This window comes from Ambystoma mexicanum, chromosome 3p, assembly GCF_040938575.1.
Source record: "Ambystoma mexicanum isolate Mex_15411 chromosome 3p, UKY_AmexF1_1, whole genome shotgun sequence".
NCBI classification, from domain to species: domain Eukaryota; kingdom Metazoa; phylum Chordata; class Amphibia; order Caudata; family Ambystomatidae; genus Ambystoma; species Ambystoma mexicanum.
Window position 1 is genome coordinate 527,171,636 of NC_090925.1, and position 144,179 is coordinate 527,315,814.

Here is a 144,179-nt window from a genome sequence, read left to right on the forward strand (position 1 = left end):
CTGGCAGAGGAGACAAGCATGAAAATGTCGTGTGGAGCATTGTTTGATCTGAGAGATGATGAGAAGTGATTCCGGTATTACACAGAAAGTTTAATAATGGCATAGGGAGGGGCTGTGACTGCTGTGGTATTTCCGCCCTGCTAATAGGCATGTTGGATGTGGCCAAATTAACCGCCAAGTTAACTGGAGTTAAGGTTGTAGTTTTATGGGAAGCGCGCTGTGCGCGACTAGCTGTCACTGGTGTGGAATTGGTGTACACCTTAATACCATTCAGCATACCTGAAGTGATATTAACAGACATCGGTATCAGTGTACTTAAAATAAAATACTTACAAACATGAAAAACATGGAAATAAAGCAAAACGTTGCAATGCAAGCACGATACATGGCTTGTTGATACACACTCCTACTTGCACCAATTCAAACTAATAAATAAACCAAAACGGGCTAACCAAAACCAAAGGTTTACCACAACCAAAACCTAAACAGCAAACAGACAACAGACACTTTCAACACTCACGGTGCGCGCGCGTGTGCACCTGTGTCTATGTAGGAGTTCTGGGTAGGAAAGGGGCGGGGAATTGCAGACGTCACACGCTAACTGAAGAGAGCTATGAATAAATGAAAAACAAAAAATGGCATCAGTAACTGGGCTGACACTAAGTGAGCTGTTTCAAAATCACTGTTAGAGGCACTGGTAGGACACCAGTAGAGCACAAGGAAAGAGCACGTTAATTGTCCTTGGTAAAAAGAATATTTACTTAGTGTAATGTTCAAAGCGGCTCACAATGTTTCGCCGCGTGTGCTCATAAAACCTTTTCCTTCTTCTTGCAGACTTGTGTTCAGCAGCATTCCTTTGGATAAATCCACAGTGTTGTGTGCAGCCTCCTGTGCAGACAACAGACACTTTCAACACTTACGGTGCGCGTGTAGCTTTTTCAGTAAGGAAACAGGCTGACTAAATCCCTCTTGGAGAGTGTACATTGTTACTTACCAATTGCTAGCTGTGTTCTGTCTAACCGTTCCTTCCCTTTAAACTGAATTTTGCAAAGGCGATGCATATAAGTGCGTTTACTGACCTTAACTCAAGTCACTCTGTGTCGTGAATATGAAGAATATATGAAAAGTTACTCACCTGCATTATTGTTTCTTTTATAATCGCATTCCTTTTCTAATTGAATGTTATTAGTAGTTGCTGCATTTTAGATTTGCTTGTGTGCCTTGTGTGACTTCTGCAATTGTATTCACTCTCTCCTCTTTCTTTTCCACTCTTTTTGACAGCTTAATCTCTGTTCTCTCCTCGCCTCCCCTCTCCCTTTTCCTATCTCCTCCCCTCCTGCCCTTACTTTCGTCTATGCACTTACTCTAGCAGAATTGTCCCTGGACCTAGTATGATAGCAACCTTGTCTGTCGCTCCCCCATCCCCTTACTGTTCCCCTTCCCTCCAGCACTATCTGAAACTTTGTGAGGCCTAGTACGATAGTTGCTTGTTTTGTTCCTCCCCTCGCTTTCTGCACCCCTGTCCCTCACCTTTTGTTTTTCTCCGGCTCTTCCAGAAATGTCGTCAGGCCGAGTACGATAGTTAATTTCACATCCTTACTGTTCATGGCCTGTAAGAATGTCATTGTATTTTCCCTTGTTCCCTCCCTTGCCTTGAAGCGCTTTGAAACACATTGTGTAAAGGCGCTATATAAATAAACTATCATATCATATCATATATAAATACAAATATTTTAATATAACTTTAAACGAGTATGTGTTTTCTTGGATCTCTGTATGTCCTGATTTCTTTGTACTGCTCTACAGCTCACATAACTTCCTCCTAGAATAAGCCTGTGTAAGGAACTCATGGTGGCTACAGCAAAGAGAGACACAAGTGATCACAGTTAAAGGGCGTTTATTAAACTGTGTGCTTGGGTGAGAAAACACCTAATCTAAACCTGAAGCTAAGATAGGAGCAAGCTACGACCAACAAATGATAATAAGGCAGTCCTAGTAACGTCTTGTCAAATAAAAAGGGCCTAAACTGATAAACCTATTGCCAATCCTTGCCATTAAGTTATACAAAAGAGTGTGGGATAATGTTCACCAGAAAAGAAAGAAGTGTTCACAAAATTATGTCAGGATCGCATGGTGGGGCCTCCCTTCGCCATGTTTTTAGCACAGGACAAGTTGGGACGCCTGAGCACAGCACACTCCTGGGCCTTTCCAGCACGAGGTTCACAAGTCTATTTCACGATACCAGAACCTTCACGGGTCAAGTCTCTTTCCTCAAAGTCTCTTGCTTTAGAAGGCTTGGTGGATCAAAACAACAAACAAACAAACACAAGCTCCTTTGGTGGTCTTACATCTTTGGCCGATTGCTCTTCGCCCCAAGGACCTCCCTCTGCTGGGCTCGGATCCTCTTTGCAAAATGGGCCTCCCTCCATCGGGTTCACTTTGGCCTTTCTTTAACACAGTTCATGATTTGCTCATTTTCATCAGAAAGCTTGGTTTCCCTTCTCCTAGCTTTCTTTTGGCATCCGTCTGTCGGGGTTCACACTTGTCTTATTCCAGAGTTCACAATCTTATCAGAAAGCAGGGTTCCCTTCCCCTAGCTTTCTCTCGGCAATGGGACAGAGAGTTTCGATTGTACAAGGGATTTGACGTGACCCTTGTAGGATCACTCTGACATCTCACACCACCCTTTCCTAGGGCCTTCTGGTACTTGCAGTTTCAATACACAAAGGGGGCCAGCGAGAGTTCTTCGATTGAGCACTCCTGCGGCACCTGACCACTCTGCCACTGGCCCTTGTGTGGGCTTTTCCTAAAAGGTCAAACACACACACACACAAGTTCTTTCTTCTCAAGTTCCTTGTGTTCATGTAATGTTGCCACTCTCAACCTTGGGCTCATCACAGTTTGGTTTGCTATAAGCTCCCTCCGACTCACTGGCTGTGTTGAACCCGTTTGCTTGTCTTGCTTCTGGAGTCAAGGATGGTACCACAGTAGCCAGCATGCCTCCCCGCCTGCGTTATCAATGCGGGAGGGCCCCGTTCACTGTTGACATCTATTCCTCCACACACCAGCTGTGACTCCCGGTCTTATGAATTCCCTTTCAGAAGCTTTGCGGGTTTGAGTTGAAAAGGGCAAGGGCAGTTCCCCCTTCTTCATCCTTCTAGGTCTCGCCACCTTTCTCCTCCATTTATACGACCAGTCTGGTACAGCTGTGTCCTTGTGCGTTCAACCTTGCTCGTAGTGTGCTCTCGTGCTCCACCTCTTATCCCTGTGGGGAAGGTAAAGGGCAATCAGGTGTGCGTGGTTATTGTTGATTGCCTGACTCTACCTGACCCGTGTGTTTGGACATGTTAGGTAAACGGCTCTGGTGTTGGTCCATTGTCTGTTACGGTGTAAGAAAGTTTTTATGTCAAAAAAGGGAGGAGGTTAGAGCTTCTAAATGTCCTATAGGTTAGGATGGGGAAAAGGTGTTACAAGGAAGGGGGTACGGCCTCTTGCCCGTCGGTGTCCAACTTCCACTCCCCAAAGGTGATCCTCCCCCACTGGCCAGCCCCAAGGAACTCGATCAAATAACGATGGCTGTGTCATGGCCACCTGGATGACAGTTATCTGGGGACTAGCGGGGGAGACACATTCAGGTTTCTCACACCTGACTGCTCAGCCACTCTACCGACTTGTGTAGTACAGGCCGATATTAAGAGTTGGATCGCTAATACCAAGAGACAAGTCTTATGAAGTCTAACCCCAGTTGGACTTTAGAAAAGCTTACCCAACAGAGTGCCAACTTAAAGGCCCTGGCCAGCAGCAGAGAATGGGTGCAGAGCTGAGCGCCAGTCAACCCTCTTGAAGGGTTGAAACTCTTGACAGAACGGTGCTCCACTCGCGCCTCAAATGTTTTTTTTTTCTCTCCTTACAGAGTAAAGGGACCCTTGCGTAACCACGCATGAGGGTCTGTTACGCTAACTTTTTCTCTTTTTCAGTTGGGGATACCAGGCGTGGCTTCACATGCCGGGGATCCATTCTTTTTTTTATCCCCCAGGGTGGGGTTACACAGTGGTGTCCCTTGATATCAAGAGTCTCATATGGAAAACAGTTTTCTTGGTGGCCATTACATTGTTAAGGAGGCTGGGTGAAATTGGAACATTGTTGTGCATGGGGCTGTCCCTGGGAGTTCTCCCGGATTCTCTGGTTCTTAGATGTGATTGAGTTTCCTTCCTAAAGTCCTTTCGAAGTTCCATCAATTCGAACATCCTGAACTCCCTTGTCACTCAGCGATCCAAACCCTTCCCACACACCCATGCCTCCCTTGGCCCCTCACCCTCCTCCTTACTCCCTCTCCTCCTTCTCCCACATCACACCTGAAGGAGTTACCAGAGTTGCCCGCTCCATGAAGGTCTCTTCTAAACAGGTTTCCTCTTGCTCATCCAGAACCATCAAGGACAACGTTGGCTCTCTTGCCCCCTCACTCGCTGACTTCTGCAATCACTCTTTTGCCACTGGATCTTCCCCCCTCATGCACTTCCTTGTGCGCCCCCTCATGAATACACCTTCAGGAGACCCTACCTGTCCTGCCAACTACTGCCCTATTTCCATCACCCCCTTCTTGGGGAAACTCAATTCACACACCAAACTTGTTGGTGGTCTCCACAACCACAATCTGAATTCTGAGCATCCAGAGGCACGGAAACTGCTCTTCTGAACACCCGTGAAGAACAGCTCATATCTCTGGACTCCAACTCCCCAGCTGTCCGAATCCAACTCAGTCTCTCCCCTGCATTTGACATGGTCAACCATTGCATCTTCATACAAAGACTCTACAATACGCTTAGTATCTCAGATAGGGCACTGGACTGGCTGACATGCTTCCTCACTGACCGCTCATCCCAAGTCATCCTGGGTACCTGCTCCTCTCTAACTTCCTTCTCCGCCTGTGGAGTCCCACTAGGTTCTATCCTCTCCCCTTGGCTCTTTAACATCTACCTTGCTCTGCTGGCACGCCCCATCTCCTCCTTTTGCCCCAACTTCCAGTATTATGCAGATGACACTCAAATCCTTCTCAAACTTCCTGCTGACCCCCTTGCACCTTCCATCATCCCGACTGCCTATTAGCAAATCAGTCCTAGTGCACCTTTAACAATCTCTGCCTCAATGCCTGTAAAACTGAGATACTTCCCATCGGGACCCCCTTCACTCTGTCTTTCCTCCATGGGCTCCCCTCCGGCTCCCTCTTCTGAAGCCAGAAACCTTGGAGACATCTTCGACTCCTCTCTTTCCTCCCTCACCCACACTAAGGACATTGCCAAGAAGTCCCACTTTCAGCTTTTCCTTCTCAAAGGAATTCTCCCTTTTCTCACTTTTCCCCAGAGGCTCAACATTACCAGAGCCCAGGTTCTCTCTAGGCTTGACTATTGCAAAAGCCTCCTCCTGAATCAACCTTCTTCCACTCTGCGACCCCTCCAGTTTATTCAGAATAGGGCAGCAAAACGTATCCTTGGCCTTAAGCCCAAGGACCGCATCTCTCCTGCCCTAAAAAGTCTTCACTGGCTCCTGGCTGCTGACCTCTACGTTCCTCTGTCACCAACTCATTGGGCCTCATTACAACTCAGGCGTTAAGGGTTAACGCCGTCGTTAACCCTTAACGCCTGATTCCGATTTTAACGGCTGCTTCTAGCAGCCGTTAAAATCCATGGCGCTAAACCGCCTTGGTGCTAATTACGCCACCGTAATTTACGGTGGCGTAATTAGCGCCTTCCCCACTCCCATTATGCCCTATGGGGCAAGAATGGGGAAGGGTAAAATGGGAAATGGGGATTTACCGCCCCACTCACCTTGGATTGGGGCGGTAAATCCGCCATCCACCATGGTGTAAACATAGTTTACACCATAGTGGTAAAGTTTGCGTACTTACCGCCTGGGTCGTAATGACCCCCATTGTGTGTAAAGCGCTTTGCTAAACAGAGGGCAGGAGGTTGATCGCTTTCCTCAGCTGGCTCCCTACTATGGAACAGCCTACCCCTCCCTCTGCATCTTGGGCAGGACTTCCTTAAATTTCGGAAGCTCCTCAAGACTTTCCTCTCTACCTCCTCCTTTCCATCTTCTCTCCTCTGCTAATCTCAAAGTTGCTGTGATTGGTGTTCGGGCCCTTATGCATCCTCAGGGCCCCTGACCTACCACACCCAATCGCTCAGCTTCTGTCTACTCTCAGCACTTGCCTTGGCACTCCCTCCTCCTTGGAGGCTTGCACTTACACCAAACACGGCTCCAGACTATGTAGCCTTAACACACTATGCCCTTCATCTGCTGCTCACTCATGAGCACGGATACTCCAGGACCTACCCCCTCTGCCCTCCTCCTTGCTGCACTTGCAGGTTCTGAATACTCATAAGGCATAGTAGGTTCATCCTTTTTTCCCTTCCCCTCCTCTGTTGTGTACTGTTGTGTATTCAATATGTTTCACTCAGTTGTTCCCTCCCTTTGCCCTGTGGGCGCTTTTAAACAGCGACCAATAAATAAATAAATCAGGCACCGGATATTGTGCTGCCGTCCTTCTCTTTCCTAGGCGCATCTCGCCTGAATAGGGTTAAAATGTCTGTCTTGGCCTACCTAGACAGAACGGCATCATTTCAACAGTCTAACAGTCTGTTTGTGACATTTGGTGGTTCGAAACCTGGCCTGAAGGCATTGGTGGTTAAGATTAGCCATTGGATTAGGCAGGCCATTGCCATTGCCATAGCTTATTCTGGGCTGCAGGTCTCTTTGCTGGCTTCTGTTCAGGGTTGCTCTACAGGAGGCAAGACGGCATCTTGGGCAAAGGCGAGGGGAGTGCCGATTCAGGAGATCTGCAGGGTGGCTACCTGGGCCGACCCAAATACATTTACCAGACACTATTGCCTCAATTTACGCATGCCATGGTCCTTTGGGGAGAGATTGTTGCGTGCTGGGACTGCGACTCAAGGGTCATTTGTTGTGGTGTTCTGAAATAAAGTTGGTGATGGGGTGTTAAAACTGCACACTGCTTGGTCTATGTTTTTTTGTTCATGGATACATTTTTCACCATTATCTTTGGTATGCCTCACAAGTAAGTACTGGGACGAGGGACATGGAGGTAATGACCCGGTTACTTAGCTTACTTACCAGTAATCTGCTTAGACCTGATCCTACTTTTCCTTGTCACAGTACTTACAAACCCTCCTCGCCCACTGTGGTGCAGCTTGAAAAAACGTCCATGATGTGTTGGGGGTATTCAAACTAACATGGTGTTAGTATAGGCACAGGTATCTGTCATGCGGCCCTCAATTCAACTAGAACACGGTATACACCATAAAGGATACAGGTGGAGTTAATCTTAAAGGATACAATATGGATCCAAATTCTTTCTTCTTAACCTTCACTGAAGAATCCTCAAGGAAGAATCCTTTCCCTTGATTACACCCATTGTCCGATACAAAACACGGCCAGAGCGAGGAATCAATTGAAAGGATGAATAACTATGCACATTCTCCAATCTGTGTACAAAGAAGCATAATGTAAGTAATAAGAATATTAGCTGTACTCCGTAAATCCCACTAATGCTACACTAACCTGTAGGAGTAGTTTGTCGAGTTGAGGTGAGCTTCAATGTTCCAAATGAATCCAAAACACCAACTTAAGTTTCAAACAAAGGAGGAGCACTGATCCATAATCTACATTAACATTTCAAAAATGCACATAATGGTAGTACCTGGACATTACCTTGTAAACACGACACTCACAGTATATGTCCTCAAATTGTTACATATAACATATTTTAATATTCAAAAAAACTCAAAGCTACCAGACCCTGACAAAAAGATCTAAAACATTTTAAAAAAGCATATGCACATGTTTAAATACAATATATACAACGCAAAAAAACAATTTACAATGTAAAAAACACAGGAAACAAAAGTTAGAACCTGAAAACAAAAGTACAGTGCCAAATCAATTTTTATTACTCCACACTGTACCCATCATAGCCCGACTTATAGAAGTTTCTATCGTAAATGTTGTGTGTTAACTGGACATTCCTCAGGGGCAATCATATATCTTGTGCTCTGAAATGTCGATCTTTTTCCACTCAAAAGATTCTATTCTTTATTTTCAAACATGGTTCTCCAAAATCTGTGGGTGCAACAAAACAAAATAAAAACATATCAATATGTGGGCGTCACAGGTTTAAATTACTGCACCTAGCCCTAGCCCTCAATACCAAAAGGGGAGAAATAGGTAGGAAAATATAATTGTATCTCTACCTGAAAGCTGGCGTCCCAAGAGAATAATTTTCTTAGGCCAAATAAGGTTATAACTCCTTAGTTCTGTATACACTGGTCATCCCATCCACAAACAGACCACACGGTCCCACTGTACAAAAACAAATGCAAGGGCAAAAGCCCCCAAAACAGACTGTTAAGCAAGAATCAAACAATTCTGTTCTGAGACTGTAAAACAAATCTCCAATCTCCATGTGATCTCCTAATACACCACACATGTCCACCACCAAGGGTCCCTCACCTTAACTAAACCGCTCTATACCGTAGTACTGATCCTGAAACCAATCCAATGAATTAGAGTCGTCTCGAGGAGATTCCCACGTCACTAATAGGGACAGGTAGCAAACTGGTCCTAAATCAACAGAGAAACAAAGTCTCTATTACAATCAGCCCACACCCAAATAGCAATCTTCAAAGCTGGACATCAGTTCCCAGGCTATACTGGCTTACCTTGACCCGCGTTTGTTGCGCGTCTACCCAAACGCCATTCACTGTGTATGAAAAGCGACTACACTCGCTCCCAACGTCAGGTTAAAGCACAAATGCAGGTTCGTCACATGGTGTCGGCGCGTGGTAGCCTCGTAAGCGTCAGTTGCTAGGCAACCCCATTGCACCATACGCTTCACGATCACGTGATCAAGTCACGTCGTGACTTGTAATGAAGCGCCATTGATTTTGTGTATTACGTGACTACACTCACTCCGCACGTAAGGCTAAAACTACAACGCAGGTCTGTATAGTAGTGCCGACGCGTAGTCGCCTCGAGGACGTCTGTTGCTAATCAACAAAGTTCCACCATTAGTTTAGCGGTCACATGATCATGTCTCGTCATCGCTAGTACAGAAATCACATAGTTTCCATCCCTGCCAGGGAAACAACTACTACCTGTAACCACGAGACAAAAACCTGCAACCAAGAGTCAAAATCCAAAAATGGAACCAACGGGGGCTGCAGCACCTCAGGATAGCTCAGACTTGATCTCTGCTGGCACGTGCAAAACATATATACCAACGTGGTCCATAAAGTACACCAAGAGATATTATTATACCCATCCTTGGAAAGGCCAAAATATTCACAGATGTGTGTAACACACAAACACAATGCATATGTCTGTAAACTGCCCCAAAAGAGACCACACATGTTATGCTCTTCCTGTCCCAGCTTCAGTAGATATAGGCAAAAACAATTACCAACAGGAACGTACTGGACACCTAATAGTATCGATACAGGAACTAATCATCTCACATTGTGCCATTCGATAATTTCATTGAGTCCTACGAGATGGCTTTTAGTAATAAAAATCAGTTTCTGTTCCAAATTAACCAATTTTATATTAATCAGATCTTGACATTTACCTGTTACTTTCTTCAAAATACACCACTCGAAATCATTTTCTGAGTAGCCCATACTTCTAAAATGGGACACCAAAGGTGCAGTTTCAATATTGTTCCTCATGCAGCTCCTGTGTTCGATCATACGTGTCTTGCATTTCCTGTTGGTCTTGCCAATATATATAAAGGAACACGGACATTTAATCATGTAAATTACATTGTTGGTATTACAATTGTTATGTTCTTTTAACACCCATTCGTGTTTCAAACCCAAATTGACCTTTAAAACTTTCTTGGTTAAGGGACAGATTACACAGTTACCACACGGGTGGTGGCCCAAAACTTGTGGAAGGTTCCAAAGGGTACCTTGTGTACGTGGACAGACTGTCGTACGCTGGATATCATTTTTCATTACCAGGTTCCTAATGTTGGTGCTTTTCTTGAAAGCCACAACTGGTACAGGGGAAGTCATGCATTTTTTCCAATTCTTACAGATAATACCCTTAATTTTATAGGACAAATTACTAAAGGTGTTAACCAGTACCAACGGTGGATTATCCGTGTCTTTACTCTTTTTCTCAAACAGGGAGCCCCGATCATTATTAAAGGCTCGTTTCGCTGCTTGTTTGACCACTCTCAAAGGGTAGCCCCTATTGTTCAATTGCTCAATTAGTACATTAGCCCCTTCTTCATAGTTTTCTTTGGTACTACTGTTTCGTTTAATCCGCAAAAATTGGCCAAAGGGTAAGTTGTCGCGCACATGCATCGCATGGTGACTCTTATAGTGGAGTAGTGCATTTTTGTCTGTTTCCTTAACATACGGTTTGAGACACAATTCCAAGTTGTCATGATAGATTGTAAGGTCCAAGTAGTTAACTTCCATTACACTAAACGTGGCCGTAAATTTAAGATATCTGTTTTGTGTGTTCAACCATATCAGGAAATCTTTGGCCTCCTCTACAGAGCCATGCCATACCACAAAAACATCATTGATGTACCTCAACCATTTAGTTATCTGGTTTCTGAAAGGGTTCAAATCTGAGTAAACTACTGTCTGTTCAACCATGTCCACATACAAATTTGCTAAATTGGGTGCCATGGCAGCCCCCATAGCCGTCCCTTCCACTTGTACATAAAATTGTCCGCCGAATTCAAAGAAATTGTTAACCAGGGCTGTCTCGGCACACCACAATATAAACGAGTTGCTCACAGGGTGGTTGTCTTCCCTTAAAAGCAAAGTTTCTTCAATGACTCCTAGGGTGGCTTGCTGGGGAATATTAGTGTAAAGTGATTGGATATCCAAACATATTAACACATCTGTAGAAGGATTAAATGGCAAACCTTCTATTTTGGAAATCGCATCTTGGGTGTCTTGTACATAACTCTGCATTTTCATCACAAAGGATCTTAAGTACACATCCACAAATTTTGACAGCGGTTCCAAAAGGGAATTAACCTTGGTTAATTTGGAATAGAAACTGATTTTTATGACTAAAAGCCATCTCGTAGGACTCAATGAAGGTATCGAATGGCACAATGTGAGATGATTAGTTCCTGTATCGATACCATTAGGTGTCCAGTACGTTCCTGTTGGTAATTGTTTTTGCCTATATCTACTCAAACTGGGACAGGAAGAGCATAACATGTGTGGTCTCTTTTGGGGCAGTTTCCAGACATATGCATTGTGTTTGTGTGTTACACACATCTGTGAATATTTTGGCCTTTCCAAGGATGGGGTATAAAGATATCTCTTGGTGTACTTTATGGACCACGTTGGTATATATGTTTTGCACGTGCCAGCAGAGATCAAGTCTGAGCTATCCTGAGGTGCTGCAGTCCCCGTTGGTTCCATTTTTGGATTTTGACTCTTGGTTGCCAGGTTTTTGTCTCGTGGTTACAGGTAGTAGTTGTTTCCCTGGCAGGGATGGAAACTACGTGATTTCTGTACTAGCGATGACGAGACATGATCACGTGACCGCTAAACTAATGGTGGAACATTGTTGATTAGCAACAGACGTCCTCGAGGCAACTACGCGCCGGCACTACTATACAGACCTGCGTTGTAGTTTTAGCCTTACGTGGGGGGTGAGTGTAGTCGCGTAATACACAAAGTCAATGGCGCTTCGTTACAAGTCACGACGTGACTTGATCACATGATCGCGAACCGTATGGTGCAATGGGGTTGCCTAGCAACTGACGCTTATGAGGCTACCACGCGCCGACACCATGTGACGAACCTGCATTTGTGCTTTAACCTGACGTTGGGAGCGAGTGTAGTCGCTTTTCACACACAGTGAATGGCGTTTGGGTAGACACGCAACAAACGCGGGTCAAGGAAAGCCAGTATAGCCTGGGAACTGATGTCCAGCTTTGAAGATTGCTATTTGGGTGTGGGCTGATTGTAATAGAGACTTTGTTTCTCTGTTGATCTAGGACCAGTTTGCTACCTGTCCCTATTAGTGACGTGGGAATCTCCTCCAGACAACCCTAATTCATTGGATTGGTTTCAGGACCAGTACTACGGTATAGAGCGGTTTAGTTAAGGTGAGGGACCCTTGGTGGTGGACATGTGTGGTGTATTAGGAGATCACATGGAGACTTGTTTTACAGTCTCAGAACAGAATTGTTTGATTCTTGCTTAACAGTCTGTTTTGGGGGCTTTTGCCCTTGCATTTGTTTTTGTACAGTGGGACCGTATGGTCTGTTTGTGGATGGGACGACCAGTGTATACAGAACTAAGGAGTTATAACCTTATTTGGCCTAAGAAAATTATTCTCTTGGGACGCCAGCTTTCAGGTAGAGATACAATTATATTTTCCTACCTATTTCTCCCCTTTTGGTATTGAGGGCTAGGGCTAGGTGCAGTAATTTAAACCTGTGACGCCACATATTGATATGTTTTTATTTTGTTTTGTTGCACCCACAGATTTTGGAGTACCATGTTTGAAAATAAAGAATAGAATCTTTTGAGTGGAAAAAGATCGAAATTTCAGAGCACAAGATATATGATTGCCCCTGAGGAATGTCCAGTTAACAGACAACATTTAGGACAGAAACTTCTATAAGTCGGGCTATGATGGGTACAGTGTGGAGTAATAACAATTGATTTGGCACTGTACTTTTGTTTTCAGGTTCTAACTTTTGTTTCCTGTGTTTTTTACATTGTAAATTGTTTTTTGCGTTGTATATATTGTATTTAAACATGTGCATATCCTTTTTTTTAAGTGTTTTAGATCTTTTTGTCAGGGTCTGGGAGCTTTGAGTTTTTTTGAATATTAAAATATGTTATATGTAACAATTTGAGGACATATACTGTGAGTGTTGTGTTTACAAGGTAATGTCCAGGAACTACCATTATGTGCATTTTTGAAAAGTTAATGTAGATTAAGGATCAGTGCTCCTCCTTTGTTTGAAACTTAATTTGATTATATCCCCACTTAGTAGAAGGGGTTAATACCGTATATGTGTGGGGCAGTACCCCTGTAGAAATTCATCCAAAACACCAACACAACGGAAAGGAAGGGGGGAAGTTAGTAGGAAACTAATTCCGGACGGAACGAGTGCCGAACTAGAGTCGGGTAGGTGCACTCTGGATAGCGTCCTTAGTTCGTTGCACTAAACATAACACAAAATAAACCTGGTATTTCCAGCAGGGTGTAAATGGAAAAGTCTTTGGTTGGCAGAACGTAGATCACCTTGAATAATGTTGGAAAACAAGTTGTCCTGGCATCTCCAGAAGTTCAAAACAGAAATCTTTCTCTATTCAGTATTGCGTTATTCACCCTCGATGCCAAATTGGAAAATAAAGTAATCCCAACCGGGACACAGTACTTATATCTCAGTAAATGAATGTTCGTGGATACGGGACTAAGAAAGATGCTGTAAATACTCCCGTAGTTCCGAGAGTAGCATTGAAGTTTATAAACGAATGATAACACACAGCAGTAGACACCTGCTAGAAGTATACCTTATGGCAGGTAAGGCGAAGACACCTCCGTGGGAAACAGCAAAACGGCTTCAGGAAGCCGCCACGAGGTGCAGAAATCGGCTTTGATGCTCAGGTCTCAGGAAATAGCGTGGAAATTGATCCGGAATCCAGGAATGGAAACGGGAACGCTTTAAGAAGCGTATGGCTGAAGGACGCGATCCGCACAGAAACAAACCGCCAGCAGGAAACAAAGTTGCAACAATCAGAAGCACGGGCCGATTAGAGAACAGGACCCAAATACGTACCAAAAGCACGTGACTGATGAGCCAAAGGCACGATCACGTGACTTTAGGAGTAGGAATGCAATGCTGTTTCGCGGGGAATTTGGAAAATAGCCTCCACCTATTATAGAACGGTCTTGCTGCCGTTCTGAAAGCATATGGACTCCTGCTGCCATATGCAATAGGTGAGTGAGGCATGACAGTACCATCCTCCAAAGGCATCTCCACACCCCTCCTTGCATGGAACCTGCGAAGCAATACTGGAGCATGTATGTTGGCAAGCGGTCCCCATGTCCGATCTTTAGTGCCGTAGCCCTTCCAGTCAATCAAATAGTAAGGTTTGCCAGCAAGCATCTTCATGCCCAAGATAGCCTTTGCCTCGTATTCATCAGAACCCCAGACTTTTATTGCCAAAAGCCTAACAGGCAGACGAGTACTCGAATGACATGGCTTGATCAAGGATGCATGTTATACAGGATGTACTCTCCAACGAGGAGGTAATTCCAGACAGGCCGCTGCAGGGTTGATAAGCCTGGTAATGGCAAAAGGACCGATAAAACGTGGGAGGAGTTTCTTCTTGCCTGGTATCTTCAGATTCTTAGCTGATAACCATACTTTCATCCCAACCTGGTATACCGGTGCAGAGGTTCTCTTGGCATCTGTGTATCGTTTGGTATTCTGTTGGGCACGATGCAGTTGTTGTCGAATTCGCGTATGCAATACCGACATGTCCCGTAATTTACAAGTGGATGCTGGATTGTCTGTAGACAGCTCAGGATCTAATGGAATGGATCTAGGATGTTGACCATACAAGGTAAAAAACGGAGTAGTACCAATAGAAGAATGAAGCAAATTATTATAAGTAAACTCCGCTGACGGTAACATGGACAACCAGTTAGACTGATACTGCAAGCATAGCCACCGTAAATACTGCTCCATGGTACTGTTTGTTCTGTTTGTCCATCCGTTTGAGGATGGAACAAGCTGGACATTCTGTCATCAATTAACAGAGCAGAAGTAAGTGCCTCCCAGAAATGAGAGGAAAACTGGGATCCTCTGTCTGTAATGATGATAGTCGGTAGGCCAAACAAACGAAACACATGTCGCAGAAAAAGATCTGATAGTACTGCAGCAGTGGGCAAACCCTTACAGGGTATGAAAAGTGCACATTTGGTAAAGTATTCCAGCACAAACCCATATTGTGTTAAAGCCTTGTTCCAACGGCAACTCAACCACGAAATCCATGAAAATCATGTACCAAGGTTTATGTGGTATCGGTAGTTTTTGCATTAATCCCATGGGCTTTCCGGGTTGATTCTTGCACTGGGCGCATAGAGAACATGAGTTGACATAATCACGTCTCTAGGCATGGAAGGCCACCAACACCATTGTCGTAATAGTTTGACAGTCTTCTTTTGACCTGGATGAGCTGCCATTATTGAATCATGTCCCCAAACACATGGCTCTGGAGCGAGTACTCTCAGTAGGTAAATACAGGACCCCTTGCATATAGGGTAGACCTTGCTAGACATCCAAGTTCAATGTAATTACATCCTGCGGATGCTGGGATACCCACTCCTGTAGTTCATGTTTTAATGAAGGCTGAGCAGAACAACTGCAAACTACATGTTTTGCCACCAAAGGATGTGGTTCTGGCTTGGTTTTATCCTTACCAAGACGTGATAAGGCATCAGCCTTAAATACTTCACGTGAAGGGCGATAAGTAATCCGGAAGTCAAACTGAGCAAAGAATGCATGCCATCTAGCTTGGCGTGCAGTTAGACATTTCATTGTTTTGAAGGCTTGTAGATTATGATGATCAGAATATATCGTCACAGGATGTTTAGCTCCCAATAGGTGGTGACGCCACTCCTGCAGTGCGTCTTTAATCGTTAGGAGTTCTCGTTCTGTGACTGTATAAATGCATTCGTATGGATTCAGTTTACGAGAAAAAAAAGCAACAGGGTGCTCCTCATTACTGCCTGACCACAAAAGTGATGGGTGGAAGGTTTCGAATGAATCTCAACCACTGGCAATTGCTCTGGGCAACCTTCCACACCACCGTTTTTTAGCCCGTCTGCGCCATTGCAAAAGGGGACTAGCCATGTGCAAATCAGTCAGCAGCTGCCGCCACCGAAGGTAGCAGCCCAGCCCGAACTGCTAGGCCAGGTCCCTCTGCACAGAAAACCAAGCAACCCCAGACATGTTTCTGCCTTGTGGGACCGCCTCAGTGAGGTGCAGCCTGGTTCCCTGTGGCATTACTGCCTGGACAAATTTGTGAAAGAATGGCCCCAACAGCAACGTTAGAAGCATCCGCCTCTACGTAAAATGGAAGAGTTATTTCCGGGTGTTGTAAAACTGGGACGGTAGTGAAAGCCTCCTTTAAAGCATCAAATGAACTTTGTGCTTCTTTGTTCCAGACAAAGGACAGTTTGGAACTGGTGAGAGCTGTTAATGGAGCTACTGTCTGAGAGAAAGACTTAATAAAGCGACGGTAGAAATTAGCAAATCCTAAAAAGGATTGCAAAGCCTTGGTATTGTTGGGAGTTGGCCAATCCAGAATAGCCTTGACTTTGGAGTTACTCATACGTACTCCTGTGCTTGTGATATCATAACCGAGAAGCTCAACTTCTTGCATGTGAAAAACACACTTTTCAGCTTTCACAAACAACTTGTGCTCCCGTAGTCTTTGTAGCACTTGAGTGAAATGACGTATATTCTCCTGGAATAAAGAGGAGTAAATGAGGATATCATCCAAGTAAATGACAATAAACTGCTCCAGGATGTCCCGAAATATGTCATTCATAAAAAACTGAAAGGTAGCAGGGGCATTACATAAGCCGAACGGCATGACAAGATACTCATAGAGTCCATATCGGGTCTTGAAAGCCGTCTTCCGTTCGTCTCCTTCGCGAATGCGCACCAAATTGTATGCCCCTCGGAGATCTAATTTGGTATAAATGACTGATGAACCCAATTGATCTAACAATACACTGATTAGTGGTAACGGATATTGGTTTTTTACCGCTATCTCGTTGATGGCTCTGTAGTCAATACAAGCTCTAAGATCTCCCTCATTTTTAGGGACAAAAAAACAAAAGAGAGGCCGCTGGGGACTGTGAAGGACGAATGAACCCCATCTTAAGCACCTTATCAATGTATTCTTTGAGGACTGCATCTTCCTGTTGAGTTAAGGAATAAACCCTTCCTGTTGGTACCTTAGATCCAGATCGCAGTTCTATTGGACAATCGTAAGGACGATGAGGTGGTAGATGTTCAGCCATACCTTTGTCAAAAACATCGGCAAAAGTGTTGTATTTCTGAGGTATTTGGATGTCAGGTGAAGACACTGCTCCTATAGTTAAAGCCGTGTCAAGCAAAGAAGCAACAGATGAATCCCTGATCAGTTCCACATCTTTAAAGCAATTTTCATTGCAGTATGATGAAGGATATTGTATTTGTCCTGTTGTCCAATCAATTAAGGGATTGTGTAGAGTTAGCCAAGAAATACCCATAATTAATTTGTAATGGGGCACTGCAATAACATCAAAAACCACTTCCTCCGTATGTCCGTTGCATTGAACCACGGTAATCGGAATGCTTTCTTTAGTGACCAACCCTGATGTGAGAATAGAACTGTCGACAGTATTGACTGTTTCTGGAACTTTCTTAGTCACTGTAGCTATAGCAGCTGTTTGCAAAAATGAACGATCAATATAATTGTTAGTAGCCCCTGAATCAATCATTGCCTGAGTCTGAATTGTAGAACTGTGGAAACGTTATTCCACTGAGATAGCGATGGGAGCAGAAGGAGTATTTTGACTGGAGCCCATTTTGAAACTCGGCACAGGGACTCCTACTGAGGCCGAGTCTTGGTGTTTCCCGGACGTCCATCTGGCTTTTTTGGGCAAGAAACCAATAAATGGTCTGCCGAACCACAATACATGCATAAGTTATTCTTTCGTCTGTTTTCCCGTTCTGCATTTGAAAGACAACCTCGGATGGCCCCTATCTGCATGGGTTCAGGATCGCTTGGAGCCGCCACTGGAGGATCGGAAAGCACCATAGGTGGTAGAAAAGATTTATTTTCTCCTTTACGGGCATTTCTGCGAGCATCAATTTGTAAAATAAGATCCAGGAGTTCTGTAAACCCTGCAGGTACCACCGGAACAGTGGAAAGGGCATCTTCTTTGTAAAAGACTGCCGCTTTCTTCTCCTCAGGCCAACTGGTTTCAGCGGTTAACTGATTGAAACTGGCAAAATAGGCCAACAGAGGTTGAGTTCCTTGCTGAAGACTCAACAATTCCAGGTCATTGGCTTGTGTAGCATATCGCATGTCGAAAACCTTGCTCATCACTTCCAATAAAGCATCACAGTCGTATAATAAAGGACTGTTGTTTTCTAAGAGCGGATTAGCCCACGCCGCAGCTGTGCCACCCAAATATGACAGAACAAATGCTGCTTTGGTAGTTAAATCCAGAAATGAGCTAGGCCGACACAAAAAATGTAACCTGCACTTGTTAACAAATGTACGATATGCTTTAGGTTCACCAGTGAATCTCTCAGGAGGAGCAAGGGGAAATTGTGTGGGCATCAGCAGCTGTACTGATTCACGTGGAGGTAGTGACGACCCTGAACCGGAAGCTATGGGTGCCGGAATATCACCTCCCTGATTAGGGGAAGAACACATTGCGTCTTGTAGAACATCCATGCGGTGACGTAAAATATCCTGAGCAGTAATCATCTCATTACCTAGATCAGCTACTAACCGTGTAAGGGCTTCCAAGGGGTCTACGGCCTCCATTGCTATGGCTTCTGTCATACGGCCCTCAATTCAACTAGAACACGGTATACACCATAAACGATACAGGTGGAGTTAATCTTAAAGGATACAATATGGATCCGAATTCTTTCTTCTTAACCTTCACTGAAGAATCCTCAAGGAAGAATCTTTTCCCTTGATTACACCCACTGTCCGATACAAAACACGGCCAGAGCGAGGAATCAATTGAAAGGATGAATAACTATGCACATTCTCCAATCTGTGTACAAAGAAGCATAAGGTAAGTAATAAGAATATTAGCTGTAATCCTTAAATCCCACTAATGCTACACTAACCTGTAGGAGGGGTTTGTCGAGTTGAGGTGAGCTTCAATGTTCCAAATGAATCCAAATTAATCCAAAACACCAACACAACAGAAAGGAAGGGGGGAAGTTAGTAGGAAACTAATGCCGAACAGAACGAGGGCCGAACTAGAGTCGGGTAGGTGCACTCTGGATAGCGTCCTTAGTTCGGTGCACTAAACATAACACAAAATAAACCTGGTATTTCCAGCAGGGTGTAAATGGAAAAGTCTTTGGTTGGCAGACCGTAGATCACCTTGAATAATGTTGGAAAACAAATTGTCCTGGCATCTCCAGAAGTTCAAAACAGAAATCTTTCTCTATTCAGTAGTGCGTTATTCACCCTCGATGCCAAATTGGAAAATAAAGTAATCCCAACCAGGACACAGTACTTATATCTCAGTAAAAGAATGTTCGTGGACACGGGACTAAGAAAGATGCTGTAAATACTCCCATAGTTCCGAGAGTAGCATTGAAGTTTATAAACAAATGATAACACACAGCAGTAGACACCTGCTAGAAGTATACCTTATGGCAGGTAAGGCGAAGAAACCTCTGTGGGAAACAGCAAAACGGCTTCAGGAAGCCGCCACAAGGTGCAGCAATCGGCTTTGATGCTCAGGTCTCAGGAAATAGCGTGGAAATTGATCCGGAATCCAGGAATGGAAACGGGAACGGTTTAAGAAGCGTATGGCTGAAGGACACGGTCCGCACAGAAACAAACCGCCAGCAGGAAACAAAGTTGCAACAATCAGAAGCGCAGGGCGCTCAGAGAACAGGACCTACATACGTACCAACAGCACGTGACTGGTGAGCCAAAGGCACGATCACGTGACTTTAGGAGCAGGAATGCAATGGCCTTTCGCGGGGAGTTTGGAAAATAGCCTCCACCTGTTATAGAACGGTCTTGCTGCCGTTCTGAAAGCATATGGACTCCTGCTACCATATGCAACAGGTGAGTGAGGCATGACAATATCTCAGTGGCAACATGCTTGTCTAGGAAGCAAGACGATGAAGAGCAACACAGTTTTAAATCCCAGGTACGCGCTTAGAAATCTCTTCAGTATTAAGCGCATTAGAAAAAAACAATTATAATTAATGCTGTGGGGATTTGGGAGTATTGTTCTCTCTGGAGGGCTGTGGCAGCATAGTTGCCAACATGATCCATTCCATTCTGTAGTGGCTTATCTAGTCCTGATTTTTTTATTTGCATTCTGGGACTTGTAGTTCCAAGTTTTCCATTATAAAACTCGGATTACAAGTTCCAGAATGCAAAGCAAATATCAGGACTGGATAAGCATATACAGATTGGAATGGATCATGCTGGCAACTAGGGGGCCGGTATGGCTGTTAGTCAGGGCTTTAAGTGGGGTAAGAAACTGAGGGGGGCCTTCATTTGGGGGCATGGCTTGCATTATGTGCGTGGCCTGAAAAGTACACAAACCATAGTAAGGTACACAAACAAATATATAAATGTATGTAAGCATTTATATATTTGTATGCGTACCTTGCTATCGTTTGTGTACTTTGCAAGCCATCTTTTATACATATGTATATAAAAGATGGCTTGAAAAGTACACACTCTATAGTAAGGTACGCACACAAATATATAAATGCTTACATTTATATATTTGCATGCCCGAGTACGGTTTGTGTACTTCAAGATGGCTGGATAAATACTCAAACCATAGTAAGGTACGCACACAAATATATAGCATTTATATATTTGTGTGCATACCTTACTATGGTTTGTGTACTTTTCATATTACATATTTCTATGTTTATAAAAGATGGCTTGAAAAGTAAACCATTCAATCCATCTTTTATAAAGCTTTGCCGACGGACAAAGCCTGAGGCGTCTTTGTCCGTCTGCAAAGGTTTATAAAAGAGGTCTTGAATTGTGCACTTTTCAAGACATCTTTTATAAACCTAGAAATATGTCAGAGTCCCCAGGTTTGCTGAGGTTTAAAGACGTCTCGTGACCTGTGGCTGTCTGGCACTTCTGTCAGCTTTCCTGACTTACTAGCGGGCACATCTCCCGTTGCGGCCGTGGGAGGATAATGTATCTCCACTTTTTGGAGACTTCCGGGGCCCAGCCCATACCCACTTAAAGCACTGGTGTTAGTTAAAAGATGGACTGGATTCCTTACTACACTGCAACAACAAACAAAGCATGCATAGACCCACACAACAGCACACAACACCCTCCAACAATATAACACCCCGAGCCCAGCCAACGGAATTCCGGGTTGAGGCTGCCAACAGCACATCACTGCTCTCTTGCACTTCTCCAGCTCGTCCCCGCTAACTACCCCCCTGTTGTGGGCTGCCTCCGGGGCAGCCCACAGATGCCGTCGGGATCACCCGATGGCGTCGACACGTCGGTGGACAACCGGCGTGTCTCATGTAGGGAGGCACCCTACAGCGCCGGATGTCACCGGGCTCAGGCTCCACAGCGCGGGGGTGTCACCCCCAGACTTCAGCGGTCGCGGCTCAGAGGGCACTCGGGCCGCGCCGCACACAAGGCCACGACCACGTGGCAGGCCCACAACCTGTCCAGACACACAGACACGAGTTGCCACTTCCTGGGGCTCTGCTGCTCCGCCCTCGCAGCGCCAGCAGAGCCCCTTTTATTAAATAAGCATGTGAGCGTCATGACACAGTCACGGCGCTCACGTTGACAAAACACTAGAACCCCACACAACATCCCTACTTTATTATAAGCAAACAAAATCAACCAAAAACCCACTGCAAACATTTGGTGCATTCCAGTCCGCGCACCACCTAAAAGCTACTAGAAACACAAACATTTTTGACACTGCAAAACAAACAGGTGTGTTCCAGTCCTCACACCACGGGGCCCTATGACGGGCTCCTCCAACTCAGAAAATCCCGGGATCAAACTGGCCTGTGGCGCCGCAGCAGGACAAGAAGAATATATTCTCTTAGTACTCCTCCTCCCCCATATCATACAGTGCTTCTCAGGGACTCTCCGCCACCTGTACTGCCGCCACCTTGAGGGTCTTTCTCCCCTTCACCTCACTCCCCCCTGGTGCCCCCACCATGCCGGCTGGGGCTGTAGCGAGACATACTCGTGCAAAGTGATCTCCTTTCCTACACCTTCCACAGATTTGTCCCATCGCCGGGCAGTCCTGCGGGTGTGGAAGATCCCACCCACACTGATGACATATGGTGGCATTGGGGTCTCTCTTCGGCCAGTCTCCCCTCCTCATCACTCTTCCTCCTGGCCACCTGCCGACAGCCGCCACCTCCTCAACCTTCACTCACTGCATGGGGACCTCCATCTTTAGGTGGTGTCTAGAGGAGTCCATGACCGAGGCCCGCACCTCCGCCAGTTCCTGGGCCCGGCCAAGCTCCAATATTCGATCGAGGGTCAGCGCTGGGTCCCTCAGAACTTGCTTGCGCAGTTTGCTGGAGCTGCAGCCATAGATGATCTGCGCCCGGATCTCGTCCTCGAAATTCCCCAGGTCACAGGTGAGTGCAATTCCGCGCAGCTTCCCGTGGAATGCATCGAGGCTTTCCCCTTCCTCCTGCCTCGCACACCTCATCCTGAACCGTTCATAATCCCTGTTGACCATGGGCCTGAAGTACTCGTTCAGGACTGCGATGGCTGCATTGTAAGACTGATCTCTGGGCCTTAATGTCTTGAACAGCCTCTGGACGGCCAGCCCGGCCGAGTACAGGAGTGTCAGGTGCTTTGCTGCGTCTTTGATTTCCATCGCCTCAAAGTACAGCTCCAGGTTTTCCACCCAGGCTGTCCACCGGGATCCCAGACTTGCAGGCGCACCCAGGACATCGAAGTTGGGTACTGGTGCCAGCTGACCCCGACATATCCCCTCGTCATCCGCCATGCTGACTGCAGCTGGGGATGCCGGATGCAGTCACCGGTGCTGATAGGTGCCTGCCGTTCTTCCTGCCCAGGGGCGCACAAGCACTCCAAGTGGAGCCGCAACCTCTAGGGCCTGAGCAGTCACAGCTCGCGGGGTTGATATGACACCCCTCTTTCAGGCAGTCTTTATATCTATATTTTCAGGCCCGGATGTTGATGGGCCCACATGCAGTGTGGACCAACCCAGGCTCCTCACCACCACGGCCCGGTTCTCCCCTTTTCTCTAGGGACACTGTAGGCCGTGTGTCCGTATCGGCCACGCCCCTTACTTTGTTTATGGGGCAGTGCTGGTGGGGTGCACGCCACCCTTTCTTTAGATTGAACTATTTGCAAGGTGAGCAGCTGCCCCTCATCGTTCTGGGCCCGTCTACCGGGCCCACCGTGGCCACACCCCCTCTCTTTGTCCCAGGTGCTACGGGGCAGGGCAGGTCCATTCACCGCCGCGGGCCAGGGAAGTCTTCCACCTTCCCCTCATGGCCGTTCGTGCCAGGCGACCCGTGCCACTCCTCGGCGGCCAACGCTAAACCAGAGGGCTGGCCCCGCCCCTTTTGTTTGTTATAGGGCCCGGGTCGGCGAAGAAGCGCCCCGTTCTTCCGGGCAGGGCGGCCACTCCCCTTCAATGCTGCAGCGGGCTGCTCCCCACATGGCCGCCGACCGCGGCCGCGTGCGCAGGTCCTTCTGTCCACCCGCCGCAAATGTCAGCAGGCGGGCGCGACACCCTCGTCGCCAGTGTTGTGGGCTGCCTTCGGTCTCCGGGGCAGCCCACAGATGCCACACGTCGGTGGACAACCGGCATGTCTCGTGTAGAGAGGCACCCTACGGCGCCCGGTGTCACTGGGCTCAGGCTCCACAGTGCGGGGGTGTCACCCCCAGACTTCAGCGGTCGCAGCTCCGAGGGCACTCGGGCCGCGCCGCACACAAGGCCACGACCACGTGGCAGGCCCACAACCTGTCCAGACACACACACACACAGACACGAGTTGCCACTTCCTGGGGCTCTGCTGCTCTGCCCTCGCAGCGCCAGCAGAGCCCCTTTTATTAAATAAGCACGTGAGCGTCATGACACAGTCACGGCGCTCACGTCGACAAAACACTAGACCCCCACACAACACCCACCCCTCCTCTCTTTCAGAACTGCCAGAGCACCAGGGGACCACTCCGGGGGTAATAGTGCGCGGTACAAATATCCTTTAGCATTAACATTAGATGGAGTTACTTACTGTGACGAGGAAGAGTGGAACTAAGAGTAATGAAGATTACCGGTAAGTAACGGCATTTCTAAAAAATATAGGCAAGAGAAGCGTCAAAGAAGTACATTTGGTGCTTACACGTCCACTGGTGTCACGTTTCAACTATGGTTGCTTTCTTTTATGCCGTTTACTTATTGATTAAAAAATCATGAAAAAAACACTTCTTGTTTGTTTCTGTTCGTCTTCCCTCTCTCCCTTGCTCGCTCGCACATTGCCCCCCCAGCCGCCGTAATCGACACACCACTTGAAACACTACCTACCACAGGTGGAGCTGTGAGGCACTTAGCATATTTTCTTCACTGTCCAATCAGAAACTGGGTAGGCTGATACGCTTTATTTTTCACTTCCCACCAATCACGGAAGCGTCGTTTTTACCAGGCGGAGCGTCAAACCCAATCAGCACAACCCCTTTAGGAGAACTTGTGAATGACGTCACACTTCCAAGCAGTGGCGGAGAGAGGCAGACCTAAGATCGCAAACTGATCTAGTCCTGTGGGGGGCGGGGGGCGAAATACATCCATACTTGCTGATTCACTTTATCCATCCATACTTGCTGATTCACTTTATCAGCCGTACTGAGGTTTTTTATGTCAGATTGTGCTCTGCTTTCGCACGCTTGGTAATGTACACCGTGAAGACAAACGGTAAGTATATCATCTAAATAATAAAATTAAAAAAATACAAAAATATATATATATACATATCATATCTAACAATTTCACTGTATTGAGGAGCATTGTCCTGATCATATTAAAATGTTTAAAAAATACATATTGTCAAGATTTAGGCAGCCTAATTAACACATTACTCAATGTTTTTTGGGCACTGCTTTTCCACCCTTTGGTTTTCTTTTGCAAATCACATCGTTTCCAGTGCTGGTGCTAAGGAGAGCTGTTGGTGTGTGCCGAGTCACAATCACAGTAAAACAGTTCAGTGTGTTCAATTGCTTTTAACCATGTATCATCTCCTGAATTTGTGACCAGAGAAGTAGTGTCCTAGAGACATGGAGTCCTCTTGCTTCCCAAAGCATACTGCAGTGCACAGCCGAACCATGGACATCGATTCACCAAAATGCCTGGGGTAGCAGAAGTTTATCTTTAACCCTGGTGACATTACCGTAAGTGGTTTGCGGAATTTTTAAAAAGTACATAAAATGTCAAATACGTACAGAACCAGACCGGTACCAACCACATTTTAACATGGATGCTGCCTTCATATGCCCTGCATTTGGTCATTATATAAAAGGGTTAGATCCAATAGTGCAACAGAGGCCGAAGCAATATTGCAGCGTTCGAAATTGTTTGGAGCTATTTAGCTCCTGCTTCTAGCCTGGGAGTGCCAGGATAGCTTGAAACCAATAGCTATGAAGAGTTACGTTTGGCTCCTCAGGCAAACTGGTGCCTTACACACATGTACATGTGAAATTAACTTTGAGCATTTGAGAAGGTTAATAAAGAAGAATTAGGATATAACTAATGCACATTTAAATACAATGGATCCTACACAATGGCCAGAGAGTTAAAGTAGCCTCTCATGGAATCTCCTGGTTCCCCCGTGGTAGCCCCTGCCTATAGTAAAGACTGGTTGCACCCAAATGCCAATCTAGCCAGGAAATTATACTTATCATGATTGCTTTATCAGAAATACCCAGTACAGAATGTCAAACCACAGTAAGAAATGTCTAATCTAGCTGCAGCAAAATGCTAGTCTAGACACGTAATAACACTTATGATGCTTACTTCATTATAGATGCCCTGACAATTATGCCATGATGCAGTAAGAAATGGCTAGACAGGCTGCACCCAAATGTCAATCTTTACAGGTAATAACACTTCTCTTTACTTTATTAGAGATGCCCTGTAAAAATGTCATGCCACATTGAGAAATGACTGGCTTTACCAAAATGTGAGTCTAGACACTAATTGACGTATCATGCCTGCTTTGTTACTTGATAGCGCACCCCCACTGGCCCCTCCCTCCTGACTCATCCGCTATCCCTCCAACTCTCTTCCAACCCCAAACTCAGCCCCTTTGCCCAGCATTACCTCCATGTCCCTCTTCCTTGTCCCAGTACTTACATATGAGGCAAGGCGCTTCATAGGAAAGTACTGGAATGAGGAAGAGTAGGATTACGAGTAATGAAGATGACAGGTAAGTAATCCTATGTATTGAATACAAGCACACAATTCACATGCTCATTTACACTGCACCCACCCTACCACCTATACATCATGCACTCAAACATATTACATAACATACATGTACATACACACACCCTTTCATGCACGTATGTACGTACACACATTTCCAAAAACCCTACTTTCTTACCTTTTTCCAAATACCTTGCTGCTCAGAGGAACTTCTCTGCCGGCAGGCCTCTTTCCCATGCTCCGCGCACGCAAGGAGCCAACTCTGGTTCCTGTTATGCGCAGAGCAGGGGAGACAGAGCTTTCCATGTCCGTTGGGGGTGAGGGAAGAGGGTTCTTTTTGAAGTCAGTCTATCTTCAAAAAGAAATGAATGTAAAGTGGGCTCTCATCCTCGGTTTCCCCAGTGGTCACAGATGCAGAGCCAGGAGTCACCATTGCGACCCCAGGCAACCCCCAATTGATGTCCCTGAGCTGCCCGACTTGAACACACAGGCCAATTTTGCCTAAATTCAAGATGGTTCTTCATGATAACGATTGTTTTTCGTCTAGTGGGCCACGAAGATTTTATTAAGGCATGCAAACCAGTACTATGCATTTCAATGTCTTCTTTGCGACAGCAGCAAAAACATATTTAAACAATTTCAAACATGTTTTTCCTTTGAGGTACCACAATTCCTTTCTTTAAAAAAAAAATAAAAAGTTATTGATTGATTAACGTCTCAAGACATTCAACAATACATTATCGTAATGAGGTTCAGCAACAGAAGCACAGTATAGGTAAACTACCAACAAATAAGCAGCAGGATTCCCCTGGACTTATTCATAGGTCACACGTTGGTGTGGTGGTTTATACTTCAGCTAGGCTTGGATATAGGCCTATTGCCTACGGTGCAGGCAATGGCTCCCCAGATTCCGACTCCGGGCGTTGAGACAGTAGGTAAGACACAAAAATACCCCAAATGTTCTTAGGCCTGTTCTGCCGGCCACACAAGTCCGTATTCCAGGAGGGGTCGAACCATGCCATCTCATCAAAATACATCTTGCAATTATCATACATGTTGTGAGCAGCTTCCAGTTTTGTTTTGGACTCTAAGGGAGCCAGCCAAACATACAGCACAGTAATTCGCAGGGTACAGCACACCCAAGCATGTTGGAGACTGCCACCACCGGCCTTCCCAGAAATCCTGTAGCTTAGGGCACACCCATAACATATGAAAGAAGTCAGCTGATTCAGCATTACATCTCGGACAGCTGCCCTCCCTGGTGCGATTAAACAGATGGAGGCAAGCTTGGGCTAGGTACGCTCTGTGTAGGGTTTTGAATTGAATCAATTGAAATGTATATTGAATGCACCACTATGCGTGAGTTTGCAGAGCATTACCCATTGTTTATCTGTGAAGGCAACCCCAGCATCCTCCTCCCACCGACGTCTACACTTCAGGGTCTCCCAGGGGGAGTTGTGTTGAATTAGCCCATACAATGCAGAGACCACCCGCCTCGTAGCCGGGGAGCCCAATAGGTATTTCAGCAGCGGGAGTGCGTGTGGCATATTAGGGAACGAAGGGGATCACTCTCTAAAGCTGGCTCGGATTCTGAAGTACTGCAGTCTGCGTTGGAACCCCACCCATCTTTGCAGAAAATTGCTTGTGTGATACAAATTTTCCCCCAGGGTATAAATCAGACATGCGTTCAATCCCCACTCCTCGCCACTCCTGGACTACGGCTTCATCACATGTTGGTGGTAGGCACTCAATATTTCATAGTTAAAGGCCCGGGTCAAAGGGAATATCAACCCGCAGATGCTTTTGGACCCTGTTCCATGCATTTACTGTGCATGCCCCTGGGTCGAATTTGCATTTATGCAACACCCTCCTTGATACCAGGACACCTTGCAGAGTGAAAGGTCGCACCCAGCATCTTTCTACGTGTACGTGACGGTAATATTGGACATCCGGCATCCAGTAGGACGCAAAGTATAGTTGTGTTGTAAAGAAATATAACTCCACATCTGGTGCACCAACGCCGCCACGTTCACAGGGGAGAACCAGAGTGTCCCAACTAACTCGAGGGGTCAGTGGATGCCATGCCAAATTAACCAACTGGGCCTTCAACTCAACAAAGTAACTGACTCCCAGCCACAGAGGGATGATTTGAAAAATGTAAAGCAGTTTGGGGACCACCATCATTTTGACGATCGCTATCCGACCCAGCAGCGAGAGGGGGAGTCTACACCACCCCTCCACTCTCGACCTCAGAACATTCAAATAACTTATGTGGTTATACTGCAATAATGTTCGGGAATCACGATTTACCCACACCCCTAGGTACGTAACAGACTTTTTCTGCCATCTGTAACCTTCAGTATCGGGGGGCTTATCAGTAGACTCATTTAGTGGGAATAAGATCGACTTTGACCAGTTTATTCTGAGGCAAGAAGCCTGACCGAACTCCGCTATCTTCTGCGACAGCGGTTGCAAGTTGATCGCAGGGTTTTTAAAGTATAGGATCTCATTGTCCACATACAGCAACACCAATTCCCTAGCCCCGCCCAGTGCAAGACCTCTTGCCAGGTGAAATTTACATAGCCGGGCTGCCAGTGGCTCAATCGTGATTGCGAAGAGCAATGGCAAGAGCGGACATCCTTGCCTGGTTCTGTGACCCAAGTCGAAGGCCCTGGATCACTTGCCATGTAGCCCTATTTGAGCGTTCGCTCCAGCATACATCAGACGCACCGCTATCAGGTAGTACTCTTGGATGCCAACCTGTCATAGTACCTCAAATAGGTAGCTCCACTTGACAAATCCAAATGCTTTCTTCATGTCAAGTAGCGCTGCAATTGCATGCACTTTGGGGTCATTCTGAGCCAGGATTGCGAAGAGCCTGCACAGGTTCAGTGTGGTTGATCTCCCAGGGATGAAGCCTGACTGGTCCGCATGGACAATGGTTGAGACGTACGGGAGAAATCGGTCTGCCAATACCTTAGCAAAAATGTTGGCATCTAGGTTCAGCAGGGACATTGGGCGATATGAGGAACAGTCCATGGGGTCCTTTTCAGGATCAGAGTGATCACAGCCTCCCGCATAGTTGGGGAAAGCTCACCCACCTTCATCCTCCCCACCCCCCAACACCGAGAGCAAGTGTTGATCTACCTCTGGGCCACTCCTTGTAGCATTCAGTTGTTATTCTGTCCATGCCGGGCGCTTTGATGGATGGCAGGGCACAATTCCTTTCTAGACCTCTGAAAGTCTATAGGGTTCTGTGTGTTTTTAGTGACCTGTTTTTCACAGACAATTTTGTTAACATCTATTTTTACTGCAATCCCCCCAACCCTCGCCTTTAAGCTCCACAACACCTTGCCACCCCCAACCAATATTGTCCACCTACGTTTTGCAGCAAAAAATAAACACAGTAAAAAAAGGAAAATTGATCATTAAAAGACAGGGTACTGTGTATAGGTATTCAAGAAAGCCTGGGCCCCCATTCCACTTCCTCTTTATTTAAACTGCAGAAATCCAGGTATTTAATATCATAACCGTACTACGAGGAACCCATTGTCTGCGAATCAGAAAGGAACAGGACCACAGTGACAGAATGTCATCTGTGATGGCTGTATAAACTGAGCTTTTTTGAATTTTTGTGATAAAATGATGATGGTAATTCTTCCTCCAAGATTGAGCTCGGCAAATCAAGGTCACTCTCGTAATGCTCCATCCCAAAAAGTGTAGTGCCAACTTGTATCTATGCTGCAACTGTCTTTTGACATCACCCAGCAGCTGCTTTGTAGTTTCAACATGGTAGGTTGAAAGGTCACATGTGCAGACCGGAGCACAGCGATCTGGATCCCAAAGTTCCAATATACAAGGGCAGACTTTTTTTAACTTTAAGTAGATCTCATCATAATTATATAATTGTGGGTTCCCAGAGCCTGGTGAGTTATTGATCAATAACTAAAATAGGCCATGTTTGGTTTTGACATGGTGGCTTCGGCTACTGGGATTACACAGTTATAGAGGCGCAATCGATTTATGTCCTTTTGTTGTCAGATTGTGTGCAGTGACTCATTCATGACAGGGCTTGCTGTGAACTCATTTGTCTGAACTGGTTTCACCCAAAGGATCCCTTTTGGACCCTACCCAAGAAAGCCTGTCTTTGATTCCCATTGAGAAGTCTTGTCACATTCTCCAGCTACTCGTACTACGGGTTATCCGAGAACCACAGCTTTAATGTCAGCCCTGTCAGTACATTGGGCCTCTCTCACCAGGTTGGCAATTACTGTTAAAATGGATTTCTGAACTCTGACCTGGTGGGCAGAGGTTCGGAAGGCCAGCCTAGTTTCTTGGAACAGGGTAACCTTCTGGACAAACCAGACCAATCAAGGTAGCATTGGGGGCGGTCGGGACTAGGTCTCAGGAGGGGTGAGAGTGATTGACAGACCTCAATGAGCACAGAGTAAAGGACACTTACAAATCACTCCCAGTCAGGTGTATATATATCAAAAATACAAATACATGTAAACAAGGCCTTTGAGTTTCAACACACAGTAATAATCAACAGTAATACATTTAAACCAACACAATCCTACTGAAATAAATATATACAAGACCATGTGGCCTAAAGGTTTAATGCACGAAATGGGTCCGCAACCTAAAAAGGGAATGAAGCAGGCAGTGCAGAGTCTTTAGGCAGTTCTGCAGTAATCACAATCCTAACAGAAAGGCAGTCCAGTCCCTAAGAAGAGTGGAGCCTATTGCTCAAATGTACTTGCAATGCTGGCGCACGTGGTAGTGCAGGTGGGTGAAAACGGGGTCTCTAGCAGCTCACGAAGGTGGGTGAGGTGATGCAGAATAAGTTCCCACTATTCGTGGAGGGTCTCCTCAAGAGGGCAGAACAGGTTCCGGGAGTTGGGAATAGTTTGATAGCTCAGGCAATCCATGGAAAGGAGAGTGGGCCTCAGGGGACACTCGTGTGTAAAAATGGCTGGATGCGCTAGGGGCCACGAGTAAGGGTTGCAAGTACTCACCGACCCCTGGCGCACTTCAGAACAAAATTCGTCAGTCTTTGGTCGAGGTTCAAATGCGGCAATTGTGCAGCTCTGTGGCTTTCAGCGGCGAAGTTACAGCGATGATTCCCAAACAGGACAGTGGCGATTTCTCCGCTCCTGTTGGATGGATCAGGCTAGTTTCACTGTAGCAGGCTTCAGGGCCCAGGGGGGCACAGCAGCAAGGCACCTGCAAAGTTCGTCACCACGGATGGGCGGCATGGTAACCGCAGGTACTCCGGTTTGGGTGCTCTCCCTTTACTTCAGACCTGGGAAAACCAAGTGTATGAAATTTGGGGCGAGAGTGCTGTGAACACAGAGCTTGCGATGTACCAAGTTTCAAGGGTCTCCTTGAAACGGCAGCGGTGTCAGAGCAAAGGTCCTGCGCAAGCTGGTTGGCCCTGGGACACTTCCGAGAAGGCTTACCTGCAGGGATTGATGAAGGTGCAGAGAATAGTAAGTCCCACTATTCCAATGGGTCGAATCGTCTTCGCAGACCTTGTAGTTAGATCAGATGCAGAGGGGTCCAGTGGGACGACAGCAGGCTCAGGGTGCCAAACCTTCCAGCGGGTCACCAGCGGTTCGTCTACTCGACTTTAGTTTCAGGATACTTGGATCCTATCCTTCGTTCAGTGAGAACTCAAGAGATCGACAGGGTATGGGTGTTTGGAGCCTTCTCTTATCCTGAATCTCCTTTGCACCAAAATGAAGAGGACCCAATGGGAGATCTGCTCACATACAGGCACACCATACGTGGACCAATCACGGACCACTGTGGTCCCAGACATTCACAGCACACCAGACTCTCTGGCACCCAGGATGTGCATTGGAACCCGACAGTCCAACCCACATTCTGCAAGCACACACACAAGGCATGCAGAAGCCCACGAAAGCTTGGCGTTTTTTGCGGGATAATGCATGCCCAAATAAGGACTGACCTGGGTCAGCTCGACCTGGGGAAGGTGAAGGGGCAAGATGGCCAAAGGACAGGACAAAGAACCTTGTGACATGGCCATTCTTAAACCAGGCCATCGATCCATGCCAAAAGCAGTAAACGCGGTTTGCATGGCAGGAAAGGGTTCAAAATATATGAAAAGATATGCTGCCGCCAGCCCTGTCCAAGGCACATAGGCACTTTTCCTAACAAAATCCTTTGAGGGTGTTTAGGGCCCTGGGAAATTACAGGAGGACCCAAGCACACTGTACTGTAAGGTACATTGTGCATTTGTAACACGTTGCAGAAAAGTTGCAACATTGCAAAGGACTAAGAGAAACAAAGTCTTCCAGTACTGACTGTCTTTAAGGGCATGTCAGTTTCCCAATAACAAAGTGAGCGAAAAGCCCAGGAGAGTGCAGCTGAAGGCTGTGCTCCACTGGCAAAATCAGACTATGGTGTTAAAGAGCAACAAAAAGTTGGGGGGGGGTTACACAACTGGAGGGAAAACTTCACTAAAACTCGCCCCTCCCAGACCAAGACCAAGGACCCAGACCAAGGACAGGGGGAATTAATCCACCCCTGGATGAGACTCATGTTCAGCTCGGTTAAACTTTTTGGACAACCCATCCACATTGCTATGTTGGACACCGGGCCTGTGCTCAATAGTGAAGTCAAAGCCTTGAAGGCTTATGGACCACCTGAGCAACTTTGGATTCTCTCCCTTCATGTACATTATCCACTTTAAAGGCTTATGGTCAGTGTGCACATTGAAGTGGGCCCTATAGAGGTTGGGCCTCGGCTTCCTTAGGGCCCACACAACAGAGAAACATTCTTTCTCTACCGAGGACTATCTAAGCTCTCTGTCCTTAAGCTGGTGACTATTGAAGCCAATAGGGTGTTCCTTACCCTTCTCATCTACTTGTGACAGTACAGCTCCTATCCCAGTGCCAGAGGCATCTATCTGCACAATAAAAGGTATTTGGTAATCAAGGGCCCTGAGGACAGGGGCCTGGCACAAGGAGTCTTGTAAGCCATTGAAGGCCTTCCCACATTCTTCAGAGCAAGTTACATTCTTGGGTTTCTTAGGAGTTGTGAGAGCAGTCAGAGGGGCAGCTATGGTGCCATAGTCTGCCATGAAATTCCTGTAGTACCCAGTGAGTCCTAAAAAAGGCTCTCACTTGGGTTTGTGTATTGGGGGTAGGCCAGTCTTGTACTGCTTGTACTTTACTGGGTAGAGGCTGTATCCTTCCTCCCACCTACTTCATGCCCAAGGTAGACCACTGAACCTTGTCCAATCTGCTACTTACTGGCCTTTATGGTCAAATGGGCCTTGTGAAGAGCCTGCAACACAATCCTACGGTGTTTCACATGGTCCTCCCAGGTGGCACTGAAAACTGCTATATCATCCAGATATGCTAGACCAAATCCATCCAACCCATTAAGGACATGATTTATAAGCCTCTGGAAAGTGGCAGGTGCATTCTTAAACCCAAAAAGCATTACCCTGAACTGGTAAAGACCCTCTGGTGTTGACAGCTGTCTTCACCTTGGCATGTTCTGCAAGGGCTATTTTCCAATAGCTTGCAGTGAGGTCAAATGTGCTGAGGTAGTTGGAGGAACCCAAAGTATCCATCAGCTCACCTGTTCTAGGCAAGGGGTGTGCATCTGTCTTGGTGACAGCATTCAGAGCCCTGCAATGCACACAGAACCTCAACTCGGAGGTCCCTGCCTTTGGAACCAAAACAACTGGGCCGGACCAAGGACTATTAGAGGGTTCAATCACCCCAAGCGCCAACATTTTGTTGACCTCTTGTCTTATGATATGATATAGGATATGATAAGATAAGGCATTTATAACGCGCCTATACACAAGTATTTCAAGGCGCGGCAAGGCAAGGGAGGGGAAACAGAGGGAAGACGGAGACAACGATCCTACTAGGCCAGGTGACATTGAGATCATGCAAGTGCAGGGGAGGGGGAAGAGGAACAAGTGCAGGAAAGCAGGGGATAAGGGGAGGGGGCAGTGCAATACATAAGATAACAGAATAAATAGAGACAATAAATAAAAGTGCAGCCAGCTGGTGGCAAGTGCAAGGGTAAGTGCAGACATCAGGTATCAAGTGCTCATAGGGGCTGTAGAGATACAGAAACAGTCCCTGAGTACAAGGGTTTCCGGGGGGGGGGCATTGCAGGTGTGCAACTTGCGGGAGGGCAGCCTGGGCCCGATATCAGAGGGTAGGCAGATAACCAGAGCAGTTTCAGATTCAACTAGGTGATAAGCAGGGGATAGGAGGAGAAGAAGGAGAAGCAAAGAGGAAGGTCTGGAGGTGCTTCCGGAACCGGAAATGGTTCTCAAGTTTCAGAGAGGCAGGGAGGCTGTTCCAGAGGGAGGACCCAGCAGAAGAAAGAGATCTGCCACCAACTCGCTGCTTGGAGAAGCGACCAACCCTGAGGGAGTTGGCGGCGGACGAGCGAAGAGTTCAGGAAGGAAGATATTTAGGAAGAGAGAGTCAAAGTTATTGAGGTCCCAGGCCACAGAAGGCCTTGTGGACAATGCAGAGAGTTTTGAACTTAATCCTCGCCATCACTGGGAGCCAGTGCAGAGATTTCAGTCCTGGAGAGATACGATCCCTGGGCTTGAGGCCTAGGACAAGTCTCGCAGTCCTGTTTTGGATGAGTTGCAGAGGGCGGAGTTGTCATGACCACTGGGGTTTCCCTTAAAAGTGCCCCCAAGAGGTCTTGGTCAGTGGCTTATCATTCCTGGTCTCGGGGTAGAAAGAACCTGGTGGGTCACTGTAATTCAAGGATTTCCTTGTCATCCAATATGGCCGCCAAGCTGCCCTCCCTGAATTCAGCAGCATGGTCTAGTTGTTGCAGCCCTGTAAGTACATAAGCCCCTCCTCCCTGCTGTGCGGCGCTTCGCGTCGTCTCTGCCTCATGCAGTGGACGCTTACCGCGTTCAGCCTCTCACAAAAAATTCCACAGACCCCTTGAACCACAGACTTCCTTAGGTGTTTCTAGTTATTTCCTTGTTCCCATCCTTAGCCCTATGGCCCGTTTTTGTTCTTAGCATCTGTTCTTCTTTCCTCTCGTAATTCAAAAAAGGCAATTACCTTCTATCTATTCACATAAGGTAGTTCCCCCCCCTGTTCCCAGCCAATGATCTCCTTCTTCAGGACATGCGCCCCTGCGCTGAAGCAGGATGGATAGCCCATTAAAACCTAAGCTAAGGTGAGGAGAGTAATTTTGAAAATTGTCGGAAGGTTAATTGAGGAAGTTCAAAAAACTCATGCTTTTAGCTTGAATTCATTATAATAAACTCCCTCCCCTCCTATGTCCTTTGAATTCAGGTTTCCAATGAATAGAGGTTAGGGAAGATAGAGAGAGAGCAGCGCGCACTAAGAAGAGTCATAGTATCTTCAGGAGTGGTGTTACCGCAGAGTCCAAGGTAAGCGTTACAGGAGGCAGGCAGCTTTAGAAAGAGGCTGTTGCAATAGACCAGCCTACATAGAACCAGAGCTCTGGTGACAGTGAGCTTCTGGGGGAAAGAGAGGAAAGGAAGAATACCTTGGAGGAGGTGCAGCTGGTAGTGTGACTTCTTAGAGAGGTCAGAGATGTGAGGAGAGAAGGAAAGTGTGGAGTTGAAGATGACCCCGAGGATTTTAGCCTCACAGTTGGAAGAGTAAGAGAGCCAAGAGAGGCTGGCCAGAGAGTGACAGGAAAGAAGGGAGAAGGTGTGCCGATGAGGAGAATCTCAGTCCTACTGGTATTCAGGCAGAGATCATTGGCAGCACACCACTCCTGGATGGTGGACAGTCAGAGATGGGAGAAGAAGAGGAGGTGGCTGAAGGGAGCCTGAAAATGAGCGGAGGGTCATCCACATAGCACTGGAAGTTGGGGCAGAGAGCGGCAATGCAGTGGTCAAGAAGTGCCAGGTATTGGTTAAACAGCCAGGGAGACAGGTTAGACCCCTGGGGAACACCACAGGTAGAGATAGGGGAGAGGAAGGACCCAAGTTATACCTGGAAGGGTCGATCGGACAGGAAGTAGGTCAGCCAAGCCAGGGCCTGATCAGCGATACACAGGTTAGCACAGAGACGGTTGAGCAGGATGGCATGGTTGACCGTGTAAAAGGCAGAAGAGAGATCAAGTAAGATGAGGACACAGGGGATGTTGGAATCAAGGTTGAAGAGCAGGTCTTCACAGATGTTCAGGAGAGCAGTTTCTGTGCTTCTGGCATCTCTGAAGCCAGACTGATGGTCATGGAGACAACCAACAGATTCAGAGTGAAGAGTATCTCAATGTAAGACCTTACGTTGTCTGATATTCTGTATCCCCTAATTTTAGTAGGTACACTATTTCTGTGTCAATGTCATGTTTGCACCAAGGTGTCAAACCAGGAGCTTGTGAAGACAAGGGGGAAAACTGCCTCAGCAAACCTTTCACCTCAGCTTGTTGGTCAGAAATTAGGTGAGGGGCCACTTTGACACCCTCAATGGAGATGTCTGAAGGACTGCCCTGGAACAGGTCAGGGAGAGGTTCCGACTCCTCCTCAACATCTGAAGCCAGCAGCAGTGCAGCTATTTCAACTCTTGGGATGAAAGCCTTCAGTCTATTTATATGGAACACTTTTGGAGCTTGTCCAGCTCTTCCAAGGTCCACTAAAGGCCACCACTGTGTAGGGGCCTGACCATTTGTCCTGTAAAGCCCTAGGCCTTATAGGACTCTTGATCAGAACTTGCTGACCTGGTGGAAAATTAGGGCAGCCTTCTGGTCATACCAATGTTTCACCAGTGCTTGCCCTGCCTTCAGTTTCTCACTAGCCAGACCCACCAGGGGTACCATCCTTTTTCTGAGTCTGATCACATAGTCTACTACATTGGTAGTGACGGGGTAGTGGGCATCTCCCAACCCCTCCTTGACTATTGCTAAGGGTCTCCTCACAGGGTGACCAAACAGAAAGGGGCTGAAGCCAACACCCTCCTGAGGTACCTCTGTAGGCAAACAGTACGCATGGTAGTAGAAGATCCAATTCTTTCTTTGGGGCTCTTCCAGAGCCCCAATCATGCGCTTAAGGGTCCTGTTAAACCGGCCAATGAGACCATTGGTATGTGGATGCTATGCAGATGAAAACTTATGGGTGACACCACATTCCTTCCATATGGCTTGCATATATTTTGACATACAGTTGCTGCCCCTATCAGATACAACTTGTTTAGGGAAGCCAGCCCTATTAAATATGCCAAGTAAACCTTTTGCAACTGACTTGGCAGTCAGTCTTCAATGGGATGCCTCAGGATACCTGGTGGCATGGTCGACCAGCACCAGGATAAACCTATTGCCTGAGGATGTTTGGGAGTCAAGGGGACCAACAATGTCGATCCCTACCGTCTCAAATGGTACCACCATGACTGGGAGTGGTACCAATGGAGCTTGGGTTGTTGTGCCAGTTTTCCCAGATAACTGGCATGTGGCACACATTCTGCAGTGGCTTTCTACTTGCACCCCCATCTTGGGCCAGTAGAAGTGCATGGATAACCTTTGCTTGGTTCTCTTGATACCAAGGTGACCAGCAAGGGGGACTTCATGTGCCAACTGCAAGAGGAAGGGACTTACAGCAAGGGGAACCACCAACCTCCTATAGTGTGCTTCAGTATACTCTGTATGCTCACTGTACAGGAGCCCACCTTCCCAATAAATCCTATGCTTCCCAGGAGGTTCACCCTCAAGCTGGGAGCAGGCCTGTCTCCTTAGGCCTTCCAAAGATGGGCACTCATGTTGGCCCATACTGAAATCAACCCTGTCAGCACCACCTTCTACAAACTCTGTAGTTCAGGATGGTCATTGGGATTGAGGATTTCAGGTAACACCTCTTCCTCGTCAGGTTCAGGTTTTGACCAACTACCTTCACCTCAGTGGTAGGTGAGTTAGGGGGAATATTTTCTTTCCCTCTTTTGTCTTTCTTGACTCCTTTAGTCTTGGGCTTTCCCTTTGGCTTAGGCTTGGCATTGGACTTGGCCAATGCAGTCCTTGTTTGTGACCTTGTGCATGGTCTCTCTGTTGTATCACCAACAAGCCCTGAAGCTCTGAGATCATTCCCCAGCAGGATCCTTCCTGGGACATCCGTCTGAATGCTCACTGGAATCCCAACTACTGTACCATATATAGTAAGATTTACAGGCATAACTGCGAACTTAAGAGTGGGATCATCAGCTAACTTAGTGGGTAACAGAGGAGCTCTGGCAACTTCTTCTGGGTCTTCTCTGGGTCTACCAAGTGTTGGGGAGAAGCTGGACCCCCACCAGGGCTGTGGGGCCCAGCAGCCATACCCTCACCAGCTATGGGAGACCCCAACACCTCCCATATGGCCCACAGAAATGCAACAGAGACCCCAGCAGGCAGCCACATGTTCCAAACTGTGTTTATTTCTAGGCAGCAAAAAAAGAAAAAAACACGCAGACCATCGTGCACATCGAGAGGTCAGGCGCCGACTCCTTTGTAATCACACTGCAGGCTGACCTCACAAAATTGGATCAGCTCCCAGAACCCTATCTCCTCCTGTTATTGGCTGCTGAGTAATAGGTTACCTATGTAGCCCTTATAGAGAGCCTGATAATTGGACATTAGAGTTTTGCGTCAGTGGGTTGGTTTAGCTGTGCCAGCCCACGATTACCTAATTCTAGCTTGTTGCATTATGAATTTGTTCCCATAACTTTTTAGCTAAAGCAAGCATTTCGCACCTGAGCTCTGAGCGCTCATTGGCCAGGGCTGAGCCATTCTTGTTACAATTATGTTTCGAATGATGTGCAAGTCTTTGTGAAAGTGTCTTTCTTTCCCAGAAAGGAAAGAAAAAAAACACACTGGGTTGCTGTGGCTTACTCGCATTTGTGGAGAACTAAAAAATGTTTGTCTGCAGAAAGCAATCTTATCTTGAATGCGCGACCTTGGCTGTTCGTGGGTTTTGCGAGGAGCATTGCTGAAGGCTTCTGCAGCTAGTGTTCAGTGATAGAAATGAATTTGGCTGTAATTTTCCTGAAACATGGCTTTACACTGTGCAATTAGACCATGTTACTTTATATAGGCATTTGCAAGCCTTTAAACAGGGCTTCTTGTGCTTGTACATTCTGATATTGCTGCATTGGTTCTAATGTAGCATGGAAGGTGTAATGTTGGTTGAGTGGGGGTCTTTCAGCACATTTGTCACCCATGGGTGCGCTGGATTCTGTTGCAAATGATGAGTGCACTCCTTATGCTTCTTGCTGTTTTGTCTGTATATGCGTCTGTTTAAGTTCTTGAACCAGGGTATTTTGTCGTCTGGTAAGTGGGCAAACTCCTCTCGTGGGTGGTGTCTGGGCCGCGATCCCCTAGGCCATGGTCTGGATAAGATTCCAGCTCTCCCTCAACAGTCCCCCCTCTGGTCGACTTTGTCGACCACACCACCAATCACATTTTCCTCCTTCCTCTCTCCAAATCTTTCTCAATTTTTGAAGTGTCCATAATTGTTAACATTTTCGTCGTTGAACAGTTCATGTAGGAGTGTTCTCCTTCTGTGTTCCACCACACTCACTTCCCTTCGTACTTCCTCTGATCACAGGGAGTGGCCATCTTTATTACTGCTGGAACCATGTCGCACACCGCTATCTTCTCCCTTAGTCCGGCTTTTCCTTTCACCATATCTCTTATTTGCATTCCGATGTCTTCTTCTGTTGTTCTTTCACATCTTGCAACGTATTTTGATCTTGCACAATGATGCTGCACTCTGTAGTAGTGCTTCCGTTACCACCTTCAATCGACCAGCCAGTCAGTCATGATGGCATCCATTACTATGTAAACGCTAGCCAGTTCTTGTATTTCTCTGTTCACATGTAATTTCTGCTGATCATTCTTTTGTGTGCTGGTACTTTATCCTATGTTGCTTCTGTCACGCACGACAAGTAATCCCCCCCTCTTTTCACTCCTCTGTCTGTTTCTCTTCTTCCGTTGTTTTCCATCTTGGTGAATGTGTCATTCTTCACATCTTCCTTGGACATCACCAACAAGGGCATGTTGATGTGCACCAACGAACAGTCTCCTCCCCAATTCGGTGGTAGTTTCTCTTGATCTTTAGATGCATGTGCTCAATAGTTGTCCATAAGCAGTGATGTTCCTGCTCTCATCTCCCTACTTCTCTCAACCTTCTTACATCCAGCATTATTGTCCACTTATTGTCTGTTGTGCTGGTAACATAAGGCTGGTACCTTCACAGTATACGTCCTTCTTCATTCTCCACCCAAGTGACCATCTTCGCTGTTGGTCACTTCTGCTATGTGTGTTATGTGTATGTTTTACTCCCTTTGTGTCTGCCCTTACCTCTCCTTACTTTAGCAGCAGCTTTTCCTCAACCACTGACGCTGTAAGTCTTCCGGCTTAGGTTAGTGAATGTTAGCAGGGGATACAGCGGTAATGCTCACTATTACATATAATTTTCAAATTACTACCCCCATTATTTCGTTCATCATTAATAGTCCCATCGTGAAGGTAAAAGTCCTTATTTGCTTGCCCATAACCACTTACGCTGCTGGGTCCTTGTAACTGATGAGATGATAAAGTTGCCCGCCTGAAAATCGCAAGAAAGGCGTTAATACGTTAGTACTTGTTAGTAACCTCAAGCTCCACGAACTAAGCAATCACTAAGGGCAAAAATGAAACCTCCCCCTGAACATTTCGTGTTTTCAAAATTTCTGAATATGGGTAGGGGAAATCTTGGGCTGTTTATTCAATGGAAGCAAGGAAATATACTTCAGGGAAATGTGCTCTAAGAGGTCTGAGGTTCCTGATAGGGTGAGCAATTGAGTGGGGAATGCTTCACGATGGTTTAATGAGTAGGCCTCAGGGTTACTAATGGAAGATAACATTAAGGACATTTCCTACACATTTCTAACAGCATACATACGCAACAACCTGCATGTGCGGGGAAAAGAGAAGGAACAAAACAGTGTTACAGCTGTAGGTGCACAAAATGTAATATGAAACTCAATTAAACTTTGGATATGGGTGTGTCAGTCCCTATTCTAGTTGCTAGTGTGCGCTGGACCATAGGATGGCCATGTTTCCCTAACTCGGGAGTGTTCGTGCTCTTTTGCAGTTCATGAAAATCTTTTGCGTTGGCCCTGTTGATCGTTGCTCCCTCGTTGCCAGGGTGGCCACCGCTTTGTAGGGCTTGACGCCTCACACATCTAACAAAGTTTGTTAGGAGGGGAAAATGTCCCACTGTAGTCCGTAGCCATTGGGTGTTAGTTGTCCGTTGTCTTCAGGCCTGCCCTGGGTCCTTTATGTCTGGCGAGAAATGAAATGGAAGCGCTTGAGACCTGAACATTTACATATTCTTCCATTTCCTGACCTAACCTCTCTGCACTACTCTTGCACTATTCAGTGTCCTAGTGGGAGGAGCCAATGGTACATTTATGCACCATCCTGTCACCACCTGGTGGCGTTCAATGACGGTCTGACCGTAACTTGTTGCACTATTCGAAATTTACCCGGAAAATGGGTAGGAACTTAATTTATGTGAAGATACTCATTTTTTTTTTTTTTTAAGTATTTTATTGGCATTTATATAAATACAACACAACCATCAAACGGTAACAAAACAAACTAAATCTAATTAACTAATTAACTACCACAGTTTTCGTAGCTCAATGTGTTGTTCGTAATTGTAGCGCGGGGGGGTTGGTATGCGGCGCACCCAAGGTCACAAGGGCTGGGTTTTCAGGTTGACCATTTTTGGGGTTAAGTCACAGGCAAGTCTCTGGTAAGGGTGAAAGCTCAGGGGGGTTTGTGGTCCGAGGCATATTGGATGTCACGCACCAGGGCCTTCCATGAGTCTAGGGTGTCGTTGGAGTCGTCATCGTTTGAGTGGATTCCATCCTGCCAGGCCCTGGTCTCTGCCTCCGTCCACTTTTCCAGGTCCTTAAGCCAACGTCCGTGCCTTGGGCCCCTTGGTGATTTCCATGCCATTGCTATGGACCTTTTTGCAAGGATGCAGGCTAAGCCCATTAGTTTGACCAGGTGTTTGTATTTGCTGAGTCTGGGATGGGCTCCCAGTAGGCATTCCTTTGGGTTCCACTCATATCTCGTGAGTCCCGCTTCGGTACAGGTACGTTCCACCATGGACCAGAATTTCGCTGTTTTGGTGCAGGTCCAAAACATGTGGATCATGTCCGCTTTGTCATTTCCGCACCAGGGGCAGTTCGGCGGTGCATGTTTGTTAAAGGTAGCAACTCTTAGTGGGGTCATGTATGTTCTGTATAGCACGTTCAATTGAACTTGTTTGAATCTAATGTTCCTCGACACCTCTTTGGCGTATAGTAGTATTCGCTCCCATTCACTGTCAGTTAGTGTGGTCCCTAATTCGGATTCCCATTTTTGTCTCAGGGACACGCTTTTCGGATTGGGTCTATCATTTAGTTTGGTGTACAAGCGGGAGACCGGTTTACAACCGTCTGCTAAATCGTACATCTCCTGAAGGAGGGGGTCCGGTGGGGGTTCTTCTGGCCAGACACGCCACTGTGCCCTTGCTGTCCGCTTGAGGCGGGGGTACCACAGGAACTGGGTGTTCGGGATGCCTTCATTGGCTTGTAGCGATTCGAGTTCTCTGAACGTGCCGTCTTCAAACAGATCTCCCCATGTATAGATTCCGGCTCTCTCCCATTTCCTAGCTGTCGCTAAGTCTGCCTGAGTTTTGCATACATCCGCCAGGATGGGAGTATTGGGATTGTAGGGGTGTTTCAGTTGTCGAAGGAAGCCAATTCTGGCCCATATCTGCCTGCCCAGTGTAACAATCATGGGCACTCCAGAAGTTTGTTTCGTCGGGTTCCAAAGCATTTCTTTAGGGAACAGCTTAGGAGTCGCATGTCGCAGGAGCCCCACTTCAGCTGACAGGTCGTCAGAGAGCCATTTCGTTGTGTGGTTGAGCTGCGCGGCTAGGTAGTACCTTTGCAGGTCGGGTAGTTGTATCCCACCTTCTTTGTACGGGAGCGTGAGTGTGGGCAAAGAGATCTTGTGTCTGGACGATCCCCATATGAAGTCCTTGATTAGAGAGTCTAGTTTTTTGAAGAAGGGAGGTCTGATGTAGAAGCATACATTCGTGAAGTGGTATAAGAAACGGGGGAGAACTATCATCTTGACTATTGCCGCTCTGCCCATTGCTGCCAGTGGTAACTTCGACCAGAAGTTCAGAGATTTGCGGAGGGCTCTTACTGCTTTTTCCGTGTTGTGTTCGTGCGTGAGTGCTGGGGTATGACACACTTCGATTCCCAGGTATTTAAACTGCTCTGGTTGCCATTGTATCCCGACATCTGGGAGGTCGGGCTTATGCAGACCCCTGAGTCTGGCCAGTGGGAACGCACACGACTTTAGTTTGCTAAATGTTATTCCAGAGTATCGGGCATAGTTGTTGAGGATGTCCAACGCGACTTGTGCATTGAGCTGGGGGTTATTCAGATACAGGAGGACGTCGTCCGCATACATGGATATTATGGCGTGATCACTGCCCAGCCCAATGCCCGCGTCGAAGTGTTGTTTCCTGAAATAGTGTCATGATCTCTGCTTCCAAAAGGTCAGGGTTTTCCCAACTCCCTTGGAAGCAGATCCATAACCCAGGTTCCGAGTGCCAACCAGTCCCAATGGGGACCTTTTGGACCCAGTCCTGGCGCCAGTGGCACCAGGCTCATAAATATGCCCAGTCCCAGCGCTGGAAGCGCCGGGCTCATAATGCTTGGGTGGACTTACCTGCAGCAGACCATGCTGCTTACTTGCCTGCCAGTTGAGCCTCTGATCCTCTTCTGTTTGGAACTACTTTTCCTGTTGGGTGGGGCTGGAGCCACTCCCTAGATGCAGAACACTGGAACTCTTCTGGAAGGCAGGAACTCTTTTCTAACCAGGAACTCTTTTCTTACTTAGGCGTGGCTGTGGAAGGAGACACCTAAGCACTACAGGAGGCTATTTAAACCACACCCGGTGGATGAATCTTGCTTTGCGTTATTCTGCATCCTCTGCAGCAGAACGCTCATCGTGTCTTCTGCATCTGATCCTGGGCCTAAGGAAAAAGGCTTACCATCCTGAATCCAGTCTTCAGCAACACCTATAAAGACAAGAAAGAACAGGTTAGCATTCCGGCATCGGAAAGGCAAAGGCTTACCTACTCTTCGTGCGCTCTGGAGGTCTTCACACTGTATTCCGGCATCTGAAAGACAAAAGCTTACCAACTCTTCGCACGCTCCGGAGGCCGTCGGCGCTGCATCCCGCATCTGAAAGACAAAACAAGGTGCGTTTAAAGACATTGGGGAACTTTAATACTCACGTGCCATTACTCCTTTCCACATCTAACCCAGTGGGTATCCCGGCACCCTGCAGCCGCTCCGAACTTGTACCTGCAAAATAAAAAGACAGTTAGAGCGCATTGTGAAGCTGGCAACAAGCGCTTACTTACGTGCTTCCAGGCGCTTCTATTCATCACACGGGCTCCATCTTCAAGGCATTTCAGCCCGTCATCCGCCATCGCCGGAACCCTGCAAAACAAGAGACATCATTATTAAAGACTTTAAAGACATTTGAGTTACTCGAAACTTACCGTTCATGCAGTAAACGACGGACAGCAGTCCTCTGAAGTCAAGAGGCCTGCGCTACCTATCCGGTGAAGAAACTGGTTACAGCACCCTGCCCCGAGGCAGATGGAGAGCTCGGCATTCACTTACCTAAGGTGAGAGCGTTAACCTTTGGGGGTCTACAGGAGAGGAGAAGAGGAAAGAGATAGGGACACCCCAATAACCCCAGTTCATTAACCCCGTATTTTCTATCTGCAGACATCTTACTCTGCACGTCAGGCATACAGGGCATAGAGGTCCAGCCCAAAGAGCCAACCGGGTGCTGCACATCACCTTTGAAGATACGGTAGTCGCCCAGTCAAGACCGGCGCCTCTGCGAGAATCAGGTGAGCGTTACAGAACGCAAAGCCTACCGCAAAACTCTCGCCCAGGCGCTATGGAAACCTCGGATACTGACCACCTAGCCCGGTTACTTGGGGAACTAAGGGCAGAAGTGCATGCAGCTCGTCAGGAAACAAACGCTCTAAGAAGGGAACTAATTATTTCCAAGGAGAGAACAGATGATCTTGCTAGACAATTGCTACAGTCACAAGCCGGACAGACCCCGCTACCCGCATCAGGGGCAAATCTTCCTTCAACATCCTCTATGAATCCAGTGCAGATCAACCTACCTGGGAATGTACCTCTGGCTCCGCCCGAACGATTTTCTGGTGACCCAAAGAGGTTTGCGGTATTTATCAATCAGTGCCGGTTGCACTTCTTATGCCGGCCAGCAGCCTTTCCAACTGATCAAGCTAAAGTAGCGTTTGTACTTTCGTACCTTAGTGGCAATGCGGCAGACTGGTCGATCCCTCTAGTTAATCAAGATGATCCGGTTCTCCATGATTTTCAAGCCTTTCAGCTTAGTATGGAAAAACTGTTCGCAAGACATGCACAGGGGCAGGCCTTGGACAATGAGCTTCTTTCGTTGCGACAGGGTAATCAAGACCTTTTGGCTTATATTGCATCTTTCAATAGACTAATAGTGGAAACTCAATGGCCTGAGGACAAAAGGATTACGCTGTTTTATAGAGGTCTACGTGGAGAGCTCAAAGACGTTTTAGCCCAAGTAGTGAATCCCCCACAAGACTGTTCGGATTATATAGACTTGGTCGTTCAAATAGATCACAGACTGCAGAACAGGAAGGCCGATCATTCCAAGTTTGATGCCCGAGTATTTTCCAAACCGCCAACTCCTTCCAAAGGAGTAGACTCCGGGGAACCCATGCAAATAGGGGGTCTGAAAGGTCCTCTAACACAAAGGGAGCAGGAAAGGAGAGAACAGTTGCAATTATGCCTATATTGCGGAAACTCAGGGCACTTTCTTCGAGACTGTCCGGTGAAACCTGCCAAGAAGGCAGTAGGAGCTGCAGATACCACAGTTACAAACTCTGAGCAGGGAAACGACCTCGCCCGACAAGAATAGAGGTCCTCTTGCCGAGCGTGAAAACCAGTTCCGTGACCTCGCATTTCGTGATACCTATGGTCCTCATTAGCCCTGATAATCCGGATCGATTACATGCAATTGAAGCTTACGTCGACAGCGGTGCCATCGGCAATTATGTTGATCATGAAATGGTTTTGAGGATGAATCTAACTCTTTGTCCCAAGGCTGTAAAGGACGTCATTACTACGGTGGATGGTACGGAGATAGCCTCCGGGCCAGTAACGCATACCACTCAAGAGGTGACGCTAGTAAGTCAAGATGGACACCATGAGAAGATCGTGTTCGATGTGATCAAGGCCCCTCAGTTCCAGATTATTCTAGGAATACCTTGGTTAGAGAAACACAATCCTCTCATCGATTGGCGAGCAAGAACGGTCCAGTTTCCAGAATGTGTCTCTACTTGTCACCCTCCACCTGGTGTTGCACTGGCAGCAATTTCTTCAGAGACTCCCCAGTTACCTCCCGAATACCTAGAATACCAAGATGTTTTCCGGAAGGAGCAGGCTAACTCTCTACCTCCTCATAGGTCTTATGACTGCCAGATAGACCTGATACCTGGATCTACTCCTCCTTGTAGTAGAATTTATGCCCTCACCGAGCCTGAGAACCTTCACCTTCGACAATACCTGGATCAATACCTGGCAAATGGGTTTATTCGTCCTTCCAAGTCCCCTGCCTCTTCAGCTTTGTTCTTCGTTCCAAAAAAGGAAGGAGACCTTAGAACTTGTATCGATTATCGCTCCCTGAACCAGATCACCGTTAAGAATAGATATCCGTTACCTTTGATCCCTGAACTCCTGGACCAAGTCAGAAAAGCATGCATATATACAAAGCTGGATCTTAGAGGAGCTTACCACTTGGTACGATTAAAAGAGGGCGATGAATGGAATCCGGCCTTCCGCACCAGGTATGGGCTATTTGAATATCAGGTCATGCCCTTTGGACTTTGCAATGCCCCGGCCGCCTTTCAATATTTTATGAACGATGTCCTCAGAGAGCTCATAGATGTGTGTGTTGTTGTTTACATCGACGACATTCTCGTTTATTCTTCATCGGAATCTGAACATCGGAAACACGTGAAAATGGTCCTCGAAAGATTGCGTCAACACAAACTTTTCGCTAAGTTGGAAAAATGTGTTTTCAACGTGACTGAAGTTGAATTCTTGGGATTCATATTATCGCCTGGCGGAGTGCGTATGGATTCAAAGAAGGTCGATGCAGTTCTCAAATGGCCATCACCATCTTCCGTAAAAGGTGTGCAAAGCATGTTAGGCTTCGCTAACTTTTACCGCAGGTTTATCCCCGAGTTCTCTCGAATAGTCCAGCCCATCACTGCCTTGTTAAAGAAAAACAAACGTTTTGAATGGTCTACCGAGGCGGAACAAGCTTTCCAGGATTTGAAGACTAAATTTATCTCTGCACCAATCTTAAAACACCCTCGCCCCGAACTCCCCTACATCGTGGAAACTGATGCTTCAAGCCTTGCCATGGGGGCAGTTCTATCAAAAAAGGACCCGGTAACCAATCAGTTGCATCCCGTGGCATTTTGGTCCCGCAAATTCTCGCCTCCTGAAGTCAATTACACGATTACTGACAAGGAACTTCTGGCTATCAAGTCTGCCTTTAAGGCTTGGCGGCATTATCTGCTGGGGGCCCGACACACCGTTACTGTGATTACGGATCACCGAAACCTGCAATATTTGAAAACCGCAAAAGCCCAATCCTCTAGACAACTCCGTTGGGCATTATTCTTTGCCGAGTTTGACTTCATAATTACCTATCGACCTGGTACAAAAAACGGTAAAGCCGATGCCCTTTCTCGGATGGGAGTGGAAGAACACTTGATCAACCCTAAACCTGTACCAATCATTCCCGAACAAAGAATTCTGGGTGTAATCGCCACAGAATCCATAGAGGAAGTTAAGGATAAAGCCAGGCAACTTGTAACTCCAGCAGACATACAGAATTGGCATCTGCAGGGAAAGGACTTTGCAGTAAAGGACAACTTATTGTATTTCCAAGAACGATTATACCTACCCAGCACAGATTTACAGAAAAAAGTAATCTTTTGTTATCACGACTCTTTAATGGAAGGTCATCCCGGTATAGCCAAGACCTCAGAAAAGATCAAGCGCTACTTCTGGTGGCCGTCTTGGAAAAAAGATATCAGAGACTTTATAATGTCCTGTGGAGTATGCGCCCAAAACAAGAGTCAAAAGGAAAGACCAGCAGGCCTCTTACGCCCTATTGACATCCCACCTCGCCCTTGGCATACGCTTTCTATGGACTTCATCACCGATCTACCTCCATGCTCCGGATACAATACGATTCTAGTAATCGTGGACTTATTCTCCAAGATGGCGCATTTCATTCCGCTCAAAGGCTTGCCAACAGCAGCAACTCTGGCCCGAGAATTTCTCGAAAACATCGTCCGACTGCACGGTTTTCCTTCGGTTCTAATTTCGGATCGAGGTAGTCAATTTATTTCTCATTTTTGGCGAAGTTGCTGTCGGTCGGCTCAAATTGATGTGAGACTATCGACCAGTCACCACCCTCAGACCGACGGACAAACCGAGAGGACCAATCAAACTCTGGAACAGTATTTACGCTGCATGCTGCAACAAACTGAAAAAACTTGGAAAGATATCCTTTGGATAGCCGAGTATGCCTACAATAACTCTGTCCATTCGGGAACTGGGAAAACCCCATTTTTTCTTTTGTACGGCAGTCACCCTCGAACCTCGGAGTTGGATCCCCTCCAAGATCTTGAAACACCAGCAGTAGACTACCTGCATTCTACAATCACCCAAGCCTTTAAGGAAGCTGTTTCTCACCTTCAAAGGGCTAAAGAACAATACAAGAAAGGAGCAGATCAACATCGGAAGGAAGCCCCTCACTATCAAGTAGGGGATCAAGTCTGGTTATCCACCAAATATCTATCTCTAAAAGGGCCACGCACATTCAACCCAAGATACCTTGGTCCCTATTCCATCACTACCATAGTAAACCCAGTAGCGGTCAAGTTGGACTTGCCCCCGCACATGAAGATACATCCGGTCTTCCACGTCTCTCTATTAAAACCCGTGCAACCTCAAACCCGACTAACCAAATCTCCAAAACCTATCCTAGTTGATGGAGAACTCGAGTTTGAAGTCAAAAGCATTCTGGACTCCAAGATCTCCAAATCTAAACTATTCTACCTAATTGACTGGAAAGGCTACGGCCCCCAAGAGAGATCCTGGGAACCTGCTGAATATGTCCACGCTCCTCGCCTAATCAAAAGATTTCACCGAACATTTCCTGACAAGCCAAAACCCCCGGAGAAGCCCGGTTTGGGAGGGGCCTTGAGGGGGGGTACTGTCATGATCTCTGCTTCCAAAAGGTCAGGGTTTTCCCAACTCCCTTGGAAGCAGATCCATAACCCAGGTTTCGAGTGCCAACCAGTCCCAATGGGGACCTTTTGGACCCAGTCCTGGCGCCAGTGGCACCAGGCTCATAAATATGCCCAGTCCCAGCGCTGGAAGCGCCGGGCTCATAATGCTTGGGTGGACTTACCTTCAGCAGACCATGCTGCTTACTTGCCTGCCAGTTGAGCCTCTGATCCTCTTCTGTTTGGAACTACTTTTCCTGTTGGGTGGGGCTGGAGCCACTCCCTAGATGCAGAACACTGGAACTCTTCTGGAAGGCAGGAACTCTTTTCTTACCAGGAACTCTTTTCTTACTTAGGCGTGGCTGTGGAAGGAGACACCTAAGCACTACAGGAGGCTATTTAAACCACACCCGGTGGATGAATCTTGCTTTGCGTTATTCTGCATCCTCTGCAGCAGAACGCTCATCGTGTCTTCTGCATCTGATCCTGGGCCTAAGGAAAAAGGCTTACCATCCTGAATCCAGTCTTCAGCAACACCTATAAAGACAAGAAAGAACAGGTTAGCATTCCGGCATCGGAAAGGCAAAGGCTTACCTACTCTTCGTGCGCTCCGGAGGTCTTCACACTGTATTCCGGCATCTGAAAGACAAAAGCTTACCAACTCTTCGCACGCTCAGGAGGCCGTCGGCGCTTCATCCCGCATCTGAAAGACAAAACAAGGTGCGTTTAAAGACATTGGGGAACTTTAATACTCACGTGCCATTACTCCTTTCCACATCTAACCCAGTGGGTATCCCGGCACCCTGCAGCCGCTCCGAACTTGTACCTGCAAAATAAAAAGACAGTTAGAGCGCATTGTGAAGCTGGCAACAAGCGCTTACTTACGTGCTTCCAGGCGCTTCTATTCATCACACGGGCTCCATCTTCAAGGCATTTCAGCCCGTCATCCGCCATCGCCGGAACCCTGCAAAACAAGAGACATCATTATTAAAGACTTTAAAGACATTTGAGTTACTCGAAACTTACCGTTCATGCAGTAAACGACGGACAGCAGTCCTCTGAAGTCAAGAGGCCTGCGCTACCTATCCGGTGAAGAAACTGGTTACAGCACCCTGCCCCGAGGCAGATGGAGAGCTCGGCATTCACTTACCTAAGGTGAGAGCGTTAACCTGTGGGGGTCTACAGGAGAGGAGAAGAGGAAAGAGATAGGGACACCCCAATAACCCCAGTTCATTAACCCCGTATTTTCTATCTGCAGACATCTTACTCTGCACGTCAGGCATACAGGGCATAGAGGTCCAGCCCAAAGAGCCAACCGGGTGCTGCACATCACCTTTGAAGATACGGTAGTCGCCCAGTCAAGACCGGCGCCTCTGCGAGAATCAGGTGAGCGTTACAAATAGGCAGCCACTGGCTCCAGGCCCAGTATGTATAACATTGGGGATAGCGGGCATCCTTACGTGTGCCCCGCTGTATCGGCCAGGCTTCGGACACCGTTTTACCAGTCTTCACTCTCGCTCTCGGTGTATTATGCAATACCTCATCCCACTTTACAAAGCTCTCGCCAAAGCGGAATTCTTTTAGCGCTTCGATCAGCCACTCCCAGTAGATGGAATTAAAGGCTTTTATAGCATCCAAGGAGAGTACTGCTAGGTCCTCGTCTCGATCATAGGTCTCTGCCATGATGTGTTGGAGCCTCCTCAGGTTCGCGGTGGTGTTGCGTCCTGGCACAAAACCATTCTGGTCCTCATGAATCAGGGTTCCAATCACCCTCACCAGCCTCTTAGCCAGGATTGTAGTCCGGATCTTGCAGTCATAGTTTAGCATGGCTATTGGGCGGTATGATTCACAGTTGTCGGCGGGTTTGTTGGGTTTGAGTATAGGGATGATAATTGTCTCTTTCATGGAGTTGGGTAAGTTTCCGTTTTCGTATGCCTCCATATACACCTTGTGGAGTGTCGGGGCAAGGGTCGCTTCATACGCTTTGTAGAATTCTGGCGGGAGCCCATCGCTCCCGGGGGTTTTGCAGGTGGTCAGCGATTTAATCGCGTTTGTCACGTCCTCTGTAGTGATTTCCGCGTACAGTAACTCTCTTTGGGCCTCAGTCAGTCTTGGGAGCTCAATCTCGGCCAGTGTGGCCTTTATGTCGTCCACTGGTATTTTGGTGTCGTGGGCGTACAATCTGGAGTAGAAGGCCGCAAAAGCTGAGTTAATGTCTTGCTGCGTCCTGTGAGTTATCCGCCTTTCATCGGTTATTTCAGTTGGGAGGTGTCTTGGGAACTCGCGCTTGCATAGCCAGGCCAACATTCTACCAGGTTTATCTGCTTCTTTGTGCGCTCTGGCTATGTAGGTCGTATAGTTAAATTTGGACAGTCTGTTCCAGGCCAAAAGGCACTCCTCCCGGGTGCCCTTCAGTTCTATTTCGGCGTCCGGCATGATGTTGATTTCGGATTCCAGGTGCGTGATCTTGTTCTCCAGTTCCTCCAGTTCCAGTCTCAGGTGCTTACGGATACCACCGGCACCTGATATAACTTCACCCCTTGTTACAACCTTCATGGCCTCCCATAGTGTGCTCCAGCTTGACACTGAGCCTGTGTTAATGTCTAGGTATTCCTCAAGTTTGGTACCAAGTTCCTCCCTAAATGCGTGGTCTGTGAGTGCTGCGGGTGGCATCCTCCATAGTGGGATTGGCGGTCTGGGTCCTCTAGGGGCCCATTGCATGATCAGCGGTGAGTGATCGGATATGGTTCTGCCTAGGTACAATGTGTCGTCCACTTGTTGAGCCAGCTCACGATCTATGAACAGATAGTCTATTCTCGTGTGGACCTTGTGCGGGGTAGAATAATAGGAATAGCACCTCTCTGTGCGGTGTTGTTCCCTCCATATGTCCACTAGGTCGAGCTGTTCTATTGTAGTGTTTAGCGCGTATGATGCAGGGCTATTTGAGAGACGGGGGGGTCTGATCTGTCCACAGCTCCGTTCCTGATGGAGTTGAAGTCGCCACCCCATATGAAGGCACTCTCTCTCCGAGGAATCATTTTGGCACTGAGCATTGCGAGGTGTGAGGGTATTCCATGTTGCGGAAAGTATGAGTTCACCAGGCAGATTGGCGTGGATTCAATGGTACCCCATAATATTAGGTATCTGCCCTCTTTGTCGGCTTCATAGCCCAGTAGGTGGAAGGGCACAGTCGGGCTCACCCACGTAAACACTCCTCTGGCGAATTGGGAGTATGGCGCCCCTTTCCCTATCCCTCCCCATCTTTGGGTAATTTGGCCGTGGTTTCTTCCGTGAGGTGGGTTTCTTGAAGCATCACTACTGACACCTTTTTCCTGCGCAGGTAGGAATGGATCCGGTTCCTTCTCAGGTACGTGCCCATGCCCCTCACATTCCACGTCATCACCTTAAGTTGGGGTGCCATTGGGCTTGTGTCTTGGTTTCATCTTTCCTGTCGCCCCTGTTTTCACGGGGCGGCCCTTCTCCAGGTAGTGCAGCTTTCCCTCTGGGTTCTGGTGTTTTCTCTTCCGCCGCCCCCAAGGGCCTCCAGTCCCATGTTTCCGCTCCGCTGATAATCTGAGGACTGTGGTGTGAACAAAAACAAGTAACAAAACTGTAACTGGTGCGCCCAGCAACGACAAGGTCTTGCTGGTGCTCAGGCGCTCTCGTACCGTCAGGACCCATCCGGGTGTCGGGCACGAGGGAGGTCGGTCAGGCAACTGGCCTGTCATGTACTGTTCGTGGGGGGTGGGGTGGGGCTCTGTGCTTGCCGTGGGCCGAGCGAGGGCCGCATCATCATTGCTAACTGTTGGGTGATTTTACCTTCTCTTAGGTCATTTGCCTTACGTCCGAGTTGGGTTTATGAGTCATGGCTTCTTCCATGTCTCAGGCACGGGGGGTTCTTCAATTTTCAGTGGGTTGAGGGTCCTTATCTGCAGCTAGATTGTTGTCTTCTAGCCACATATTTGCAGCTGCCGGGGATTCCAAGAAGATCGCCCTCCCTTGTGGATCAATTTCAGTCTGGAGGGGTATAGCAACATATACTTCAGGTTCAGTTGCCGGAGTCGGGCTTTAATCGGCACAAATGAGTTCCTCTCCCGTTGGACTTTCGGGGTGTAATCGGGGTAGATTGTGATCTTCGAGCTCCCGCGTTCAATGGGGCCCTCCTCTCTGGAGTGCCGGAGGATGGTCTCTCTATCCTGGAAGTTGAGAACTTTAGCAATTATAGGGCGAGGAAGTGAGCCCGGTGGGGGTCTCTTCTGTAGTGATCTGTGCGCCCTTTCAATCGAAAATCCTTGCGTCAGCTTTCCAGCGCCCACCTCCTGTTGTATCAGGGATTCTATATAGGCCGTCGGGTTCGGACCCTCACTTCCCTCCGGTACCCCCAGTATTCTGATGTTGGCGCATCTGGCCCGGCCCTCGGCCTCCTCATCCCTGGCCTCGAGTGTGAGCACCTTCCGTTCTAGGTCCAGCACCTTAGCTTTCAGCTCCGCTGTATCTCCCGACGTCTCCTTGATTCGGCGGTGGTTACTCTTTCTGTCAGGTTGCGGGCATCCTGGCGCATGAGTTGTAGCTCGGATTTGAACTCCCCGATTCTGGAATCTATAAATGCGCGCAGTGATGCAATTGCCTCCAGCACTTGAGCTTGATTTTCGGGGGAGTCTGCCGGTTTTGCTCGGGGAGGTTCGGGAGTGGAAGTGCATGGCTGCGGAGGAGTTTTTACTTTAGCGGACACATACGTGTCCATGGTGCTTGCCTTCGTCTTGTTCCTGGCCGCCATGGTGAGGGACGCCACTCGGTCGTGTGGAGGTGGATGACGGTGGGCGAGGTTGGGGAGCTTATGGTTCTGGAAGCAGGGTGGTCCGGTTTACGCAGAGTCAGTGATCAAGTTCTCGGAGGGATATACAACGGCACATGTTCGATTGGTTTATGCCCTCGCCCAGCGCTCTCCTCACCTCCACATTCTTCTGCTGTCGATGGCAGGGCTCCCCGCACCGGGGGGTCGGCGCAGCCTCTCTCGGTGCCGTAGTCCAGGGCACGGGCCCGGTCTCCCTGGTCGGTAGCTGTCGCAGCGGAGGTTCGGACCCGGGTGGAGGGGGAGGCTCCTCTCCCTCGATTCGGTCGCAGCAGCAGTTTATGGGTCGGTTTTGCTGCAAAGGCGGCTAGCGTTCTCCTGCGACATCAGCTCCGAAAGATGGCCGCTATCTTGGGTCCCGCCAGGAGGGGGGGACCTTTATGGGAAGAATCCGTGGGTTTGGAGGTCCGAATCCAGGGGAAGACCACAGTATCGTGTCTGGGGTTGGTTCCCCTTCCCTCTGAACCGGTTCTTTCCGTCTCAGGTGCAATTTTAGGCAGGCAAAAGGATCAAGATACGACGTCTCGGCCGGAGCATGGCGACTCAGCTTCCACTCGCCATGAGCTCCAGGCCACGCCTGTGAAGATACTCATTACACACTTGGATCATATATACACAATTTAGGTGCTAGTGTACAAATGGGCCTTTGGATCTTTCTATTTACTGTGCTTTTGTTGTAAGCTATTTATAGTGCGTGCCTTTGTCCCGTGGGGCATCAGGCACTGACAAGCTAAACAGGGAAACATCAGGGTGGTAAATTTGTCATATAGGGTGGCTGTGTTTCTAAATTAAGTGGACCATGTTACTTAGTTAAGATAATCACAGGGTTTTTAAATCTTTTTTCTATGGCTCCTCTCTCAACTTCTCAGGGCGTGTTTCACAGTGAACTGCAGGCACTTTAAGCTGGTACTAATGGAATTCGCTACCAATTATTCGCTACCTGTCCCTCCCCCCTCTTTGTATTTATTTATTTATTTATTTATTTATTTACTTCCTCTTTTCTTTCAAACCCAACCGTCACAATTTACTCCCATTCTCTCTATCCCACCCCATGTCCACTTTTTAAACCCTACCTACTCTGTTAATTACTCATTTAGTCTAGTATTTTATTACTCCACTACTGTAATTACTGTTACATTTAAACAATATATTTCTCCCCCCATTATCTGCTCTCAAATTTTAATACAACCATTATTTTCCAGTTAGTGCAGCAATGACCTCTTTCCCTATGTGTTTTTGCTAATGCATTTGTGATAGTGCTGTGTTCAAAAGCGCTAGTGGCATTACTACTTGCACTGTGTTATTTAGTCGCCAAATTGAGTCTGTTGGGAACATGGATCATCCACCCGTTACCTCTATTTTTCTCCTCCCGTGGTGAACTGTCAATGAAATGTGCGCCCCCCCACAAGTGCACCTTCCTCCACCTTGTGTGTCTCATTTAATTGCTGTGTTATTCTTGTATGCATGAGCCCAGTCTCTGGTGTTTAACAACTTATAGCTTTCTCTATTAATAAGGTGGTCATATCCACATCGCTCATGATGTCACAAATGTCTCTTCCCTAATGCATGGCCTAGTCGCCCCACTGTCACCCAGAAAAGAAAATATTTTGATACCTATCACCACCCCTATGCAATTGTCCTCTGCATTATTGAGTGTGCGTGAGTGTGTGTGTCGGCGTGCGTCTCGCCCGCTCTGTCGAGGAGGTGGAGCATGAGTGTGTGTGGCAGAGTGAGTCAAATCAAGTTTGTCTTGGGCTGTCCTATTAGGGGTATAATGTCAATCTATGTCCTTTGAAAGGTTTGTTCCCCATCAGGAAGACCCCTCCCAGTCATGTAACCGGTACCGTTGCTATTGTGTCAGTGTTCTGTATGGGTGCTTACTGCTGTGCAGTGCCCCTGGGTTGTGATTCTTGTCAGTCCTGGGGTAGTGGTGCTGTCATTTGTTGTGTCTGTACATGTAGTGGTGACAGTGCCTGCGTTGGTGCTTGTGGTGTCTGCTGAAATGATCCCGTCCTGCCCCATGTATCCTCCCCACATGGGTGGTGCATATTGTGGTGGTTGTTGACACTGCTATTGTTATGCTTGTGCGTGTGTGTTGAGGCTGTTTTTAACTGCCCCTCCCATTGCATACTTCAATAATTTATTTTGTGCCTACTTGTCCTCATCTGCCTTTCTCTGCCTCTGCCGTTTTTTTTTTTTACCGTCTTCTCTTGCCACAATCTACAGTGCACACAGTCAATGTCTGGCGCGCTATCCTTCCTTCCGCTCTTCCATAACCCCATGCATGCTGCACCACCCCTTACTGATCCTCTATCATGTTTGGCTGTGCTGTCTCGTTCAGTCCTTCTCTCCTCCTCCAATCCCTTTCTTTCCCATTCCAGTGCAACCCACTCACTTACCACTTTTATGGCTTCTTCATCCTCCTGCTTTTCTACCCAATCCCTTGCCATCTATCCCTTCTCCACGCTCTTTTCCCATAATCTCCCTCTCATCCTTCCTCCTCCATTTCCTTTCTTCCCTTTCCAGTTCCCCCGCTCTCTTCCTGTCCCTTTGCACTGCACTTTATTTTCGCGGTCCCTCTCCCATCTCTCTCTTCTCCCTCCATGTGCACTGCCCAGTCAAGCTTTTGTGCTCCTTCTCCCCACTCTCTTTTGCTATTTTTACTCCTTGCACCTCCCCCGTTATCTTCTCTTAAATTTAATTCCTCTGTACCTGTTCCTTCAAATCTGCTTTCTGCATTTCATTCTTTTTAGTGTATTGTTATTGTGTGTGTGTATGGTGTTTAAATGTCCTTCTGCTGTTTTCAGTTCTCTCATGCAATTCATTCCTTGCTTACCATCTGTGTCATCAAATATTACACTCCCGGAGGTGCAGAAGGGTGAGTCCCCTCTTCCCTGTGCTCGTGCTTGTTCAGCGTCTGCTGACGCCTCGCCACTTCCCTTCCCTTCATGCACACCGTTCAACTGTAGCCAGGTGCTTTTTCCCCAGCTTCTTTCCTGTGTAAGTGCTATGCATGTGTGTCATTAGCGATTGCTGCACGCTTCTGGAGAAGCTGCCTATGGGCAGCCGTGGTCTCATTTATTTACCTTCAGTACTTTTGAATCTTTGCACACTATGTTTTACTAACTTAATTTGGCATGGAAGCTGTGTGCTACACAACAGGTGAAGGGGAGTCATTTCTCTATTGTGTGATACCTTTTACCTCACCTCAGTTTGAAAATTTCGATAGCCCGCTGTTCAGGGAGCAAATGTTAGAAGATAATTGAACATATTTTCAATTTCTGTGAGCCTTCTTAGCTCCGCACCTTAGCCAGTGCACTCCACGTGCAGCCCATCTTCACCAAACCATTGCTTTCTCCAGCACACCCCCATAATCTTGCGCATGTGTCTTCCACACACCGCCTCTGGGTCACCTCTTCTTCTTTTTCAAAACCACACCACCATCTCCTCACTGTCAAAATCAGTATCCTATGTATCAATCTAAAGGTGACGTCACCAAACTAAAAACACAATTCAAATGAACAGGCATATGTGCATACACAGAACAATAACCCATTGCTTCCAACCCCACAAATATGCCAAAATAAAACTCCACAATCCCCACAGCTGTCTTCCTGTTTCAACTGGAACAAGCTAAACCACAATAAAACGCTTATAATTGTACTGCGCATGCTGCGTCGCCTCACGTGTGACACGCCCCTCACCAGGGGTGCTTAACCAGTCAATTATCTTCCGCACTCGGGAACAATCTAGCTACCTCCTGCGGGGAAACATCATCCACTCACTGAACTAAAATGCTCAATTAGCAGGGAACCTCATCTACTCATTGATCTACAACGTCAATTCATAGGAAATCCACACCCCCGTACATGAAATCGCCATCGAACCAACCAGCGCGGTACTCCTTTCTATATGTGGGGAGTCACTACCCCACCCAATATCCTCATAAACACAAGAAGGGACCACTGACACCGCTCTACTCCCAACTACAATTCACGTGCCGATCACCACCAATGCGCCGAATTTTGCGACAATGTACAATCACCCACCACCCAATTTACAATACCTCCCCCCAGTTTCTACCCAAACAAAAGAACTTAACATTTCTGCAACATACTGATCAACAATGCATCATAATACTTCCCAATGTTGCTGGTTCACTTACATTTCCTATGCTGCACTGGCACTTGCTCTGTTACTGGACACCCCCTCAAGGCGCTTCACCGGACCCCTTCCTCTGCAGGGCTCTCACCTGCCCTCAAGCTGGGTATTTCCAAGTGGCCCCGAAGCCTTTAGCCGGTTACGCGTTTTCTGGTGGTCTTCAGGTGCAGGCGAGGGTCCCACAGCTTCCTTGAGTCGGCGGCAGGGACTGCAGTTCAACGCAGGGCTTGCGCAGGCAGTGCTCATTCACCCATGTTACAATGAGCAATGAGCCTCACAGCGGGCACCAACTTGTTGGGGAGAAGCTGGACCGCCACCAGGGCTGTGGGGCCCAGCAGCCATACCCTCACCAGCTATGGGAGACCCCAACACCTCCCATATGGCCCACAGAAATGCAACAGAGACCCCAGCAGGCAGCCACATGTTCCAAACTGCGTTTATTTCTGGGCAGCAAAAAAAGAAATAAACACGCAGACCATCGTGCACATCGAGAGTTCAGGCGCCGACTCCCCCGGGGCTGGCTTGCAAGCCAGCTTTGTAATCACACTGCAGGCTGACCTCACAGAATTGGATCAGCTCCCAGAAACCTATCTCCTCCTGTTATTGGCTGCTTAGTAATAGGTTACCTATGTAGCCCTTATAGAGAGCCTGATAATTGGACATTAGAGTTTTGCGTCAGTGGGTTGGTTTAGCTGTGCCAGCCCACCATTACCTAATTCTAGCTTGTTGCATTATGAATTTGTTCCCATAACTTTTTAGCTGAAGCAAGCATTTCGCACCTGAGCTCTGAGCGCTCATTGGCCAGGGCTGAGCCATTCTTGTTACAATTATGTTTCAAATGATGTGCGAGTCTTTGCGAAAGTGTCTTTACTCGCATTTGTGGAGAACTAAAATATGTTTGTCTGCAGAAAGCAATCTTATCTTGAATGCGCGACCTTGGCTGTTCGTGGGTTTTGCGAGGAGCATTGCTGAAGGCTCCTGCAGCTAGGGTTCAGTGAGAGAAATGAATTTGGCTGTAATTTTCCTGAAACATGGCTTTACACTGTGCAATTAGACCATGTTACTTTATATAGGAATTTGCAAGCCTTTAAACAGGGCTTCTTGTGCTTGTACATTCTGATATTGCTGCATTGGTTCTAATGTAGCGTGGAAGTTGTAATGTTGGTGGAGTGGGGGTCTTTCGGCATATTGTCACCCATGGGTGCGCTGGATTCTGTTGCAAATGATGAGTGCACTCCTTATGCTTCTTGCTGTTTTGTCTGTATATGCGTCTGTGTAAGTTCTTGAACCAGGGTATTTTGTCATCTGGTAAGTGGGCGAACTCCTCTTGTGGGGGGTGTCTGGGCCGCGATCCCCTAGGCCATGGTCTGGATAAGATTGGGGGGAGGGTGCCTTCCAGCTCTCCCTCAACACAAGTTAGAATCCGCTACAGTTCTGCTGCATCCACTACCCCTAAGGGCAGGAGTGTCAACTCCATTGACTAGCACACTGTCTTTAAAATAGTGCTTGGTATTATCAGGTATCCTATCATAAGCCTCTGAGACTTAAGGCTCCCAGGAACCAAGGGAAACTAAAACTACCTCAGAATCTATCCCACTGGGGAAAGAGTCTGAAGAGAAGGATACTCCTGTGATCTCTTCCTCCTCATAAAAGGAGAATGCCGGATTCGCAGAGTGGACCCTCAAGGTTTTGCCCTTATATCTGGGGTCCCCTTCACATGGTCACTTGCTCCACAAGCCACACAAGATCCACTGGGTCTTGGGACATAGGGAGGCTTATTGTAACCAGAGTTCTGTTTGGAAGGATAACGTTCACTACCCTGTGCATTTTCCTGTAACTTGCCTTTACATTTCTTTTTGTGGCTGTTTTGGAAGGAAGATTTATCAGACCCCCCACCTTCCTTATCTTTGGACTTTTTCCCCTCCTCCTGCTTACCAGGATGAGTCTTGTCCTTATGGGGCACACTATGTGACACCCACAAATATGCTGCTATGGTCAGCTTCTTAGGATCTAACTTCTTTGAATCTGCCAAATTCTGCTTAAACTCAAGGGAACAAGATGCAAAAATATGTTCAAGCATGACAAGACATATCATACCCTCAAAGGTGGAGACCTTATAGCCTTCAACCCAGCCAGTCAATTTCTTTAAAGAATCAGTCACATATGACACCCAAGTACTACCTTCTTTCTTCTTGTACTCTCTAAACCTCTTCACATATTGGGCAGGAGTCTTCCCAAACTTTAAGATGAGAATTTTCTTCAACATTGCAAAATCTACTCTTTCAGCTTTTGACATCTCCATAATAGCACTGCAGCCAGAATGGGGTAGTCTGCTGAGCAACTATGCAATTCCATCAGCATTTACAACCTCTTGAACTTCACATGCATACTCAAATGCATTCAGCCAGTCCATAATGCCATTCTTTTCATCATACACACTGAGCAGATCTTTAGGAAATCTTGGTCCAGATCACTTGGATCAATTGGAAACTTGAAGCTTGGCCAGGTCCAACTGGTGATCCCTGTCCTTCTGTTTTTCTGCCTGCTTTATCTCCAGCTTAGCCATGTGAAATTCAAGCTCCTTCTGCTTAAACAGCAGCTCTTTCTTCTTGACTTCCAACATGGCATCAGCATCAGAGCAGGCAGAGGAAACTTGGGACAATGCATCCTCTCTGTCATCATGGGTACCATGAATGAGGGCAGCAACAGAACTGTCAGTGGAAGCAGCTCCACCTCCTTCTGCACTCTCATCAGAGGTTATGGCATCAAGTTACAACTCTTGATATTTCATGATTCTTTGAATCATTTCCAATTTTGTGCCTTGCGCAGATAACCCTCTCTCAGCACACATCATTCTTAGTGTTTGTGATTTAGAAGCATTGAAGTTTATATTGGTAATTGTTTCCTTGTTTCCGCTGTACACCAATTTGTTAAGATGGATTTCTGAACTCTGACCTGGTGGGTAGAGGTTCAGAAGGTCAGCCTAGTTTCTTGGAACAGGGTAACCTTCCGGACAAGCCAGACCAAACAAGGTAGCATTGGTGGCGGTCAAGACTAGGTCTCCGGAGGGGTGAGGGTGACTGAAAGACCTCAATGAGCACACAGAGTAAAGGACACTTACAAGTCACTCCCAGTCAGGTGTATATATATCAAAAATACAAATACATTTATACACAGTAATAATCAACAGTAATGCATTTAAACCAACACAATCCTACTGAAATAAATATATACAAGACCACGTGGCGTAAAGGTTTAATGCACAAAATGGGTCCACAACCTAAAAAGGGAATGAAGCAGGCAGTGCAAAGAGTCTTTAGGCAACTCTGCAGTTATCACAATCCTAACGGAAAGGCAGTCCAGTCCCTAAGAAGAGAGGAGCGTATTGCTCAAATGTATTTGCAATGCTGGCGCACGTGGTAGTGCAGGTAGGTGAAAATGGGGTCTCTTGTAGAGTCTGTAGCAGCTCAGGAAGGTGGGTGAGGTGATTGCAGAATAAGTTTCCACTATTCGTGGAGGGTCTCCCCAAGAGGGCAGAACAGGTTTCAGGAGTTGGGAATAGTTCGATAGCTCAGGCAATCCGTGGAAAGGAGAGTGGGCCTCTGGGGACACTCGTGTGTAAAAATGGATGGATGCGCTAGGGGCCACGAGTAAGGGTTGCAAGTACTCACCGACCCCTGGCACACTCCGGAACAAAATTCGGCAGTTGAATCCACTTCGGCCACAGGTTCAAATGCGGCAATTGTGCAGCTCTGTGGCTTTCAGTAGCAAAGTTACAGCGATGATTCCCAAACGGGACAGTCGCAATATCTCCGCTCCTGCTGGATGGATCAGGCCAGTTTCACTGTAGCAGGCTTCAGGGCCCAGGGGGGCACAGCAGCAAGGCACCTGCGAAGTTCGTCACCATGGCTGGGCAACACAGTAACTACGGCTACTCTGGTTCGGGCGTTCTCTCTTTACTTCAGACCTGGGAACACCAAGTGTACGGAATGTGGGGTGAGAGTGACGTGAACACAGAATTTGCAATGTGCCAAGTTTTAAGGGTCTCCTCAAAACGGAAGTGGTGTAAAAGCAAAGGTCCTGCACAAGCTGGTCGGCCCACTGGTTGGCCCTGGGACACTTCCGAGAAGGCTTACTTACAGGGATTGTTGAAGGTGCAGAGAATAGTTAGTCCCACTATTCCAATGGGTCACAGCGTCTTCGTAGGCTTTCTAGTTCGATCAGATGCAGAGGGGTCCAGCGGGACGACAGCGGGCTTTGGGTGCCAAACTTTCCAGCAGGTCACCAGCGGTTCCTCGACTCAGCTTCTTAGTTTCAGGGTACTTGGATCCTATCCTTAGTTCAGTGAGAACTCAAAAGATTGACATGGTATGGGTGTTTGGAGCCTTCTCTTATCCAGAATCTGCTTTGCGCCAAAATGAAGAGGACCCAATGGGAGATCTGCTCACATACAGGCACACCATACGTGGACCAATCACAGACCACAGTGGTCCCAGTCATTCACAGCACACCAGACTCTCTGGCACCCAGGATGCATATTGGAAGCAGAAAGTCCAACCCACATCCTGGAAGCACACACAAAAGGCATGCAGAAGCCCGTAAAAACTTGGCGTTTCATGGGAGAATTCATGCCAAAATAAAGACTGACCCAGGTCGGCTCGACCTGGCGAAGGTGAAGGGGCAAGATGGCCAAAGGACAGGACAAAGGCATGGCCATTTTGGAGCAAGGCTACCGGCAGTAAACGCAGTTTGCATGGCAGGAAAGTGTTAAAAATATATGAAAATGCTTCCACCAGCCCTGTCCAAGGCACATCCGCACTTCTAAAAAAACAAATCCTTCATGGGTGTCTAGGGCACTGGGAAATGACAGTAGGACCAAAGCGCGCTGTACTTTGTAAGGTACATTGTGCACTTGTAACATGTTGCAGAAAAGTGTCAACATTGTAAAGGACTAAGGGAAACAAAGTCTCCCAGTACTGACTGTCTTTAAGGGCATTTCAGTATCCCCTTAACAAAGTGAGCGAAAAGCCCAGGGGAGTGCAGCTGAGGGCTGTGCTCCACTGGCAAAGTCAGACTATGGTGTTAAACAGCAGCAAAATGTTCAGGTGTTACACAACTGGAGGGAAAACTTCACATACATGGGAATGGTTCCTAACAATTACTAGTGACCTTTTGATGTAGGAAGGCTGAAGAAGGGGGCACAGTCAGAGAAGCCTAGGAGAGAGCAATAATCCACAGAGGGGCCCACCATCTATAGGTCCCACCGTCTATAGCTCCCACGCTTCCTGTCGCCTGACCCGGTTTCTGCAGACAAAGCACTCTGGATAGTGCATCAACAGGCAATAAGATTATGTAACAGCAGTCCAGATTAGGCCCCTTTACAAAAGTCTATAAGGGAACCAATCCCCTGTGGTCCTTTGATTATTCTTTGGACTCTGAAAGAAGGATGCATCTGGAACTCTGGTGGGAGTACAGTCTGCTCCAATGTCTTCTGTCAAAGAGGTGAAATTGGAAAGCTCCAAGGAAGAGGCAAGCTCTTTTCCATAACCACATAGTGAAATATTTGGGGTAGCTACTGGCTGGACAAGACTTACTGCAGCAGAGTCCACTGGTACTCAGGAACTTCTCACTGGAAGACATGGAACCGAGCAAGAGTTCTTCTCTACGTTCCTTCCCAGGCAGGAAGTGCAGGAGAAAGGACTGACCCCTAGAGACCCTTGATTGGCTCTCTCAGCAACTCAGATGGTGCCCAAAACCTGTCGCCTGCTGAAAGATGCTTTTCGAGTTGGCTCGACTGTGCTTGATTCACTTTGAGCCACTAGAGGACCTGTAGTGCAGCCTTTGGCACTTTAAGTGCTTTGATCCACTTGCCTGCTTTTCGAGCAGCCTTGAAGCACACGGTACCCATTAAAGCCAGTCATCTCGACTTGGCCACCAGCTCGACCCCCATTGAGGCAGCTGATTAAAATCCAGTGAAGAAATCATGTAGACCCATCTCGAATGCTGACTCGACCCATTGGGAGCCCTCCTCCTTGAATCGTGTTGATGTTGACTTGTCATTAGGAAGCCCAACTTGACCTATCGCAACAGTCTTTAACTTCAGTCTTTAACTTCAGCAGAGAACCAAAAAGCCTGTCTTGGTGCTGTTAAACCTCAAAGAGGTGCGTTTACAAGCTATTTGAAGTGATCCAGTCAACCAGGCCCACCTTTAAAAGGCCTTAGTGACATGTTAGACACCACTCCCTACTTTTTTAAAGACCTCTCCAATAACTTTGAAATATTTTGCTGAAATCACTGCTATGCACCCCAGGCTTCCACTCAAATTGCCGCCTTTATTCCATAGCCTGCAATCTGTGTTTTTCTTGACAGGGGTGGGATATGTATAGAAACTTTGTTGTGCATTCTTTAATTTTGGTATGCAGCAGTATTGTTGTTTGTTTTACTTTTGTACAAAATCGCATATTGAAGAGTACACTCTGCCCTACCCTAAGAGGCAAAGGAGGTATACCACAGTGTGTCTGCTTCACCTTCCTGATGGGGATCACTGCTAGTTCAGTTTTAGTGTGGAACTTAGTAGGAGTTTCATTCATGAGGCTGCAATGACAATCTGCAGAAATCAGGGTGGGCAACTAAAGACACTCAAGTCCCATAGGTCCGATAATGCTCACCCCCATGTCCTTAATGAAATCTCGACTTTCTGTCCCATACTAGCAAAATGACTACTTAATGGCAGGGCAGAATTGATTCCTGTAATGCAGCTTTGAAGGTTTGACAAAACAACAGAAGAAACGTGTTCCATGGATTTACAATAGAAAGTACTAAACACAGTCTCATTGGACAAATCAGCTGACCGGAGGATGTCCTCTAATCGTCTGCCAGCCTACTATGATTTGGAAGTCATAGCTCCTCTAACCAAGTGTGCACCACCGGAATCAACGTAAATGTCTGCCTGGGCCATGACCAAACAAACCCATCCAGCAAGCATGGTTGAAGCAATGGATCTGTGAGGTGCTGTGTATGAAATTCATGGCTAAGAACAAGCATCCCTCAGATCTTGTGTTCTAGTTTCATAGAACTTAAGACAACAATTCACACACAACTTTGGAAAGCCATGGAATGCAGGATACTCTACTGGCCTAAAACCTGTCTCAGTCCTCCGTGAAATGTAAAAGAATAGCCCACTTGGCAAGAAAGAGTATCATTTGGGGTCTAATGGCCTAATATTCAAACAGATTTAAAAAATAAATTAAGCAAAGAAGAGGCACTCATTTAATTGGCAAAGTCTACAAAGTTAGGTCCTTATTGGGGCCCTATTTAAAGAAACGATAACGAATCTGATTAACATCCAGCAGCAGCGGGCATTTAAATTATATGCCCCATACCGGCCTGCATAAAAGTGTCTGCTGACTCACAGGCCTGCCATGTGTCTTCTCCTGCTGGGGACAAATGGTGGCTGTATAATGTTGAAAGTCCTATATGATTGAGACAAGGTTAATTCATCCAGAAAATTCACAACCTCTAGCATAGGTGCTACAAAAGGGATCCGAGTATCGAGAAATACATCAGTCAACCCAAGATTTCCAAGCAGAATCCTAAGGCTTCTGGGTTCCAGGGACACAGAGCTCCTGTAGGAAATCGGTAGCCACTGGCAAAACATTCTGGGTGGATCAGTGGTGCACAAAACCGTCCAAGGCATCAGCATACAAGAACCCTCCACAACTAGAGGATGAAAGAACCCTTCTGGACTTGACAACAGATAAGGGAGTGGGCGGTGGAAGACGAATCTGCAGATCAACATTCATCTCTAGGAACTGAGGATAATAGACCGTAAGTAGACAACGTTAAGTTATCAAGACATGGGAAATCTGGGGCAGTGCCCTTAGAATAAGAGAAAAGGGAGGGAGAGTGTACTTCAGTGTTTCTTCACCGACTCTTGGAAAAAAAGATATCCTTGGACAGGGCTCCAGGGTCTCACCTCCAGCTGAACAACTAAGGAATCTGAGCCTTCAGCTTAGATGTGAAGAGGTCGATGTCCATGGGGATCCAACGATATCAAAGTCACTGAAAAATGCGGGGAGACATGCCAATCACAGCCGTCCCTGGGCAGCAGATAACAGCAGTCTGCCACCGGACTGCATTTTCCCAGTCGATATTCTGTTACACCATGATTAGATGGGGAAGACCTAATTCCTTAAAGGCCCTTGACAATGTATATGCTTGTGCCTCCCAGTTTGTTAAGGTAATGGACCACTGTTACGTTATCCATACTTAGAATGATGATGCATTGAAGACTTTGTTTTGCATAGGACCTGGTTGCAAAAGACCAGACGAGCACTTCTAAATAGTTTATGTGCGCTGGTTTGCCAACGGACCATGGACCACCAGTTGAGGTTTCTCCCCACCTGACTCCTGCCAGGCTTGCATCAGATTTCAACAGTACACTGTGGGGCAACCTGAATATAGCCCTACTGTTACCGTCTTCCATGTGGCACAGCCACCACCTATTTTCGGTATAACATCTATTCATCGACATGCATTTTTGCGTTGGGTTTTCGGTAAATTTTGTTCTTGAAAAACCCATAAAAAAAGGGGTGTAGTGTATAGTGTTAGATTTATAGGGGGAACCCCCAAAAAAGTAAAACACATTTTGATGTTTTTTTTGGAGAAAATCCATTTCTGCAAAAATGCATGTCGATAAATGAACATAGAACCCTATTTTCTGTCCTGGCTTCCTAACAGAGACAAACCCAATCCACGTAGACATTGCCCTAACAGAGACAATTGATCTTCAGCCTCTGTAGCCCCTGTACTATAGGGGCCCCAAAGAATTGCCTGAATAGGGAACTACAGCAGGCCTACAATACTGGCCAGATGGTGAACTATGTGTTTTAAGCTGTGCTTTAAGTGGGCTGGCACCAGCCGGGGCCTGGCCCATGGCAGTCTCCAAAAAGTGGGGCTGAGCCGTGGCCCTGGTGGGGCTCCTCCGGTACCACCACAGCATTGGCGGGATGCGCTGCCATTAAGTCAGGTAAGCTGACAGAAGTGCCAGCCAGCCACAGTGACACTCTGGCTGGCACTTCTGCCAGTCACTGTAAGTTCCTCTGGTGACCCCTCCTTTGAGGGGTCACTAGAGGAAGTTATTGTCCCTTTGTTTCCCCAGGTCACCGAGGCGTCTTTAACCCTATGCAAACCTGGGGACTCCTCGACATATTTCGAGGTTTATAAAAGATGGCTTAAAGTACACAATTCAAGTAATCTTTTATAAAGCTTTGCCGACGGACAAAGACGCCTCAGGCTTTGTCCGTCGGCAAAGCTTTATAAAAGAGGGATTCAATTGTGCACTTTTCAAGCCATCTTTTATAATCATAGAAATGTTTTAAAAAGATGTCTTGAAAAGTACGCACACCATAAGGTATGCACACAAATATATAAATGTTATATATTTGTGTGCATACCTTACTGTGGTTTGTGTACTTTTCAAGCCATCTTTCAGTACACAAACCATATCAAGGCACGCAAACAAATATATAAATGTAAACATTTGTATATTTATGTGCGTACCTTACTATGGTTTGTGTACTTTTCAGGCCATCTTTTATAAACATAGACATATGTAACGCATTTCTAAATATGTTTATAAAAGATGGCTTGCATAGTACACAAACCATAGTAACGTACGTATACAAATATATAAATGCTTACATGCATTCGTATATTTGTTTGCTTTTAAGCCACGCCCATACTGCAAGCCACGGCCACAAATAAGCCCACCCCCCCACTCGATTTCTTACCCCTCTTAAAGCCCTGGTTTTAAGACAAAATCTAACTCTTTTTCTATCTTATTTTGTGTTGTGGCAGGTGTAGGAACTGCCAGGACCACACTGATCTTGTGTCATAGGAAGGTAATATTTCTGATTTGCTTTGATTTACAAGAACACCTTGTTTCTGCAAGCGATTCATGGAAGCCTTCCTGTGGATCAGAGCTAATTCCCTGGAAGGCGACATAATCAGACTATGGTGCAAATACATTTGCATCCAACTCCCCTGGTTTCGCAAGGCTGCTGCAACTGGTTTCAGACGTTTTGTGAAACACCCTGGTGTAGATATCACTCTGGCTCTTGAGCAAGTAACTCTGGTGTGTGAAAGTGTGTGCAGTCCATCGCACTCTTACTGATTTTGTTTTTAGCAGAGTGTCTGTTTTAATATTACACTGTGCATCCCTTTCCCCAATGTCCTTATTTTATGGTTGGTGCTATTATATTTGAGCTGAATTGCTTTTAGTGGACTATTTATTTTCCTCTTTGACTGCCCTCTGGCGGATTTATTTCTTCATTGTGAACCCTTGGAGTGGCCTCGCTCAGCGGGTCACCTGACTCCTTCAATCAGCATTTATGTGCCGGGAGCTATGCTATGGCTGGCTTGCAGGGCTCTACTCATTGGACGATTAGTATCAATGTCCCTGTTCCTGCCTAGGAGGTTCTCTTTGGCTGCTGAGGCTGCAGGGTTGTCTCACTTCCCTGATGTATTGAAGTGCTTTCTTCGCAACTCTCGCGGTCTTGTAGCCCACACTGCTCATTATCATAATATCTTAAATGACCACCGTTCTGATTTTATGTGTGTCACTGAAACATGATTTAATGATTCATCTGGTGCTGCCATAGTTGAGTTGCTGCCTAATAACTGTAGTATTTTACAGGTTGATCGTGCTACTCCTCGCCTTGGTGGCAGGGTAGCTATTATTTTTAACTCCCTCTTTGCAGGGACCTTATTGGCGTGGAACCATAATATCCAAAGGAGGCCTTGTTTGCTGTTTCACCATTTCTCCTACTCTGTCTTTGCATTGTTTGCTTGTGTATCGCCCGCCTGGCTCCGATCCTACTTTTTGTGACTTTCTTGGAATTGGCGGCTGCTCTGCAACTTCGAACCCCTCATGTTTTAATTGCTGGTGATTGTAATCTTGGATCTAATGATCTTTCTGACTCAAAAACTCTGAGATTTATTTTGTCTATGAATGAGCTCGCCCTTTCTCAGTTGGTTTCTGGCCCGACCCATTGGGTAACACAGTGGATCTCATTGTGGCTTCCAAATCTGACACCTGGGCCCATCCTGCACTTCCTATTCTCTAGTCTGACCCCTTTCTCATTCCATTTTCCTGGAAGATGTCTTTGTCCGCAGTAGTCGCTAAGTCCTCTTCGGTCCCTCAACACGACTGGCGTTCTGTGCCCTCTTAGGAAATTTCTCGCCAGCTAGAGGCCTGTTCTGTTGGCCCGGTTGCTGATGTAAATGTTACTGCTGAGCTTTCTCTTCAGTTGTGGACTCTCTAGCCCCTCTTAAAATGCGCAAACGTAGAACTCAGATTTTTAAACCTTGGTACACAGTCCATCTTCGTGCACATCGCCTCCAAAAGAGGCACGCTGAGCGTTAATGGTGCCTAAAGCATGATCAGGCTGATAAATTTACCTTGTGATCTATCTTATCTAGTTATCACAAAGCCATCTTTAATGCCAAGTATAATTATTTCACTCACTGGGTTAAAAACTCTATTAACAGGCCTAAAGAATTTGTTGATTTTTCCTTATCGGCTTCTCCTTCTGTGCCTGTCCAGCCATCTCAATCCCTATGTGCTTCTTTGTGATGATACTTTGATGAGAAGATTGTCAACATTTGCGAAATATTTGCACCTCTGGTCTCCTGTTTCTGATGCTGTGGTCTTTACCATCTGTCCTGCTTCTTTCTGGCCTGTGTTTCCCGTTTTTACCTCTCTGGAAATCGTGATGGCTGCATCTAAATTGAAGTCGCCATCCGCTATAGATCCTATCCCTAGCCATCCTAAAAGACCCCCCTACCACATATTGGCCCTTTGATTACATCTACCATTAACATCTCACTTTCTACTGGGTGGATCCCATCATCTCTTAAGCACTCTTTTGTTGTCCCTCCTTTTTGGATCCTATTGTTCCTGCTAACTATCATCTCATTTGAAGCCTAAGTCGACCCTCTTGAGTTCTTTTCTTGAAGAATGTGCTTTTTTCCATATATCACAATCCGGCTTTCGCCCTGGTCGGGAACCGAAAGTGTGTGGGTCTCTGTTATTGACAACCTTGCCCATCTGTATGATCAAGACTGTGTTGGAGCTTTGTTGCTACTCGACTTGTCTGCAGTGTTCGAAATAATTGACCACACTGTTTTACTCAACCGTTTCGCCAGGGCTGGCCTTTCTGGTGTTGTCCTTTATTGGTTCTCATCCTTTCTTTGTGATTGGAACCAATCTCTTCCCCCCTGACCTCCCCATTTCGTTCTTCTCCCACCACCTTGACGTATGGTCTCCCTCAGGGTTCAGGCGTCTCCCTTGTGTTATTCAATGTCTATATTCAACCTTTGACCAAGCTTATCTCCTCCCACGCCTTCTGTTGTTATTTTTATGCTGACTATAACCAAATCTTAGTTCATTTAGATCCATCTCTTCCTAATACAGCCACCAGATTTCGGGTATGTCTTGAAGCCATGGGGAATGGATGTGTAACAGCTGGCTTAAGTTGAATGGGGAGAAAACTGAGGTGTTGGTGGTGGGTCCTCCGTAGGTTGCCGCTTTTTGGATCCTTCTTTTTTTCCCACTTGCTTTGGGCCCTTTCCCATCGTGTGTCATCCGTGAAAGATCTAGTGGAAAAATATCAGCGTCTTTATCTGCTGAAATTCAGATTAGTGGAATATATACAAGAAAGGGAAGTTATACTCATCATTAAACCCACGCTAAGCCCTTGAGGGGCATGTGGAGCCGGTGACTCAGCATGATTGGCCAGAAGAGTTTCTCCGTCTCCTACCAGACCTGGGCAAAACCTACATGGGCTAGAAAATTAACTTTTGGAAAAAAGGTTGGGAAATATTTTGCCACCTCCTTCACATATTGTTCCCAAAACATCAACCCTTCTGTATTGTGAGGTTGAGTATCGGCAAAGGTTGCCATCCATTGCTTAATCCTCAACAAAAAGCCTCTTGCTTCGTTGCACGCTAGTTCAGGAATTTTCAATCCCAAAGAAACATATGGATCATATTCTGAGAGCCCAGTCACACAGAATGTCAGGGTCACTGTGGACGCCATCTTGTTTGACGTTTCTGCGTAGAGCATTTACCTTTAACGTAGGGCACTTATCTTTCCGGGTGAACAGCAGCAAAAAAAAGAAAGCTTTCACAGTGGTACAGATTTGTATGACTGCCAATAAACAATATGGAGTATACAAGCTCTATTGTTAAGAAATGACTTGTGGGAAATGTAATCCCTTGGAGGAGGACAACATTGAAATTGTTTAAATAATGTTTATTTTGTTCTCGGGAATAATAGATTGAAATGCACAATAGGAGGCCCACGTGTCCTGTCGTTAAATCTCATCAGTGTTGACCTGGACAATATGTTGTGCGGCCAAATCCATGTCACGCTGCACCACTTTCCCATTACTTGGCCTTTTATTTGCAAATGATTGTTATTTGGTGCATAAACGCAATTTGTTCAGTTGAAGCTACTCAAGAATGCTACTACCAAATGTATTTGTTTGTTAAATGAAAGCACAGGACTGTAAAAGCAGTGTCTTGATTTCATTATGGCAACAGAGTCCACTTTTGCCGAGATAACTGGCCCACATTGTTCTGACATTTCTGGCCTTTGGGCATTGTCCCATCAGTAATTAACTAATGACCCAACAAGATTAAGGTTTGGAGAATCGGAGTGCCTGCACCACTGCAAACTGAAGTAGGCACACCACACTTACCTTTATATGTGTGATGACACCTTTAGTGAGCTTGTCGCTGGGGCCTTCCCGATTATACTGCTGTTCATTTCTCACTGCTCAATCTATAATTTTCATTATCAATTCTATGACAAGAGCGGAGGCGAGCATTATGCTTATTCTTCTTTAATTCTGCTTAACAGCTTTTTAAATCTTGATATTCCTTATGATATATAGCTTTTTTTTTTTTAAATGTGCCCAACTGGCACAGAAAATAAAGAAAAAGCAAAATAAACTTGTAACGAAACAGAAGTCTATCAACTACATCTCCCATGAGTCTCTGGCTCTCTGGTAGTCCTAGCCTTACTCCTGTCCTCCAATGAGGTGTCCTCCTCTGGTATAAGTGTCCCTCTGACTAGGTGCCTTCCTCTTCTTTTTTGCTGCTTTCGACAGCTAAGTACACATTTGCTTTCATTAATGATTATTGACTGACAATATGTAAAAATTCAATAATGCGCAGCGTAACGGCAGCGAAGTGCAAGGCGAATATATTATGACTTAAATAATAGTCATTTAACACATTATAAACAGAAGGAAATTTATTTAAAACTTATTCCTGCAGCTGTGTCCCTAGCATAACTAGTATTAGCCCTGTATGTGAAATATCTACTGTGTAGATAGAGCCAGCCCTAGTATGTGCTGGTGTGCCGCCTACAAGGTAATGTAGAGGTCCTCACCCTTTGCTCTCTCATTACTTTCCTCAATATCTAAAACATACATGCACACTTAATGGTGGTTGGTTTCAATCTTTATTTGTACCTCCTCCAGTGTGTGTGTGTCTTATCCAAAAGTGTTTCTATGACCACTAAGGTCAGAGAACTATAAAAAAAAGCTGAATTTCTATTCACCCAGCAAGTTATTTATTATATTGGGTATATACAGCTTGGATTGATTACTTATACAATCCCTTTCATCTATGTATGTATCGTCTCAGAGTATGGATTATCATTCCAATACTACTACAACAATAGTCAACCGGTTTCAGCGGTGCAAGTTAGTAGCCGCTTTCTTCAGGACGTTTGCTTCTTAGTGTTGCATTCTTAGTGCAATACAATTCTTTTCCATGGATGCTGAGAGGTATCTTTGGGCGTCCAATGTGCTTTAAACGGGTTTGTCCCGGAGTTCTATGGGGTTAAAAAACAAGGAAAAAGACAGATGTACTATCATCAGTCTTTGAGTGCTTTTTCGAGGTAAGTATCTTGTTTCCTCAAATGTAACTATTATTCCACATTGTATAAAGATGTTGGCCTTACCTATGTTTGTTTTGAGGTACCATCTATATTCTTGTTGTATTGGAGTCTCGGAGGAATCTGTTCTCACTTGACCAGCTTTCTGTGTCCTTTAGAATCTAAAGATAGATGGCATACAACTGCTGATATCTCTCATTATACTGGAGAGTATCTTGGAAAGATAACTATACGTGGCTATTTCAAAGTTTTTTACCTGTCTTGCATTTGTGTCCTTGTCTTGGTTCACAGTGGCTGTATAAAAGTTGTTCGTCTGTGTCTATGGAGCCTATAAGAAACAGAAAGGCCCCGTCATTATAGAGCCAAGGTTCTTATCAGATATACATAGTATATTTGTTATTTCGGAGGAAAAGTCCCTGTTCGTATGGGTCCCCACCATTTTACCTATTGCACATACAGTGGTAGTTGATGTCTCACTATCTATAGCAGCATACTAATGTCAGTCCCTTAGTATGAAAGGCTGTTATTTTACCAATATCGGGGTTGTCCCATTGGAGTTAACGCGGTGTGTCAAATAAAGTGTATTATTTATTCCATAGCCTGCAATCTGTGTTTTTCTTGACAGGGGTGGGATATGTATAGAAACTTTGTTGTGCATTCTTTAATTTTGGTATGCAGCAGTATTGTTGTTTGTTTTACTTTTGTACAAAATCGCATATTGAAGAGTACACTCTGCCCTACCCTAAGAGGCAAAGGAGGTATACCACAGTGTGTCTGCTTCACCTTCCTGATGGGGATCACTGCTAGTTCAGTTTTAGTGTGGAACTTAGTAGGAGTTTCATTCATGAGGCTGCAATGACAATCTGCAGAAATCAGGGTGGGCAACTAAAGACACTCAAGTCCCATAGGTCCGATAATGCTCACCCCCATGTCCTTAATGAAATCTCGACTTTCTGTCCCATACTAGCAAAATGACTACTTAATGGCAGGGCAGAATTGATTCCTGTAATGCAGCTTTGAAGGTTTGACAAAACAACAGAAGAAACGTGTTCCATGGATTTACAATAGAAAGTACTAAACACAGTCTCATTGGACAAATCAGCTGACCGGAGGATGTCCTCTAATCGTCTGCCAGCCTACTATGATTTGGAAGTCATAGCTCCTCTAACCAAGTGTGCACCACCGGAATCAACGTAAATGTCTGCCTGGGCCATGACCAAACAAACCCATCCAGCAAGCATGGTTGAAGCAATGGATCTGTGAGGTGCTGTGTATGAAATTCATGGCTAAGAACAAGCATCCCTCAGATCTTGTGTTCTAGTTTCATAGAACTTAAGACAACAATTCACACACAACTTTGGAAAGCCATGGAATGCAGGATACTCTACTGGCCTAAAACCTGTCTCAGTCCTCCGTGAAATGTAAAAGAATAGCCCACTTGGCAAGAAAGAGTATCATTTGGGGTCTAATGGCCTAATATTCAAACAGATTTAAAAAATAAATTAAGCAAAGAAGAGGCACTCATTTAATTGGCAAAGTCTACAAAGTTAGGTCCTTATTGGGGCCCTATTTAAAGAAACGATAACGAATCTGATTAACATCCAGCAGCAGCGGGCATTTAAATCATATGCCCCATACCGGCCTGCATAAAAGTGTCTGCTGACTCACAGGCCTGCCATGTGTCTTCTCCTGCTGGGGACAAATGGTGGCTGTATAATGTTGAAAGTCCTATATGATTGAGACAAGGTTAATTCATCCAGAAAATTCACAACCTCTAGCATAGGTGCTACAAAAGGGATCCGAGTATCGAGAAATACATCAGTCAACCCAAGATTTCCAAGCAGAATCCTAAGGCTTCTGGGTTCCAGGGACACAGAGCTCCTGTAGGAAATCGGTAGCCACTGGCAAAACATTCTGGGTGGATCAGTGGTGCACAAAACCGTCCAAGGCATCAGCATACAAGAACCCTCCACAACTAGAGGATGAAAGAACCCTTCTGGACTTGACAACAGATAAGGGAGTGGGCGGTGGAAGACGAATCTGCAGATCAACATTCATCTCTAGGAACTGAGGATAATAGACCGTAAGTAGACAACGTTAAGTTATCAAGACATGGGAAATCTGGGGCAGTGCCCTTAGAATAAGAGAAAAGGGAGGGAGAGTGTACTTCAGTGTTTCTTCACCGACTCTTGGAAAAAAAGATATCCTTGGACAGGGCTCCAGGGTCTCACCTCCAGCTGAACAACTAGGGAATCTGAGCCTTCAGCTTAGATGTGAAGAGGTCGATGTCCATGGGGATCCAACGATATCAAAGTCACTGAAAAATGCGGGGAGACATGCCAATCACAGCCGTCCCTGGGCAGCAGATAACAGCAGTCTGCCACCGGACTGCATTTTCCCAGTCGATATTCTGTTACACCATGATTAGATGGGGAAGACCTAATTCCTTAAAGGCCCTTGACAATGTATATGCTTGTGCCTCCCAGTTTGTTAAGGTAATGGACCACTGTTACGTTATCCATACTTAGAATGATGATGCATTGAAGACTTTGTTTTGCATAGGACCTGGTTGCAAAAGACCAGACGAGCACTTCTAAATAGTTTATGTGCGCTGGTTTGTCAACGGACCATGGACCACCAGTTGAGGTTTCTCCCCACCTGACTCCTGCCAGGCTTGCATCAGATTTCAACAGTACACTGTGGGGCAACCTGAATATAGCCCTACTGTTACGGTCTTCCATGTGGCACAGCCACCACCTATTTTCGGTATAACATCTATTCATCGACATGCATTTTTGCGTTGGGTTTTCGGTAAATTTTGTTCTTGAAAAACCCATAAAAAAAGGGGTGTAGTGTATAGTGTTAGATTTATAGGGGGAACCCCCAAAAAAGTAAAACACATTTTGATGTTTTTTTTGGAGAAAATACATTTCTGCAAAAATGCATGTCGATAAATGAACATAGAACCCTATTTTCTGTCCTGGCTTCCTAACAGAGACAAACCCAATCCACGTAGACATTGCCCTAACAGAGACAATTGATCTTCAGCCTCTGTAGCCCCTGTACTATAGGGGCCCCAAAGAATTGCCTGAATAGGGAACTACAGCAGGCCTACAATACTGGCCAGATGGTGAACTATGTGTTTTAAGCTGTGCTTTAAGTGGGCTGGCACCAGCCGGGGCCTGGCCCATGGCAGTCTCCAAAAAGTGGGGCTGAGCCGTGGCCCTGGTGGGGCTCCTCCGGTACCACCACAGCATTGGCGGGATGCGCTGCCATTAAGTCAGGTAAGCTGACAGAAGTGCCAGCCAGCCACAGTGACACTCTGGCTGGCACGTCTGCCAGTCACTGTAAGTTCCTCTGGTGACCCCTCCTTTGAGGGGTCACTAGAGGAAGTTATTGTCCCTTTGTTTCCCCAGGTCACCGAGGCGTCTTTAACCCTATGCAAACCTGGGGACTCCTCGACATATTTCGAGGTTTATAAAAGATGGCTTAAAGTACACAATTCAAGTAATCTTTTATAAAGCTTTGCCGACGGACAAAGACGCCTCAGGCTTTGTCCGTCGGCAAAGCTTTATAAAAGAGGGATTCAATTGTGCACTTTTCAAGCCATCTTTTATAATCATAGAAATGTTTTAAAAAGATGGCTTGAAAAGTACGCACACCATAAGGTATGCACACAAATATATAAATGTTATATATTTGTGTGCATACCTTACTGTGGTTTGTGTACTTTTCAAGCCATCTTTCAGTACACAAACCATATCAAGGCACGCAAACAAATATATAAATGTAAACATTTGTATATTTATGTGCGTACCTTACTATGGTTTGTGTACTTTTCAGGCCATCTTTTATAAACATAGACATATGTAACGCATTTCTAAATATGTTTATAAAAGATGGCTTGCATAGTACACAAACCATAGTAACGTACGTATACAAATATATAAATGCTTACATGCATTCGTATATTTGTTTGCTTTTAAGCCACGCCCATACTGCAAGCCACGGCCACAAATAAGCCCACCCCCCCACTCGATTTCTTACCCCTCTTAAAGCCCTGGTTTTAAGACAAAATCTAACTCTTTTTCTATCTTATTTTGTGTTGTGGCAGGTGTAGGAACTGCCAGGACCACACTGATCTTGTGTCATAGGAAGGTAATATTTCTGATTTGCTTTGATTTACAAGAACACCTTGTTTCTGCAAGCGATTCATGGAAGCCTTCCTGTGGATCAGAGCTAATTCCCTGGAAGGCGACATAATCAGACTATGGTGCAAATACATTTGCATCCAACTCCCCTGGTTTCGCAAGGCTGCTGCAACTGGTTTCAGACGTTTTGTGAAACACCCTGGTGTAGATATCACTCTGGCTCTTGAGCAAGTAACTCTGGTGTGTGAAAGTGTGTGCAGTCCATCGCACTCTTACTGATTTTGTTTTTAGCAGAGTGTCTGTTTTAATATTACACTGTGCATCCCTTTCCCCAATGTCCTTATTTTATGGTTGGTGCTATTATATTTGAGCTGAATTGCTTTTAGTGGACTATTTATTTTCCTCTTTGACTGCCCTCTGGCGGATTTATTTCTTCATTGTGAACCCTTGGAGTGGCCTCGCTCAGCGGGTCACCTGACTCCTTCAATCAGCATTTATGTGCCGGGAGCTATGCTATGGCTGGCTTGCAGGGCTCTACTCATTGGACTATTAGTATCAATGTCCCTGTTCCTGCCTAGGAGGTTCTCTTTGGCTGCTGAGGCTGCAGGGTTGTCTCACTTCCCTGATGTATTGAAGTGCTTTCTTCGCAACTCTCGCGGTCTTGTAGCCCACACTGCTCATTATCATAATATCTTAAATGACCACCGTTCTGATTTTATGTGTGTCACTGAAACATGATTTAATGATTCATCTGGTGCTGCCATAGTTGAGTTGCTGCCTAATAACTGTAGTATTTTACAGGTTGATCGTGCTACTCCTCGCCTTGGTGGCAGGGTAGCTATTATTTTTAACTCCCTCTTTGCAGGGACCTTATTGGCGTGGAACCATAATATCCAAAGGAGGCCTTGTTTGCTGTTTCACCATTTCTCCTACTCTGTCTTTGCATTGTTTGCTTGTGTATCGCCCGCCTGGCTCCGATCCTACTTTTTGTGACTTTCTTGGAATTGGCGGCTGCTCTGCAACTTCGAACCCCTCATGTTTTAATTGCTGGTGATTGTAATCTTGGATCTAATGATCTTTCTGACTCAAAAACTCTGAGATTTATTTTGTCTATGAATGAGCTCGCCCTTTCTCAGTTGGTTTCTGGCCCGACCCATTGGGTAACACAGTGGATCTCATTGTGGCTTCCAAATCTGACACCTGGGCCCATCCTGCACTTCCTATTCTCTAGTCTGACCCCTTTCTCATTCCATTTTCCTGGAAGATGTCTTTGTCCGCAGTAGTCGCTAAGTCCTCTTCGGTCCCTCAACACGACTGGCGTTCTGTGCCCTCTTAGGAAATTTCTCGCCAGCTAGAGGCCTGTTCTGTTAGCCCGGTTGCTGATGTAAATGTTACTGCTGAGCTTTCTCTTCAGTTGTGGACTCTCTAGCCCCTCTTAAAATGCGCAAACGTAGAACTCAGATTTTTAAACCTTGGTACACAGTCCATCTTCGTGCACATCGCCTCCAAAAGAGGCACGCTGAGCGTTAATGGTGCCTAAAGCATGATCAGGCTGATAAATTTACCTTGTGATCTATCTTATCTAGTTATCACAAAGCCATCTTTAATGCCAAGTATAATTATTTCACTCACTGGGTTAAAAACTCTATTAACAGGCCTAAAGAATTTGTTGATTTTTCCTTATCGGCTTCTCCTTCTGTGCCTGTCCAGCCATCTCAATCCCTATGTGCTTCTTTGTGATGATACTTTGATGAGAAGATTGTCAACATTTGCGAAATATTTGCACCTCTGGTCTCCTGTTTCTGATGCTGTGGTCTTTACCATCTGTCCTGCTTCTTTCTGGCCTGTGTTTCCCGTTTTTACCTCTCTGGAAATCGTGATGGCTGCATCTAAATTGAAGTCGCCATCCGCTATAGATCCTATCCCTAGCCATCCTAAAAGACCCCCCTACCACATATTGGCCCTTTGATTACATCTACCATTAACATCTCACTTTCTACTGGGTGGATCCCATCATCTCTTAAGCACTCTTTTGTTGTCCCTCCTTCTTGGATCCTATTGTTCCTGCTAACTATCATCTCATTTGAAGCCTAAGTCGACCCTCTTGAGTTCTTTTCTTGAAGAATGTGCTTTTTTCCATATATCACAATCCGGCTTTCGCCCTGGTCGGGAACCGAAAGTGTGTGGGTCTCTGTTATTGACAACCTTGCCCATCTGTATGATCAAGACTGTGTTGGAGCTTTGTTGCTACTCGACTTGTCTGCAGTGTTCGAAATAATTGACCACACTGTTTTACTCAACCGTTTCGCCAGGGCTGGCCTTTCTGGTGTTGTCCTTTATTGGTTCTCATCCTTTCTTTGTGATTGGAACCAATCTCTTCCCCCCTGACCTCCCCATTTCGTTCTTCTCCCACCACCTTGACGTATGGTCTCCCTCAGGGTTCAGGCGTCTCCCTTGTGTTATTCAATGTCTATATTCAACCTTTGAACAAGCTTATCTCCTCCCACGCCTTCTGTTGTTATTTTTATGCTGACTATAACCAAATCTTAGTTCATTTAGATCCATCTCTTCCTAATACAGCCACCAGATTTCGGGTATGTCTTGAAGCCATGGGGAATGGATGTGTAACAGCTGGCTTAAGTTGAATGGGGAGAAAACTGAGGTGTTGGTGGTGGGTCCTCCGTAGGTTGCCGCTTTTTGGATCCTTCTTTTTTTCCCACTTGCTTTGGGCCCTTTCCCATCGTGTGTCATCCGTGAAAGATCTAGTGGAAAAATATCAGCGTCTTTATCTGCTGAAATTCAGATTAGTGGAATATATACAAGAAAGGGAAGTTATACTCATCATTAAACCCACGCTAAGCCCTTGAGGGGCATGTGGAGCCGGTGACTCAGCATGATTGGCCAGAAGAGTTTCTCCGTCTCCTACCAGACCTGGGCAAAACCTACATGGGCTAGAAAATTAACTTTTGGAAAAAAGGTTGGGAAATATTTTGCCACCTCCTTCACATATTGTTCCCAAAACATCAACCCTTCTGTATTGTGAGGTTGAGTATCGGCAAAGGTTGCCATCCATTGCTTAATCCTCAACAAAAAGCCTCTTGCTTCGTTGCACGCTAGTTCAGGAATTTTCAATCCCAAAGAAACATATGGATCATATTCTGAGAGCCCAGTCACACAGAATGTCAGGGTCACTGTGGACGCCATCTTGTTTGACGTTTCTGCGTAGAGCATTTACCTTTAACGTAGGGCACTTATCTTTCCGGGTGAACAGCAGCAAAAAAAAGAAAGCTTTCACAGTGGTACAGATTTGTATGACTGCCAATAAACAATATGGAGTATACAAGCTCTATTGTTAAGAAATGACTTGTGGGAAATGTAATCCCTTGGAGGAGGACAACATTGAAATTGTTTAAATAATGTTTATTTTGTTCTCGGGAATAATAGATTGAAATGCACAATAGGAGGCCCACGTGTCCTGTCGTTAAATCTCATCAGTGTTGACCTGGACAATATGTTGTGCGGCCAAATCCATGTCACGCTGCACCACTTTCCCATTACTTGGCCTTTTATTTGCAAATGATTGTTATTTGGTGCATAAACGCAATTTGTTCAGTTGAAGCTACTCAAGAATGCTACTACCAAATGTATTTGTTTGTTAAATGAAAGCACAGGACTGTAAAAGCAGTGTCTTGATTTCATTATGGCAACAGAGTCCACTTTTGCCGAGATAACTGGCCCACATTGTTCTGACATTTCTGGCCTTTGGGCATTGTCCCATCAGTAATTAACTAATGACCCAACAAGATTAAGGTTTGGAGAATCGGAGTGCCTGCACCACTGCAAACTGAAGTAGGCACACCACACTTACCTTTATATGTGTGATGACACCTTTAGTGAGCTTGTCGCTGGGGCCTTCCCGATTATACTGCTGTTCATTTCTCACTGCTCAATCTATAATTTTCATTATCAATTCTATGACAAGAGCGGAGGCGAGCATTATGCTTATTCTTCTTTAATTCTGCTTAACAGCTTTTTAAATCTTGATATTCCTTATGATATATAGCTTTTTTTTTTTTAAATGTGCCCAACTGGCACAGAAAATAAAGAAAAAGCAAAATAAACTTGTAACGAAACAGAAGTCTATCAACTACATCTCCCATGAGTCTCTGGCTCTCTGGTAGTCCTAGCCTTACTCCTGTCCTCCAATGAGGTGTCCTCCTCTGGTATAAGTGTCCCTCTGACTAGGTGCCTTCCTCTTCTTTTTTGCTGCTTTCGACAGCTAAGTACACATTTGCTTTCATTAATGATTATTGACTGACAATATGTAAAAATTCAATAATGCGCAGCGTAACGGCAGCGAAGTGCAAGGCGAATATATTATGACTTAAATAATAGTCATTTAACACATTATAAACAGAAGGAAATTTATTTAAAACTTATTCCTGCAGCTGTGTCCCTAGCATAACTAGTATTAGCCCTGTATGTGAAATATCTACTGTGTAGATAGAGCCAGCCCTAGTATGTGCTGGTGTGCCGCCTACAAGGTAATGTAGAGGTCCTCACCCTTTGCTCTCTCATTACTTTCCTCAATATCTAAAACATACATGCACACTTAATGGTGGTTGGTTTCAATCTTTATTTGTACCTCCTCCAGTGTGTGTGTGTCTTATCCAAAAGTGTTTCTATGACCACTAAGGTCAGAGAACTATAAAAAAAAGCTGAATTTCTATTCACCCAGCAAGTTATTTATTATATTGGGTATATACAGCTTGGATTGATTACTTATACAATCCCTTTCATCTATGTATGTAGGGTCTCAGAGTATGGATTATCATTCCAATACTACTACAACAATAGTCAACCGGTTTCAGCGGTGCAAGTTAGTAGCCGCTTTCTTCAGGACGTTTGCTTCTTAGTGTTGCATTCTTAGTGCAATACAATTCTTTTCCATGGATGCTGAGAGGTATCTTTGGGCGTCCAATGTGCTTTAAACGGGTTTGTCCCGGAGTTCTATGGGGTTAAAAAACAAGGAAAAAGACAGATGTACTATCATCAGTCTTTGAGTGCTTTTTCGAGGTAAGTATCTTGTTTCCTCAAATGTAACTATTATTCCACATTGTATAAAGATGTTGGCCTTACCTATGTTTGTTTTGAGGTACCATCTATATTCTTGTTGTATTGGAGTCTCGGAGGAATCTGTTCTCACTTGACCAGCTTTCTGTGTCCTTTAGAATCTAAAGATAGATGGCATACAACTGCTGATATCTCTCATTATACTGGAGAGTATCTTGGAAAGATAACTATACGTGGCTATTTCAAAGTTTTTTACCTGTCTTGCATTTGTGTCCTTGTCTTGGTTCACAGTGGCTGTATAAAAGTTGTTCGTCTGTGTCTATGGAGCCTATAAGAAACAGAAAGGCCCCGTCATTATAGAGCCAAGGTTCTTATCAGATATACATAGTATATTTGTTATTTCGGAGGAAAAGTCCCTGTTCGTATGGGTCCCCACCATTTTACCTATTGCACATACAGTGGTAGTTGATGTCTCACTATCTATAGCAGCATACTAATGTCAGTCCCTTAGTATGAAAGGCTGTTATTTTACCAATATCGGGGTTGTCCCATTGGAGTTAACGCGGTGTGTCAAATAAAGTGTATTATTTATTCCATAGCCTGCAATCTGTGTTTTTCTTGACAGGGGTGGGATATGTATAGAAACTTTGTTGTGCATTCTTTAATTTTGGTATGCAGCAGTATTGTTGTTTGTTTTACTTTTGTACAAAATCGCATATTGAAGAGTACACTCTGCCCTACCCTAAGAGGCAAAGGAGGTATACCACAGTGTGTCTGCTTCACCTTCCTGATGGGGATCACTGCTAGTTCAGTTTTAGTGTGGAACTTAGTAGGAGTTTCATTCATGAGGCTGCAATGACAATCTGCAGAAATCAGGGTGGGCAACTAAAGACACTCAAGTCCCATAGGTCCGATAATGCTCACCCCCATGTCCTTAATGAAATCTCGACTTTCTGTCCCATACTAGCAAAATGACTACTTAATGGCAGGGCAGAATTGATTCCTGTAATGCAGCTTTGAAGGTTTGACAAAACAACAGAAGAAACGTGTTCCATGGATTTACAATAGAAAGTACTAAACACAGTCTCATTGGACAAATCAGCTGACCGGAGGATGTCCTCTAATCGTCTGCCAGCCTACTATGATTTGGAAGTCATAGCTCCTCTAACCAAGTGTGCACCACCGGAATCAACGTAAATGTCTGCCTGGGCCATGACCAAACAAACCCATCCAGCAAGCATGGTTGAAGCAATGGATCTGTGAGGTGCTGTGTATGAAATTCATGGCTAAGAACAAGCATCCCTCAGATCTTGTGTTTTAGTTTCATAGAACTTAAGACAACAATTCACACACAACTTTGGAAAGCCATGGAATGCAGGATACTCTACTGGCCTAAAACCTGTCTCAGTCCTCCGTGAAATGTAAAAGAATAGCCCACTTGGCAAGAAAGAGTATCATTTGGGGTCTAATGGCCTAATATTCAAACAGATTTAAAAAATAAATTAAGCAAAGAAGAGGCACTCATTTAATTGGCAAAGTCTACAAAGTTAGGTCCTTATTGGGGCCCTATTTAAAGAAACGATAACGAATCTGATTAACATCCAGCAGCAGCGGGCATTTAAATCATATGCCCCATACCGGCCTGCATAAAAGTGTCTGCTGACTCACAGGCCTGCCATGTGTCTTCTCCTGCTGGGGACAAATGGTGGCTGTATAATGTTGAAAGTCCTATATGATTGAGACAAGGTTAATTCATCCAGAAAATTCACAACCTCTAGCATAGGTGCTACAAAAGGGATCCGAGTATCGAGAAATACATCAGTCAACCCAAGATTTCCAAGCAGAATCCTAAGGCTTCTGGGTTCCAGGGACACAGAGCTCCTGTAGGAAATCGGTAGCCACTGGCAAAACATTCTGGGTGGATCAGTGGTGCACAAAACCGTCCAAGGCATCAGCATACAAGAACCCTCCACAACTAGAGGATGAAAGAACCCTTCTGGACTTGACAACAGATAAGGGAGTGGGCGGTGGAAGACGAATCTGCAGATCAACATTCATCTCTAGGAACTGAGGATAATAGACCGTAAGTAGACAACGTTAAGTTATCAAGACATGGGAAATCTGGGGCAGTGCCCTTAGAATAAGAGAAAAGGGAGGGAGAGTGTACTTCAGTGTTTCTTCACCGACTCTTGGAAAAAAAGATATCCTTGGACAGGGCTCCAGGGTCTCACCTCCAGTTGAACAACTAAGGAATCTGAGCCTTCAGCTTAGATGTGAAGAGGTCGATGTCCATGGGGATCCAACGATATCAAAGTCACTGAAAAATGCGGGGAGACATGCCAATCACAGCCGTCCCTGGGCAGCAGATAACAGCAGTCTGCCACCGGACTGCATTTTCCCAGTCGATATTCTGTTACACCATGATTAGATGGGGAAGACCTAATTCCTTAAAGGCCCTTGACAATGTATATGCTTGTGCCTCCCAGTTTGTTAAGGTAATGGACCACTGTTACGTTATCCATACTTAGAATGATGATGCATTGAAGACTTTGTTTTGCATAGGACCTGGTTGCAAAAGACCAGACGAGCACTTCTAAATAGTTTATGTGCGCTGGTTTGCCAACGGACCATGGACCACCAGTTGAGGTTTCTCCCCACCTGACTCCTGCCAGGCTTGCATCAGATTTCAACAGTACACTGTGGGGCAACCTGAATATAGCCCTACTGTTACCGTCTTCCATGTGGCACAGCCACCACCTATTTTCGGTATAACATCTATTCATCGACATGCATTTTTGCGTTGGGTTTTCGGTAAATTTTGTTCTTGAAAAACCCATAAAAAAAGGGGTGTAGTGTATAGTGTTAGATTTATAGGGGGAACCCCCAAAAAAGTAAAACACATTTTGATGTTTTTTTTGGAGAAAATACATTTCTGCAAAAATGCATGTCGATAAATGAACATAGAACCCTATTTTCTGTCCTGGCTTCCTAACAGAGACAAACCCAATCCACGTAGACATTGCCCTAACAGAGACAATTGATCTTCAGCCTCTGTAGCCCCTGTACTATAGGGGCCCCAAAGAATTGCCTGAATAGGGAACTACAGCAGGCCTACAATACTGGCCAGATGGTGAACTATGTGTTTTAAGCTGTGCTTTAAGTGGGCTGGCACCAGCCGGGGCCTGGCCCATGGCAGTCTCCAAAAAGTGGGGCTGAGCCGTGGCCCTGGTGGGGCTCCTCCGGTACCACCACAGCATTGGCGGGATGCGCTGCCATTAAGTCAGGTAAGCTGACAGAAGTGCCAGCCAGCCACAGTGACACTCTGGCTGGCACGTCTGCCAGTCACTGTAAGTTCCTCTGGTGACCCCTCCTTTGAGGGGTCACTAGAGGAAGTTATTGTCCCTTTGTTTCCCCAGGTCACCGAGGGGTCTTTAACCCTATGCAAACCTGGGGACTCCTCGACATATTTCGAGGTTTATAAAAGATGGCTTAAAGTACACAATTCAAGTAATCTTTCATAAAGCTTTGCCGACGGACAAAGACGCCTCAGGCTTTGTCCGTCGGCAAAGCTTTATAAAAGAGGGATTCAATTGTGCACTTTTCAAGCCATCTTTTATAATCATAGAAATGTTTTAAAAAGATGGCTTGAAAAGTACGCACACCATAAGATATGCACACAAATATATAAATGTTATATATTTGTGTGCATACCTTACTGTGGTTTGTGTACTTTTCAAGCCATCTTTCAGTACACAAACCATATCAAGGCACGCAAACAAATATATAAATGTAAACATTTGTATATTTATGTGCGTACCTTACTATGGTTTGTGTACTTTTCAGGCCATCTTTTATAAACATAGACATATGTAACGCATTTCTAAATATGTTTATAAAAGATGGCTTGCATAGTACACAAACCATAGTAACGTACGTATACAAATATATAAATGCTTACATGCATTCGTATATTTGTTTGCTTTTAAGCCACACCCATACTGCAAGCCACGGCCACAAATAAGCCCACCCCCCCACTCGATTTCTTACCCCTCTTAAAGCCCTGGTTTTAAGACAAAATCTAACTCTTTTTCTATCTTATTTTGTGTTGTGGCAGGTGTAGGAACTGCCAGGACCACACTGATCTTGTGTCATAGGAAGGTAATATTTCTGATTTGCTTTGATTTACAAGAACACCTTGTTTCTGCAAGCGATTCATGGAAGCCTTCCTGTGGATCAGAGCTAATTCCCTGGAAGGCGACATAATCAGACTATGGTGCAAATACATTTGCATCCAACTCCCCTGGTTTCGCAAGGCTGCTGCAACTGGTTTCAGACGTTTTGTGAAACACCCTGGTGTAGATATCACTCTGGCTCTTGAGCAAGTAACTCTGGTGTGTGAAAGTGTGTGCAGTCCATCGCACTCTTACTGATTTTGTTTTTAGCAGAGTGTCTGTTTTAATATTACACTGTGCATCCCTTTCCCCAATGTCCTTATTTTATGGTTGGTGCTATTATATTTGAGCTGAATTGCTTTTAGTGGACTATTTATTTTCCTCTTTGACTGCCCTCTGGCGGATTTATTTCTTCATTGTGAACCCTTGGAGTGGCCTCGCTCAGCGGGTCACCTGACTCCTTCAATCAGCATTTATGTGCCGGGAGCTATGTTATGGCTGGCTTGCAGGGCTCTACTCATTGGACGATTAGTATCAATGTCCCTGTTCCTGCCTAGGAGGTTCTCTTTGGCTGCTGAGGCTGCAGGGTTGTCTCACTTCCCTGATGTATTGAAGTGCTTTCTTCGCAACTCTCGCGGTCTTGTAGCCCACACTGCTCATTATCATAATATCTTAAATGACCACCGTTCTGATTTTATGTGTGTCACTGAAACATGATTTAATGATTCATCTGGTGCTGCCATAGTTGAGTTGCTGCCTAATAACTGTAGTATTTTACAGGTTGATCGTGCTACTCCTCGCCTTGGTGGCAGGGTAGCTATTATTTTTAACTCCCTCTTTGCAGGGACCTTATTGGCGTGGAACCATAATATCCAAAGGAGGCCTTGTTTGCTGTTTCACCATTTCTCCTACTCTGTCTTTGCATTGTTTGCTTGTGTATCGCCCGCCTGGCTCCGATCCTACTTTTTGTGACTTTCTTGGAATTGGCGGCTGCTCTGCAACTTCGAACCCCTCATGTTTTAATTGCTGGTGATTGTAATCTTGGATCTAATGATCTTTCTGACTCAAAAACTCTGAGATTTATTTTGTCTATGAATGAGCTCGCCCTTTCTCAGTTGGTTTCTGGCCCGACCCATTGGGTAACACAGTGGATCTCATTGTGGCTTCCAAATCTGACACCTGGGCCCATCCTGCACTTCCTATTCTCTAGTCTGACCCCTTTCTCATTCCATTTTCCTGGAAGATGTCTTTGTCCGCAGTAGTCGCTAAGTCCTCTTCGGTCCCTCAACACGACTGGCGTTCTGTGCCCTCTTAGGAAATTTCTCGCCAGCTAGAGGCCTGTTCTGTTGGCCCGGTTGCTGATGTAAATGTTACTGCTGAGCTTTCTCTTCAGTTGTGGACTCTCTAGCCCCTCTTAAAATGCGCAAACGTAGAACTCAGATTTTTAAACCTTGGTACACAGTCCATCTTCGTGCACATCGCCTCCAAAAGAGGCACGCTGAGCGTTAATGGTGCCTAAAGCATGATCAGGCTGATAAATTTACCTTGTGATCTATCTTATCTAGTTATCACAAAGCCATCTTTAATGCCAAGTATAATTATTTCACTCACTGGGTTAAAAACTCTATTAACAGGCCTAAAGAATTTGTTGATTTTTCCTTATCGGCTTCTCCTTCTGTGCCTGTCCAGCCATCTCAATCCCTATGTGCTTCTTTGTGATGATACTTTGATGAGAAGATTGTCAACATTTGCGAAATATTTGCACCTCTGGTCTCCTGTTTCTGATGCTGTGGTCTTTACCATCTGTCCTGCTTCTTTCTGGCCTGTGTTTCCCGTTTTTACCTCTCTGGAAATCGTGATGGCTGCATCTAAATTGAAGTCGCCATCCGCTATAGATCCTATCCCTAGCCATCCTAAAAGACCCCCCTACCACATATTGGCCCTTTGATTACATCTACCATTAACATCTCACTTTCTACTGGGTGGATCCCATCATCTCTTAAGCACTCTTTTGTTGTCCCTCCTTCTTGGATCCTATTGTTCCTGCTAACTATCATCTCATTTGAAGCCTAAGTCGACCCTCTTGAGTTCTTTTCTTGAAGAATGTGCTTTTTTCCATATATCACAATCCGGCTTTCGCCCTGGTCGGGAACCGAAAGTGTGTGGGTCTCTGTTATTGACAACCTTGCCCATCTGTATGATCAAGACTGTGTTGGAGCTTTGTTGCTACTCGACTTGTCTGCAGTGTTCGAAATAATTGACCACACTGTTTTACTCAACCGTTTCGCCAGGGCTGGCCTTTCTGGTGCTGTCCTTTATTGGTTCTCATCCTTTCTTTGTGATTGGAACCAATCTCTTCCCCCCTGACCTCCCCATTTCGTTCTTCTCCCACCACCTTGACGTATGGTCTCCCTCAGGGTTCAGGCGTCTCCCTTGTGTTATTCAATGTCTATATTCAACCTTTGACCAAGCTTATCTCCTCCCACGCCTTCTGTTGTTATTTTTATGCTGACTATAACCAAATCTTAGTTCATTTAGATCCATCTCTTCCTAATACAGCCACCAGATTTCGGGTATGTCTTGAAGCCATGGGGAATGGATGTGTAACAGCTGGCTTAAGTTGAATGGGGAGAAAACTGAGGTGTTGGTGGTGGGTCCTCCGTAGGTTGCCGCTTTTTGGATCCTTCTTTTTTTCCCACTTGCTTTGGGCCCTTTCCCATCGTGTGTCATCCGTGAAAGATCTAGTGGAAAAATATCAGCGTCTTTATCTGCTGAAATTCAGATTAGTGGAATATATACAAGAAAGGGAAGTTATACTCATCATTAAACCCACGCTAAGCCCTTGAGGGGCATGTGGAGCCGGTGACTCAGCATGATTGGCCAGAAGAGTTTCTCCGTCTCCTACCAGACCTGGGCAAAACCTACATGGGCTAGAAAATTAACTTTTGGAAAAAAGGTTGGGAAATATTTTGCCACCTCCTTCACATATTGTTCCCAAAACATCAACCCTTCTGTATTGTGAGGTTGAGTATCGGCAAAGGTTGCCATCCATTGCTTAATCCTCAACAAAAAGCCTCTTGCTTCGTTGCACGCTAGTTCAGGAATTTTCAATCCCAAAGAAACATATGGATCATATTCTGAGAGCCCAGTCACACAGAATGTCAGGGTCACTGTGGACGCCATCTTGTTTGACGTTTCTGCGTAGAGAATTTACCTTTAACGTAGGGCACTTATCTTTCCGGGTGAACAGCAGCAAAAAAAAGAAAGCTTTCACAGTGGTACAGATTTGTATGACTGCCAATAAACAATATGGAGTATACAAGCTCTATTGTTAAGAAATGACTTGTGGGAAATGTAATCCCTTGGAGGAGGACAACATTGAAATTGTTTAAATAATGTTTATTTTGTTCTCGGGAATAATAGATTGAAATGCACAATAGGAGGCCCACGTGTCCTGTCGTTAAATCTCATCAGTGTTGACCTGGACAATATGTTGTGCGGCCAAATCCATGTCACGCTGCACCACTTTCCCATTACTTGGCCTTTTATTTGCAAATGATTGTTATTTGGTGCATAAACGCAATTTGTTCAGTTGAAGCTACTCAAGAATGCTACTACCAAATGTATTTGTTTGTTAAATGAAAGCACAGGACTGTAAAAGCAGTGTCTTGATTTCATTATGGCAACAGAGTCCACTTTTGCCGAGATAACTGGCCCACATTGTTCTGACATTTCTGGCCTTTGGGCATTGTCCCATCAGTAATTAACTAATGACCCAACAAGATTAAGGTTTGGAGAATCGGAGTGCCTGCACCACTGCAAACTGAAGTAGGCACACCACACTTACCTTTATATGTGTGATGACACCTTTAGTGAGCTTGTCGCTGGGGCCTTCCCGATTATACTGCTGTTCATTTCTCACTGCTCAATCTATAATTTTCATTATCAATTCTATGACAAGAGCGGAGGCGAGCATTATGCTTATTCTTCTTTAATTCTGCTTAACAGCTTTTTAAATCTTGATATTCCTTATGATATATAGCTTTTTTTTTTTTTTAAATGTGCCCAACTGGCACAGAAAATAAAGAAAAAGCAAAATAAACTTGTAACGAAACAGAAGTCTATCAACTACATCTCCCATGAGTCTCTGGCTCTCTGGTAGTCCTAGCCTTACTCCTGTCCTCCAATGAGGTGTCCTCCTCTGGTATAAGTGTCCCTCTGACTAGGTGCCTTCCTCTTCTTTTTTGCTGCTTTCGACAGCTAAGTACACATTTGCTTTCATTAATGATTATTGACTGACAATATGTAAAAATTCAATAATGCGCAGCGTAACGGCAGCGAAGTGCAAGGCGAATATATTATGACTTAAATAATAGTCATTTAACACATTATAAACAGAAGGAAATTTATTTAAAACTTATTCCTGCAGCTGTGTCCCTAGCATAACTAGTATTAGCCCTGTATGTGAAATATCTACTGTGTAGATAGAGCCAGCCCTAGTATGTGCTGGTGTGCCGCCTACAAGGTAATGTAGAGGTCCTCACCCTTTGCTCTCTCATTACTTTCCTCAATATCTAAAACATACATGCACACTTAATGGTGGTTGGTTTCAATCTTTATTTGTACCTCCTCCAGTGTGTGTGTGTCTTATCCAAAAGTGTTTCTATGACCACTAAGGTCAGAGAACTATAAAAAAAAGCTGAATTTCTATTCACCCAGCAAGTTATTTATTATATTGGGTATATACAGCTTGGATTGATTACTTATACAATCCCTTTCATCTATGTATGTAGGGTCTCAGAGTATGGATTATCATTCCAATACTACTACAACAATAGTCAACCGGTTTCAGCGGTGCAAGTTAGTAGCCACTTTCTTCAGGACGTTTGCTTCTTAGTGTTGCATTCTTAGTGCAATACAATTCTTTTCCATGGATGCTGAGAGGTATCTTTGGGCGTCCAATGTGCTTTAAACGGGTTTGTCCCGGAGTTCTATGGGGTTAAAAAACAAGGAAAAAGACAGATGTACTATCATCAGTCTTTGAGTGCTTTTTCGAGGTAAGTATCTTGTTTCCTCAAATGTAACTATTATTCCACATTGTATAAAGATGTTGGCCTTACCTATGTTTGTTTTGAGGTACCATCTATATTCTTGTTGTATTGGAGTCTCGGAGGAATCTGTTCTCACTTGACCAGCTTTCTGTGTCCTTTAGAATCTAAAGATAGATGGCATACAACTGCTGATATCTCTCATTATACTGGAGAGTATCTTGGAAAGATAACTATACGTGGCTATTTCAAAGTTTTTTACCTGTCTTGCATTTGTGTCCTTGTCTTGGTTCACAGTGGCTGTATAAAAGTTGTTCGTCTGTGTCTATGGAGCCTATAAGAAACAGAAAGGCCCCGTCATTATAGAGCCAAGGTTCTTATCAGATATACATAGTATATTTGTTATTTCGGAGGAAAAGTCCCTGTTCGTATGGGTCCCCACCATTTTACCTATTGCACATACAGTGGTAGTTGATGTCTCACTATCTATAGCAGCATACTAATGTCAGTCCCTTAGTATGAAAGGCTGTTATTTTACCAATATCGGGGTTGTCCCATTGGAGTTAACGCGGTGTGTCAAATAAAGTGTATTCATTGCGTTGCGTGGCAAACTACTTCGCCTATGGCCGCATCTAACAACGAGATACTAATGGTATTTCCACGTCTATGTTTCCAAAATGACTGACGGCCCCCTCTTACCTCGTAAGTGCTTTCTCTTAGTCTGCACTGCGTCTCGTCTCCTGCTTGGCAGAGAATTTCTCCAGTGGCAGTTCGGACGAAGACACAGGCAGGACCAACAAAAGCCTACGTTTTGAAAACCAGGAACAAAATCGAGGTGGAAAAAACCCAGGGTTTTCAGGCCCCAAGAGGCCGTGGACGATCCAGAGGGTGGTGGCAGGAGCAGTCACCCAGGGTCACCAGGAACAGAGGGAGGGGATGGTACCAACAGAATGCCCCACAAGAATGAGAACGCACCCAGAGCAAATTGAAACAGAATCACTTGTCGTGAATCTTTCTACTCTCCCCCTATCATCTACACACTTAAGAGTCCTTCAAAAAGGGCTGTTCTTCGTACCCACTGCTACACATGACCCTTTCCAGGCTAGAATAGAGATAACGCAACTCATGAAAAAAATGAGGCTGACTCCATAATAAATCCACATACTATCCTCCTCCCCATGCGATAACAGTGGAATCACAGACCTTTGAGAAACTAATTCTAAAAAACACTAGCAGAAATTGAGGCAGAAACAACTAGCGATTTCCACAATATGGCTAAAATAGAAATCAGAGCATTGAAAGAATTGCAGACGAATGATGAAATAGTCATATAATCAGCTGATAAAGGGGGAGCTAACAGAAAAAGGTTGATTATTGATGCACACCTCAAATTAAATGGCAATGAAACATACATGTAAGAGATGCTGTAGATTAATTTTAGGTGCGGGGGAGGAACTGAGGCCATGGCACAAGACCCCAACAAACAAGAGACAATTGGAATGAGGATTCAACAAGGGAACCCTCCCGTCCCCTGCACACTTTAGGATGTTTGGGCTAAGTCCACTACTGTTTTCTCATATTAATACAAAAAACATATAAACCAAAGAGTTCAGTTGTGTGTTTTTATAGCAAAAGTTTATATCTAAAGTCTCAAATACACAATATTTCAAAAGGAGAAACATTTACAAATTCAAGATTCAAAGCAGTGCAATAGTAGGTCACAATAAATTTGAAACAATGGTGGAATCCAATTCATGTGGCGACACGTTTCGAGGATACTTTCCTCTTCTTCATATGGCCAAAATTGAATTCTTCATACAAAAGGAAAAAAACAAAGGGGAGAACGTTTGTACAAGTTTTTTATACCTTGAGGTAATTAATTAAACTCATGCTGTACATTTCAGTCTCATCTGTGAGCCAGAACAGACTACATTGTCAGAGAAATTGTAATTAATCTAGTACCACAAGGGCACAGAGAGAAGCCTATTGGATCGACAGAATGGGCTCTTTGCAACCTTGGGGCCTCAATGAAGATTTTACCCTTAATTGTTTCCTGTGAATAGGGTATGTTTGACCTCTAACACTAGCATCTTGTTTTTTTGTAAAGATCAAAGTTATGTCAAGTTTATTTTATCTGGAAATTTTAACTGCCAACAAGTAATATCCGATTGTATTTTGCAATGACTTGTATTATTCTCTTGATACCCTTTTAATACATACTCCACTGAAGGTTGAACTAAAATGTATATATATGTATATACATATAATGAACTCTTGTGTTATATGTTGGACGACAACTTATGTATACAAACTGTGCTTATTTTCTTTTGTCCACCCTTCAGTCATACATTATGCTAATTAACCTTGTGAGTGGTTAAAATTCCCTCTTTCATTTGGACTCTGGCGGATGGAACTTGTTTCATTTTGACGTTTCTGTATTTCAGTGGCACCTCCTAATCTGTCTACTTCTCCATTGAATAGTCTCTTTTTGCTGACTCTGCAGGATTTCTCATTAGTATTGTTTACATTTTCTCTTCATACTTTTTCTATTTTCCCTTTATTTTTTATCTTTATTTTCATCAATTTCATTATTTATTCCACATATACTTTCACTCCTCTTGACACATTGTGGTTTACCTCGGCGGGCTCACCCGATGACTTCTTACTCCATTCTAAGATGGCCGATCCTTTAGGTGACTGCTTTAGTCCCTTCTCTATCTTCACATTCGCCAACCTTTTTCTTCCACATTGTGCGCCGTTCCCATAGCTGCTAGGACGCATTGACCGGCGGCAGCTGTCTTTGCGATTGGTCTCCTATTGTGCAGGTAAGCGCACGTTACCAGGCATTGTCTATCCCATTGAGATTTCTAGTTTAAGTACTTTCTTAACCTCGATCCGGGTTAATTCTCCGTTACACTTTTTCACAGATCATCATCTGCGCATGAGACTCGTAGTGCACAAGTGCACTGTATTTGTTTTGCCTGAGTTCCTATCCTTACAAACCGCCCACTGAAGAAAGCGCATTGCCAGCACGCTGTGCCTGACAGCTCGCGCACCATAACTGCTAAGCGTATACCACAAGGTATTTTTTTCATCAGCTAACACTTTAGTTGTGGATAGTATTGTGTCAATATATGTTGTTTTAGTATTCCTCTCAAGCTCACACTTATATCGACTCTTGATGAACGTTGAACAGAAGTTACACAGTGTTTAACGTGAATTAACCACAAATATATCAGGCTTCAACGCCATTCGAATATTTTCTCCAGCACTTGCCACTCCTCTTGTACACTCCACAGGTACTACATTTCTTCTAGTGCCTAGGGTTGAACTTACCTTTCATCATAGTTTGATTTCTACTCACTTGCTCCTCATTTTTGTTGCAGCTGTGTCTTCCTCTTGACTACAGAAAACTATATTTCCCGTGGAGGATCTACACATCGCTTGATTCACCACCAAGGATCTCTATCTGCATCCGATGCCCTCGAACACTTTGCTTACTGGTAATTATACTTTCTTATATCTTGTCCTATATGGCTCCTTTACCTACCTACATTCTTTCTAAACACTTTTGAACGACGACTTCTTTTGCACTGGACTAGAAACGTCTCTCTGAACCTCTTCTCCTCCCCTCACCCTGAATTTATCTGGGAATGAATGTGCCCTTGTGGTACTAGATTAATTACAATTTCTCTGACAAAGTAGTCTGTTATGGCTCACAGATGAGACTGAAATGTACAGCATGAGTTTAATGAATTACCTCAAGGTATAAAAAACTTGTACAAACGTTCTCCCCTTTGTTTTTTTCCTTTTGTATGAAGAATTCAATTTTGGCCATATGAAGAAGAGGAAAGTATCCTCGAAACGTGTCGCCACATGAATCGGATTCCACCATTGTTTCAAATTTATTGTGACCTACTATTGCACTGCTTTGCTTCTTGAATTTGTAAATGTTTCTCCTTTTGAAATATTGTGTATTTGACACTTTAGATATAAACTTTTGCTATAAAAACACACAACTGAACTCTTTGGTTTATATGTTTTTTGTATTAATATGAGAAAACAGTAGTGGACTTAGTCCAAACATCCTAAAGTGTGCAGGGGACGGGAGGGTTCCCTTGTTGAATCCTCATTCCAATTGTCTCAAAGGGGGAGCTAACGTCATCATGAATAAACAGCACTATGAAGGGATGGTCAACACCCTTATTGAAGATCGAACTACATATCAAAAATTGGGGAGCGATCCAATGGACAAACTTAGGAATATGATTAACCCCATCATAGAAGAAGCAGAAGCCGAAGGACACATAAGCGCGAAAGAAGCAGCCTTTTTGAGTCCACAAAATCCTAGGTGACCTGCCTTCTACGCCCAGCCCAAAATCCATAAGGGGGTGTCTCCACCACATGGACGACCAATAGTATCTGGAATTGGTTCCATATTAGAACCTCTATCACAATTCACTGACTTCTTCCTAAGAGAAGAAGTCAGCAAGATGCGTTCATATACCAAAGACACCACGGCAGTCCCTGTACATCTGGAGAGTCTCCACTTAACAAGCCCTGACGTTTTCATTGTAACAATGGATATAGAATCATTGTATTCCAAAATTCCACAAAGAGAAACCTTATTAGTCATCGAAAAGGTACTACAAACCAAATCCCTCAATATGCCCATCTTGCTAATAATGCAACTGGCAGACATAGCATTAACGAAGAACTATTTCTTCAACAAAGAAAGCTATTATGAACAAATAGCCGGAACAGTGATGGGTGCAACCTTCGCACCCACCTTAGCCAACCTATATGTTGCAGATTTTGCAGAGAGATATATTTACCCTGAGACTAATCCATTCATCAAGAACATTGTGAGTTGGCATTGATACATCAACGACATTCTACTGTTATTTGATGGAGACAGGTCAACTCTAGATACCTTTATCTGCTGGACTAATGAATTAAACCCTTACCTCAAATTCACATATGAAGCTAGCAAAACAGAAGCCACTTTTCTAGACCTGAAAATTATGAAGATAGGGCAATCCTTTGAAACTACTGTCTTCCAAAAACCAACAGACTGAAATTCCCTTCTTGATTATAACAGTTATCATCAAAGATCACTGAAAGAAAACCTCCCGTTCGGACAGTTCCTCCGATTCAGAAGGATCTGCACGACCAGAAGAGAGTATGATCAACAATCAGAAAGATTAGCTAACAATCTCAAGGACAGAAATTATCCCCACAGAATCATTAAACAAGCCAGAAAGAGGGCTAGGAATATACCTAGAGAAACAACTCTCATACAACATGATAAGAGAGGCAGAGGTGACAACAAGATTACAGCAGTTTTCAGCCACTCAGCAGTCACTAACCGACTGAAAAAAGAAATTTGCAAAGCATGGCACATACTGAATGTGGGAGAGAACAATTTACCAGAACCTTTATTCACGATAAAAAGAAGGAAAAAACTCAGGGATTGTTTAGTACATACATACAAAGAAGAACCAAGCAATATGAATACACAGACACTATGGAATACATCTAGACCACTGGGCCATACACCATGTGGGAATTGTTCTGTATGTAGATTCACTAAACGCACAACCTCTATCGACATAGGCTGGAAATACCCCTGGCAACAGAAACATCTTACAAATTGCAACACCACAAATGTGGTATATTTGATCCAATGTCCATGTAATAAAAAATACATTGGAATGACCACGAGGGCCATAAAGACACGCATTGGCGAACATAGGTCCAACATTAGGACTAAGAAACGAACTGCACCCCTTGTCGAACATTATATTGAAATGGGACATACAGAAGATGAACTTACCTGGACAATACTTGAAAAAGTCAGAGTACCAAAAGGAGGTGGCAGCATCGCGGTACTCTTATTTAGAAGAGAACAACTATGGATCTTCAGACTTCAAAGTCATAAGTCTGGCTTAAACGAGGAAATCTGCTGGCAAATGCTGGCAGTAGAATGAAAGAGGAAATGTACAAAGAATACAGCTCCAATTCCATCTTCATATTTCACAATAATAACATCCATCTTGAATCAATTAAAATCCAGTTTAAGCCCCTTAGCTATCAAGAAACAGAGACATTTCATCCTCTTTCTCACAAAAATGAATTGTAAAAATGAATTCAAAATTTCCACATGCAGTATCCTGTACTATAAGGGTATGGACAGTATTGACATCGATCTAAGTAGACATCTGCTTAGACATTTCGCGGCCAATATAGTTTAGCATTATATATATGAGTGACCGCTGACTCCCATGACAAACACGTTAACTACTTTAGGACCATAACCTTGTTGTCTATGGCCTGAAACAGCATCCTGCATGTCAAGTACGTGGTGCAAAACTACTACACTACATATCCCATAATGCAGCCCGCACCGGAATATAAGATCTCCGCAAATATGAGCGTTTCAAAGCAAGTCACAAAGCCCCCGCTTGATTAAAAAGGCAATTTCTATCTTGATGATTATAAAAATCTAGTATTGCAAGTTAATACAACACCAATACATTGTGTATTATGTACCACATTGTCCATCGGAAAGAGGAGTCACCTCAGTCGAACTACAATTCCCGCGAGATCCGGGTACAAACTGTAGTCCTTTATAGACATAACATTTCGAGTAAAAACTCAGATTAAACAAGTCAACAAATGAATATAATACAGGGAGTGCATTCTAGACACTAAACTATCCGGCACTTTATAGTTATAAAAACGGATGAGAGTTTCATCTAAACACAATGAAGTCACGTGATCACATTGTCCATGTAAATACACGCCGAAATCCAAGATGGCGGCTGCAAAAATAGCCAAGCAGGAAACGAGACGAGACGCAGTGCAGACTAAGAGAAAGCAATTACGAGGCAAGAGGGGGCCGTCAGTCATTTTGGAAAGATAGACGTGGAAACACTATTAGTATCTCATTGTTAGATACGGCCATAGGCCAAGTAGTTTGCCACGCAACGCAATGAATACACTTTTTTGACATACCGCGTTAACTCCAATGGGACAACCCCGATATTGGTAAAATAACAGCCTTTCATACTAAGGGACTGACATTAGTATGCTGCTATAGATAACGAGACATCAACTAACACTGTATGTGTAATAGGTAAAATGGTGGGGACCCATACGAACAGGGACTTTTCCTCCGAAATAACAAATATACTATGTATATCTGATAAGAACCTTGGCTCTATAATGACAGGGCCTTTCTGTTTCTTATAGACTCCATAGACACAGACAAACAACTTTTATGCAGCCACTGTGAACCAAGACAAGGACACAAATGCAAGACAGGTAAAAAACTTTGAAATAGTCACGTATAGTTATCTTTCCAAGATACTCTCCAGTATAATGAGAGATATCAGCAGTTGTATGCCATCTATCTTTAGATTCTAAAGGACAAAGAAAACTGGTCAAGTGAGAACAGATTCCTCCGAGACTCCAATACAACAAGAATATAGACGGTACCTCAAAACAAACATAGGTAAGGCCAACATCTTTATACAATGTGGAATAATAGTTACATTTGAGGAAACAAGATACTTACCTCGAAAAAGCGCTCAAAGACTGATGATAGTACATCTGTCTTATTCCTTGTTTTTTAATCCCATAGGACTCAGGGACAAACCCGTTTAAAGCCCATTGGACGCCCGAAGATACCTCTCAGCATCCATGCAAAAGAATAGTATTGCACTAAGAATGCAACACTAAGAAGCATTTGTGCTGAAGAAAGCGGCTACTAACTTGCACCGCTGAAACCGGTTGACTATTTTTGTAGCAGTATTGGACTGATAATCCATACTCCGAGACCCTACATACATAGATGAAAGGGATCGTATAAGTAATCAATCCAAGCTGTATATACCCAATATAATAAATAACTTTCTGGGTGAATAGAAATTCAGCTTTTTTATAGTTCTCTGACCTTAGTGGTCATAGAAACACTTTTGGATAAGACACACACACTGGAGGAGGTACAAATAAAGATTGAAACCAAACACCAGTAAGTGTGCATGTATGTTTTAGATATTGAGGAAAGTAATGAGAGAGGAAAGGGTGAGGACCTCTACATTACCTTGCAGGCGGCACACCAGCACATACTAGGGCTGGCTCTATCTACACAGTAGATATTTCACATACAGGGCTAATACTAGTTATGCTAGGGACACATCTGCAGGAATAACTTTTAAATACATTTCCTTCTGTTTATAATGTGTTAAAAGACTAGGATACAAACAGGAGGTGACTACCCGTCGACTCCATTTTATAATTAAATAATAGTCAGCCTAAGCTGAATATTTATTTGAATTATATTTCACTTATATATATTTACATCAGGTAAAAACTCTTCATCCGAATGCGTTCGGCAATTAGAGTTTTGTATTTCCTTACATTCGGCCTGCAGGCGATCTCGCTTGCACTGGGGCCGTAAACATTGAAGTAGGAGCGTGGACGTTACTGCGGCCTGAAGAGTTTGTTTGGCCAGTCAGGAACGTCTTTGCGCGCTAAGGGAGCCCCCGCATGCGCAGAAGGCTCCGCTTGGATAACGTTCCACTCGGAACGAAAAGGAAAGCGTCTTGCCGCACCGGAGCAGTTTTGAGCATTCTACGCGGCAAAAAAGAGCATTCTCCTCACAATTTTGAAGCGTTTTCATGAAGACACAGAGGCTGAGCCCAAATTAGGGTTTAAAAAAAACCCATATATATATATATATGTATATATATATATATATATGAAAACGCTTGGCCAGAATCTGCGGTGCAGACAGGTCAGTTTAGCAGAGCCACTAAGCCTGCAGCTGCACTTCCCTATCATACCTCACAGAGATGGCCTCTGACAGACCAGAGGAGTACTGGTACGATTATAGCAACCAGGAACCCGAGTTCCTGGAAGAGGAGGTAGACCTCTCACAGAGCTTTAAGAGAGTTCTGGTAGACTCTCTAGTAAGGGCAGTGGCCCAGGGAGTGCAGCTTATTCAGGACAGATTGCAGGTCCTGGAGGAGATATTGGGCACCAGAGCTGGCACGCAAGATGATCCAGGTGATGGGACCTCCACTAGACAGCCTCTAGTATTCCCAAGTCGGGTTTTTGCAGGGGCCGGCCGTTATAGAGGTCGATCGACCGGCCGATACAATTCCAACAGGAGACCTCAGGGCCCAAGAGCCCAGTACTGGGACTCCCGACAGCAGGACGCATTTTTTCCCAATAGAAGTAGAGGATTCAGAGGACGCTGAGGAAGAGGTTACGACAGGCAGAATAATCCCACAGGTGAGAGAGAGAGTGCTTTACCCCCCAGTAGGCGGGAGGACCCTGCTTTTCACGCATAATTGGCGTGAGCTTTTATCAGATGCTTGGGTGCTGCAGAACGCGCAGGGTTTCCACCTAGATTTTATTGCAGAGCCAGAGCAACTAGCAGCCCTGCAGCACATGCATATCCCTTTAGCAGAAAGGAATCTTCTAGATGCAGAGCTTTGGGAACTAGCGCGCAAGCAGGCCATAGAGAGAGCTTATCTCCACTGTACAGGCTTCCTCAGCAACATGTTTCTCGTTCATCGAAAGGGCAAAGTACGTCCAGTTATCAACCTAAAAGTGCTGAACAGCTGGTTGATATACAGACCCTTCAAGATGGAAGGAATCCATCGGCTCTCAGACCTCCTCAGGAAAAACGATTGGCTGGCGCGCCTAGATTTAAGGGACGCTTACCTCACAATACCCATAGCACCCCAGTTCCGACGCTATTTGCAGTTCGAGTGGGAGAAAGAGATGTGGCAATACAAACCCCTTCCTTTCGGCCTCGCCTCAGCACCCTGGACCTTTACCAAGCTTCTGAGGCCTCTAGCGACATCGCTGAGAAGCCAGGGAATCCGGATGATCATCTACCTAGACGACATCCTTTTCATGGCAGAGGACAAGGAGTGATTGCAGAGTCAAGTTCAAGGGGCAGCTTCGCTCATATCGTGGCTAGGTTTTCTCATGAGCACTGAGAAATCAGTCCTAATTCCATCCAAAAGGATAGAATTTCTAGGCTCCACTATAGACACCAGGACAACCACGTTACAACTCCCGACGGCCAAGATAAGAGCAATAAAAAAGGACGGCTCTGAGGAAACCGGTTATATCGCTTCAGAATCTAGCCAGGATAGTTGGACTCCTCGCAGCCTCCATACAAGCGATCTTCCCGGGTCCTTTACATTACCGAGCCCTCCAGAGGCTCAAGATCAGGTACTTACAGAAGGGCTGGAGATACCATTGGTTAGTGCCGTTGGACGACGACAGCAAAACAGAGATCAGATTGTGGCTGCACAATATGGAGGCTTGGAACGGTCTCGCCATATTTGGAGACCTTCCAGAGCTCACCATAGAGTTGGACGCCAGCAGATCAGGATGGGGAGCCAGGTTCGGTCTCACAGAGACAGGAGAAAATGGTCGCAGGAGGAACTAGCCCTGCACATCAACTGCTTAGAGCTCCTATCAGGCTCCTTTGCAGTCAGAGCCTTTACGAAGGACAGAGTGAAATACTGCATCCTCTTGCGGATGGACAACCTATCAGCTGTCAGGTATATCAACAAGCTGGGAGGCACGAGATCCAAGATGCTAGCGGAGCTAGCCAAGGACTTCTGGCACTCCTGTCTAGAGAGAGAAATAGAAGTGAAGGCCGAATACCTTCCGGGAGTGAGGAATAAAGTGGCAGACTGGAACTCCCGATACTTGGTAGATTCCAGCGACTGGAGTCTACACAAGTCAGCCTTCGACAAACTACAGCAGAGGTGGGGACCTCTACATACAGATATCTTTTCCTCGCGGCTGAATTCACAGCTCCCCATATACCTCAGCTGGAGGCTGGACGCAGGAGCGCTAGGCACGGATGCCTTCCTGCACTACTGGGGGGGGGTCACACACATTATGCCTTTCCCCCTTCACAATGCTGGCGAGGGCACTAGTAAAAGTGCGCAGGGACAAAGCGGAGATCGTCATAGTAACATCAGAATGGAAATCGCAAGCTTGGTTTCCAGTCTGATGGAACTTTCCATGGATTTCCCCCAGAGGATTTCTCACAGAAAGGATCTTCTCTTAGATCCAGCAGGAGTTCCTCACCCTCTGATTCAGGATCAGACCTTGACCCTCTTAGCCTGCAGAGTTTCAGGCGCAGATGGTGCTTGACAGGACTTTCAGAGGAAGCTACAGGGCTTATCAAGTTGTCATGGACCCTGTCAACAATACAGAGCTATAATTCCGCATGGCAGACCTGGGTTTCATGGTGCAGGGGGAGGAGTGTTTCTCCCATTTCAGCCCCTATAGTACAAGTGGTAAACGTTTTAGCATCACTGACCTCTGGAGGTAAAGCCTTCAGAACCGTAGGAGTTTAAAGGTCAGCCATTTCAGCAGGACACGATTTAGTAGACAGTGTCCCAGTGGGAGAGCACCCAGCAGTCACCAGACTCCTGAAAGGAGTAAAAGTAAGCAAGTCCCCAGGGCCGAGATACTCATCCCTCTGGGATGTTAATAAGATACTCCATCTGTTCGAGGAATGGCCGAGAAATGACCTTTTATCAAAGAGACAGCTTTCAGGAAAGCTGGCTACACTTCTATGCCTAGTTTCGTGTAGAAGGGTGTCAGATGTAAAAGCTCTTGATATCGACCGGAAGATTTTCAATCCGGAGGGAGTAGCGTTTAACTTAGCGCAGCGTACAAAAACTAACTCCAGGATTATTACCTATACATACTTTCCCGACAATAGCAAGCTCTGCGTAGCACAATGCATAAAAGCATATGAAGCATCAACAGCAGATGTAAGACCTAGAAATGTAACTCGGCTCCTAATAGCGCGCAGGAAGCCATATAAGGCAGTTGCCCCACCTACTATCGCAAGATGGGTGAAAGAAGTAATGGACATGGCAGGCATAGATATTTCTGTATTCAGAGCTCACTCGGCCAGAGGAGCCAAAGCCTCCGGAGCTTTTGCAGCAGGAGTTCAGCTGCAGGAGATCATGAAGGCAGCAGACGGGTCCAGTGATTCGGTTTTCAGAACTTTCTATTTTAAACCAGTACCGAACATTGCAGCAGCCGTGATACAAAGCTTTGAACAAGCATAATGCTCGCCTCCCGTCTTGTCATAGAATGAAGATTGCCAAAGCGCATAGTGCAGGAAGTCTTGATTCTATTAAAGACACAGAGGCGAGCATTATCCCTCCCAAAAGGAATTCGATCGTATGCATTAATGTACGCAATTTGGCAGGAGAGACCTGCACAGGAATTTAACTGTTTAAGCATTATATCAGAAATCAGTGGTGTTGAATTTATAACTATCATGTGATTTGCAGCGAATTCCCACAACCTTTACACATGTGATCTCTTTTCATATAGGAGAGGACCAGAAGAATCCTCGAGAATAACCAGATAGCAGATCAGCAGGGAGGATCTAAGAATCGTACAGCATAGAGAAGACAGCAAGTTCAATTATGAGACTGTTACTAGACTTTTGTTAAGGTTAAGAGAGTCGAAGACAGGCAAAAGAAGAGGAAGGCACCTAGTCAGAGGGACACTTGTACCAGAGGAGGACACCTCATTGGAGGACAAAAGGGAGGCTAGGACTACCAGAGAGCCAGAGACTGGGAGATGTAATTGATACACTTCTGTTTCGTTTCAAGTTTATTTTGTTGTTTCTTTATTTTCTGTGCTAGTTGGGCACATTAAAAAAAAAACTATCATAAGAAATATGAAGATTTAAAAAGCTGTTGTTAAGCAGAATTAAAGAAGAATAAGCATAATTATCGCCTCTGTGTCTTTAATAGAATCAAGACTTTCTGCGCTATGCGCTTTGGCAATCTTCATTATCTTCCAGAGCTATCTAATGTGGCAAGGCTGCAAGACTCGCTAGGTCATCACTGTGTTACCAGAACTGAGACCGTACACAAAGATAAGGTATAAGTGTTTATGTAGTTAAGAATGATGGCAAGGCGCGCACTCTGGTTCCCAGTCAGGTTTTCCTGCTGTAGCAACAAATTGTCTTCTCCTCCAAACGTTTGCTTGACTCCATCAATCATCAGGGAGGCTGTGTTTCTTTTCCTTTTCTGGCGTGTCAAGTTACATTTCCTTTTCAGGTGTTTCAAGTTAATTCATATTGTTGCTACAGCAGGAAAGCTTGACTGGGAACCAGAGTGCGCGCCTTGCCATGATTCTTAACAATAAGTGTTTATGTATACAAGTGCTCAATAAAACCTAAGGTATCAGTATGTTCGCCAAACAAAATACTAAGAGTGTCCGGATGATGAGCGTGGCAGAAGTAAAGCATGGAATAATGGCTCCAAATGTCCGGGTCAACAGTGAGTGATGGGGCGATGGGGTTCCTAACCCAAGTAGTCAAAGGAACATGGTGTTCCCCTCTTGTGTCAAATAGGGTTCCTGGGTGTAACATCCAGAGTTTAACAAAACAAAATCGAATTCTGTGCTAACCAAAATCCAAAGCTCAAAGAGGAGTTTCCAGTATCCCAAACAAAAGTATCTATGTAGGTCTGTATCACACAAGGAGAGTGTATCCTCTAGGCAATTAATGTGAATAGTGTGGTTTAGTCCTTCAGCCCTCTCCTTGACCCACGGGTGGTCCACTGCTGTGGTCCCAAGTCTCTTCGGCAGAGTGATGTTTTGGAGATGTGTCTGACCTCTGCCTCTAAGTTCTTTTCCCTGTGGTTCTCTCAAATGGGGCAGAACTAGAGCTTCTTGCCATTTGGGTGTCCTAGTTCTGCTTGCGGGGAAGTTTTGCTGACACTAGTGGGATATGATGGAGAAGCATGGCCCTGCTCGTAGCTGACCACTCTTACTGTGATGCTTTTTCCAGAGCCTGCCTACCCCTGGGCTAGCTCTATTCTATCCTTTCAGCACCCTGGCATATTAATACAGTATTGAACCTCCTGCCACTTCTACACTCTCCCCTAAACCAGCGTGATCATTGGGAAACTCCCTCTCTTTACTGTCTGTCATTCTCGTCTCTGACTCTGGCACTCAGATGGTTGGGCTTTATCTCCTTCTATAGCTTTTTAGCTTCCTCCTTACTCCTCTGACGATTCCACTTGTCTTACTTTTCCAATGGACTTGATATCTATTGATGGTCTCTTTCTGTGTTCTTGTGCCAACAACCCTCTCCCTCTTGATGGCCCCCTCACTAAATCTTTCTCCAAAAGTATTTCTTTTGTCTCCTCCTTCAAACTTCCTCTATCCTGGCGCTATCTGTTTCTCCTAGGTACTCCAACTGATTCTCTATCAACTATCCTTCCCATCTCACTAAGTCCGGTAAGAAGAAATTGAAAAAGGATATCTTGGCCTCCAACCCAGGTCTCCCCATCGCTGATACCTATTCCAAAGCCTCTTCCAGACAGACCCTCAGACTTCCTCTTTGTCGTTCCTTCGCCAGATGTATGGACCCCTCATATGATCTCTGAGCTCTGTCCTGTCTCCTCTGCTCCCATTAATGGTGGCACCCGCTGGGAAGTCCTCATGGATCCTTTCGACTCCTCCAGAGTCATCATTAATGTCTACCTAAATGGCACTGTCATGGTACAAAGCCCTCAGGTCAATCTCCTCCTCTTTGATAGGCGGTTCCCTCACCTCATCAACCTCCTTTCATCTCCAGCTGTCCCCTCCTCCTCTCCCTTGGCAACATTGCCCTCTTTTCCTTCCTCCTCTGCCCCACCTCGGCTCCCTTCACAGGCCCAACCTCTGATTTGTACCCCTCCCTTGAAGATTTTTAAGGCTGGCAACCTTTTTCATCTTGCCACTCTCAATCTCGCTCTACTGTCAAACACTCCTCTGACATCTGCTACCTCTTATAAGAACTTGACCTTGATGTCCTTGGTTTTACCGAGACATGGTTCATGGCCTGCTCTGTGACGTGCTTTGACACTCTCCTCGCTGATGGCTACAAGATTCTCTCTGCCCCCAGATCCAACCAGCCCATAAGGGTGTAGCCCTGATCTTTCCGGAGTGGATTCATGCCTCTATCATCTCCACTCTGACTTACTCCTCTTTTGAATGCCTTGTCTGCAGGCTCTCTCTCTCTCCTAGCTACTCTCTTACTGTTGCTACTCTCCACCAGCCCCCTGGTCAAATCACCTCTTTTCTCTCTGAGTGGACAGACCTCTCCTCCTCCTTCCTGGCCTCAAACACGCAACTCCTCCTCCTTGGTGACCTCAACTTCCATCTCGATTCTCCCTGTTCCTCTCTCTTCTGTGCTCTTTCACAACCTCTGCAATTCCTTCTACCTTTCCATCCTCCCCTCCGGCCCGACCCACTCTGCTGGTCACACACTTGATGTCTTGATCTCCTCTGGCCTCCCCCTCTCTATTCCCCTTACCACTCCTCTCTCCTGGAGCGATCACTGCCTCCTCTCCTTTCATCTCTCCGTCTCCCCCCCCCCCAAGCCAAGCCTACCCCAAGATTGCCACCTACCTTTTCCGACATCCGGCCCATGAAGCATGTGTCAGTCGAGGCTTTCGCTGCCACCTTCTCCCACCCCTGCACCCCAGGCTGGCTCACGCCCTGACACAGCCCTGTCCCTGCTCTATTCCTCTATTTCTACTACTCTTGATGCTCTTGCCCCTGTCATGAGGATCCGTTTGAAGTCCAAAGCCAAGTTCAATTCTTGGTATGACTCTGACCTAGCTACACTTAAATGTAAGTGTAGGGCAGCTGAGAGGAAATGGAGGGCTTCTTGTTCATCCTCTGACAAACTGGTCTGTTGCCTGCTCCAAAGGCAATACCGACTCTCTGTCCGCACCAAGAACAGAGTCCACATTCAAGCCTGTGTCTCTGCGGCATCTAACAACTCGGCCGAACTCTTTAAAATCTGCAAGGAGTTGGCCAACCCTGCTGCAGTCTCTACCCCTCTTCTTGCCTCCCAGGCTCTTTGCAATCCCCTTACCTCTCACTTGATCTCTAATACCCAGGGCATCTTGTCCACCCTTTCCCCAGCTCCCCCTCCACTCCCCTCTCCGTCTCTGCTTGCTGACCCTCCTTCAGCTACCTCCCCAACCTCTTTCTCATCATTTCCTCCCCCAATGAGGTCGCTAGACAAGTCTGATCTATGAAAGCCTCATCAAAACAGGTTCATCCTTGTTCCTCTAAAACCATCAAAGACCACATCGATACCCTCGCTCAAGCCCTTGCCAATTTCTACAACCTCTCCTTTGCCTCAGGATCTTTACCCTCCCCTCTGAAGCACTCCCTCCTGCATCCTCTCCTCAAGAAACCCACAGCTGATCCTTCTTGTCCGGCTAACGATTGCCTAATTTCCATTACTCCGTTTGTGGGCAAACTCATGGAAAAGCTGGCCATCTCTCTACTTAACCTTCATTCCGATTCTGTTGGCTCTCTCCATGGCCACCAATCTGGCTTCAGAGCTGCTAGAAGCACGGAAACTGCTCTCCTGAACATCCATGAAGATCTGCTCTCCAACCTTGACTCTAACATTCCCTCTGTCCTCATCCTACTCAATCTCTCCTCTTCCTTCGATACGGTCAACCATACCACGCTGCTCAACCGTCTCCGTGACAAATTGGGCATCACTGATCAGGCTCTAGCCTGGCTGACCTCTTTGCTCTCTGATCGACCCTCACAGGTACAAGGTGGGTCCTTCCTATCATCTATCTCCCTCTCTACCTGTTCCCCAGGGATCTAACCTCTCACCCTGGCTTTTCAACCAATACCTGGCAATTCTCGCCCACTGCATTTCCATTTTCTGCTCAAATTTCCAGTTCTATGCTGACAACACAACTCATTTTCAGGCTTCCCTTGGCCACCTCCTCTCCTTCTCTCATCTCTGATTGCCTAATCGCCATTCAAAATTGGTGTGCTGCCAACAGTCTTTGTCTAAATGCCAACAAGACTGAGATCCACCTCATCGGTACACCTGCACCACCCTTTCCCCTCACTCTCTGGCCAGCCTCCCTTGGCCCTCCTCCTACCCCTACCTGCGAGGCTAAGAACCTCGGGGTCATCTACTTTCCATCTCCACCCACATCTCTGATGTTTCTAAAAAGTCAAACTTCTTACTGCACCTCCTCAGAGGTACAATGCCTTTCCCTCTCCTTCCCTCAGAAGCTCACTGGCTCCCAAGGTCTGTTTCTCTCTAGGTTGGAGTACTGTAACAGCCTCTTTCTAAATCTATCTGCCTCCACTCTCCGCAATCCAGAACAGGACTGCAAGTCTTGCCCTTGCCCTCAAGCGCTGGGATCGTATCTCTCTAGCTCTGAAATCCCTTCATTGGCTCCTGTTAGGAAAGATTTTATAATTGTATGTAATTTTCTCCTCTTGTGTACACCCTCAAACCTTTTGCTGCTGTTTAGAGACCATAGACTGACTTTGCCAGAGAAGCACAGCCGTCAGCTGCACTCCTCTGGGCTTCCGCTCACTTTTTATGGGGAAACTTTTGTTTCCCTTAGTCCTTTTCCCATGTTGCAACTTTTGTGCAACATGTAACAAGTGTGCAATGTATCTTACCATACAGCACACTTGGGTCTGTAGTAATTTTCCAAAGGCCCTAGATATTCCCGATTGCCTTTTGTGAGATGTGCAGATGTGTCATGGACAGGACTGGTGGCAGCTATCTTTTTGCATTATTTTTAACCCTTTCCTGCCATGTTAACCGCGTTAACCGCATTTGGCACAAATAGGTGGCCTGGCTCCAAAATGGCCATGCCACGAGGTTCTTTGTCCTGTCCTTTGGCCATCTTGCCCCTTCACCCTCCCCAGGTCGAGCCGACCCAGGGCAGTCCTTATTTGGCCATGCATTTTCCTGTCAAACACAATGCTTTTGTGGGCTTCTGCATGCCTTGTGTGTGTGCCTCCAGGATGTGGGCTGGAATGTCTGGGTCCGATACACATCCTGGGTGCCAGAGAGTCAGTAGTGCCATGAATGACTGGGACCACCGTGGTCTGTGATTGGTCCAAGTATGGAGTGTGTGTTTGTGAGCAGATCTCCCATAGGGTCCTCTTCATTTTGGCGCAAAGGGAACTTTGGATAAGACGAGGCCGAAAACACCCCTACCATGTCGTTCTCCTGAGTTCTCACTGAATGAAGGAAGGGATCCAAGTATCCTGCAACTACGAAGCCGAGTCGAAGAACCGCTGGTAACCCGCTGGAAGGTTTGGCACCCTGAGCCCACTTGTCATGTTCTCTGCTTCCAAAAGGTCAGGGTTTTCCCAACTCCCTTGGAAGCAGAGCCATAACCCAGGTTCCGAGTGCCAACCAGTCCCAATTGGGACCTTTTGGACCCAGTCCTGGCGCCAGTGGCACCAGGCTCATAAATATGCCCAGTCCCAGCGCTGGAAGCGCCGGGCTCATAATGCTTGGGTGGACTTACCTTCAGCAGACCATGCTGCTTACTTGCCTGCCAGTTGAGCCTCTGATCCTCTTCTGTTTGGAACTACTTTTCTTGTTGGGTGGGGCTGGAGCCACTCCCTAGATTCAGAACACTGGAACTCTTCTGGAAGGCAGGAACTCTTTTCTTACCAGGAACTCTTTTCTTACTTAGGCGTGGCTGTGGAAGGAGACACCTAAGCACTACAGGAGGCTATTTAAACCACACCCGGTGGATGAATCTTGCTTTGCGTTATTCTGCAACCTCTGCAGCAGAACGCTCATCGTGTCTTCTGCATCCGGTCCTGGGCCTAAGGAAAAAGGCTTACCATCCTGAATCCAGTCTTCAGCAACACCTATAAAGACAAGAAAGAACAGGTTAGCATTCCGGCATCTGAAAGGCAAAGGCTTACCATCCTGAATCCAGTCTTCAGCAACACCTATAAAGACAAGAAAGAACAGGTTAGCATTCCGGCATCTGAAAGGCAAAGGCTTACCTACTCTTCGTGCGCTCCGGAGGTCTTCACACTGCATTCCGGCATCTGAAAGACAAAAGTTTACCAACTCTTTGCACGCTCCGGAGGCCTTCGGCGCTGCATCCCGCATCTGAAAGACAAAACAAGGTGCGTTTAAAGACATTGGGGAACTTTAATACTCACGTGCCATTACTCCTTTCCACATCTAATCCAGTGGGTATTCCGGCACCCTGCAGCCGCTCCGAACTCGTACCTGCAAAATAAAAAGACAGTTAGAGCGCATAGTGAAGCAGGCAACAAGCGCTTACTTACGTGCTTCCAGGCGCTTCTATTCATCACACGGGCTCCATCTTCAACTCACTTCAGCCCGTCATCCGCCATCGCCGGAACCCTGCAAAACAAGAGACATCATTACTAAAGACTTTAAAGACATTTGAATGACTCGAAACTTACCGTTCGTGCAGTAAACGACGGACAGCAGTCCTCTGAAGTCAAGAGGCCTGCGCTACCTATCCAGTGAAGAAACTGGTTACAGCACCCTGCCCCGAGGCAGATGGAGAGCTCGGCATTCACTTACCTAAGGTGAGAGCGTTAACCTTTGGGGGTCTACAGGAGAGGAGAAGAGGAAAGAGATAGGGACACCCCAATAACCCCAGTTCATTAACCCCATATTTTCTATCTGCAGACATCTTACTCTACACGTCAGGCATACAGTGCACAGAGGTCCAGCCCAAAGAGCCAACCGGGTGCTACACATCACCTTTGAAGATACGGTAGTCGCCCAGTCAAGACCGGCGCCTCTGCGAGAATTAGGTGAGCGTTACAGAACGCAAAGCCTACCGCAAAACTCTCGCCCAGGCGCTATGGAAACCTCGGATACTGACCCCCTAGCCCGGTTACTTGGGGAACTAAGGGCAGAAGTGCATGCAGCTCGTCAGGAAACGAATGCTCTAAGAAGGGAACTAATTATTTCCAAGGAGAGAACAGACAATCTTGCTAGACAAGTGCTACAGTCACAAGCCGGACAGACCCCGTTACCCGCATCAGGGGCAAATCTTCCTTCAACATCCTCTATGAATCCAGTGCAGATCAACCTACCTGGGAATGTACCTCTGGCTCCGCCCGAACGATTTTCTGGTGACCCAAAGAGGTTTGCAGTATTTATCAATCAGTGCCGGTTGCACTTCTTATGCCGGCCAGCAGCCTTTCCAACTGATCAAGCAAAAGTAGCTTTTGTACTTTCGTACCTTAGTGGCAATGCGGCAGACTGGTCGATCCCTCTAGTTAATCAAGATGATCCGGTTCTCCATGATTTTCAAGCCTTTCAGCTTAGTATGGAAAAACTGTTCGCAAGACATTCACAGGGGCAGGCCTTGGACAATGAGCTTCTTTCGTTGCGACAGGGTAATCAAGACCTTTTGGCTTATATTGCATCTTTCAATAGACTAATAGTGGAAACTCAATGGCCTGAGGACAAAAGGATTACGCTGTTTTATAGAGGTCTACGTGGCGAGCTCAAAGATGTGTTAGCCCAAGTAGTGAATCCCCCACAAGACTGTTCGGATTATATAGACTTGGTCGTTCAAATAGATCACAGGCTGCAGAACAGGAAGGCCGATCGTTCCAAGTTTGATGCTCGAGTATTTTCCAAACCGCCAACTCCTTCCAAAGGAGTAGACTCCGGGGAACCCATGCAAATAGGGGGTCTGAAAGGTCCTCTAACACAAAGGGAGCGGGAAAGGAGGAAACAGTTGCAATTATGCCTATATTGCGGAAACTCAGGGCACTTTCTTCGAGACTGTCCGGTGAAACCTGCCAAGAAGGCAGTAGGAGCTGCAGTTACCAAAGTTACAAACTCTGAGCAGGGAAACGACCTCGCCCGACAAGAATAGAGGTCCTCTTGCCGAGCGTGAAAACCAGTTCCGTGACCTCGCATTTCGTGATACCTATGGTCCTCATTAGCCCTGATAATCCGGATCGATTACATGCAATTGAAGCTTACGTCGACAGCGGTGCCATCGGCAATTATGTGGATCATGAAATGGTTTTGAGGATGAATCTAACTCTTTGTCCCAAGGCTGTAAAGGACGTCATTACTACGGTGGATGGTACGGAGATAGCCTCCGGGCCAGTAACGCATACCACTCAAGAGGTGACGCTAGTAAGTCAAGATGGACACCATGAGAAGATCGTGTTCGATGTGATCAAGGCCCCTCAGTTTCAGATTATTCTAGGAATACCTTGGTTAGAGAAACACAATCCTCTGATCGATTGGCGAGCAAGAACGGTCCAGTTTCCAGAATGTGTCTCTACTTGTCACCCTCCACCTGGTGTTGCACTGGCCGCAATTTCTTCAGAGACTCCCCAGTTACCTCCCGAATACCTGGAATACCAAGATGTTTTCCGGAAGGATCAGGCTAACTCTCTACCTCCTCATAGGTCTTATGACTGCCAGATAGACCTGATACCTGGATCTACTCCTCCTTGTAGTAGAATTTATGCCCTCACCGAGCCTGAGAACCTTCACCTTCGACAATACCTGGATCAATACCTGGCAAATGGGTTTATTCGTCCTTCCAAGTCCCCTGCTTCTTCAGCTTTGTTCTTCGTTCCAAAAAAGGAAGGAGACCTTAGAACTTGTATCGATTATCGCTCCCTGAACCAGATCACCGTTAAGAATAGATATCCGTTACCTTTGATCCCTGAACTCCTGGACCAAGTCAGAAAAGCATGCATATATACAAAGCTGAATCTTAGAGGAGCTTACCACTTGGTACGAGTAAAAGAGGGCGATGAATGGAAGACGGCCTTCCGCACCAAGTATGGGCTATTTGAATATCAGGTCATGCCCTTCGGACTTTGCAATGCCCCGGCCGCCTTTCAATATTTTATGAACGATGTCCTCAGAGAGCTCATAGATGTATGTGTTGTTGTTTACATTGACGACATCCTGGTTTATTCTTCATCGGAATCTGAACATCGGAAACACGTGAAAATGGTCCTCGAAAGATTGCGTCAACACAAACTTTTCGCTAAGTTGGAAAAAAGTGTTTTCAACGTGACTGAAGTTGAATTCTTGGGATTCATATTATCACCTGGCGGAGTGCGTATGGATTCAAAGAAGGTCGATGCAGTTCTCAAATGGCCATCACCATCCTCCGTAAAAGGTGTGCAAAGCATGTTAGGCTTCGCTAACTTTTACCGCAGGTTTATCCCCGAATTCTCTCGAATAGTCCAGCCCATCACTGCCTTGTTAAAGAAAAACAAACGTTTTGAATGGTCTACCGAGGCGGAACAAGCTTTCCAGGATTTGAAGACTAAATTTATCTCTGCACCAATCTTAAAACACCCTCGCCCCGAACTCCCCTACATCTTGGAAACTGATGCTTCAAGCCTTGCCATGGGGGCAGTTCTATCACAAAAGGACCCGGTAACCAATCAGTTGCATCCCGTGGCATTTTGGTCCCGCAAATTCTCACCTCCTGAAATCAATTACACGATTACTGACAAGGAACTTCTGGCTATCAAGTCTGCCTTTAAGGCTTGGCGGCATTATCTGCTGGGGGCCCGACACACCGTTACTGTGATTACGGATCACCGAAACCTGCAATATTTGAAGACCGCAAAAGCCCAATCCTCTAGACAACTCCGTTGGGCATTATTCTTTGCCGAGTTTGACTTCATAATTACCTATCGACCTGGTACAAAGAACGGTAAAGCCGATGCCCTTTCTCGGATGGGAGTGGAAGAACACTTGGTCAACCCTAAACCTGTACCAATCATTCCCGAACAAAGAATTCTGGGTGTAATCGCCACAGAATCCATAGAGGAAGTTAAGGATAAAGCCAGGCAACTTGTAACTCCAGCAGACATACAGAATTGGCATCTGCAGGGAAAGGACTTTGCAGTAAAGGACAACTTATTGTATTTCCAAGAACGATTATACCTACCCAGCACAGATTTACAGAAAAAAGTAATCTCTTGTTATCACGACTCTTTAATGGAAGGTCATCCCGGTATAGCCAAGACCTCAGAAAAGATCAAGCGCTACTTCTGGTGGCCGTCTTGGAAAAAAGATATCAGAGACTTTATAATGTCCTGTGGAGTATGCGCCCAAAACAAGAGTCAAAAGGAAAGACCAGCAGGCCTCTTACGCCCTATTGACATCCCACCTCGCCCTTGGCATACGCTTTCTATGGACTTCATCACCGATCTACCTCCATGCTCCGGATACAATACGATTCTAGTAATCGTGGACTTATTCTCCAAGATGGCGCATTTCATTCCGCTCAAAGGCTTGCCAACAGCTCCAACTCTGGCCCGAGAATTTCTCGAAAACATCGTCCGACTGCACGGTTTTCCTTCGGTTCTAATTTCGGATCGAGGTAGTCAATTTATTTCTCATTTTTGGCGAAGTTGCTGTCGGTCGGCTCAAATTGATGTGAGACTATCGACCAGTCACCACCCTCAGACCGACGGACAAACCGAGAGGACCAATCAAACTCTGGAACAGTATTTACGCTGCATGCTGCAACAAACTGAAAAAACTTGGAAAGATATCCTTTGGATAGCCGAGTATGCCTACAATAACTCTGTCCATTCGGGAACTGGGAAAACCCCGTTTTTTCTTTTGTACGGCAGTCACCCTCGAACCTCGGAGTTGGATCCCCTCCAAGATCTTGAAACACCAGCAGTAGACTACCTGCATTCTACAATCACCCAAGCCTTTAAGGAAGCTGTTTCTCACCTTCAAAGGGCTAAAGAACAATACAAGAAAGGAGCAGATCAACATCGGAAGGAAGCCCCTCACTATCAAGTAGGGGATCAAGTCTGGTTATCCACCAAATATCTATCTCTAAAAGGGCCACGCACATTCAACCCAAGATACCTTGGTCCCTATTCCATCACTACCATAGTAAACCCAGTAGCGGTCAAGTTGGACTTGCCCCCGCACATGAAGATACATCCGGTCTTCCACGTCTCTCTATTAAAACCTGTGCAACCTCAAACCCGACTAACCAAATCTCCAAAACCTATCCTAGTGGATGGAGAACTCGAGTTTGAAGTCAAAAGCATTCTGGACTCCAAGATCTCCAAATCTAAACTATTCTACCTAATTGACTGGAAAGGCTACGGCCCCCAAGAGAGATCCTGGGAACCTGCTGAATATGTCCACGCTCCTCGCCTAATCAAAAGATTTCACCGAACATTTCCTGACAAGCCAAAACCCCCGGAGAAGCCCGGTTTGGGAGGGGCCTTGAGGGGGGGTACTGTCATGATCTCTGCTTCCAAAAGGTCAGGGTTTTCCCAACTCCCTTGGAAGCAGAGCCATAACCCAGGTTCCGAGTGCCAACCAGTCCCAATTGGGACCTTTTGGACCCAGTCCTGGCGCCAGTGGCACCAGGCTCATAAATATGCCCAGTCCCAGCGCTGGAAGCGCCGGGCTCATAATGCTTGGGTGGACTTACCTTCAGCAGACCATGCTGCTTACTTGCCTGCCAGTTGAGCCTCTGATCCTCTTCTGTTTGGAACTACTTTTCTTGTTGGGTGGGGCTGGAGCCACTCCCTAGATTCAGAACACTGGAACTCTTCTGGAAGGCAGGAACTCTTTTCTTACCAGGAACTCTTTTCTTACTTAGGCGTGGCTGTGGAAGGAGACACCTAAGCACTACAGGAGGCTATTTAAACCACACCCGGTGGATGAATCTTGCTTTGCGTTATTCTGCAACCTCTGCAGCAGAACGCTCATCGTGTCTTCTGCATCCGGTCCTGGGCCTAAGGAAAAAGGCTTACCATCCTGAATCCAGTCTTCAGCAACACCTATAAAGACAAGAAAGAAAAGGTTAGCATTCCGGCATCTGAAAGGCAAAGGCTTACCATCCTGAATCCAGTCTTCAGCAACACCTATAAAGACAAGAAAGAACAGGTTAGCATTCCGGCATCTGAAAGGCAAAGGCTTACCTACTCTTCGTGCGCTCCGGAGGTCTTCACACTGCATTCCGGCATCTGAAAGACAAAAGTTTACCAACTCTTCGCACGCTCCGGAGGCCTTAGGCGCTGCATCCCGCATCTGAAAGACAAAACAAGGTGCGTTTAAAGACATTGGGGAACTTTAATACTCACGTGCCATTACTCCTTTCCACATCTAATCCAGTGGGTATTCCGGCACCCTGCAGCCGCTCCGAACTCGTACCTGCAAAATAAAAAGACAGTTAGAGCGCATAGTGAAGCAGGCAACAAGCGCTTACTTACGTGCTTCCAGGCGCTTCTATTCATCACACGGGCTCCATCTTCAACTCACTTCAGCCCGTCATCCGCCATCGCCGGAACCCTGCAAAACAAGAGACATCATTACTAAAGACTTTAAAGACATTTGAATGACTCGAAACTTACCGTTCGTGCAGTAAACGACGGACAGCAGTCCTCTGAAGTCAAGAGGCCTGCGCTACCTATCCAGTGAAGAAACTGGTTACAGCACCCTGCCCCGAGGCAGATGGAGAGCTCGGCATTCACTTACCTAAGGTGAGAGCGTTAACCTTTGGGGGTCTACAGGAGAGGAGAAGAGGAAAGAGATAGGGACACCCCAATAACCCCAGTTCATTAACCCCATATTTTCTATCTGCAGACATCTTACTCTACACGTCAGGCATACAGTGCACAGAGGTCCAGCCCAAAGAGCCAACCGGGTGCTACACATCACCTTTGAAGATACGGTAGTCGCCCAGTCAAGACCGGCGCCTCTGCGAGAATCAGGTGAGCGTTACACCACTGTCGTCCTGTGGGACCCCTCCGCATCTGATCGTCCTAGAAGGTCTACAAAGACGCTTTGACCCATTAGAAATAGTGGAACCATTTTGATGAGGCCCTAGAAACTTGATATACTGTTAGATCTGTGTCCATGGCACCCTCACACCGAATTCCGTAAACTTGGCATTCTCAGGTCTGAAGTGAGGCGAGTGCGCCAGGACCGGAGTAAACGCGGTTACCGTGTTGCCCAGCCGTGGCAACGATCTTTGCAGTTGCACTGCATTTGTGACCCTCTTGTCCCTGAAGCCTGCTGCAGTGGAACTGGGGTGAATCATCCACCCAACGCGGAGAAATCGCCACTGTCCCATTTGGGAATCATCACTGTATGTGCAGAACTGAAAGTCACAGAGATGTCCTTTTTGCCACATTCAAACCTGCGAGCGAAGTGGACTGAAATGGAGAAGTTTGGGTCCGCTTGCGTCTGGGACTGGTGAGTACTTCAAAGCTTAACCGGAGGCCCCTAGCGCAAGGGCCCATTTTTACGCACAAGTGGCCCCTTGGTGCCCCTCTCCTTTCCACTGCTAGTGCGAACTAGCAAATCCACCCCAAACTTTGGAACTGCCTCTGCCTTTAAGTGGAGGTCCTGCCCGAATAGTGGGAACTTATTCTTCATCGCCTTATCCTGAGCTGCTAGCGACCCCTGAAGAGACCGCGTTTTGCTCATTGGAACAACCGCGTGCGCTTGCATGTACTGTTGAGCACAAGGCTCCCCTCTTCTTAAGGTTTGGACTGCCTCTTAGTTAGGTGTATTGCTGATGTTGAAGGGGCCTAAAGACTACCTGCACTGCCTGTTTCCTTCCCTCTAGGTTGTGGACATATTTCGTGCATTTAACCCTTTAGACCCCAATGGTCTTGTACATACATTGTATTGATAGGTTTTGTGTTGGTTTATTTAGTGTTAGTGTGATTCTTTTGCTATTGTCTATGTTACAAAGGCCTTTTAATAAATGTGTCTATATTTTAGATATAACACCTTGTAAAGACCGGAGGGGGGTCTGTACTTCCGCTCTCTATTTGGGAGAGGAGAGGCACAGAGGACCCCTGCCAAGATTCTCTATTGTGGTAGCAATGGACGAGCAATCAAGGCCTAGCTTCTCAGGAGGCGATGGGAGCTGGTTCTTAAGTACAGTGTAGGCCCCAAGCACCCATAAAGGAATGTCCACAACTGTATCGGTTAAAACACAGTCTTTATATAATTAATATTCACGGTCACGTACACTATCACGATAACTCACTTTGTAATCAGAAATCAACAATTGTAAATATATACAGTTCTAAAGTGGTACCACTAACGTTATCAGATCTCATTTAAAGTGCATAGAATGACACCCAGATCAGAATAAAGAGGAAACCAGTAGTAGAGAGAGGAAGGAAAGCAAGATGATTGAACAATTTGGCAGAATACTGGCCCCGATAACTAGACACAGTTCTGTGTGGAGATCCCCCCCAACTGGGCAACCTCTAGAAGAAAGATACAAGCCCAGTCCATATATTGTTCACACTAGACTTCCCAATAGTTCTGCAACCCCAAAGTACCTGGCGTTGTAGCGTTCCTTGTCGGGGAATCGACGGCCCTTCTTGAGCGTCCTCCCTTTCAGGCAGGAGTCACGGGTCGTCGAACGTCCGAATGAGAACAGGTTGCGCGACGACAGTGAAGTGGCCACATCGTTCCTAGCAGTGCTCGTTGACGGGGAAGTGTAAACGTCCTGCAAAGAAGAGGCGTGCAGGGCACCTAGTGTTGATAATTCTGGACCGCAAATAGTTTGGAGAACTGTGGCCCAGCAAGGGCGTCGAGTCATCGGCATCTCTGTGGTCTTTTGGGTGGCGGGAAACCCACCGGCGGATGCTCCTCGGTGCAGCGACGGTCAGGCCTTCTCCAGCAGGATACAGCGGCGACGATGTGGACGAGAGCGTCCTTGGATGAATGAAGTTCTTACGCAAACGGGAGCACGGCGGCACCGGTCGTCGACGGCGGTCGTTGACAGTGGCGGACAACAGTCCGGGCGCTTCTCCTTGGAGTTCCGCAGCAGTCCCCGTATCGGGTCATCAGCCTGTCGAAGGTCTGACTACCAGGGAGCTTAGGCAAAGATCAGCTGTGCACGATGGTCCCTCGTAGCTCGGGAAGAAGGCGCCTTACCAGGTCCTCTCTGCGTCAGTCCTTGGAGGCACAGCAGCTTTCAGATGTTGAAGGAAAGCAACAGCAATTCTTCTCGTCTAGCAGGGCTTCAAGGTCAAGCTTCAGTTACTCCAGTTACTCGTCGTAGTGGACTTCAGCTTCTGAACACAATTCCTAGCAGTGAGAGGTGCCCAGATATACTGTTGATCTCCCATTCATTCCGCTGGGTCACGCTCAAGCATCCAATCACGACTAAGGGCATTCATGCAGGCAGGCAGCCAATCAGGCACACGGTGCATTCAGGCCATTTACTTCTCTCCAGAAACTCACAACAAGTTATGTGTATTGGGACAAGTACCGAGCCATTCAATACTCCATACTGCATTCATACCGGTTTCAGGCAGGGCTGTCTTGGGCATTGTGTCAACCACCAGATACAAGACACCCACAACATAGAATGCATATTCGTCACACACTCCATTCACCCAGTTCCCACCCACAGGCGTACCCACAACATACAGTCGTTGAGAAGGCTCCAGCCAGTCTGGTCGGCACTTCCCCACACTACCGTATATGGAACTTCCACCCAACAGCCAGTCAGGGGGAAGGGACAGAGACAGGGCTTCCCGGGACTTCGGGAAGATCAAGGTAACAGGCGATGGAAGGCAAGAGGCCATGGGGGCTATTTTATCTCCATCAGGAATCTACCGATTCCAATGACAGGGCCTGGGCATCCGAAAATGGAGGACGCTCAGCCACCAGTCAATTCAGCAGAGAGCTGCCACCAGCCCGTACCTTGTTCTGTGGGCCACACACAGGTGCCCAAAAACATACACTAGGGGCACAGGGTTGCACCTCTACCCATGGGTGCCATAAGGGTATCCCACGGGTCCTGTTCACCAAACCAAAAGAGAGAGAGCTGCACCGCCAGGAGTCCCAAATGAACTCGTGTGCGGAAAACACGGCAGAACACACGATAAAAAGCAGTAAAGGACAAGGATACAGAGGCCCTGTCCCTTCAGATTCATTTCCAGCATCACAGTCGCCCCCCCCCCCCCCAGACTGAGCTTAGGGTGCCTAATCTCCCACGAGATAGACACTCTCATCCAGACGGTCAACATACCTTCTGGAAAGTCCATCTGCATTATCGTGACTCTTCCCAGGTCTGTGCTCTATGGTGAAGTCTGGCCCTTGCAGGCTAATGGACCACCTGAGCTGTTTCAGATTCTCACCCTTCATTTGCATAAGCCACTTCAGGAGCTTATGATCGGTTTGGGCCTTGAAGGTAGACCCGGTAAGGTAGGGTCTAAAATGCCTAAGGCTTCAAACTATACTAAAACATTCCTTTTCAACAGTAGCCCACCTAAGTTCCCTACCCTTGAGTTGTCTACTGATGAATATGATCAGATGTTCTCTTCCTTTGTCATCTAACTGGGACAAGACAGCTCCAATTCCAGTGTCACAGGCATCAGTTTGAACGATAAAAGGCTTGCTGTAATCAGGCGCACACAACACGGGTGCCCTACACAGACTTCCTTTCAAGCCATCAAAGGACCTCTGACAGTCTTCTGTCCAATTAACCTTCCTCGGTTGCTTGGGCGAAGTCAGAGCTGTCAGGGGTGCAGCTATGGTTCCATAGTCTGCCATGAAATTGTGATAATACCCAGTGAGGCCCAAAAAGGCTCTCACCTGGGTTTGAGTAGTGGGAGTCTCCCAGTCATGTACGTCCTGTACCTTACTGGGGAGAGGTTGGATTCGACCCCCTCCTACCTCATGACCAAGATAGGTGACTTTCCCCTGAGCTATCTGGCACTTGGTGGCCTTGATAGTGAGGTTAGCCCTTTTCAAGGCCTGCAACACTTTATCCAGATGAGTCAAATGCTCTTCCCAGGTGGAACTGTAGACGGCAATGTCATCTAAGTAAGCCACACCAAAGGCTTCCAGCCCACTGAGTGCATGGTTGACTAATCTCTGGAAAGTGGCAGGGGCATTCTTCAACCCGAAAGGAATGACCCTAAACTGGTAGAGTCCCGCTGGTGTTGAGAATGCCGTCTTTTCCTTGGCATTGTCCGTCAGAGCTATTTGCCAATAGCCTGAGGTAAGGTCAAAGGTGCTCACAAATTTGGCAGCACCTATGGTGTCCACAAGCTCATCAGCCCTGGGCAATGGGTGCGTGTCTGTTTTGGTGACGGCATTGACGCCTCGATAGTCCACACAGAACCTCCAATCCTTGGTACCTGCCTGGGAACTTGACTTGGGGACAAGGACCACGGGACTGGACCAGGGAATGGTTGGGGGTTCAATAACACCCAGATCCAACATCTTGGTGACCTCAGCCTGGATTTGGTTCTTGACGGTATCGGACATACGGTAGCACCTGCTTTTGACAGGTGTAACGAAGTGGGCGCTTCAATAACACACTTGAGTCCATGTTGATTTTATAGCCTTTACTTCCGTACTTTGTGGATACAGATGTATATAGATGTTTTGATCTGAGCATAAGGTAACATCTACCAGCCCCCTTGTAAACCGGCACTCAACTGTCACTCCAGGACCTCTCCACGCATTCGCATTCCACTCTTGCCCTATGATTCCATCCAGATGACCTCACACACATCGGAATACTGGAGGCCTAGACCTCGCAAGGAAATATATGTATGTACATCACACAAATCACAAATCACTACATACCTTTCCCCCATACAATATTGAACATTTTAAAGTAAAGGAAATCCAACATAACTATCACACTAAATCTCTCCGAAATCTACACAACCTAAAGTTAAACCCAAAAGCTTCCCAACACATGTTACTAAATAACACTGACACACAAGCCACACCATAACTGCGGGCCCTGCAGCCAAACACTTCCAATAGGGACCAGCCCCGACCTTGTACGACTATCGGAACCATTCTACCTCATTCTAACCCAACAACCTTAGATTCACCCCTACACCCAAAAGTGTAACCGAAATTGGCCAAATTAACCAAGGCTTTCACTAGAGCGTAAACCAACAACCTCTAGTCCCAATGGGCTTTACGCGATCCCTTAGAACATCATAAATGGAGCAAACTATTGACCGAGTCCAAAACCACCGTGCGCTAAGAGAAACACTCCTGTGCTAAGAGAAACACCCCATTGTCCCCTATGGATAACCCACTTACCAAACGCTGAAAACCAATAGGAATCCCAAAATCTCACCTCTAATACAGTAACCGTATTTCTCCAAATCCCTTCTCTATGACAAGGGCTGAGTTATACCCTAAATTCCACCTCACTCTAACATGGGCTGGATTTATACACTCAAATCCACCTCTGTGGCCTCAGCCGGATTTCCCAAATCCCTACACTATAACCTGGGCTGGATTCATACACTTAACTCCACCTCTGTGGTCTCAGCCGGATTTCCCAAATCCCTTCCTTATAACCTGGGCTGGATTTATAAACTTAAATCTACCTCTGTGGCCTCAGCCGGATTTCCCAAATCCCTACCTAATAACCTGGGCTGGATTTATAAACTTAAATCCACCTCTGTGGCCTCAGCCGGATTTCCCAAATCTCCCTACACTATAACCTGGGCTGGATTTATAAACATAAATCCACCTCTGTGGCCTCAGCCAGATTTCCCAAATCCCTACACTATAACCCGGGCTGGATTTATAAACTTAAATCCACCTCTGTGGCCTCAGCTGGATTTCCCAAATCCCTACACTATAACATGGCCGACGCTGCCTTTCTCTACAGCCGGACCGTCACCTGTACACACCCCCATAGCGCATCTCTCTGCACCATAAACGACCACACAAAATTTGGAATGAAAACTACAATTACTCGCATACAATCTTTGACATTCACACTCCATACTACTATGCGGTACGATCACTCAGGATAGTGACTACTACTCTCAGGAGGATCTGAGCATATACTCATTCAGTAGAACTGGATCACATTTACCCACAACCCAAACAAAACAGAGAGATTTCTTAACTCTATTAAAAACAACAGTGCACCCTTATTATCATTAACTCACCGCGGCCACAACAAACAACACATCAGCCTACCACATTTCAAATCAAATTCTCAAACCACATCCAAAACACCTTGCCTCTCGGAACACTTAAATTGCACTGTTAAAATTCTCTATCATAACATGACAACTCTTTAAAAAATTCCAAAAAGTCGGGATCCAGTTCCTGTAAAACCAATTTTGCAGTATCTACAGGTTCACCTCCAATAAAATCACCACATGCTCTACAGTGCCCCCATAGTTCTTCCCAGTGGGCATCAAGCTCTTTAAGTGCTCCAAAGCAACAACTGCACAGAGCCACGCTTCTGTCCCGGTAATCCCAATGACTCTTGGACAACACATTCTCAATCGGGCCATGAGCACCTCCCACCTCCAATTGAGGCAGACACAGTGGAACTGTATTTTCCTCAGCAGACGAAAGCCCTCTTTTGTTGTGATGTAACCATCCTTCTTTGCCTTGCATTACATTGCTCCCAACCACTACTGCCTCTACTTCCTGCTTTGCAGCATCAGATAGTTTGAGTCGCTTGTAATGTTGATCATATCTAAGGCAATGTAAATCACAATCTATTTTACTTTCAGTGCCGGCACAGTTCTGCGCGTCCCTCTCAAATGTGCTTGCCACCGTCTCTCCTTTCACAGTAATGGCCACATCCTCACTACTTCCTACTTTAAACTTCCCAAGCGTCAAAACAGTCATCACGTTCGAAAAGGGAACCTTGTTTTCATAAGCGTACCCTGAACGAACTGATACGCTCGACACACCTTGTGTCGTCATCATTTGATTTTTGTCCATCAAAATGCTCCGAATCAGAGCCTCTCCTGCCCAGTGACTGGCGCCTCGCTCCAACCGCCTCGTGAGTAGTACTCGCGGAGCACACTTAAACTGTAGATAACAATAGCCACTGACACTATCACTATCCGTTAAAGGCAATGTTCTTTGAGGCGCTCTCAACACAGTCTGGCTACCCTTGAATGGATTGGCCTGTACCTCAGCATATGAATGCCTTCCGCCGGTGCCCCCGACCCAACGCGCTTTGCCGTGTGAGCGTAACTATAGCTTACAATCCTAGTTCGACTGATACATGCTCTCACCTGGGGCCCCGTGGGGGGGGCTGGTAGATGTCCCCCCTGCTGATGCTCCGACTCTTTTCTGTGTGCACCCTGCACACATTTCTCAACAGCAGACTTTTGTGTGCACCCTGCACACATCTGCTCTGTCGGCGAGCGGCAGTCTAATATGTGCACCTTGCACACTTTTTCTTGTTTCGATGCAACGACTGTTCACAGTTCAGCATAGATCGCCGCTGGCGCACCGACTTTACTGATTTCCTTCTGAAGCATCAAAACTCCTCGTCACCAATGTAACGAAGTGGGTGCTCCAATAACACACTTGAGTCTGTGTTGATTTTATAGCCTTTACTTCCGTACTTCGTGGATACAGATGTATATAGATGTTTTGATCTGAGCATAAGGTACCATCTACCAGTCCCCTTGTAAGCCGGCACTCAACTGTCACTCCAGGAACTCTCCACGCATTTGCATTCCACTCTTGCCCTATAGTTCCATCTAGATGACCTCACACACATCGGAATACTGGAGGCCTAGACCTCACAAGGAAATATATGTATGTACATCACACACATCACAAATCACTACAACAGGCACACTGTCATCAGTGTCAATCTCGTGCCTACACCACGGTGTAAGGCCTGGTGTAGGGAAAACAGAGAGGCATACTGCCGGAGCAAATCCCGGCAGGCCATCTGCTGCTCTGGTGTCAGATCGGGAGAGAGATGTACTCCCTCCACTGAGCCATCCTGAGGGTTGCTAGGCAGCAAATCAGGAAGGGGCTCACTCTCATCCTCTTCTTGCCCTGAAGCTAGCAAGAGACATGAGACTTCGGCTCGCCTGTGGAAAGGCTTGAGCCTGTTGACATGGAATACCTGAGGGGCTACCCCAGAGGCTCCCATGTCAACCAGATAATTGACCTTGCCCATCTTGGAGATTATCCTGAAGGGTCCAGTACACTTATCTGCCAAAGCCCAAGGCTTGGTAGGCTCCATCACAAGGACCTCCTGTCCCAGAGTCTAATCCACTTGCGATGCTTTAAGGTCGTGCCAGTACTTATTCAACTCCTGGCTGGCCTTAAGATTCGCTGTTGCCTGACCCATCATCTGCATCATACTCCGTCTGAGGCCTAACACATAGTCCCCCACGTGCTTGGCGGGACCTGGAGGGGTGGCTTCCTAACCTTCTCAGATCAAGGCAAGGGGCCCGCTCATGGGATGTCCAAAGAGTAACTCAAAGGTGCTGAAACCAACACCCTCTTGAGGTACCTCTCTGTAAGCAAACAGCAGGCATGGCAGGAGAAGATTCCACTTCTTCCTTAGGGGCTCTTCCAAAGCGCCTAGCATGCCCTTGAGAGTTTTATTAAATCTCTCAACCAGACCTTTGGTCTGGGGGTGGTAAGAAGTGGAGAATTTGTAAGTTACTCTGCATTCTTTCCACATAGTTTTCATGTAACTTGACATGAAGTTGGATCCTCTATCAGTGAAAACCTCCTTAGGGAATCCAACACGGGTGAAAATGCCCAGGAGCGCCCTGGCAACCACCTTGGCCGTAACCGTCTGAAGGGGTACCTGGTGGCATGATCGACCAAAGCCAGGATGAACCGATGTCCACCCGACGTGGGAGGGTCAAGGGGAGCGACGATGTCGATGCCCACCCACTCAAATGGTGTGCCAACCACTGGCAATGGTTGCAGTGGGGCGATGAGTGTGCCTCCAGTCTTACCAGACAACTGACAAGTGGGGCAGGTCCTGCAGTGGGACTCCACTTCTACTCCCATCCATGGCCAGTAGAAATGGGCAGAGAGCCTCTGCTTAGTCTTCTTGGTCCCAAGATGACCAGCTAAGGGCACCTCATGCGCCAACTGCAGCAGGAAGGGCCGATAAACCTGGGGTACCACCAACCTCTTGAGGGCACCAGGTTCAGGCTTAGTGGGCTCACTAACAAGGAGCTCACCCTCCCAATAAATCTGAAATGTCCTAGGCACTTCTCCTTGTGCCTGGGACAGGGCCTGTTTCCTCAGACCCTCGGGAGAGTAGCACTCTCTCTCTCCCTTACAGAAGTCTGCCCGGGAGGGTCCCCCTTCAGCTAACAAGCATTGAAGGTCGGGATGATCCTCCGGGTTGAGAGCCTCTCCCACAGGAAAGTCTTCTGGCTCTTCTCCCACAGGATTCACCACTGGACCCAGCCCGTCCGGAGCATGGATCCCAATGGGTGCTGTCGGCACAGCAGGAAGTGCAGGTGCTCCCTCCACAGAGGTGGCCTTCTTACTCTTCCGTTTCCTTCGTGCCTTGGGTTTCCCCGTCGGCAAGGATACCGGGCTCGAAGCCGGACCCTGCGTGACCTGCGATCGGGTGACCGCCACAGCAGCCATGGGTATACCATCTGTGATCATCCCCAACTCGACCAAATCGTTTCCCAAAAAAATGTTCGCAGGCACGTTGTCCTGAACCAGGACCGGAAGCTTTGCTGTCTTGTCTCTATTCGTAATGTTGACTAAGGCTACAGGCGATAAATTGGGAGGCTCACCAGCTAACCTGGTGGTTCTCAGGGGAGCACCTACATAGTCCTCTGGCTTGAGCAGGGTCCTGTCCACCACTGTCATGCTTGCCCCAGTGTTTCTCAAACCAGTAGAAGGCTGGCCATTGAAGAGGACACTTCTCAAAAACCTACGAGTGTTCTGTGGGATAGTCGCCAGTACTTCTGCGTACTGGTCCCAGGCCTCAAGGGACACTAAGGAAATCTCTACTGGAGCACCAAATGTGATCCCTGTAGAGGAGGGGAAGACAGTGGCCTCCACCTCAGGTATGGAGTAGGGATAGGTCAGGCTGGCAGCCTGGACTCCAAGTGCCTTACCCTTACACTTGGGGTCACCCCTTCAGTGATCCAGTGCCCCACAATCCCAACAAGTGCCAGGAGTGCGGGATACGGTACTGGAACGACTGGGACCCTGCTTTGCAGCAGGCAGACCACTACTTACTCCCACCTACAACAGACTTATCCCCACTAGGATTTTGGGTCTTCGGAGAGGAGGGTTTTGGATTACCCGACTGTGATTGCTTTTGGGACTCCTCAGCTTTCTGAGCGGCCCCCTTTTCTTTGTCCTTGTCCTTCCCACTGGAGTCCTTAGGGGACACCCGGTGGGATACCCACTTGTCAGCCAACCTAGACAGCTTAAAGGGGTCCAAAATGTTCTGGTCAGCAACATACTGATGCTGCTCTGGTGAGACAATTCAACAAACGTTTTCACTTTGTAACCATCAATCCACCCCATCATGTTCATGTGCACAGCACTCACCCAGTCAACCCAAGACACATTCTCTTGTTTCTTAAAATCCCTGAACCGTTTAAGATATTGGGTAGGCGTCTTGCCAAACTTGGCAATTAAAGCAGACTTCATGCACTCATACTGACCCCTTTCTGCCATACTCAGTTTCAGAATACAGTCATATCCAGTTTTAGGCACTCTGCTTAACAAACACTTAGCCCAATCTCTCTTATCAACATCATGAATTGCACAAGCCATTTCAAATGCTTCAATCCATTGGAGGATATCATAACCCTCCGCATACACACCAACCAAATCTTTCATAAACATGGTTGCTGGGGACCTGACACTCTCAACTGGTTAAGATGAAGTCTCCACTTGAGCTTTCTCTAGCTGGATTCCCTGACATTCAGTGTCCCGGTTCTTGAGTTCAAGGTCCTTATCTTTGAGTTCAAGATCCCTATCTTTTAGCTTAAGATCCAGATTCTTGAGCTCCACTTGTTGTGCCAACTCCTCTTTCTTAAGTTCAGCATCTATTTCCAACTTGCAATATTCAAAGGCCAATTTCATCCTCAATAACTCAAGCTCTAAGGAACTGCTGGGGTTTGGAACAGAGGCAGCAGGAATGGTGGCATTCCCAGAATCAGATTTGGTGACAACCCCTGGGGTAGAGACCTAATTGGTTGTATCCCCCCTTCAAGAGTTTCACAATCAATCTGGTGGTCCACCAGGGCAGCTATCGGCTCCGCCCTATACTTATCCACAAAGTCTAACTCCCTGGCTTCACAAGCACTCTGGAGAGCCTCTAAGCTCATCCGAGTAAATTGACCATTCGCAATAGATTCCATTGCTTGTAATGCAGTTATCTTGTACATGACTAAACCTTAATTTAACAAAGTGCAGATATCCTTCGTAAGTGGCACGGTTATACACTGATTCTTAAAACCATAAGCATCCCACCGCTGCCACCAGCTGTAAAGACCGGACGGGGGGTCTGTACTTCCGCTCTCTATTTGGGAGAGGAGAGGCACAAAGGACCCCTGCCAAGATTCTCTATTGTGGTAGCAATGGACAAGCAATCAAGGCCTAGCTTCTCAGGAGGTGATGCGAGCTGGTTCTTAAGTACAGTGTAATCCCCAAGCACCCACAAAGTAATGTCCACACACTGTATCGGTTAAAACACAGTCTTTATATAATTAATATTCACGGACACGTACACTATCACGATAACTCACTTTGTACTCAGAAATCAACAATGGTAAATATATACAGTTCTAAAGTGGTACCACTAACGTTATCAGATCTCATTTAAAGTGCATACGGTCAGAATGACACCCAGATCAGAATAAATAGGAAACTAGCAGTAGAGAGAGGAAGGAAAGCAAGATGGTTGAACAATTTGCCAGAATACTGGCCCCGACACCTAGACACAGTTCTGTGTGGAGATCCCCCCCACCTGGGCAACCTGTAGAAGAAAGATACAAACCCAGTCCATATATTGTTCACACTAGACTTCCCAATAGTTCTGCAACCCCAAAGTACCTAGCGGTGTAGCGTTCCTTGTCGGGGAATCGACGGCCCTTCTTGAATGTCCTCCCTTTCAGGCAGGAGTCACGGGTCGTCGAACGTCCGATGGAGAACAGGTTGAGCTACGACGGTGAAGTGGCCGTGTCGTTCCTAGCGGTGCTCGTTGACAGGGAAGCGTAAACATCCTGCAAGGAAGAGGCGTGCGGGCTCCCTCGGTGTCGATAGTTCTGGACCGCAAAGAGTTTGAAGAACTGTGGCCTAGCAAGGACGTTGAGTTGTTGGCGTCTCTGTGGTCTTTTGGGTGGCGGGAAACCCACCGGCGGATGCTCCTTGGCGTGTCGATGGTCAGGCCTTCTCCAGCAGGATACAGCGGTGATGATGCGGACGAGAGTGTCCTTGGATCAATGAAGTTCTTAGGCAAATGGGAGCACGGCGGCTCCGGTCAGCGACCACAGTCGTCGACAGTGGCGGACAACAGTCCAGGCGCTTCTCCTTGGAGTTCCGCAGCAGTCCCCGTATCGGTCTGTCTACCAGGGTGCTTAGGCAAATATCAGGTGTGCACGATGGTCCCTCGTAGTTCAGGAAGAGGGTGCCTTACCAGGTCCTCTCTGGGTCAGTCCTTGGAGGCACAGCAGCTTTCAGATTGTGAAGGAGAGCAACAGCAATTCTTCTCGTCCAGCAGGGCTTCAAGGTCAAGCTTCAGTTACTCGTCATAGTGGCCTTCAGCTTCTGAACACAATTCCTAGCAGTGGGAGGTCCCTAGATACAATGTTGATCTCCCATTCATTCCGCTGGGTCACACTCGAGCATCCAATCATGACTAAGGGCATTCATGCAGGCAGGCAGCAAATCAGGCACACGGTGCATTCAGGCCATTCACTTCTCTCCAGACACTTACAACAAGTTATGTGTATTGGGACAAGCACCGAGCCATTCAATACTCCATACTGCATTCATACCGGTTTCAGACAGGGCTGTCTCAGGCATTGTGTCAACCACCAGATACTAGACACCCACAACATAGAATGCATATTCGTCACACACTACATTCACCCAGGTCCCACCCACAGGTGTAACCACAACATACGGTCGTTGAGAAGGCTCCAGCCAGTCTGGTCGGCACTTCCCCACACTACCATATATGGAACTTTCACCCAACAGCCAGTCAGGGGGAAGGGACAGAGACAGAGCTTCCCGGGACTTCGGGAAGATCAAGGTAACAGGCGATGGAAGGCAAGAGGCCATGCGGGCCATTTTGTCTCCATCTGGAATCTACCAATTCCAATGACAGGGCCTGGGCATCCCAAAATGGAGGACGCTCAGCCACCAGTCAATTCAGCACAGAGCTGCCACCAGCCCGTACCCTGCTCTGTGGGCCACACACAGGTGCCCAAAAACATACACTAGGGGCACAGGGTTGCACCCCTACCCATGGGTGCCATAAGGGTATCCCACGGGTCCTGTTCACCAAACTAAAAGAGAGAGAGCTGCACTGCCAGGAGTCCCACATGAACCCCTGCGTGGAAAACACAACAGAACACACAATAAAAATCAGTAAAGGACAAGGATACGGAGGCCCTGTCCCTCCGATGCATTTCCAGCATCACACACCTATCTGGGAGTAATTTGTAAGTGTCCATGCTCTGTGTGCTCATTAAGGTCTTTCAGTCACCCTCACCCTTCCCCCCCCCGAGATCTGGTCTTGACCGCCTGCCATAGCTACCTTGATTGGTCTGGCTTGTCCAGAGGTTACTCTGATCCAAGAAACTAGGCTGGCCTTCTGAACCTCTGCCCACCAGATCAGAGTTCAAAAATCCATCTTAACAGCTCCCTGTGGATGCAAGGATTACATTTAAAACCCTCTGCATTGTCCACAAGGCTTTCTGGGGCCTTGGTCCAAAATGCCTTCAACTATCCCTCTGTAAATATCTCCCCCCCCGAGCCCTTCGCTCCTCTACCTCGAACTCCCTTAGGATCAGTCGTTTTTCAAAGAAACCAGCTGGGGGTAGATCTCAGTCTTTGGCTGGGGCCTCCCTTTGGAACAGCCTCTGTGCCACGCTGAATCTTGAGGAGAACCATCGCCGGTTCCAGAAGCACCTCAAGACCTTCCTCTTCGCTTCTGCCTTTGCCCCCCTTCTCCCTTACTGATCTGTTTCCTCTCTCAGCACTGTGCATCTGGCCACCTTCTGTCCTCCGGGGCCAGGCACCTGCTCACCTTGCCACCCTCCTGCTCTGCCTCCATGCCACCTCTTGCACTGGGGTCTGTATCTGTACCCATACAGACCCCCACCCACCTTTCTTCTGTACTTATCAGATATACCCTATCTGCTTAACCCAGTACTTGCCACTCGCTGGCTGCACTATGACTGTTTATCGCCTTTATTTGTTTGTTTATTTAGCACTTGCCACTTGCTGGCTGCACTACCACTGTTTATCGCCTTTATTTATTTATTTTACTTATTATTATTTATCTGTCTCTCCTCTGTTCCACACTTTCCACTTCTCCCCCTACCATGCACTTCTCCCTTTTATATTTCCCATGCACTTGTGCGTTCTCAATGTCACTGGGCCTAGTAAGATCGTTGTTTTTGTTCTCGGCTGTTCCCCTCCCTTGCCTGGTCACACTCTGAAACACTTGTGTATGAGCGCGATATAAATAAAATATCATTTCATCCTCTTCTGTCACCTTCCTAGTAAACTCAAACTGGTGTTATCTCATTTTCTGGGCCACTGTCCTTCTCTCTTCCTTGTGTCTTTCTCCAAGCTGCTTCCCTTCTTGTGGTCTTCCAAACAATGGTTTCCTCTATGTAAACCTTTAAAAATTCCCTTGTTTCATACTGTCAATATTCCCCCTTTACCTTTTAAATATCTATCAAGATACATCCCTGTCACTCTTCCACTTTTCTCTAAGCTTACCACACACCAGAGCTTGCACTTCTTTTAACATATTATTTTTTTTTGCAACATCTTCAGTTAATCTGCCTTTCTTGGTCCAGGTCTCCTGGAGTCTGCTGCTTCCTTCCTTTCAAATCTCCCAAGGGCTGAGTGGGCTGGCATTTAAAGGGTGTTTGCTCCTCCCCTTGGGCTGGCCCCATGGCAATAGCCTGCAGCTGTATAATGTGGAAAGGCAGTACCCTGATTGGGCCATGTGCTTTTTAACAGGGGGCTGGCCTAAGGTAATGTTTGGCTCAGCCGCCATTTTGGACTTGGCTTGGGATGTGTGTGCTGTCACATCCCCCCTCTGGTAAGATTGGGAAAGGATACATGCAATCCTCAGGGATCGAAATAAAAATGTGATTAGCCGGAGCTAAAAGTAGCTCCTGGGTCTCCGGCATCAGCCAGTAAGCAGGAGCTGCCTCTGGAAACCAGGAGCTCTTATATAGCTTGCCTCTAATTTTACTTCCACGCAAAATGCAAACTATAACTTCTTGTCAAGTCTGTATGACCCATTATGGTTTAAATGGCTTCTAGATGTGTCCTAATGCTAGTATATACACATTCATAAATGCACAGAATGAATGTCATATGGATATGTTTGTATGGCATCAGTTGGCTTGTGGGGTCAAATGTAGCTCCTGGTTGCTGTTGTTGTTAAGCCAACCAGGCTCTCCTAGCCTATAACCAGGAGCTAAATAGCTCCCAGCTCCCTGTAATTTTGAACCATGAATCCTTCTGGCTGTTTGTGATGCAGAAATTATAATATTCTATCTCCCGCTACATGTTTGATATTTTTCCCCCGTGTGCATGTTTTCTTCTTTTCAGCAGAGGGAGAAACTGATACATTGTGGTTGCATGAGTTCACAAATTATTTTCTTTGCTTCTGTAGGGAACAAAATAGCAATTCTATTGTTCAGGTTGTTATCATGTTTCCCTTCCATTCACTTAAAGCAAACATATTGAATTTTTTCACTATCAGATTGCATCTGGCTAGAGGGGTCTTCCAGCATTCCCAAGCCCCTGAGGTTGGCTTATTTTGTTGTCTTCTTACAAGAGGTTTTGGGGCTCCCTAAAGGGAGTTTTTGCTTGTCCAATATGATGGCCCCCCTGCACTCAGAAAGGCTGACTCATCACACTACCCCGCATCCCTCAAGTCATCAATACATTTTCCGACTTAGTTATCCCATATGGGACTAGGCCAGCAGTGATGAATGTGGGCATAGTGAGGTACTGTAGTCATTAGCAAAGATATAAATCTATCCTAGAGAATCGGTGTAGGCATTAAAGATGGTGGTTCCAGATTTTGCTGCGATTAACTATATTGTTGTCATTGATATTAAACAGGGGTAAGACACGTTTGAAATCCTTTCTGAACAACAAATGATTTAATGTGTTTTTGAACTTGCCTGACCTACACTCTTTCTCTGGAACCACAGAGCATTAACAATTTCTGCTGCGATGTGCAGAGCAATTTTCCTGAAATCATTTTGTCTCAGAGGAACTGGGTAACAACGCAGTCAAAAAATTAGTTGTTGGATCATCAACTGTAGATATGGGAAAGGTGCTTGTGCCGCTTAACTCGTCCACCTACAGTGTTTCCTTCTGGAGCGCACATATCCCACTTGCCCTGTCTGCCTACCTGGCATGGGGTTCCACAGTTGCCTGCTGGGGTCTGCTGACCTCACTTCAGCAGGGGTGTCCACTGAGAACTCTTAACCCTGCTCATTGGCCTGGCCTAGCGTTTCAGGGTAGTCTCCTGGGATCTTCTGGATCTGTACTGGTCTCCAACATGGTGTATTCATCCAGCTTGGGGGGGATTCACTTGCATGCGCCATTTTGTCGAGTGCCTGGCTGCTGTGCCCTTGCCAATGTGGTCCTTATGTAGATTCCTTGAGGATCCTTCATATCTGTCCGGGTTCCATTCTATTTTCATCCAGTAGTGACGAGGAGGATCCTTCATTTACTTATGAATATTGCCCTGCAGGGTCCTCCTCTGCAGCAAATTGTACGATGGTTGTTTGGGTTGAGGACACAAAGCGTGCACACCCAATGGCCCCTGTGTCTCCCTGAACTACAAGGCCAGAACCCATGCTCTGTTGTGCCTTACATCATCTGGAGGGAAACGGCTTCCCTCTCTGGCTTATATTAAGTTCTCCTTCTGCCCTTGCAGTGTGGTGGGAGCACAGAGAACCTGCGATTGACCTCTGGCATTGATGGAACCCTGTGTGGGTGGGTGAGAATCTAAAAATAAATCATTGTTTGTTACCTCTTCGCTCTGAAACTGGCCTACTCCTTGACCTAAGTCCTTTCTTTTGGTTGGTCTGGATATTGTCCTAGGTTGTGGTTTATCTTCTGCTCCTATCTCAGCAGCTCTAGGGCAATAGGCCTTGTTGGTCCGTACCTTAACTTTGCATTCTGCCACCTGGACCTGCTCACCACTTGTCTGATATTTCGTATCTCCTCCAAACTGGACTACATACAATATCTCACATCAGCCCTTTGACATAAGAGCATGACCTCTATGCCACTATATTCATTTGAGCCAGAAGAGGAAGATCCCTGTTTAAGTATGGTTCAAATCATGATCTCGAAGACATGGAGTTGTTGCGTAGATGGACATTCTGGACCCCCTGAAGATGAGCCAGTAGATGTTTTGTACGTTTTCGGAAATAAGCCTTTCCATAATTAACTTGGGAGGATAGAGTGGCTGTAAATACTCATATTTCTGGCTCATGAGTAACTTAGAGAAAACCATTTCCAAAGTATTTAAATAAAAGAAACCTGAGGCAGCTACTAATTGGATTTGGGGTGTTAAAGTAAGATGCCAGTTACTTTTGAACCATGAGTTCTTTACTTGGGGGACTGGGAGTAAGACCGATTTCTAAGTTGTCGGTCTAAAGGAGGAAGAAAATGCAAGTCAGCAAAGGATGAGCCATGTGCTTTACTTGACGAATTTGTAATTTAAGATGTAGCAGGTTTTAACAGTGATTTGCTCTTGAGAATGCGCTTGAGCATGGGGGTGAGGGGTATCTGCAATGCCGCGGTGGCTGACGTTCCTGAACGCCATCAATTTAAGAGTGAGCACATTTAGGCATTCTCAGGGTTCTTGATTCTCAGGGCTCGTGTTTTGCTCTTGGTTGAGCTGTGACGTGTTTGCTTTAGGAATCTGGCATTGGCCCTAATCAAGTGTGTTTCTATGAAGGTGATTATGGGAAATGATCAATTAATTGGAGAGACGCAGGGTTAGACCACACTATGCAGGTCATGTCACTGTACACTTCCTTCGCGTCTGGCACTTCTCAAAACGATTATTTATTCTGCCTTTTCCACTTGGCAGATGGAATCGTCCAAAAGTTTCCAACAGTGGAAGATGCTTAGCCACTCAAACACGTGACCTACGCGGCTAGGTATATTCATTTAGATCCATATCAAAGGCCATCAAAACAAGTTTTTCAGGTGCCACGTCAAATGAACCAGGACATAGACCGTGTTTATATTCCTTGTTCTCAGTGGGGAATCAGGTAGGATTTTGAAGTGGAAGCATTTAAATTAAAAGTATTGTTTAAGGAATTAAAACATAATTCCCATTTCCCATGCAAAGTAGTTTTCAGGCGAATAGACTGGTATCTTTTTGTAATCCATACTTCTTTGCACCTAGTAAATCTTGTAAGTTATAAAATGCATTCGTACCTTTAAAGTTCCTCATCGGATCAGGCAGTAATAATACTAGAGCGCCTTTGCGCTACAGCGGATCCCAGCACGCTCGTGTTACTACTGTCTGGGTGAAGCAGGGAGGTGCATCCTCAGTGTCTTGTTTGCAATTATTTGCTTGGACTGACTTTATTTCCTTTATTTTTATAATGCCATTATTTTTATGATTTCTAAAAAACAATAAGCACAGTGTAGATATTGTTTGCATACCAGTGAAAGCAAGGCCAATTGTTAAACACGTTTTATTTTTGGACACATAGCATTTCAAAGCCTGCGTTTCCCTTTATACTACATATAGCCAGGATAATTGTCTAGATAAATATATTGGTAGATGGAACAGAGGAATTCAAAAGAAGGATTGATTTGGTTTATCTGTATTTTCAATCCACAGCTTTGGTTTGTTGTCCCAATATTGTCTTTTAGTTGCCATTGGGTTTAATAGTTTAGCCATTACCTTTGATAGGTTTAACAGTGGCTGACATAACATCACATGACTAATGGTTTGCCCATCCTGACAGCACTGACATGGGCATAACCTTAGTTTCACTATTCCATATTTTCAATGGCTATATGCATTGTTGATTGACTGTAATCTTTAGGTTCTAAGTTAATGGGAAAAGAGAAGCGTGCTAAGATTATGTCCAAACATATTAACAATATCGGGAATGGCTTATTTTGATTACACTATTATTAAGGTTCATAGCTCTACAAGAGATTTAATATGCATTCTGTGATGAGTCTGGCGATATCATCACTCCTTTCACGTGGAAAGGCTGCCTGAGAGAGGACCAGGTGAGGGGAGAAAACCCTTATGGTAGGGAAGGAGACTCACTCGTAGGCACATGGTATCCCCTTCCCATTCAGGGTATGACATTAACCCCTATAATTCCCAATTCCATATGGCCTATTGTAAAATAGAACCAGACCATCCAATTTGCACGGACACTAAGACTCTTTCCTATACCTTTAGAAAAACAACTGGGACAAGGAAGAGCATGGCAGTAATGCTGAGCACTGAAGCCACAGAACCAGAGATGTTCTCTAGTCGTTGGATGGATCCAATAGGTGGAGGCTCATTTAAAACCCCTGCAGAGTGAGGAAGATGGAGATCCAGTACTCTCGGCGCAGGTCGGGAAGCAAGGAAGAAGCCAGCTGCAGCAGTGAGCAGGAGAGCTCCAATTGGCATTGTCATGAAATGCTCAGAGATCAGAGGTACGCCGCACAGAGGCATGAAGCAGGAGAAGCTAGCATGGGAAGGCCGAGGCGTAGTGGGTACCGAGAGTGTACGAATCACCAGCAGAAGGAGGAGGTACCCTGCTACAGGAAGCACAGACCGCAGCAAATGCCAAAGCAGCCACAAGAGACCGGTGAGCCCAGAGAGGGGGAATTGGGGCGCTTTGCAGCATATACCGTACAACGTTAGGAGATAGTAACACTGATAGGGCAAACCTGAACATGGGAGCTGGGGTGCCACATTAATGACTAATTGAAGCGGGTGAAGAGGGTCAAAGACCGAGTGCCTGAATGAGGAACTGTTATAGGTTGAGAAAGTCCTGGCGGGAGAGTATACCAGGCAACCGATTTTGCGAGTCCGAGACCCACACCCAAAACTGAGAGAAGAAAGTAAAGTGAGTATACCATGCAATCTGTTTTGTGAGTCTAGGACCTGCACCCACAATTGAGAGAGGAAAATAAGAAACTCCTGGCAGGAGAGTACACCAGGTGAATTGATGTGAGTCTGCAACCCACAACCAATGGTGTGAAATCCAGGGGAAGGGAACCATACGCCCTGGGCTGGAAAGTTGCATATTGTGGAAAAGAGAGGGAGAAAACGAAATGGGAGGAACCATACCCCAATAAGTACTGTGAACTTTAAAGTGACTGAGAACCTCAGGGGAAGGGAATCCACCTCCCCGACCCCCCGAAAATTGTGATTGTGAACCATGGGAAGCCCGTCCTGAAAATTGCGATTGGGAATCATAACATAACTGAGAAACTCAGGTGAAGGAAAGTACCTCCAGAGAATTATGACTGTGAACTATAAAAAGCCAGAGAAGCTCAGGGCAAGGGAACCCCCCCTTCCTGAAAATTGTGGAACTTTGATTATTAATTTCCTTTTACACTTTTTGGAACCTTTTGTTGGAACTGTTGAAAAAGCTACAAATGGCCAGTTGAGAGACTTTATCCCTTTTAACTTTATCTTGAGTTCAGCATGTAAGGTTCAGGTTAGGATTTCGGACACAGGACAGACATTCTGACATTGACATCCTTTAGTTTCATTGAGGCAGGGAAACCCCTCATAGAAATGAGGCGAGATAGGTCTTTCTCCAACCCTCTTTTTACTTTAATAAACATCTATGGCAATAATCACAATGCTGCTGTGTCCGAGTCTTATGTGAGAAACCCAAGAGTATTCTCCCCGTAAGACCTTGAGAATCTCTTATTCAAGTGGCCAGGATACGGCCATCGTTGTCGGATCCAGTTCCTGGGGGTGGACCAGTGGGGGAGGATCACCTGGGTAGGGGAACCCAGGGTTATCCTCAGGGGGGGAATACCCCATGTGATATGCAGTACTGTGCCAGATAACGAAAGAAGGGCAAGATATCTGAGGCTTTCATGGGCTGTATTGCATCTACCTCCCTTGCTCTGTTTACATCTCTCCGGCCCAGATCCAACAACACGTCCGTAAGTGATCTATCCTCTAAGATCCCAAACCTGGTTACACACAAAAAGCATAACTCCCACAATCATTGTTTCACCTGTCTCAATTTTAATACTCCCAGTCATTCTCCTTCCTGTCCCTCTGACTGCTATTTTCCGCACTCCCAACCTACTCAGATAAAATACTACAGTTCCCACAATCCCTCTTGTTTACTTCATGGCCCCAGCTATTCCCGTTTACCCCACAAACCCTACCACTCCTGTCCCTCTGATTGTCATTTTACGAACAACCAAACCGCCATGACAGAACACTACCTTCCCCACGTTCCCCTATGTTTTGTTCATCCCGTTCATTCTCGTCCATTTAACAAACCCTCCAACACCTACCTTTGCGAGCGCACCCCAAACCCAAATACGAAGGCTATAATTCCATGTATCACTTCTTTCCCTTCCAACTTTGTAGGATATTTGGAAACTCTACCAACCGCTTTTTCTGATACTCCAACCCCTTCCTTTCTGACATGAATACTGGTTTACGTTCTTGTAATAGAATTGTGTACCTGACATGTCTCAACAGGAAGGCTAGGCAAAAGGTCAGGCAATTAACTTGAACCACACACACCTGATGGCCCTTCCCTTTCCCTACAGGGATAAAAGGTGGATCAGGAAAGTGCAGTACGAGAAAGGCGAGTACAGCAGACAGCACAACAAGATGGCTACCATGCGGCAGTTCAAAAGAAGGAGGAAGGCGGCAGAAATTGAGAGGGTGGTGAGGAAAGAAGTTACCTTGCCCTTTTCGTCCCAGGCCCGCGAAACCTTCAGGGAAGAGAGCCTAAGACATTAGCACAAGTGTCCTGCAGCAGATGTCAACGGTACACGAGGCAAGTTGATAAACAGGAGCGAGGGAGGCTTCCGTGCCTGTGGTACTGGCCTTGACTCCAGAGAAGCCAAAAGCCAAGTGGTTCATCACAGCCAGTGCGTCGAGGGAGAACCGTTAAGAATCGGGCTTTGTTGAGTGAGAATCGCAAAGTGGCAGCTTTTGAGACTAGCAGTTCCTATTTTTAGGTGTCGCGAAGCAAAAAATTGTTTTGTACAAAGCACTGGTTGCATAAGTGTTGCCTCTCAGCAGACCTAAATTTTAGGCTCCGTGAAGCAAATGTTTGTTTTGTACAGAGTACTGGTGAAAAATATGAATTAATATTTTGTTTAACCAACACATAGATAACAGAATAGAGTAAAAAGGTAGTATTGTGGAGCCAACAAACTACACCTCTCTTCTCTCTAATGTGTTCTTTCTTAAAAAGTAGGCAGAATGCCTAAAGTTCAGTTTGATTTCTGTACACCTACAAGTACAAAAAGCTGCATTAAATGCCTTTCTCCCTTTGTTTAAATACTTGAGTCCTCGCTGTACACAATTGAGTAAGCTGATGACTAAGTTGTTGGTTTTTCTGTCTACTGTTTATTTGTAAGTTTGTAAGACAGTGGAAGTACTTAAACTATGCTGTAATATGTGACATAAAGTAATAAAGGTCAACAAACTGGTTTCCAGTCCTTTCAGAATTTGGATTTGTACGTTTTTTCTCCCAAGATGCATAATCTGTTAAGTGTGCAGTATTGTATATGGAGATGTATGGGAATTGTGTCTACAGCAAATCATTGTAGCTTAAATGTTTGAGGTCAGGACTACCCCCCTGTTCTAAAAAGCTTTTGAGACAAAGCAGATTAACTTTGAATGAACTGTTAAAAGTGTGAATGGGAGACCAGTTGCAGAGGGAAAGCGGCACCACTTGAGTGCTAACTGTTAGGCAGAATCATATGCAGTACCCTTTGGAAACACCACACACAATTAAGACTACAAGTGACAGTACAAATTCACCTTTGGTACAAGCCTGTACTACACAGTAAAGTGGTAGCGATGGCTGAGCAGCCAGACTTATCTCAAGGGTAAAGTGAGCAGTATCAATAGTTACACAAAGGACAGCAATTACTATTGTTCAAACAAACACTGACTCAAGGTTTCAGAATAAAAGAATATACATTTATTTACACATCAGTTATAAAACATTTCACTATTATCAAGCAGTTGAAAAAATTCACAATCTTACTACACTACACCACACCCAATAGATTCTGGACAAGTTAAGCTCAAAATGAAGTGTAAGCAAAATGGCACTCCAATAATTAAAAAGGGAGGGAAAGACAAAGTTAGACAAAAGTTGAGCAGCACCAACAAGTAAGTAAGCAGGGCAATCTAGAAAACGTAACTACAGTGAGGAAATCAAATCAAGAGGCCTGAACCAAAGACAATGGACCAAAGTCTTTGCAGAGGATCACACAGTTCAGAGTAGTTTGCGGTTAAGTCTTTGCCAAGAGTTTAGAACGAAGTTGGTCGGACCAAAAGTTACTTTAAAGAATAGAGAAGGACAAGCCCTCGAATTGGCAAAAGATTTTAAACACTTTTACCGCAGTCAGACGGAACGAACGACTGGATTTGAACAGTACCTTAAATGGAGAAGAAGGCTGTAGCTGAGGCAGATGTTCCTGGCATGTCCTGCAGGCACACGGTTACTGAAGCAACTGTCGGACTGGCACGAAGTAGGAAGACTAGAGGGTCCTGCACTGCCCAGGGAAGAAACCAGCAGCAGAACAAAGCAACAAAATAAAGGTGCGCTCCTTAAAACCCAAGCAGGGTCCGTTCCTCCTGGCTATCCGGTTCACTGTAGCTGTGCACAGCAAATTCGACCAGAGGAGATAGGCCTGGCTTGCAGTTTGGCGAACTGGTTGTTCCCACCAGCTCAAGGGGAGAAGATTCCTTGCAGATCTTCCCTGTCGTCGAAGTTTGCAGATTCGGACCCGCAGCAGGGCTTCACCGGGTGGTTCAGTCGTGGTAGAGGTCCTCTTCTGTCAGCTTCTCTTCGGTTCTCTCAATCCAGTGGCAAATATGCCTTCTCAACCCTAGAGACCTGCTTTTTATGCAGTTTTCCCACATTCACACAGCCTGGCTGTCAATCAGACAGCAGGGTGGCTGTCCCGCCGGGACAGTCACCACAGCCAATCATATCAGAGTGCGACATGGGTCTCCAAGGAGACCCTGTGCAGGGAGTCTCAAACCCCTCCCTCACATCCTGTCCCCCTCAGACATTCAGGCGCCTAAGGAGGGCTTCTGTGCAGAAGCCCGCCAAAGGACGGCGAACAAAGGAACCAAACCTGGTTTGGCACGCAGAGTAAAACAGGAGAAAGACTTTTACAAAAAGAAATGGCGAATAAACCCGTCCGGAACCGTATAAGAGTAAATACGGTCCAGCAGGTTTAAGTTCCAGGCTACTAAGATAGCCTAAAACAATACCAGGGCTATATAGAATAACTGCGGTAGGAAAAATAGGGTAGTTACCACTGCCACCAGCCAAATCTTAATGAAAAGGGAACGAAACAATGTTCCATGAGAAAACAGGCAAAAAGGGATAAATACTAACCCTTTCCAGAACTCTATGCAAGATAGTTTGTACTGGGTCTGTGATTTTAAAAAGACTAATAAAGTCAATGTCAACTTTACATGTTCTGGGAGACAGTAGTCAGTCCCAGAAAATTGAGTTTAAAGTGGGAAGTCTGAAAAAGACAACCCTGTGTCACTGCACTGAAGGTGCTATGTAACACACAGTAAAGAGATGATGCCTATGGAGTAGGTGAAGCTCCACAGTCTATGAACACAAAAATGTTACACACACACAGCAAAACTCATGTAAGAGTGGGAAACAAGGCTCACACTCTTACCAGGTGAAAAAAATAAATCCCAGAAATCCAGCAAAGCTGCTGAGGGACTCAGCAGGTAAGGGAAATTAACCTTTCTGGAGAATTGTCCCTAACACTAACATAGGATACTCTGCTCGAGAATCATATGAGAGAAAATACAAGTACCAGAAGGCCGTAGGAAGGCCCACGAAATCGGCCACACTGGTCATACAGAGCGTCAAGAAAATTCCCCATACAATCAAAAGACTTTGATCTACAAGCACTGTGAAAGAAAGGGAAATTAATCCCACCGCAAAAGAACATTGAGAAGTAAGGGAATTGAATCCTGTTAAAGTCAAGAGGGGTCCGAGCCCGACCGAAGAAGATCCAGGGATGAAGCTACCACCCAAAGTTGATTGATAAAGGAACTGTGATATATTTTGAAATATGATACTTGAAGGGTCAGCACCCAGAATAGGGAGACCCAGGGGTGAAAGCGTCACTCTACTTGGAAGTGTGATAAACAATTGAGAAGGGTCAGCGCCCACAAAAGGGGGACCCAGAGGTGAACGCATCACTCAGCGAACTTTGGCAAAAGAACTTTCATTTGTTAAAGGAACTTTTTGTTATGTTATTGGAACAGGACAGGCCTGGAGGCTAGAGACTTTCTGAGGAAACGAGACCTGCCATCGACCGGCCTGAGAACAACCATCAGAACTGCCTTCTCATGCTGGAAAGGCCCGAGATCGTACTGTGCTCCAAATCTGGTACCGGAGTGGCCCAAGACCGTACTGTGCACCAAGCTCCCATCTTACCCCGTGTCCAAAACGTGGGGAAGGGAGGTCCAAGCTACCGCATTCTGACATATTATTTGAGAGCACTTCTTTCTTTCCTTGAGAACTATCACACACCCCTTTTTTGGATTAGTTGTGTGGTTTGGCAATAGGTTTATTATTATAGGCCTTTTTGATTTGACACAACACCACTAGGACTGCCTTGTTTTTCATTTGATGGTTTACGCTTGTTCCCATCTTGGAGTTAGGTGTAGATTGGGTGTTTTTCCAACCTGCATACACCATCTATTGTTCAATAAACATCCTTGAACTGTGATCACATGTGTTGGTCTTACTTGTTGTCACCATGAGTTTCTCACACTTACTTTTGATTCCTTACAATGCATATTGAACAGAAGTGTGAGAGGATTTTGTATATATGTTCCTATTTTATACGTGCCCAGACCCAACACTTTGGGAGGGAGTGTATCCCTGATTTTCCCTGAGTTGATTCCTGCATCTGTCAAGCCTATTGCTCTTTTGAATGCCTTGTCTGCAGGCTCTCTCTTTCTCTCCTGGCCATTCCCTTACTGTGG

At 46.1% G+C, this 144,179-nt stretch overlaps 1 long non-coding RNA gene across 1 annotated transcript; it reads left to right on the top strand.

Moving 5' to 3' along the window:
- Positions 1 to 24,566: 24,566 nt before the first annotated feature.
- On the top strand, positions 24,567 to 96,074 carry LOC138579563 (uncharacterized). The gene is made up of 3 exons (XR_011304074.1): positions 24,567 to 24,753; positions 95,484 to 95,600; positions 95,919 to 96,074. It is a non-coding gene; the product is annotated as an uncharacterized lncRNA (long non-coding RNA).
- Positions 96,075 to 144,179: the final 48,105 nt, after the last annotated feature.